Below are 106648 nucleotides of genomic sequence, written 5' to 3' on the forward strand. Positions count from 1 at the left end.
GCGCCGTTCCTGGAAACGGGGGTATATCCGCCTTGTTTTCTGGGAGTTGCTAGCCCAGGGTCTGCATAGATCAACGCAGTATCCTGGGCTCGCAAGCCGGCCAGGCTTACTCAGCTCTCTGTGCGCCCGACGCCGTCCACCATCACGACCATTAGTTTCTGTTTAGTAGACAGAAGCCGATTATCAGTCTTGCTTGCCAGACCACCTGTGAGAGGCTGAAAGAGTGTCTCTCACTGCCTGGGGAACAGGTCAGAGGCCTGTTCCCCTGTGATTACTGAATGTACGTGCTCTGCTAAATACTTTTGTTTTGTAAGAGGGACTTTAGATCCCCCCATGGTGAGAGAGGGAGTAATTTTGTTTATAGCTGGACAGGCCAGGATTTACTTTTATATTTTATTGTGTGCTGCTAATATAACTAGCTGCGGATACTTACACCAAGGCTGTGGACTGGTGTACTACTACTTGGCTTATGCATGACAAGTGCAACCCTTTACCCCAGGAGACTGCACCCTTATCCTCATCTTACAACACTACACTCTGTCAAAAACTGAAATCAATTCTTTTTTAAGAGACTGCTCTTTATGTCTAGCCTGCTCCTGATATAAACTGATATTTTTTCCATAACTCTTTTAGAATTGTATGGAGCTCCTGGACTGCTGGCAATTACTCTTCTTGTCTGAATTTGGAAAGGGATGGTTACTATAAATCACAAAGAACAGACCATGAAAAATGGAAGAGAGTTGGGAATTATTATATGCAAATTCCGGCAAGTATTTTACCCAATTGTCTGGCTGATAGTTGAGGAAGCGTGTGGACCACTTGTGGTGTCTATAAATAAAGTTTATTAATAATAATAATAATAATAATAATAATAACACAAGTAACTCAGGAACACCAATTGTATAGTTTTGCACAGAAGATAACAGGCATTCAGAGTAAAGTACACAAAGGTGAAGAACTTGAGTCCTTTGCACTGGCACAGGACAATCCCTACTACTCTTTCTAAAGCAGTAGGGATTTTAAGCAATAAATGGAAGGTGCGTATTAGGAAGACTGAGCACGGGGGCAGATTGAAACGCTTCCTTCAGCTGATTACTGGACCAGATGAAAGGTACAGTGTCTTTCCAGGTGAGGGCAGTTAGAGGCTGGATTATGTGAGAAAACCCTTTAGTGAAGTGTCTATAATAATTAGCAAACCCCAGAAAGAGATGTAGGACTGGCTCCAGGGGTCGGAGCACCCTGTGCCGGTTCCTTAGAGGGCGCCCTTACATCGCGCGCGGTGCGACCGAAAATGGGGCATGGCCTAATTACCATAGGCCACGCCCCCTATGTGACATTATTTATAGAGGTGCCCGCATGGCACGCCTCCAAATAACATCAGGCTGGGCGGAGCCTCGCTAGCTGGGCTTCCCCCAGCCCTCTCCTGTCACTGAATGGATGCCGCCCGCATGCCCGCAGCATCCATTCAGACTCCGGCACCATTTTTTTTTTTACTCATGGGCTGGCTGCTGGCACTGACAGGCAGGCTGTATGTGGTGGGGGTGCGGCACGCCAGCACATAGTCACACACACACAGCCTGCCCTGCCAGTGCCAGCAGCCCACCTGAGCCCATGGTGTTGCATTCACTTACTGTCTCTCCTCCGCACGGACACCCTCGGCGCATCATCCAGGCCTCCGCGTCCGCCCAGTGCTCAGCCTCAGGGACCAGGGCGCAGATACTGCAGACACGCTGGGCGAAAGCGCAGCAGCGGGGTGGGTGGGCTGGGCAGAGCCCGGCATGACAGTGACAGGGCCGGGCCAGCCAGGGAAAATGACGGCTGAAAATCGGCGCGCCCACTGTAGCTGGCGCCCTCGTGCGGCCGCTCAGGTGGAACACGCCTGGAGCCGGCCCTGAAGAGATGGACTCCCCTTGGCACCGAGTGGTGCTGGACATTGCTGGATTGCTCTTCTCTTATCTTTATACATCTCTATTCCTATAGAAGACAGCGAATGACTATGAGTGGCACTGCGCATGCGTGAAGGTACATTACCATAGTCGCACATTGCGAGTCTTTAATTGCAGTGTGATTTTCGCAAACCCTCAGCTATAAAAATCGCAACTTTGGCAGAAATAGCGTAAAACTCCGAAATAGACCTACAGCCCATGTGCCCCAAGAGGCTCCAGCACCCTCCGGGCAAATATGTGATGTTGTTCTAGATTCTGTGCATAAATAAGAACATTGTTGTAGATGACAACAAACTGCTCTCGGCCATCTCTAAAGACATTGCTTATAAAATGATAAAGTGCTTTCGGGGTCACTGACCAGTACAAATGGCACTACTAAATACTCCAAGTGCCCATATCGCGTTCCGAAAGCAACTTTCCACTCACCTCCAGCTGCACATCAAGATAAGTGGCGGCGATTCCTCACGGGCACTGGCATTCAGAGCGCTGTAGTCTATAAAGGGGCTCACACCTCCATCTTTCTTGTGCTATGATAAACTGGGTGTTTGCAGTAATACACTGAAGAGTCAGACATGATTGAGTAATAGGTTTATTTAAGCACAACACACAGTGGCAAGGGATGGTGGAGCCCTACTGCAGGAGCTGAAGCACAGCAAAACAAAATTCTTGTAAGGTTCAAAACAGGGGGCCTGATTCAGAGATGGACGCTCTTTCAAAGCGCTCGCTCTGAATCAGGGCGGCATTTTTTTTTGGAACCGGCCTCCTGGCCGCTCGCTAAGCTGTGGGTGACCACCCACAGCTTTTGCGAGCGGCCAGGTGATGGTCGTGACCATCGGGCTTGCGACGAGACCCTTGTGGTAGGGTCTCGTCCATCGCAAGCCCCAGTGAGCTTTCGGCTCAAATAGAGCCGGAAGCTCACTACTGAGGCCTTCGGGAACGCCTCCGTTTGGCCAGCCACCCCCTGCCCGCCTCCAAAATGGGGCGAGCTGTAAATCACAATCGACAGCCGCCCTGTTTTGGTGCGAGACCCGTAGCGACAAAACGCCTGTCGCTATCTGGGTATCCTGCATGCGCACGCCGGAGTCGGCATGCGCATTCACAGTGGGGGACCGTCTACCCGCTTGTGAGCACTGTGCGCTTGCGAGCGGGTCTGAATCAAGCCCAGAGTCATATGTGTGAAAGGTCCAATCAGGGTTGACAGTCCTGCTAGGCAATATAGCTACACTTACTTGCACTAACTCCCGGGAGGGGTGTTCTCACTGCGAAGATATGCTAATGATTGCAATCGCAATGCCGTGACAGCACAACATCAGGGCGCCTTACACACATCCGTAATACTTAGCAAGACTGCGAAACCATCGGTAACATCGAGTACCATCGGAGCTTCACGCACACTTGCACAAGCCCGGACCTTACTCAGGAATCGCAAACCTCATCGCACGCAGTGAAAGTCCAAGCTGCGTATGGCATTGCAGTGTCTAATTTATGCATGCCCCTGTAATGGCGTTCAAACGCACTGGCATGCCTGCGTTTCGCTGACCACCTCTCTGTCACCACCCCCAAACGGTACTTCCTGTCAATCACTCTCCGATTGCAGTGGAGTCTTCATGCATGTGCAGAGAGCAAGAAATCGTCCGATTGCTTGAGTAATCACAGTTGTGATCGTTACTGAATCAGGCCCTTGGACCTAAACTAGGAAAGTGTCTACATTGTTGGACAGAGACTCAGCTTATTTCACTCAGCATCATAACTAGAGCAGGGGTTCCCAACCACGGTCCTCAAGGCACACTAACAGTCCATGTTTTAAGGATAGCCACATTTGAGCACAGGTGACTTAATTAGTACCTTAGTTATTTTGATTTAACCACCTGTGTTCAAGCATGGATATCACTAAAACCAGGACTGCTGGTGTGCCTTGAGGACCGAGGTGGGGAATCACTGAACTAGAGGCTGCATTAGGGCAGAGAGCTTTGATTTATGGATGGGCTTGGTAACATATCTACAGTGGCAGTCCTGTGGATAAGCAGCATTTCCTTGAGCTTAATGTCAGGCTCTGTGATGCGAGACGAGCAATCAGGGACACAGAGGCTGTGATTTCTCTGGGAAAGTGGCAGAATATGCCCTTGGTCATGTCCCAGATTAGTTTTCAGAATATCCCATAGTTCTGGTCTCTGGAAGCCAGTGAGTCAGGCTGGTCTCTGGAGCTCTCCTCCTCAGTGTGCACTGCAGAATCCTGCCTCTCTCTGGTCTATAGCCGCTGGCAGCAAATCTGGATTTGGCTCTTTGTTGACCGCTATAACTCTTCCTGCTTCGCCTCTTTACCGAGGCAAGGCACTACAGATGAGATGCATTAACATCTCATCTGCAGGAGTGGGGGGAGTGAAAACTCCCCCACTCCGGCGATCCCTGCCCGAGCACACAGTAGATCAGTCTAGTGCTGATGTGCTGTCTCCTCCTTACCGGCCAGCTACACTCGGCATGTGCGAGATCTCGGAAGCATCGCGGGATCTCGTGTGCAGCTCCCAGAGCCGGCAGCTGCCGCACAAGGGACAGTGCTGTCCTGCTGTGGCAATAGAGCAGGGGTGGGGAACCTTTTTTCTGCCGAGGGCCATTTTGATATATATAGCATTATTTGTGGGCCTGGTTCAGGCCACGTCCTGTGTGATGTCACACAGGGGCGGGGCCACTATCATCAGTGATTACAGCAATGCCCGGAGCATCCTGAGGATGCTCTTGAGAGCTGTAAGGACAGCGATGTGACCGTCTGAAGCATCCTAAGGATGCTCCAGGCGGCACTGCTGCATAGATTCTGGTTGCAGGTGCCATTCTAAACACCCTGCTAGCCAGATGAGGCTAGCATAAAACAGTTCCGAGGACCAGACCAAATAATTTCGGTCACAGCTGTGCGAGCGGCCTGGAGGCCAGAAAAAAAAAAAAACGCCCTGATTCAAAGCGAGCGCACGCAAACAGCGTGCGCCTCTGAATCAGGCCTTTAATTCCCAACATTCCAAAAGATTGCACAGTCTATAGTAGTCATTAATGTAATCATTACCCATTTCCCCTGGAGCTCTTTGCTGAATTTGACAGTTGACCACTCTTAGAGATTGTAGTATTTACATAACCAAAGTCTTCAGGACACTGCCCAATACTGGTCTTTATCAAAGATATTAAATCACTATTTCAATGTTTATCTCTATGGATCTACCTCCTCCGTTTCCTTTATCAGTTGGAGAAGCCCAGGGCCCAGTCTTACGTTCTTGGCTGTGCTCTCACCTTTCTTGGAAAACGTATCAGCCCTCTTGGATTTCAGTAGCATCTCCATACAGCCGACATCCGAACCTGTCTACACTCTCCAGATCTCTCAACATCTGTGTTGGCCGATGTTACTCTCTTTTTTCGCAATCTTTCAAAACCCAAGCTAATAATATACCCAGCAGCTAATATAATTTACCTACATGCAATTTCTATTTCTCTTAACAATATGAAAATAAACCCTACCCCTCACGCTCACTGCCGAGGCTTGTTTCCTTGACTCAGAACTATCCTTTGTTTTCCACATCAAATACGTATCCAAATAATGTTACATATTAGAAACATTTGCAGAATGAGCAGATACAATTACATCACTCAAGACACTGCAAAAACGTTCATTTATACAATCTCGCACGTTGACGTTTGCAATCGCCACCTTGTCTACTAACATTGACTTACAAAGCGTAACGGAATATGCTGCCGCTATATAACAAAACAGAAATAAAACCGTAATAGAAGACAGGCTGAGAGGAAAGAGGGCCCTGCTCGCAATCTACAGGGAAATAGGCACTTCTACGCTTAGAAGTCTAATATATCAGTCAAGATTGCAGAGGGCTCTTGGTGGGCTATATGATCCAGTCACACAGCAATGGCCTGGGGTCAGCAGTATGTGTGAGGCAGTGATGTGCAGTCAGGTGAGGCAGAGCCTCTCCTGTCATACTTAGGTATACTCCAGAGCTTTGACTATAAAAATTCTAAGAAAAAGTTTTCATAAAATTGTATTATTTTAATAATTTTTATAGTCAAAACTCTGGAGTAAAAAAGTATATGGGAGGTGAGGCGCTGCCTCCCCTGTCTACCTTTTCTAAACATCCCTGCTCAGAACTCACCAAATTTCCAGAACTATATACTGCTGCACCTTTGTATAATGCCCACAAGGGTATGCAATCGGGAAGCAGACTGCCTTAATACCGGCAGCCGGCTTCCCGACTCTCATATCCTGGCGAGGGTGAAATGCCGGGCGTCTAGATGTAGACACCCGGCATTTCTCCAATCAGGGATGCCGGGCGCCGCGAGTGGACAGCCGCGGGGGGGGAGGGTTAGGCCACCCGGGGGGGACTTAGGGTTAGGCACCCCCCGGGGGGACTTAGGTTTAGGCAGCGGGGAAGGGGGTGGTTAGGGTTAGGCACTTAGAGGGGGGGATTAGGGTTAGGCACTTGGGGGGGAGGTTAGGCACCCCTAAGGAGGGTTAGGTTAGACAATACTTACCTATCCACGATCGGGATTTCCAGCGCTGTCGGGCTTCCGCTGCCGGGAACTCTGCTGATGTCGGGCTGCCGCTGCCGGGTATCGAATTTCATACCGATTCCTCCACAAGAACCCCAGGTTCATATATATATCTGTAACTCTGGCTCTGATACTAGCCAGTGCTTCCCCAGCCATTTACATCACTGGTGTCAATGTAGAACAAGACAGCGTATCTATAATGGGTGCAGGGTGTGGGGGCCCACATCGCACACCCACGTTATCTAAAACTTACCTCTCCGAGTTCCCGTGAGTCGGGTGTCTCAGCGCTGCTTAAAATGTCGGAAAATGGCCACCGCGGCCATTTTTCCAGCATTTTGCACATGCGCTGTGAGGAAATCACCGGGGAAAATGGTGGCCGCGCCATTTCCCAGGCGATCTGCACCGTAGACTCTTGGCACACTCTAGTGCCCAGAGTATACTGATTCTGGGGTGGCCGGTCAGTCGGGTGCCGGGGTGAGGAGGGGGCCTGTGGATGCACACATGCCCCCTCTCCTCTTTAAAGATGCCCCTGGAACAATAACATGTAAAGCCATGTGTGGACTGTGTAGAGGTGAGGTAATAGGGTAGGATCGCTTATGAAGGTTACGTGGGTGGTTCTGAAATACGATAAGCTGCCTGAAGAGGAGAGATATCAGGGAACGCTTGAAGGTATGGAGATTAGAAATCTTCACATATAACCTATTTAAAACACAGCGGCTAGACTGATTTGACTCAAAAATATTATTCTGCATCTACACTCTGTCGGTACCTACATTGGTTGTCTGTATTTTACGGAATCTAATATAAAATACTACCAAGCAAACTGCGCCAACATACATTTCATACCCACACCCATTACCTGCTCCCACTCCTGGATACAGGAATGTTTCTGCCTGTGTCCATACTGTGGAATGCCCTCCCACGTGCAACAAGATTTTTCTTTAGTCTCCAAACTATTAAGTGTTCCCTGAAATCTCAGCCAGTTTATCATATTCCAGAATCACCCACATAACCTCCATAAGCTATCCCACTAATTACCTCCCCACTTAACAGGACACATATGAATTCACACATTATTATTACAGTATATGGCGCCACAAGTGTTCCGCAGCGCCTTGCAAAGTACATAAATGATTTGACAAGCGACTTACAGTACAATACAGGACAAGGACATGGATAATATACATTGCTGCCCATAACACCTAGATATGCAACAGAGTGTAAAGATGCCCTGGTGGGGGGGGTAAGAAGTAGATGAAAGTAGGGAGAAGCACAAGAGGGGAAAGGGCCCTGCTCGTAAGAGCTTACATTCTAAACATAACTTTACATATGTTCTTCGTACACTTGCATAACCCACAGACCCCAGGGCAACACTGCTGTGTGACAGGGTCATACAGCTAACCAAAAGCCTTTTACCTGGGCCAGTTTACAATATGTAGCCCTTATTCTGATGCATCAATTTACTATTTTCCAATAGATTATAAGCTTGCGAGCAGGGTCCTCTTACCTCTCTATCTATTATTACCCAGACTTGTTTTATTACGGTTTTGTTTCCAATTATAACATAATATGCTGGCACTATGTTAATAATGTTGTGAATGACTATTCTCTGTAAATCACGGTGATGTGTGCACTAATAACTTAATAAAAATACACTGAAGTGCCAAAAGTCATAGGGAAGCAGTTTGTAAAGGTAATGTTTGGTGGCTTTACCATACTGTGACATCTTAGAAATGCCAGTCAGTTTGAAGACCGGATAGGCTGCTCATGGCATGGTGACGTGAATTATTTTAAGTTGTGCGAACATTCAACATTCCTTGATCTACGGAGTCATGTGTGTACTGTAAATACCTCAAGGAAGGCATTTCACCCACCAGGGACAGCGCTGTGGCCATCTACGAGTGGTTAATGATCGAAACCAGCGGCATCTGGCCAGAATTGTCCGTGGTAACAGACAAGGGACACTAGCTCAAATCACATCCACATTCAATGCAGGAGGTACCAGACGCATATCCAGCAGGTCAGCGCAGCGTTTAGCTTTCATGGGGTATGGGCTGCAGGAGACCCATCAGAGTGCCCGATAACACTACACCACAGACTGACATTGCTAACTGGACCCTGAAAAACTGGAAACATGTGGCGTGGTCAGATGAGTCACAGTTACTTCAGGCTGATGGTAGGGTTTGGGTGTAGTGCAGATCCCACGGACCCTATTTGTCAACAAGGTGGTTCCATAATGGTTTGGGATGTGTCCACGTAGCACAAGTTGGGTCCACTGGTCTACCAGAACACATCATTGACCGGTAACCATTACGTTGCATTGCTTGATGACCATTTGCAGCCCTTCATGTTCCCAGATTATTCCAGCAGGATAATGCACCGTGTCTTCGATCCCAAGTTGTCCAGAATTGGTTTGAGAAGCATTCAGGCGAGTTCCGATGAATGGTGTGGCCACCACGTTCGCCCGATACGAACCCAAAAAGATCACACTTTCTCTATTGTGATTTAATAAAGAGTTAGAACACTTAAAGCTCATTTATAAGGCATTCCAATGTTAATAAGATAGTTCTATTGAAACACATGAAACTTTGGTAGAGCAAAAGTTAATGATCCAACATTCGGATTAATCAACATACCTTATATTAAATCTAGTGTTTATTGTTTTACAATCTTGTTCTTTCAGCAGTGAAGTTAATATTACAATGTGATCTATACTGACGAAAGAAAGGATGGGCATTGCACTCCAATATTTCAGAAAGATCAATCTTCTTCTCCCGATACATTGCGATTTTGGATCAATTCTCAAGGCACAATGCATTGATAGATTCGATCCAAATACACGCTGTAGCAGCGATAAACTTACCTTTCACGCCGTCCTCAACTCCACTGCGCATGCATCTCATTTTTTTTTACTGCACTTGCCCAATTATAGCATCTGCGCAAATTGCGAATGAGCAAAAAAAAAAATTTCAAAAATCAAGAGTTTTGATATTTTAATGATTATTTTACTGTACATACAGATATGGCGATCCCGAATCGATTGGAAAGATCGATTTGTGACCACCGATTTATCATCCCTAGACAAAACTACATTGGCTATTAGCTGACGGCTGCAATGTGTATGACATTATATTAAATTAAGTTCCTTTCCTTCAGTGGTAATGTCACTGCTCCAACTAGCTCTAATTTTAAACAGCACATTCAGGGCCTGATTCCAAGTTGTATACAAACCCGATGGTTTACATATATCTCCAATTATGCGCAGGTTCTGTACCGCACATGTGCAAATCTGTCGCAGTGCCCCGTAAGCTGCAGCATGATTGACATGCTGCGGGCAGCGATGCCAATGTTACAGAAAATGGGGGCGTGCCAGCAGGGCCGTTTTACCTATACCCTGGTTACACGGCTGAGTAGGGCACCACATAGTGGAGGGCGCCCTGGCTCGGCCGCAGCAGCTACAAGGTAGAGAATAGTCACCAAAGCGACTGCTTAGGGTCCCGCTGGTGTGGCCGACAGGGCTGTGTTATGAAGGCAGCCGCATGTGTGATTGCAGCACGCTGGGCTGACTGAACACCTCCGGGCCCCGGCAGGTTGTCAGCGCATGTTGCCAGCGTATGTTGCCAGCTTGTTGAGGTACCCATTCCCTATAGCATGACAAAAACAGGTCTTGGCTCGTGGGTACGGCTTTTCACACGAGACCACGCCCCCTTATTTTTTTTTTTCCAGAAAATTACACTACAGTGCTCCAAAATATATATTCGCATACCAAAAATAAAATAGTTATTGGACCAGCCCTGTGGCTGTTTCCTTGCACGGTTTCACTGGCCCCAGAAGTGTGAAGTACAGAGCCATCTTGAATAACCTGTGCGGTTACTCGGATGTCCGATATTCACGCAGAGGATCCGTTGCTGCGTCTTCAGATGAAGCAGCAGATCGCAAAAGCCGGCAGTGGGCGTCTTTCTGCTACAGATGCTGCATTGACATATTTTTCGCACAGCAACGGCATCCAAAGGCGCCGATGTGTGAACTGCGTATAACTCTGAATCAGGTCCCTCAGATCCTTCTGGATTACAGCAGATAAAAGTAAAATGTTCTCCTTTTTCCCGTATTTTTTTGGCAGAGACCTCAGGCTTCGTAATTGCCCCATTAGCTGCCATTTTGAGCACATCTGTAACCGTAGTCTTGCCATATCATCCCTTTAATTCGGGACACGTATGAATTACACAGATTCTGTGGCTGGCTGACTTTAAGTCTCCATTTCACCTGGTCGTTATCAGCCGGAGAACCGGTATAAATCACGTGTCGCAAATTAAAGGGATGATATGGCAGGCCTATCTATAACAGCACTGTAGGGGTTATGGAGGCGATTATCCTCATCAACCAACATTTTTGGAAGAGCTTTCACACTACTCAGCACTGCAGGGGTTAATGAGCTGACACTATGAACAGGGCGCTTTCAAGCCATTCGGAAAAACAAGGGCCGATGCTATTTTACATTTTGGGTACAGTTCTCAAACTGCGCAGTTTTATAGTGGTTAATGTGGTAATAGCCACATTAGCTGATTAACGTACTAGGCAGACCCTCCTGACCATTCAGCATTGACAGTGTTAAGCCCCATTAGTTGACCTTTTGGGTAGCGCTTTTTGAAAAGGGTCCTATTCCCTACTGTGCAATCCCTTTCCGCACTCATACCATCAGAATCGGTACGTAATGCCGGATCAAATACCGAAAGGTCGGAATCACGACAGCATCAGGTTAGTCTAACCCTCCCCTCCCTAAGAGGCTCCTAAACCCCCCCCACCCCCATTAGTGCCTAAACCAGTGATTCCCAACCTCGGTCCTCAAGGCACACTAACAGTCCTGGTTTTGGTGATATCCAGGCTTGAGCACAGATGGTTAAATCAAAATAACTGAGGTACTAATTAAGTCACCTGTGCTCCAGTATGGCTATCCTCAAAACCAGGTGTTAGTGTGCCTTGAGGACCGTGTTTGGGAACCCCTGGCCTCAGGGCCGGCCCTAGCCCAAATATTTTGGTAAGCGAGTATTTTTTTTTAGGCGCCCCCCCCTATGCAGTGCCCCTTTTACAGTGCCCCCGGTAGTGGTCCCCCCCGTGCAGTGCCCCCAGTAGTAAGCCCCTTATATAGTGCCCCAGTAGAACTCCCCCCCATGCAGTGCCCCCAGTAGTAGTACCTCCCTATGCAGTGCCCATTATATAGTGCCCCTAGTAATAGTCCCCCCTCTTGTAGTGCCCCCAGTAGTAACTCCCCTTGTAGTGCCCCCAGTAGTATTCCCCCCCTTGTAGTGCCCCCAGTAGTATTCCCCCCCTTGTAGTACCCCCAGTAGTAGCCCCCTTGTAGTGCCCCCAGTAGTATTCCCCTGTAGTGCTCCCAGTAGTTCCCCCCCCTTGTAGTGCCCCCAGTAGTATTCCCCTGTAGTGCTCCCAGTAGTCCCCCCCTGTAGTGCTCCCAGTAGTTCCCCCCCCTTGTAGTGCCCCCAGTAGTAATCCGCCCCCCCCCCCCCCCCGCAGTAGAGACATAATTAAAAAAAAAAAAAAAAAAAACACCTGACACCCGCTCCTGGTCCCGCCGCCGAGATCAGCTCCTTCGTCCGCCGCTTTGCATTATGGGAGTGACGCGTCACTCCCATCACCCACTGTGGGAGTCCGGCCCCGGCAGTGGGAGCAGCAGCCGATGAGAGTCTGACTCTCATCGGCTGCTAAAGCAAACACACAGCTGCCAGCTCCGGCGGCTGTGTGTTTGTGCTGTGTAGCGCTGACCAAACTCCATCTGGTCAGCGCTACACACGCGGTGCAGCTGTGTCACAGAAACACAGTCTGCACCGCGGCCCGCATGGTACGCAGCTGAGGCGCCCTTCACTATGTGGCGCCTTACGCAGCTGCGTACCATGCGTAACGGGAGAACCGGCCCTGCCTGGCCTAAACCTATCCACCCCCCCCCCCTAAACCTCACCCTCCCGGGGAGGGGGGGTGTCCCTAACGCTAACCCCCCTGCGTGCACACGCGGCTGCACGCTAAATAACCCGGCTTACCTTTGTTCAGTAAGCCAGGTGTCAGGATACAGTAGTGGGGCTATGACTGTCACGTAGCTTGTATCCCATGTTTTGCAATCTTTGGGTCTTCAGCCTTTGGCCCTCCAGCTGCTGTGAAACTACACATCCCAGCATGCACTGCCACCGTTTTGATATAACAGCATGCTAAAACTGTGGCAGGGCATCCTGGGATCTGTAGTTCCACAGCAGCTGGAGGGCCAATGGTTGAAGTCCCAGACGAGTGTTTTTTTTTTTACTTGTTGTTTGCACAGCTTTATCTACTGTATAAGGTGCTGCAGACCCCTTGTGGCACCATATAAAGAATAAGAAAATTAGACAAGAGCAGCCATTAATGGACATTTTGGAAACACCTTGGAACACAGCAAGCATATAATGAAGAGAGCCCCCTCCATAGTGGACATTTCCGATAGAACTTTTTGACAGTTCATGTGAGTTAATGACAGCCTCCATTGCAGAGCATTGTAGAGATTTACATGTGTCCATCTCTTCAGAGCATATATCTCAGTATTGTAAGTAATTAAACCTCAAATATTTATTACACAGCCCCCAAAGCCTAATACTGGGGTTAATGAAGAGTCAGAGCATTTATCAGATAACATATTGTGCAGAGCTCTTCACACCACTCAGCCTTGTAGGAGTCAATAAAAACAAATGCCTTTACAAATAGAAAGCAGGGACTAAAGATCTGCACATTCCCTTGGCAGATGCCCCAGCTGGCCTGCATAGGGTGAGCAGGGGGCAATACCCTCCCCATATGCAACTGACGACTCTGCATGGGTTACAGTAGGGAATACCCCATCCAGCCAGCTCTGCATGGGTTACAGCAGGGAATACCCCATCCAGCCAGCTCTGCAGGGGTTACAGCGGAGAATACCCCATCCAGCCAGCTCTGCAGGGGTTACAGCAGGGAATACCCCATCCAGCCAGCTCTGCAGGGGTTACAGCGGAGAATACCCCATCCAGCCAGCTCTGCAGGGGTTACAGCAGGGAATACCCCATCCAGCCAGCTCTGCAGGGGTTACAGCTGAGAATAGCCCATCCGGTCAGCTCTGCAGGGGTTACAGCTGAGAATAGCCCATCCGGTCAGCTCTGCAGGGGTTACAGCGGAGAATACCCCATCCAGTCAGCTCTGCAGGGGTTACAGCAGGGAATACCCCATCCAGCCAGCTCTGCAGGGGTTACAGCAGGGAATACCCCATCCAGCCAGCTCTGCAGGGGTTACAGCAGGGAATACCCCTTCCAGCCAGCTCTGCAGGGGTTACAGCGGAAAATACCCCATCCAGTCAGCTCTGCAGGGGTTACAGCGGATAATATCCCATCCAGTCAGCTCTGCAGGGGTTACAGCAGGGAATACCCTATCCAGTCAGCTCTGCAGGGGTTACAGCAGGGAATACCCCATCCAGCCACCTCTGCAGGGGTTACAGCAGGGAATACCCCATCCAGTCAGCTCTGCAGGGGTTACAGCATGGAGTACCCCATCCAATCAGCTCTGCAGGGGTTACAGCGGAGAATACCCCATCCAGTCAGCTCTGCAGGGGTTACAGCAGAGAATACCCCATCCAGTCAGCTCTGCAGGGGTTACAGAGGAGAATACCCCATCCAGTCAGCTCTGCAGGGGTTACAGCGGGGAATACCCCATCCAGTCAACTCTGCAGGGGTTACAGCGGGGAATAACCCATCCAGTCAACTCTGCAGGGGTTACAGCGGGGAATACCCCCATCCAGTCAGCTCTGCAGGGGTTACAGCAGGGAATACCCCATCCAGTCAGCTCTGCAGGGGTTACAGCAGGGAATACCCCATCCAGTCAGCTCTGCAGGGGTTACAGCAGGGAATACCCCATCTGTGTCAGCTCTGCAGGGGTTACAGCAGGGAATACCCCATCCAATCAGCTCTGCAGGGGTTACAGCGGGGAATACCCCATCCAGTCAACTCTGCAGGGGTTACAGCGGGGAATACCCCCATCCAGTCAGCTCTGCAGGGGTTACAGCAGGGAATACCCCATCCAGTCAGCTCTGCAGGGGTTACAGCAGGGAATACCCCATCCAGTCAGCTCTGCAGGGGTTACAGCAGGGAATACCCCATCTGTGTCAGCTCTGCAGGGGTTACAGCAGGGAATACCCCATCCAATCAGCTCTGCAGGGGTTACAGCAGGGAATACCCCATCCAATCAGCTCTGCAGGGGTTAAGCTGCCCACACACATAGCAATATTTTACCCGATTACAACAAAATAGTGTAAAATATGGCCAAATCGTTAGTGTCCACTCACGATGCCAATGCACGTCCTCGCTCGTCGTACATCGCATTTTCAGATCTGCCATGCTGTAGGGCAGATTTGCCAATCTGGGACACACTGCACTGGATGCACGATAGATCTTAAAGGGGCGTACACACTAGACGTTATGCTCCCTGAGCGAGTATCGTCTAGTGTGTCCCCGGCAGGGTGTGCTCAATGTCGTTGATGACATTGAGCACACCCGCTGAACGATATCATTAACGATATTGTTCAGCGCCGGGCTCTCTTCCCCCATTCCCCAACATGAAGCAACCTGACAATATCGTCAGGTTGGCCTGCATGTTAACCTGATGAACGATAATGACGAACGACCCGCGGGAACGCGCGTCGTCGTTATCGTTCATCGTTTTTGTGTTAAAAATGGACGATAAAGTGGACGACTGAACGATAACAATATCGTTATCGTTCAGTCGTCCACTTTAATCGCCCAGCGTGTACCCACCATAAGTCAGATTGGACATTTTTTACTCCAAATCGTGAGTAGGACTGCCGGGGAGTTGCCTGGGGAGAGTTCAGGGGAAATCACACACATCGTGGGATCGTGTGCAGATCGCTATGTGTGTGGGCACCATAACAGTAGGGAATACCACAGCCGGCAAGCTCTGCAGCAGGAAAACCCCCAGCCAACCAGCTCTTCAGGGGTTACAGCAGGAAATGTCCCAGCCAACCAGCTCTGCAGGGGTTACAGCGGGGCATACCCAAGCCAGTCATCTCTGCAGGGGTTACAGCGGGGAATGCACCAGCCAGCCAGCTCTGCAGGGGTTACAGCGGGGAATGCCCCAGCCAGCCAGCTCTGCAGGGGCTACAGCATGGAATACCCCAGCCAGCTCTGCAGGGGTTACAGCGGGGAATGCCCCAGCCAGCACTGCAGGGGTTACAGCGGGGAATGCCCCAGCCAGCCAGCTCTGCAGGGGTTACAGCAAGGAATGCCACAGCCAGCCAGCTCTGCAGGGGTTACAGCGGGGAATGCCCCAGCCAGCCAGCTCTGCAGGGGTTACAGCGGGGTATACCCCAGCCAGCCAGCACTGCAGGGGTTACACCAGGGAATGCCCCAGCCAGCCAGCACTGCAGGGGTTACAGCGGGGAATGTTCCAGCCAGCCAGCACTGCAGGGGTTACAGCAAGGAATGCCCCAGCCAGCTCTGCAGGGGTTACAGCGGGGAATGCCCCAGCCAGCCAGCTCTGCAGGGGTTACAGCAGGGAATGCCCCAGCCAGCCAGCACTGCAGGGGTTACAGCAGGGAACGCCCCAGCCAGCCAGCACTGCAGGGGTTACAGCGGGGTATACCCCAGCCAGCACTGCAGGGGTTACAGCAGGGAATGCCCCAGCCAGCACTGCAGGGGTTACAGCAGGGAATGCCCCAGCCAGCTCTGCAGGGGTTACAGCAAGGAATGCCCCAGCCAGCCAGCTCTGCAGGGGTTACAGCGGGGAATGTCCCAGCCAGCCAGCTCTGCAGGGGTTACAGCAGGGAATGCCCCAGCCAGCCAGCACTGCAGGGGTTACAGCGGGGTATACCCCAGCCAGCACTGCAGGGGTTACAGCAGGGAATACCCCAGCCAGCACTGCAGGGGTTACAGCAGGGAATGCCCCAGCCAGCCAGCACTGCAAGGGTTACAGCGGGGAATGCCCCAGCCAGCCAGCACTGCAGGGGTTACAGCGGGGTATACCCCAGCCAGCACTGCAGGGGTTACAGCAGGGAATACCCCAGCCAGCACTGCAGGGGTTACAGCAGGGAATGCCCCAGCCAGCCAGCACTGCAGGGGTTACAGCGGGGAATGCCCCAGCCAGCCAGCACTGCAGGGGTTACAGCGGGGAATGCCCCAGCCAGCTCTGCAGGGGTTACACCAAGGAATGCCCCAGCCAGCCAGCACTGCAGGGGTTACAGCAAGGAATGCCCCAGCCAGCCAGCTCGGCAGGGGTTACAGCGGGGAATGTCCCAGCCAGCCAGCTCTGCAGGGGTTACAGCAGGGAATGCCCCAGCCAGCCAGCACTGCAGGGGTTACAGCGGGGTATACCCCAGCCAGCACTGCAGGGGTTACAGCGGGGAATACCCCAGCCAGCACTGCAGGGGTTACAGCAGGGAATGCCCCAGCCAGCCAGCACTGCAGGGGTTACAGCAGGGAATGCCCCAGCCAGCCAGCACTGCAGGGGTTACAGCGGGGAATGCCCCAGCCAGCCAGCACTGCAGGGGTTACAGCGGGGTATACCCCAGCCAGCACTGCAGGGGTTACAGCAGGGAATACCCCAGCCAGCACTGCAGGGGTTACAGCAGGGAATGCCCCAGCCAGCCAGCACTGCAGGGGTTACAGCGGGGAATGCCCCAGCCAGCCAGCACTGCAGGGGTTACAGCGGGGAATGCCCCAGCCAGCTCTGCAGGGGTTACACCAAGGAATGCCCCAGCCAGCCAGCTCTGCAGGGGTTACAGCGGGGAATGTCCCAGCCAGCCAGCTCTGCAGGGGTTACAGCAGGGAATGCCCCAGCCAGCCAGCACTGCAGGGGTTACAGCGGGGTATACCCCAGCCAGCACTGCAGGGGTTACAGCGGGGAATACCCCAGCCAGCACTGCAGGGGTTACAGCAGGGAATACCCCAGCCAGCACTGCAGGGGTTACAGCAGGGAATGCCCCAGCCAGCCAGCACTGCAGGGGTTACAGCGGGGAATGCCCCAGCCAGCCAGCACTGCAGGGGTTACAGCGGGGAATGCCCCAGCCAGCCAGCACTGCAGGGGTTACAGCAGGGAATGCCCCAGCCAGCCAGCACTGCAGGGGTTACAGCAAGGAATGCCCCAGCCAGCCAGCTCTGCAGGGGTTACAGCGGGGAATGTCCCAGCCAGCCAGCTCTGCAGGGGTTACAGCAGGGAATGCCCCAGCCAGCCAGCACTGCAGGGGTTACAGCGGGGTATACCCCAGCCAGCACTGCAGGGGTTACAGCAGGGAATACCCCAGCCAGCACTGCAGGGGTTACAGCAGGGAATGCCCCAGCCAGCCAGCACTGCAGGGGTTACAGCAGGGAATGCCCCAGCCAGCACTGCAGGGGTTACAGCGGGGAATGCCCCAGCCAGCCAGCACTGCAGGGGTTACAGCAGGGAATGCCCCAGCCAGCCAGCACTGCAGGGGTTACACCAAGGAATGCCCCAGCCAGCCAGCTCTGCAGGGGTTACAGCGGGGAATGTCCCAGCCAGCCAGCTCTGCAGGGGTTACAGCAGGGAATGCCCCAGCCAGCCAGCACTGCAGGGGTTACAGCGGGGTATACCCCAGCCAGCACTGCAGGGGTTACAGCGGGGAATACCCCAGCCAGCACTGCAGGGGTTACAGCAGGGAATGCCCCAGCCAGCCAGCACTGCAGGGGTTACAGCAGGGAATGCCCCAGCCAGCCAGCACTGCAGGGGTTACAGCGGGGTATACCCCAGCCAGCACTGCAGGGGTTACAGCAGGGAATGCCCCAGCCAGCCAGCTCTGCAGGGGTTAATGTTCTCGGGGCAGTGCACCCACTACAACCGCCATCGGGCGGGGCGGAGGCTGGGAGTGGCGGGGCATAGGCTGCCGGTGCTCGGGGGTCCGGCTCTGCCCCGCACGCCGCCGGTTCTTCCGTCCCCCGTCATTTCCTGTGGAAGAAGATGGTGGTCACAGCTGGCAGCAGCAGCGGCGGTGGCGGCGGAGGGGAGAGGAGGAGGAGCCGGCACCGCTGAGTGCAGCGTCCCGCACACCGCCTCCCCCAGGGCCCGGGACCCCCAGCCACAGGAGCCCGGAGAGGTGAGTGACACACGGTAGCCAATGTGGCGAGTGACCCAGCAGGCGGCCGGGCGGGTGGGACCGGGCAACATTGCTGCTGGGGGGGGTTGACACACACACCGAGGACTAATTGGGCACCGGGTGGAAGTCCCGGGGGTCTCCCGGGCCCGGGGGGCTACACGGGTGCAGGTATGGTCGGGAGCGCGCATAGCCTCACAGGATTCATTGCGCGCTCCCGTGACAGCTTTACACTCGCTGCATTGTAGCCCCCGATGGCCCCGCCTCTTACCTGTGAGTGACGGATGCGGCGGCCAATGGCGTGTACAGGGGCGGGACTCACTCAGAAGCCCTTACTACACTGGTGGGAGGAGCTGCGGTGCGGTCGGAGGAAGGAAGGGGCGGAGCTATAGGCCAGGTGGGCTCAGGGTGCAGCTGGAGAGAGGCCCTGTGAGGTCAGGAGGGGGAGGTTCTCCTATCATCATCATCATCATCCCTGCTGTGTGTGTGCAGCATCCGGCCCAGCCACCCTGTGCTATACTATTACCACTACTACTGCTACACTTACTGCACATATACCCTGTGTGCTACTACTGTATATATACCACATACATATACCCTGTGTGCTACTACTGTATATATACCACATACATATACCCTGTGTGCTACTACTGTATATATACCACATACATATACCCTGTGTGCTACTACTGTATATATACCACATACATATACCCTGTGTGCTACTACTGTATATATACCACATACATATACCCTGTGTGCTACTACTGTATATATACCACATACATATACCCTGTGTGCTACTACTGTATATATACCACATACATATACCCTGTGTGCTACTACTGTATATATACCACATACATATACCCTGTGTGCTACTACTGTATATATACCACATACATATACCCTGTGTGCTACTACTGTATATATACCACATACATATACCCTGTGTGCTACTACTGTATATATACCACATACATATACCCTGTGTGCCACTACTGTATATATACCACATACATATACCCTGTGTGCCACTACTGTATATATACCACATACATATACCCTGTGTGCTACTACTGTATATATACCACATACATATACCCTGTGTGCTACTACTGTATATATACCACATACATATACCCTGTGTGCTACTACTGTATATATACCACATACATATACCCTGTGTGCTACTACTGTATATATACCACATACATATACCCTGTGTGCTACTACTGTATGTATACCACATACATATACCCTGTGTGCTACTACTGTATGTATACCACATACATATACCCTGTGTGCTACTACTGTATGTATACCACATACATATACCCTGTGTGCTACTACTGTATGTATACCACATACATATACCCTGTGTGCTACTACTGTATGTATACCACATACATATACCCTGTGTGCTACTACTGTATATATACCACATACATATACCCTGTGTGCTACTACTGTATATATACCACATACATATACCCTGTGTGCCACTACTGTATATATACCACATACATATACCCTGTGTGCCACTACTGTATATATACCACATACATATACCCTGTGTGCCACTACTGTATATATACCACATACATATACCCTGTGTGCTACTACTGTATATATACCACATACATATACCCTGTGTGCTACTACTGTATATATACCACATACATATACCCTGTGTGCTACTACTGTATATATACCACATACATATACCCTGTGTGCTACTACTGTATATATACCACATACATATACCCTGTGTGCTACTACTGTATATATACCACATACATATACCCTGTGTGCTACTACTGTATGTATACCACATACATATACCCTGTGTGCTACTACTGTATATACATATCACATATATACATCCCACATACATATACCCTGTGTGCTACTACTGTATATACATCCCACATACATATACCCTGTGTGCTACTACTGTATATACATCCCACATACATATACACTGTGTGCTACTACTGTATATACATCCCACATACATATACCCTGTGTGCTACTACTGTATATACATCCCACATACATATACCCTGTGTGCTACTACTGTATATATATCACATACATATACCCTGTGTGTTACTACTGTATATATATCACATACATAAACCCTGTGTGCTTCTACTGTATATATACCACATACATATACCCTGTTACTACTGTATATATACCACATACATATACCCTGTGTGCCACTACTGTATATATATCACATACATATACCCTGTGTGTTACTACTGTATATATACCACATACATATACTCTGTGTGCAACTACTGTATATATATCACATACATATACCCTGTGTGTTACTACTGTATATATATCACATACATAAACCCTGTGTGTTACTACTGTATATATATCACATACATAAACCCTGTTACTACTGTATATATACCACATACATATACCCTGTGTGCTACTACTGTATGTATACCACATACATATACCCTGTGCTATACTATCTATTACCACTGCTACACTTACTGTACATATACCCTGTGTGTTACTACTGTATATATACCACATACATATACCCTGTGTGCCACTACTGTATATATACCACATACATATACCCTGTGTGCTACTACTGTATATACATCCACGTACATATACCCTGTGTGCTACTACTGTATATATACCACATACATACCCTGTGTGCTACTACTGTATATATACCACATACATAACATGTGTGCTACTACTGTATATACATTCCACGTACATGTACCCTGTGTGCTACTACTGTATATATACCACATACATACCCTGTGTGCTACTACTGTATATATACCACATACATAACATGTGTGCTACTACTGTATATATACCACATACATAACATGTGTGCTACTACTGTATATACATTCCACGTACATGTACCCTGTGTGCTACTACTGTGTATATATACCACATACATAACATGTGTGCTACTACTGTATATATACTACATACATAACATGTGTGCTACTACTGTGTGTATATATACCACATACTTACCCTTTGTGCTACTACTGTGTATATACCACATACATATACCCTGTGTGCCACTACTGTATATACATACCACATACATATACCCTGTGTGCCACTACTGTATATACATACCCCATACATATACCCTGTGTGCCACTACTGTATATATATATATATATATATATATATATATATATACATACCCTGTGTGCTACTACTGTATATACATCCCACATACATATACCCTGTGTGCTACTACTGTATATACATATCACATATATACATCCCACATACATATACCCTGTGTGCTACTACTGTATATACATCCCACATACATATACCCTGTGTGCTACTACTGTATATACATCCCACATACATATACACTGTGTGCTACTACTGTATATACATCCCACATACATATACCCTGTGTGCTACTACTGTATATACATCCCACATACATATACCCTGTGTGCTACTACTGTATATACATCCCACATACATATACCCTGTGTGCTACTACTGTATATACATCCCACATACATATACCCTGTGTGCTACTACTGTATATACATCCCACATACATATACCCTGTGTGCTACTACTGTATATACATCCCACATACATATACCCTGTGTGCTACTACTGTATATACATACCCCATACATATACCCTGTGTGCCACTACTGTGTATACATCCCACATACATATACCCTGTGTGCCACTACTGTGTGTATATATATATATATATATATATATATATATACATACCCTGTGTGCTACTACTGTGTATACATCCCACATACATACCCTGTGTGCTACTACTGTATATACATCCCACATACATATACCCTGTGTGCTACTACTGTGTATACATCCCACATACATATACCCTGTGTGCTACTACTGTATATACATACCACATACATATACCCTGTGTGCTACTACTGTGTATACATACCACATACATATACCCTGTGTGCTACTACTGTGTATACATACCACATACATATACCCTGTGTGCTACTACTGTGTATACATACCACATACATATACCCTGTCTGCTGCTGCTGTATATACATACCACAAACCTATACCTTGTGTGCTACTGCTGTATATATACCACATACATACCCTGTGTGCTACTACTGTGTATATATATACCACATACATCTACCCTGTATAGCATTGCTGCATATACCACATACATACACCCTGTTGCTACTACTGTATATATACCACATACATATACCCTGTGTGCTACTACTGTATATATACCACATACATACCCTGTGTGCATATATGTATGTATATATATATATATATATATATATATATATATAACCACATACATATACCCTGTATAGCATTGCTGCATATACCACATACATACACCCTGTGTGCTACACACCCTGCAGACTGCCGTATACACAGGATACACTCACACCCTGCATACTGCTGTATACACCAGAGACGCTCGCACCCTGCGTACTGCCGTATACACCGGAGATGCTCACACCCTGCATACTGTTATATACATCGTAGACACACCCTCCATACTGCAGCATACACCGGAGACACTCACACCCTGCGTGCCGCTGTGTATAGCAGAAATACTCAGATGACCTGCTGTGAATATAGGATATATCCACTGGTGCCCTAGTGCATATTATACTCGTACTGTAGCAGAGACACTCTTTCTTTGCCCTACTGTGTATATCAGATATGCATATCTAGTGTTCATTCTAGCACCCTGCACCTGTCACAACCATGTGCAGTTCCTCTTTCCTACCTGGGGTGTCGCTCTCTGCTCTTGTGCTTCTTGCACACTCTGGGCCTGATTCAGCTTTGGGAATAGAGTGAGAATTAGCACTTAACTGTGTACCTGGACAAAGGAGTGTATATACATACATTTTTTTTGCATGTAGTGTAAATACTGGCTGCTTTTGTATGTAGCCACAAATACTGCACAGCTTTATTATTACACTGCAATTTATGGACACCTCCCTCCCAAATCTAATTCTCTCTGCACATTTGAAATCTGACCCACCTGCAGTGCATTATGGTTTCACCAAGATGATCAGTTAAGTGCTAAATCTCACTCTTTCCAAAGCTGAATCCAGCCCTCTGTTCTGTATCTCAACAGTTAGTTGCACCAGCTGAGTGTGCTAGAAGCACCAGAGCAGAGAGCGACACCCCAGGCAGGAAAGAGGAACTGCACGGGGTTGTGACAGGTGCAGGGTGCTAGAATGAACACTAATTTACAGTATGTGCTTTACTGGAAATAGAGGCCTAATGAAACTCTGCACATAGGTATACACAGAGATACATACTATATAGACCAGAGAGACCTACATCTCTTGTCGTGTGTGGAATGAAGAGAAACTTGCAACCCTCAACCAGGCCCTATCTTCATGTAGTTTGTATGTTCTCCCCATGTTTGCTTGGGTTTCCTCTGAATACTCTTGTTTTCTCCTGCAGCACAGCGGTACGTTAATTAGATTCTGACAAGAAAATATTACACACGGTGTGTCCATGTGGTAGGGAATATACATTGCTATCTTCACTGGGGCAGGGACCGAGGTGAATGACTGAATATCCTCAGAAAAGCGCTGCAGACTATGGACCTCATTCAGAGTCGGTCGTACGCCTAACGATCGAGAATCAGAAAAAAAAACAATCGCACGGCCGGGCGATCGCAACCAAAGTGACGCCCATACGTGAACAATGCACCTCCTCTAGCTAACGAGTAATAGCAGCTAGCGATCGAGTCGATCGTTGTCAGTCGCTGTATGTTAATTTTCTTCTGATGGTTGCGGCCGCTTGTGTTGTGTGCAAATGACACCAAAAATTAACAAAAAAAACGCATAGAATAAGCCATCCCCATGAAATTTATTTATTCTTATTATTCGCTAATGCAAACGCAACTGAATCAATTACATGCCAATTAGCAGTGTTATTAGCAACAACAAACGATTATTAGCTGCTTGCATTGTGTGGCACAAAATAGAAACATCAAACATAACATCAGTCACATTCGATAGTATCGATTGTACTCTGGGGCTTGAGACCCAACATCAAGCTGTACGATCAGCCAGGCCTCTAACGTGCTCGCAGAGTGACGTTTTACTACTTCCGGCCTTTTATGTCGGTCGTAGCAGGTAATTTATGTACGCCCCTGAAAACGGTGAGGAACGCCTGCGTTTTCAGACCACCACCCCCATCACCACCCACACACGGCCTTTCATGCCAATCAACTCTCGGAAGCCACTTCCTGCTCGTAAGCCGTACGATCGACAGCATTTTGGATCGCAAGGTCTCGTTCGCACATGCGCACAACTAACCGTACGCATGCGTGGTTTGGAAACATCGGATGCGTACGACCGAGCGGTCGCTTACGAGCGACTCTGAATGAGGTCCTATGTGTGTGCTTTATAAATCTTAGCAGTTTCGCTATATAAGACCAGCAGTAAGTGTAATCAAGCTGGAGCTTTTTAGTTTTATATATATATATATATATATATATATATAACAGGACCAAACCATGCTTGCCGATGGTGAGGTTGGGATTTGGCAGCAAGGTCGTTACAACAGGGGGCGTGACGGTGCAGTTGCGTCATTGTGGCCCCGCCCCCCCGCTATACAATGCAGAGATTCCGGTATTGTAAAGCAGGAGCAGAGCTACAATGACACGTTTTGGTGCAAATCGTTTCATTGGCTCTGAGCCCGGAGGCTTGAATTCGCTTCTGGGTGGCAGGGAGCATCACCCGAGATTCGGGAGCCTCTTGGTCGTTCCGGGAAAGCAGGCAGGTATGGGTCAAACACATGCCGCAATCTTAATATACTGCTTTCAGTATGGTGGAAGGGAGGAACGCCTTCTTCTATAACAGAGCTGAAGTTCCCCCTGGCTACCTTCTTTTTACCATACTATCAGCAGCTGAGCACTGATGCCACCTGCATGTGCTGAACACACATGTCTAACACTCAACTACTGCTTCCCACACCAGTCACATGTTGGATCTAATGTCCTTTAAACTTTGGCCTTGGGATTGGCTTTGTCAAAGCATCTGCCAACATATTTCAATTCCCACAGTACAGCTGTGTCCTCATACATCTAGCCTCCTTGCGCGTTAAACAGCCCTTCTAGTCGCGCCACGCCGTGGCTCGGTAGTGCGGAGCGTCTTTTTTTTTTTTTTTGTGCAACTTTTTTCCCTTTGCAAACGCGTGTTATTCCCACAGCAGTGCAAATAGTGCGCACGTGCAGCTTCTGCTGATCAAGATGATATGCGGCATGCCTATGTCCTGCGCGCGACTGCGGGTGTATTCGCGCGCAAAATGATATGTTACAGCGTCGCAGTGCGAATAAGACGCATTTGAAGGGGAAAAAGTCACAGAAAGACGCTCGGTGCTACCCAGTCACACGGCGCTTACGCGTTATGTGTAGCGCACGGAGGATAGGTTGTATGTGGACACATCTGTAAGTCGGCAGAATCGCGTCTTGCTCCGCTAAATTACGAAAGTAACGATGCTTCACGTCAACATGTTTGGTTCTAGCTTTTATATTTTCAGTGTTTCCGAATTTTAGACATCCCTGATTGTCCTCAAAAATGCTGTCGGTTGAGCTGCTGACTCTCCGAAATCCTGTAGTTGCCGACGCAACCAAACAACTTCTTGTCTAGCACAGGGCGCTGAGATGTATTCGGCTTCTGTTGATGATGAAGCGCCTGACATTTTCTGACCATGAGATTGGACTGTTGCCAAGTTTGAACAAGTAGCCACTTGTTGACTTGCGATGGCCTGCATTCACCGGCCCAATCTGCACCTGCATATCCTTGCACTTCAAGTTTACCTTTTGCTGACAATGGCCCTGATTCAGAGCCGGACGCTCTGACCAGAGCGCTCGCTCTGAATCAGGGCCCACCTCCATTAATATGGAGCGTCCTCCTGGACGCTCGTATAGCTGTGGGTCACCACCCACAGCATATACGAGCGTGCAAAATGATGGTCGCGATGGTCTTGACCATCGCGACCATCGGAACTGCGAGTAAAAGCCTGCGGTTGGGTTTTTCAACTGCAAGGCCAGGAGTGATTTTGGCTCTATCAGATGTCAGTGGGGCCGGCTTCAGACGGTAGGCGTTCCCTTGGGAACGCCTCCGTCTGGCAGGCACGCCCCCGGCACGCCCACCAAAGGGGGCGTGCTGTCAGTCACCATCGACAGCACGCCCCTTTTGATGAGACACTCCGAGCGAAGGAAAGTCCTTCGCTCGTCGGGTCTCGTGCATGCGCACTGGGGACCATTGACCCACTTGCGAGCGGACAGCCGCTCGCGAGTGGGTCTGAATGACCCCCAATATCCGATTCAAGCCCTGCGTGTGCTTACGGTACTGCAGCACTTTCTTAGTTACATGACAGTCTCTCTGACGAGATTTACCCACATGTCTATAAAAATAAAACAAACTGATATTTCAGATCTTGTAGTAGTTGCCACTTATAAAAGTGCCCCCACTTCTTGTCTGTATTGGTCATTCTTTGGTAAGAGATCATCTAATTTCAGATATGATGCGTCGATTGGTGTTGCTAAGCCTTTTGCTTCTGTCATTCCAATCTGATTGAGAATTTGTGCCAATTATAGCAGATTGAGTAGAAAATGTCAGTCTTCTTGCTGTATGTGATTCCTAGGGAGTATGTCACCTCTCCCAGAGGAATCGGTATGAAATACCACCGGTCCTCTGGCCGGCAGTTCGAATCCTGGCAGCGGCAGGCCGACAGAAGCAGAGATCCTGGCAGCGGAAGGCCGACAGCGCTGGAAATCCTGATCGTCCGTAGGTAAGTAAAAACTAACCTAACCCCCTAACCCTAACCCTCCCTAGGGGTGCCTAACCCTAACCTCCCCCCCAAGTGCCTAACCCTAACCGCCCCCTCCCCGCTGCCTAAACCTAAGTCCCCTGGGGGGTGCCTAACCGTAAGCCCCCCCCCGGGGGTGCCTAACCCTCCCTCCCCCTAGCCTGACCCTAACCCTCCTTCCCCCCAGCCTAACCCTCCAGGGGGGGTGCCTATCCCTAAGTCCCCCCCGGGTTCCCTAAACCTAACCCTCCCCCCCAGCGGCTGTCCGCTCACGGCGCCCGGCATCCCTTCGATCAGGATGCCGGGCGCTGGTCTCCCGGCGTCGGGAAAAGGACAGGCGTCCAGATATAGACGCCGGTCATTTAACCCTCGCTGGGATAAAGCAGTCGTCTCATTTTGAATGCTCACATTTAATTACACACATAGAACACATAGATTGCAGCCACCATATACAGTCATCTAGGGGTCAATTTACTAAAGTGAGAGTTTTTTAGAAGTGAGTTTTAAAAGTGATGTTGCCCATAGCAACCAATCAGATTCTAGCTATTATCTACTAGAAGGGGCTATTTAAATGTTAAGTAGAATCTGATTGGTTGCTATGGGCAACATCACTTTTAAAACTCACTTCTAAAAGCTCTCACTTTAGTAAATTTACCCCTTAGTATCAAAATGCACACCCCATTGTAATTATTCTCAGTATTACATAACTCCCACACGAAGTGCTTCCCGCATATCACACATTATACACATTATACTTCCTATTTCTTAATAAGAAGTATGGAAGCAACTCCAATACATGAGGTGCGCTTATATTATTATTTTATTTGTAAGTTATTAGGGGTCTCTTTACTAAGCTGTGTTAGGAGATAAAGTGAAAGGAGATAAAGTACCAGCCAATCAGCTCCTAACTGCCATTTTTTTTCAAACACAGCCTGTGACATGGCAGTTAGGAGCTGAGTGGCTGGTACCTTATCACCGTTCACGTTATCTCCTAACAAAGCTTAGTAAATAGACCCCAAGCCTTGGAGAGAGATAAAGTACCAACCAATCCGCTCCTAACTGTCATTTTTCAAACACAGAGACTTATTCAATTTGAGCCGAGCCGTGATGCTTTTTCGCGGTCTGGACTTTTTGCCTACTTCGCCTGGTTTGCAGGCAGAAAAAGTATCGCACGTGTGGCCGTTTTACCCCGTATTCAATTTGAAAGTAGGCGGAAAGTACTGTCAGAATTGGGGAAATCAGCCTGACACCCCCCAAAAGATGCTCTGACATGGGGGTTCACTATGGTACCCCCCGATTTGGCTTGCTGAAGGTATTTGGTGTTTTTAAACGGGCTCAATAGCTGCTAAATAGCGTTTTTCTATACGTGATGCAGAATAGTATTCAGGAGTATTTTTTTCCTGAAAATAACTTATCCCAGCAAATTTGGGGTACTTGAAAATGGGGGTCAGCATATTTAAAAGTTTCTAAAGGGAAGTTGAAAAAAATCGTGAAAAATCCACCTGCCGCAAGCACCTGCAATCCAAAAAACACCTGGGGCATACTTGGGGACCCCCCCAGAGTCAAGTTCGCTAGTTTTTAACTTTGTACCCCAACTTTTTTTTTTGCCCCCTTTTTCAAAGTCATTTTTTGGGGTGTGTTTAAGTGTTTTTTTTATTTTTTTGACACAGTTTACCTTTGGGGGACTGTCTGAAGACTGCAGCGGGGGTTCCCGCAACGTTGCACCCCAAAACCCCAATTCTGCACCTTTTTCCGCCTGCTATTCATAGGCAAAACTTTTTCGTCTAGTACATTGCATTGACTTAGTCTTTCAAATTGAATACAGGGTAAAAGCAAAACAGGCGAAAATGACATCGGCGAAAAGTATCGCAGATCTGAACTTTTCGCCTCAAATTGAATACGGGCCTCAGCCTGTAAAGTGACAGTTAGGAGCTGATTGGTTTATCTCCTTCCACTTTATCTCTGCCTAAGGCTTAGTACATAGACCCCTTAGTATTATTGTGTGAGTGTGGGACGTCTCCTTAGTTTTGTGATCCCTTCTTCTTTATGGGCAATAATCAAATCCTCCACATATAAGAGCAGATACATCCATTCCCCGTTTTCAAACTTATATAGAGTATTGCCATGGGTAGTGTTCATTCTAGCACCCTGCACCTGTCACAACCCCGTGCAGTTCCTCTTTCCTGCCTGGGGTGTCGCTCTCTGCTCTGGTGCTTCTAGCGCACTCAGCTGATGCAACAATCTTCTGTGATACAGACCAGAGTGTGCTAGAAGCACCAGAGCAGAGAGCGACACCCCAGGCAGGAAAGAGGAACTGCACGGGGTTGTGACAGGTGCAGGGTGCTAGAATGAACACTAATGTGTGCTTTAGTGGAAATAGAGACTACATGGATCAGCTTCACTTCTTGAGAACTTGGTGGTCCAATAAAACTGTTGATTTTTCAATTCCGTGCTCTCACCGATTGCTTAAGGCCATTTAAAGACCATAGAGCGGTTTTCGCTCTAGGTGTTCTAGGCCCTTTTTGACATAACCATCAGGCTGTGTCATAGACCCTTCTTCTATGTCACTGACTTTCTCAGCCCATTCCGCTGTGACCGGGTCAGGCTCTTGTATACATTTCCACAAACCTTCACTTACCAGCATCCTTACTTTGAATTTCCAGACACGTTATTTGCGGCACATATTCAATTTGAGGCGAAAAGTCAGAGGTCAGACTTTTCGTAATCATCGCCATTTTTTCCTGGGATTCAGTATCGGCAGCGTGTCCTCTTAACCCCACATTCAATTGAGAATCGGCGAAAACGGGACCCGGCGGAAAGGTAAGTATGGAAAAGTCCTGTCACTTTTGAGGATATCAGCCTGTCACCCCCCTATTAGATGGTCTGACATGGGGGATCACTATTTGTACCCCCGATTTGGCCTGCTGAAGGTAATTGGGGTTTTTAAACAGCCACGGCAGGTGCATAAATGCGGCTTTGAAGAAGTGGTGAAGAATAGCACTTAGCTTTTTTGGGGGGAAAAAATAGCTAGTCCCATCAAATTTGGGGTACATGAAAATGGGTGCAAGCTTATTTTTTAGCCCCTAAAGTGATTTTTTAAAATTCTTCAAAACTCCACCTGCCGCAACCAGCCGCATTCTAGAAAACACCTGCCGCATACTTGGGGACTCCCCCTGAGTCAATTTCGCTACTTTTTAAGTTTGTCCCCATTTTTTTTTTTTTTTCGCCCCCAAAATTAAACCATTTTTTTTTGGGGTGTCCTATGCTAATTATTTTCACTTACTTTAACGGGACATTCCAAAGGCTGCAGGGATTTTTTCTTTATTCTGCACCCCAAAACTCAATTTCTGCACTTATTTTCGACTTCCTAAGCAGTGGTGAAACCTTATCCCCATTTTTTTTCAAAGACTTTTCTCACCTGCGAAAAGTCTTTGAAATTGAATACGGGGATAAGCGAAAATGGCGAAAATGACACAGATTACGGACTATTCACTCCAAATTGAATACGGCCCTATGCATGCTTCCCCTGCATGGACGGGATGATAGGCGCACCTGTGCTGGGGCCACATTATGATGCACTTAAGCCGCATATCTGTACGGCACAATTAAAATACACGTTTGACCACGGTGTATTCTCGTACGTGTTCAGGCTGCAAAACTACAGCCTACAGTAAATGAGGCTCATGTGTGATTTTGTATGGTGAGCCAGGGTTCCTACATACGCTGCCTGCGTGAGAATCCTACAACATTGCCATCTTATTTTTGTTTCCGAATGATTCTCAGTCCTGTGCATTACACGGATGTACTGTCTGTATTTAAGGCTAGGTTTAATTGCAATAGGTGTTTTTTTCCTCTATTGATGCAAGTTAATACAGATGCTATGAATAAGCTTATCTTATGCAATACAATAAAACCCTGCAGGCTTATAAAGATTTTTATTTCTTTTTACTGGTCCATGTACTACCTTGACAAATTACTTTACACCATAGTTGCCGACTTTCTGGCTGCTCCTTCCGGGAGGGAGCAGCCAGATCGGCAGGGCAGCGGGGGGCGTGGCCGAAAAAGGGGGCGTGGCCGACGGGTGCCTGACGTTTGTAGGCGTCAAGGGGGCAGGGTCACGCGATCGCGTCACTGGCTGCCCTCGCAGCAGGGTTAGGAGTAATTGCGGGGGATGTCGGGGGGATCGGCTTGCCTGCCTTTCCGGGGGGGCGGGAGCTGTACCCGATTATCGGGAGGCTCCCGCCCAAATCGGGAGGGTAGGCAACCCTGCTTTACACTTCTTTTAGCTTTATGTGTGTGTAAAATATCTGTCTATCTATCTACATATCTATCTACATATCTATTTATCTGTCTATCCGGGATGTAGTTTAAATCCCGGCTGTCAGGATGCTGGTGCACAGAATACTGCCGCAAGAATCCTGACGGTAAGTAGTGCTGATAGGGGAAGGGTTCGTGTTAGGCACAATGGTTAGGGTCAGGCTGTAGGGGAGGGGTAGGTTTATAGTGTTCACTCTAGGTCCGGCAGCAGCCAGGGCGCTGGACCTAGAGATAGGGCACTTCGGCTGAAAAGGGGGCGGGGCCAAAGAAAAGAGGGCGTGTCTTTATGATGCGTCCCCTTTTCGTCACTCCTGGGGGCGTGCCCGGCACTTACGGACATGCCGTGCAGCCCCCAAGCACTGTGAATGGATGCCGGGCGCATTCCCCGGCGGTGACCGCTGCGCCACCATTTTGACCACCCGAGGGACACGGAGACCCGCTGGTGGAGATAGAACCCGCAGGCTGTCTCAGAGGGGCGCCGCGCTGGAGGGCAGGGTGCTTTCTGCCCTTCAGAAATAGTTTAGGCTGCGCGGGAGGGAGGGTTAGGTTTAGGGTTAGTATTATTACCGACCCGTGTCGGTATCCTAACCCTGTGGGAATGCCGGCATTGGGATTCTGACCCCCGAGATCCCGAGCGCGGGCATTCCGTGACCAACCCGTCCTATCTATCTATTTCAGCTTTTTTTTTTTTGTCCAGGACACATTGTGACTCAACTGTTCTCATAGGAGCATGTTAAAGTAATCTGTAGGTGAAACCCCTTTCAATGGCTACTATCGTGACAATATAAATTACATGTGAATATTAAATTGTCCACAATGAAAGTGAATATCTGGCACTTGCGTTGCCCAGTAATTTGCTTTGTTCTCATTGTGTACAGTACAGCAGTGCATACTCTGAGACAGGCCATCAAGGCAGCTACCTGCCGGTACATGGAGTTTAAAAAAAGTTTTACTTTTCTGTGTTGAATTACACTGACACACCTTCCCTACAGGCACTGGGGCAGACTGCCATACATGACTTTTATAAGCATGGAAAGTAAAAGTTAGACATTGAGCCAAACAGTGTCTGCAGCATCATGGGGGTAATCAGGGATTTATGTACTGTTATGATATTGTGGATACATTGGACCTCATTCAGAGGCAGTCGTTAGATGCAAGCGGTCGCACAGAATCAGGGCGGCCGCTTGCATCCTGAACGGCCGCCTCCTTGTCGATCGTTAAGCTGTGGGTTACCACCCACAGCTTAACGACCGACCAGGTCGATGGTCTCGATAGTGATCACCGTCGCGATCATCGGGGCTTACGACCAGACCTTAAGGTTGGGTCTGGGCACTCGTAAGCCCCAGGGAGCTTTCTGCTCTGATGAAGCAGGAAGCTCCCCACTGACATCACTGATGATTTCAGTGCGGCCGCCCACAAAACGGTAGGCGTTTTGGAAACCACCCCCCCCCGGCCCGCCTACCAAACGGGGCGAGCTGTCGATCAACATCTCGACAGCCGCCCCTTTGGTAGCGAGCTCTGGAGCAACAGAGTTTCTCTGTCGCTCCTGGGCTTGCGCTCGCGAATGCGGGTGTGCGGGGTTTATTCTGGGGGACTTGCCTAATCTTCCTGGGGTCGAGAGCAGCACCCGATTTTGGGGAGAAACCCGGCAGTCCCAGGAGAGTAGCCAAGTATGGTACATGGTCACTGGGTATTGAATAATTTGCATACTGCCACTCAACAGTATATGCTCCTGCTTACTTCAGCGAGTTACCCTACCCTTGCCCCTGTGTTCTGTCCTATCCAGTCTGAGCTGTCATAATAATAAGTAGTGTACCTATGCCCTGATACTCTGTTACTGTGTATACCCTGTATTTCACTTTGGGGGGGATTCAATTCAGCGTGATGATGAATAGCTGCGGGAGGGAGTTCCCGCAGCTATTCAGTTTAATGCGCTGTGTGCATTGTCGTGAAGCAGGTAATGGTGCGTACACACGGTCAGATTTTCCTTTAGATCTGTACAATAACGATTTCAAACATCGTTCAGGAAAATCTGACATGTTTGTCAGATGAACGATGCGCGTTCCCGCTGGTCAGATAACGATATCTGACATCTGATGTGTTTGCAGTCAGATTTGGACGATTCCATTCATTTTTATGCAGTCAGAAATCGTTCAAATCGTTGGTAAATCGTTCAAATCATTCAATTGTTCATCTGACGTATCTGACCGTGTGTATGCACCTTAAGTCGGAGAATGCCGGTTCTCGCGACTTAATCTGGTTGTTAAGGCGCGGTAGCTGGCATTCTCCCAACTAAAGTGCCGGGCGTGCTGCGTGCCCCGGCAGTTTTGTCGGGTTTCTCCTCGCATCGCCAGGGGGGTGCGAGAAGAAATCCTTTGCCCGCCCAAACAGCGCATTGAATTGAATAGGAGCTCCCGCAGCTATTCTACATCGCACTGAATTATGGCGGCTTATAATTACAAGTTAATAATAATTCTGTATAGCTGCATGCAATAGACCCTGAGCCTAATTCAGACCCGCGAGCGAGCGCAGGACGCTCGCAAGCAGGTCGATGGTGCCCTAATGCGCATGCGCACGACGGAGGGAGCTCCGTCTTGCGCATGCGCGAGACCCGCATAGCGACAGCCAAGCTGTCGTTATGGGTTTCGCACCAAAAGGGGCGTGCTGTCGATGGTGAGTGACAGCACGCCCCCTTTGGTAGGCGTGCCGGGGGCGTGGCTGCCAGACGGAGGCGTTCCCATGGGAACGCCTACCGTCTGGGTCCGGCCCCACTGACATCACTAGTGATGTCAGTGGGAGTGATTTTGGCTCTGATAGAGCCAAAATCACTCCAGGGCTTGCGGCAGCGAGACCGTACCGCAGGGTCTCGTCGCAAGCCCGATGGTCGCGATGGTCTTGAACATCGCGACCATCATCATGGACGCTCGCATAAGCTGTGGGTGGTAACCCACAGCTATGCGAGCGTCCATGAGGCCGCTCCATTTTTAGGTAGGAGGGCCCTGATTCAGAGCGAGCGCTCTGGTCAGAGCGTCCGGCTCTGAATCAGGCCCTGAGATCCTATATCCTGGGCAGCTGGAGGTTGTACTATATTATATACTATGTGATAGACATTTGTGTACATGTATATAATTTGTTGCCATACAACTCACCCTACATTTTTATAATTGTATATATTATAATGTGCATGTGATACCAAAGTAAGTTAATTTTCTGCCATTACATATTCATAAAGTGTGTGTACTTACTCATGTATTTGCTCACACTGCACTATACGGTTTGGCTATAGCACTTTGTGTAATAATGTAACCTTGTCTTTCCTTATGGCAAACTTACTTGAGTCACGACGCCATAGACTAGAGTACCTGCCCTCCTTGGCCAAACATTTCTTATTCAGAAAACCTTTTTAAACTAAATTGTGCTTCTATATCATCCGTAGGGTCAGTTATGTGGTGCTGGTCAGTGTTGCACTTTCTGTTTATACACATATTTTATGATTGGCAGAGACTAGCACTGATTTAACCTACAACATTGACCATAATTAATTTAATTTGGTCCTGGACCACCAATCTGTGGCACCACTGCCTTATGGCATTCTGTGCTTTGTACCCAAGCATCACAGTGTGAAAACAATATTCAAGTTGCCATTGTCAGGACAAGTGGTGGTGCTGTTGCAGTTGCATTTGTTTCTATTTATTTTAAAGCTTTTCACTCTGACATTATGACAAGTCTCCAAATCATATCCTCCCCTCCTCCAGTGACCTCTCTCCCCCCTTTCTCTCTCTTCCCCAATCATATCCTCCCCTCCTCCAATGACCTCTCTCCCCCCTTTCTCTCTCTTCCCCAATCATATTCTCCCCTCCTCCAGTGACCTCTCTCCCCCCTTTCTCTCTCTTCCCCAATCATATCCTCCCCTCCTCCAATGACCTCTCTCCCCCCTTTCTCTCTCTTCCCCAATCATATTCTCCCCTCCTCCAGTGACCTCTCTCCCCCCTTTCTCTCTCTTCCCCAATCATATCCTCCCCTCCTCCAGTGACATCTCTCCCCCCTTTCTCTCTCTTCCCCAATCATATCCTCCCCTCCTCCAGTGACCTCTCTCCCCCCTTTCTCTCTTCCCCAATCATATCCTCCCCTCCTCTAGTGACCTCTCTCCCCCCTTTCTCTCTCTTTCCCAATCATATCCTACCCTCCCCTCCTCCAGTGATCTCTCTCCCCTCTTCCTCTCTCTTCCCCAATCATATCCTCCCCTCCTCCAATGACCTCTCTCCCCCCTTTCTCTCTCTTCCCCAATCATATCCTCCCCTCCTCCAGTGACCTCTCTCCCCCCTTTCTCTCTCTTCCCCAATCATATCCTCCCCTCCTCTAGTGACCTCTCTCCCCCCTTTCTCTCTCTTTCCCAATCATATCCTCCCCTCCTCCAGTGACCTTTCTCTCTCCCAGTCATGACCTCCACTCCTTAAGTTCTCTCTCCCCCACGTATAAACTCCACTTCTACAGTAGTCTCTCTCTCTTTCTCTCTCTCTCCCCCAATCCTACAGTTCATATGCCTCTCTTACTCACTTATTCTCCCTCTCTCTCATACTCCTTCTCCCCCATCTCCTTCTCCCGTATGCTCCCCTTCCCCAGTGGTCTCTGTCTCTCTCCAATCATAACATCCACTCCTCCAGTTCTCTATCTCTCTCTTTCTTTCTCTTTCTCTTTTTGGCCCTATCTATGTTTGCCCTGATGGTCTCTTTCTAAGCCTTTAAACTTATCTCTGCATGCCAGCAAATAATCTGGCCCTATAATAACTAGTTTACTCTCATGAACTGTCCCCAACTAACGCTGCAGAATACCTATAATGCATACTTTATGAGCAGGACACTCGCTCCTTTTGTTCCTACATGTTGTGTAAATCCTAAAATTGTCATTGGCAGAAATCTCTGTATTTGCTGTTTACTTTGCATTGTGCCACTGGAGATGTCGCCTTCGTGTAAATTATAAGGCTATAAGAAGTTACTGAAGAGTTCCTTAACAATATAAAATCACAAACACGGAAGCCGAGTGCAGGAGGCCGGGTAGTTTTAGATGGGTCGTGAGCCAGTAGGTCGGGTGGTTTTAGATGGGTCGTGAACCAGGATCCCGGGTGCTTTAAATGGGTTGTGAGCCAGGAGGCCGGGTGGTTGTATATGGGTCGTGAGCCAGGAGGCAGGGTGATTTTATATGGGTCGTGAGCCATGAGGCCGGGTGGTTTTATATGGGTCGTGAGCCTTGAGACCGAGTGGATTTACATGGGTCGTGAGCCGGGAGGCCGGGCTGTTTTATATGGGTCGTGAGACTGGAGGCCGGCCAGTTTTATGTGGGTCGTGAGCCGGGAGGCCGGTGGTTTTATATGGGTCGTGAGCCATGAGGCCAGTTGGCTTTATACTTGTCTTGAGCCAGAAGGCAGGTGGTTTTTATACATGATGTGAGCCATGAGGCCAGGTGGTTTATACAGGACGTGAGCCGGGTTTCCAGGTGGTTTTATACAGGATGTGAGCCGGGTTTCCGTGTGGCTTTATAAAGGAAGTGAGCCGGAAGGCTGGTGGTTTTATACGGGTCGTGAGTCAAGAGACCGGTGGTTTTATACAGGACGTGTTCCCGGAGGTCGAGTGGTTTTATAAAGGACGTGAGCCGGGAGACTGGTAGTTTTATACGGGTCGCGAGCTGGGAGGCCGGATGCTTTTATATGGACCATGGACAATTAGGCCGTGTTCTTTTATACAAGCCACAGATATTCAAGGGAACCCCTAGCATCCATAATAATTGGCAGTAGATTGTGCATTCTCTCTTATAAGACACCCCCCCCCCTCTTAATAAACACTGAAAGGATGACATCATAGAGCCGTATTCAATTTGAGTCGGACCCGCGATACTCTTCCGCCTCCCGGACTTTTCGCCTGTTTTGCAGGCGGAAAAGTATCGCGCTCGTCCCGGCGTATCCCCGTATTCAATTTGAAAGTATGCGAAAACGGGACCCAGCGAATCTAAAATAGGCGGAAAGTCCTGTCAGATTTGGGGAAATCAGCCTGGCACCCCCCAAAAGATGCTCTCACATGGGGGTTAGCTATGGTTACCCCCGATTTGGCTTACTGAAGGTATTTGGTGTTTTTAAACGGGCTCAATAGCGGCTAAATAGCATTTTTGTATAAGTGATGAAGAATAGTATTCAGGAGGCTTTATTTGCAGAAAATAACTTATTCCAGCAAATTTGGGGTACTTGAAAATGGGGTCAGCATATTTTAAAGTTAAGTTTAAAAAAATCGTGAAAAATCCACCTGCCGCAAGCACCTGCAATGAAAAAAAACACCTTGGGCATACTTGGGGACCCCCCTGGAGTCTAGATCGCTAGTTTTTAACTTCGTCCCCCAACTTTTTTTTTTTTGCCCCCAAAATGAAAGTGATTTTTTGGGGTGTTCTTAAGTGTTTTTTTATTTTTTATTTTGATGCAGTTTCCCTTTGGGGGACTGTCTGAAGGCTGCACGGGGGTTCCCGCAACGTTGCACCCCAAAACCCCAATTCTGCACTTTTTTCCGCCTGCTATTCATAGGCGAAACTTTTTCACCTATTACATTGCATTGACTTTCCGCCTTGGCGGAAAGTCTTTCAAATTGAATACGGCGATACTTTTCCGCCTGGCGAAATGACGTAATCGGCGAAACTTTTTCGCCGATTCCGGCTTTTCGCTCCAAATTGAATACGGGCCGTAGTCCTTTATGCATATATTAATATGTAATGCGACTGCAGAACCCCATCATAATATCATCTCCATCTCTCACTGGGGAATACATTATTATGCCTTGGCTCTAAGGGGTAAATTGACTAAAGTGAGAGTTTTAGAAGAGCTGTTGCCCATAGCAACCAATCAGATTCTAGCTGTTATCTTCTAGAAGGTGCTAGTTAAATGTTAGGTAGAATCTGATTGGTTGCTATGGGCAACATCATCTTATAAAAACTCTCACTTTAGTAAATTTACTCCGAAGAGTGTGCGCACATGGGAATTGTAACTCGCATTGCTGCTTACACTCCAGCTGCGTTGCGTTGAACTGCTGTTACATGGAACTACTAAAAAAAAAAAAAAGGGTCACTGATCCCTATGAGGATCACAAAAGCTATGCAGCATGTCACTGGGTCTGCGCAGTGTGAATACTCAGCAGCTCCTAGGCACAAGATATACCACTGCCTCTGTGTTTGGTTGAGCTGTCACACGGTGTTGCTCCATGTGGCTGTGTGAACGCCACTTGCCATCCTCCTAAGCATAAATGAGCCCTTTTTGCGGCACAGTTTGGGCTTAACAAAAATAATAATCGCAGGGACACAGGCCGGGTTTCAGTGCTACAGGTGAGCCATTAACAGATTGTTTTAAGCTTTGAGGTGCGTGCATACGGTTACTGTTTTATTTTGTTTCCTTCTGGATCTGTAAAACGGGGTTTAAATGAAAGTTTACCTAGTGCAGCAATATACAGGAAGAGAAGGGGTTATTTGTTAACATGTTACCACAGGACGGAGGCCTTGAACAGTATTTTGCGGTAAACCCTGCACAGGCGAGAGCAGGAAACAGGTTGCAGAGCGCCCGAGAAGGGAAACCTGTGGGGAGAGTTTCTGATGTCACCCAAGAAAGCCGTAACCAATGGCAGGTTTCCTCTGTTTAACTGTTTCCTGACTGCGGCTAGCTGCACACTTAACATCTGTCCGATTCCGCAGTAGCCTGGCACTGCGCAGACTGTTCCCTGCAGACATGGCGGCCGCGCAGCTGTGGCAGGAATCTGGCTGTCATTGGCGGCCTTTAGTTTCAGCGCAGTGCATCTCGATTTGGTTCCTGTCGTTTAAAACGCAGCATTCACTGTAAGCGCTGTGTATTCCTGTATGACCATGACCAAGGTGATCGGACGGGCAGATTTATGTCTTTGCTGGCTCTGGGAGGGTTTTATAAGGCTAGGGAATGTCCTATCCATAAGGACATTGCAGCAGTCATCCAGAATTATTACCAGCATGTTTTATATGGCCAAGGTTGATTACTTGATAGCTCAGCTACGTTTATATTCCTATAATACTGTTGCCGGCTCTGAGCCTGATTTTGAGTAGGGAATAAAGCAAGTAACCATGCACGTTGGTAAGACCATGCTGCACTGCAGGTGGGGCAAATATAAAATGCGCAGAGAGATTTAAGCCGCGTACACACTAGACGATAGTTATGACCGATATGGACGATAATGATATCGTTCAACGATATATCGTTCATGTCGTCCAGTTTTGTATGCAGTGAACAATCAACGATGCGCGCTCCAGCGGGTCCTTAACGATATCCCCAGTCGGCTGAACATGCAGCTCAATCTGGAGATATCGTTAACGATGCCGTGCTGCCGAATGCAGCATGCCCCCCCGTCCCCGCCGACGTTCGCTGTGGCCGACATCAGTAAGTGTGTATACACTCACCGATGTCTGCACCCCCTCATCGCTCATCACACACATCGTCTAGTGTGTATGAGCCTTTAGATGTGGGAGGGGCGTGTCCAAACTAAAATCTAAATTATTGTAGTGTAAAAATAAAGCTGCCCAGCATTTGTGGTTTACATGCAATAGCAGCCAGTACATACTTGCCGACATCTCGGCAGGGAAATCCGGGAGGGGGCTGGCAGGTCCGTCCAGCAGGGAGGATGGGGGCGGGTCAAAGAGGCGGGGTGGGGGCGTGCCGACGCGATCGCGTCATAGTGGCCCCGCCTCCCGCTTTATAATGCCAATATTACTGGCATTATAAGGCAGGGGGCGGGGCTACGATGACGCGATTCGCGCTGAATCGCGTCATCACACCCCCGCACCGCCCACTGTTGCGGCTGGCGCGGGGGTTAGCGGGGAGCCGGCATCTATTCCGGGGGACTTGCCTAGTCTTGCGGGGTGTCGGGAGCGGCACCCGATTTTCGGGAGGCTCCCGACAGTCCCGGGAGAGTAGACAAGTATGAGCCAGCATTTAACATGCATGTGAAGATTTTTTTTATGCATTTGCACCCCTTGCACGGTTTGTCCAAGTCTTGCTCTTTCTTGCTTTATTCCCAAATCAAAATCAGGCCCTCTACCTCCTGCCGATTGGTTATGATATTGAGTCCATCACTGTCTTCTTTCCCCTGTAAAATAAAGGACCTGGCCTTTAAACATGCATACCAGTAGATTTATTGGAGAAGCAGGAGGTCCTTCTGGTCCCAGGCTGGTGGAGGTTTTTCAGCAGATGAGAACTGAGGGTCTCCTCCCTTGCTCAGGCCCCGGAGCATTATTAATAGTGGTACCTAAGCCTGGCAGGGATCTGCAGCTCCCGGCCTCAGAAGGTGCCTTTGGCTTTTAGCCACTGATGACAGCATTTTGGTAGCAATTTTAGCAGCCTGCCTCAATCCATTAATCCTTCATAAGGTCCACCCAAAGCGGTTTTATGCCTGGCCTCTGTTAGCTTGAGGAAATAGCTGGCTTGACCCGTCAAAATGATGTAAAAGATGAGGTGCTGCCGCCAAGGGGTGCTGCACAAAATGCCAAATTGTGAACAGTCGGCATGTTAACATAACGTTTTAAGGTGATTGTAGCCTTAACCACAGCCTATCTCTATAATGTATGGTTGACATTCTGTCTGTCTACATTCACAGTCTTGACATTATGTCCATGTCGACACTTTGACTGTCGACATAGTGACTGCATAGCGTCGCTAAGGGGTTTTATTCAGCGGCTGAGGATACCAATGGAAGGTTGTGTATATATTTAGCTTTGGACATACATTTGTTAAATGGGTTATGCTGCTCTATTCGGTGCTGATTGCAAGGTTTTTGGTCTCTTCCCGATTTCATTTATAGAGTGTTGCTCATTAGAGTTGCTCAGAGTTTTTGCTCAGTGTCTCTCCTGCCCCATAGAACATTGACCAGGGGAGACCTGAATATTAAGGGACTTATTGTGTGAGTCCTAGGTGCCACACACATGTTTCATGTAAGCAATATGCTGTTGTTCTTGGCGGATGCTTGATACACCCTCAGTTCCTTGTTGTGCATGTAGATGACTTTACTTCTTGGGTGTTCACCTAATCTAGAATAAATCCAATATATTTTCCTCTAAAGGTGCTTGTCCCCAGTGTGACCAAACTCAGCAGCTTTTATTGGGGACAGAGAATTGCATAATAATCTTGCCTTGTGGATTTCAGGTAGTGCGAGTGGTTACTTGACCTCCGCAATCGAGTCCATTAAAGAGAAGATCCAGGTCTGGAAGACGTGACCTCTCATGGTCAAAGTCAACATTAACCTGGTCAAAATGTTTATAGAGGCCAAACTGATGTTTACCCTTCAACGTAGTCCAATAGTATCATCAACCAATATCCTCTTTGGTCTGGGGGGGGGGAACAAAAGGTAGTATCATATTGAGAACCCTGTACATGACTAGACTCTGGTGACGTGGTACTTCCCGAATTCAGAGAGTTATTATGTCACACAATTGGCTCTCGGTAAAGCGCGGGTGCTGTGGTCTGATGGGCCAACCTTACATGGATGTTGGGATAGGGAGATGGAGACCAAACAAAGCCCGTTGCAATTCCTGCATGCGGACTGATGTCAGGGGACACTCACACTACTCTTTAAGCAGTTCAAGCAAATCTGACATTTGGTGTATAGAATTTCAGTGGGTAGGGTAATGTCCCAGACGCTTCTCTGTGGGGTAGTTTGGGCTTCTCTGTGCTGAGTCACCTGGACGCGGTGAATAGCTAGACACTTGGGGCAGTGTAACCCTTGGCAGATATGAGAATGACTATATGAAGCCATTTGCAGCGTGCATAATGGCTTGGGGCACAGTTTAACATGAGGGGCCTTATTATCAGTCTCCTACACCCCTAGTGCCTCACCCTGACCCTTCCCCCTAGTGCCTCACCCTGACCCTTCCCCCTAGTGCCTCACCCTGACCCTTCCCCCTAGTGCTTAACCCTGACCCTTCCCCTAGTGCCTAACCCTGACCCTTCCCCCTAGAGCCTAACCCTGACCCTTCCGCCTAGTGCCTGACCCTTCCCCCTAGTGCCTAACCCTGACCTTTCCCCCTAGTGCCTAACCCTGACCTTTCCCCCTAGTGCCTGACCCTTCCCCCCTAGTGCTTAACCCTGACCCTTCCCCCTAGTGCTTAACCTTGACCCTTCCCCCTAGTGCTTAACCCTGACCCTTCCCCCTAGTGCTTAACCCTGACCCTTCCCCTAGTGCCTAACCCTGACCCTTCCCCCTAGAGCCTAACCCTGACCCTTCCGCCTAGTGCCTGACCCTTCCCCCTAGTGCCTAACCCTGACCTTTCCCCCTAGTGCCTGACCCTTCCCCCCTAGTGCTTAACCCTGACCCTTCCCCCTAGTGCTTAACCCTGACCCTTCCCCCTAGTGCTTAACCCTGACCCTTCCCCCTAGTGCCTAACCCTAACTTCTAACTCTCCCTCTAATCCCACTACTTACCGTCGGGATGCCGGGATCGGGATTCTGAGTGGTGTCGGGATCCCGACAGCCAGGATAAATAACCACATCCCCTGCTACCATGTTCAGTGTTCTCCCCAGGCTGTTTTCTTTGGGCGCATCGCCAGGCAGAAACAGCCCACCGCCCGGAATTTCCCCCACCGCATTCCCGGTCACCCTCCGCCTCCTGGTGTGGAACGCTGGCCTCTGAAGCGACCGGAGGCTAAAGAACCCTCCGGTCGCTTCAGAGGCCCAGCGTTCCCAGTGATGCACTGTGCAGGTGATGTCATGAGTGCCGCCGCCGAACATGTTCAGGTAAGTTCTAGGCTGGGGCTGGGACCAGTCTGGGGGCACTGCATAAGGGGCCAGTCTGGGGGCACTGCATAAGGGGCCAGTCTGGGGGCACTGCATAAGGGGCCAGTCTGGGGGCACTGCATAAGGGGCCAGTCTGGGGGCACTGCATAAGGGGCCAGTCTGGGGGCACTGCATAAGGGGCCAGTCTGGGGGCACTGCATAAGGGGCCAGTCTGGGGGCACTGCATAAGGGGCCAGTCTGGGGGCACTGCATAAGGGGCCAGTTTGGGGGCACTGCATAAGGGGCCAGTCTGGGGGCACTGCATAAGGGGCCAGTCTGGGGGCACTGCATAAGGGGCCAGTCTGGGGGCACTGCATATGGGGCCAGTCTGGGGGCACTGCATGAGGGGCCAGTCTGGGGGCAGTGCATATTTCAAGTTTAAATCATTATAAGGTTAGGGTTTAAAACATTTTATTATTGCGAAGGCCCCACCCGACAACTTCTTGATACCACCCGGCTGGAAAAATTTTCTGGGGAGAACACTGCATGTTAGCAACTGCGATAGCAACTCCTCCCGCTGCTGAATTAGGCCCTGAGTTCAAAATCCTGGTGTCTCTTTGCTTTTCAACCCTAAAGTCTGTATGTGTGGCCTATCCTAAAATAAAGATTTACAGCTTCCGAAAGTAGATCGGGCATTAGTTTGCTAGCTTTGTCCCGCCACTGCATGGGCCCAACCTTAGGGCCTGATTCACTACTGAACGCAATTCTGCTTATTTGCACGCACCGCGTTTGCTAATATCAGCATTGCTATTTAAATGTTTGAATTCACATTGCGAACATAGCCAGTTATAAGGACGCCCACTTCCCCTTACTCACATCCGTATACTATAGCAACATAGCGAAACAATCCGTAACATCGGACCCAAATGCACAAGCCCTGACCTTACTCAGAAATTGCTAACATCCACGTACGCTGTCAGTGCTATGGCTGCTTATGGCCACGCAGTGGATAATTTATGCACGCCCCTACAACGGCATTGCAATGCACTGGCACGCCTGCGTTTGCCCGACCACCCCCCCATCACGACACTTCTTGTCAATCACTCTGCTCTGAGTCTGCATAGCCTCTGCAATCGCAATTCCGATTACTATTGCTAGTTTGCCACTGCAATGCATGCACATGCGTAGAGCGCAACGATCGACCGATTGCGTGCGTATTAGCAACTGCGTTCCGTAGTGAATCAGGCCCTTAGTGCGTGGATGGCCTTGGTGAATAATGCAGTAGCGTACGAGTGACTTCTATTTTAAGGGGTCAATCCTATTCTGTGCGATGATCTTGCCAGTGCGAGTCATCGCGGCAGTGGCCGCACTTTACGGCAGCCCGGATTCACCATTGGACTGCGAGCAAAATTTGGTAAATTCAGGGTCGAATCGGGATGTGAAGGGTGCGATGTGCCGGTCCGTTGCCGCCGTTTTAACGCCGTTGCAACGGCACATCGCACCCTTCACACGGAATAGGATTGACCTCACAGTGTGTGGGAAAAATTGGGAAAATCTTATTATCTTTTTGCTGTATTTTGCTTACTAAAATAAATGACATATATAATTATTTATGTTTACAGCCCTGCTACGCTGTCGCTACATGTGTATGTCATTACTAGAACTGGGATCAACAAATAAACATAACTCCTATTTTTAAATATAGAAACGTTGTAACACATTTCTAACTACACAACTATAAAGTGGAGGAAGTATTGAGAGCTGTAAGGTCAAAGACTTTAGTGGCAGATATACAGTACAGACCGTGCTTATACTGTAGGTAGATGGTTCAGTTTAGAATACATCTATGGCTCGATTCTTCGTACCTCCGATCCGATTCGTGAATTGGTGGCCATCGATGATCGGCGATGCAGGGAAATTCAACATGTCAAAAATCACAGGCTCGCTGATTCCGACCATTCCAAGTTGGAATCGGGGATTCACGATTGTCCAACATGTTGAATATCCCTGATTCCCTGACCCGAGATTAGCAGAACGGGGAATTGCCTCAAACCGTGGCAGATGGGCCCCTTTAGTGTTAGTGCTACCTGCATCTCAATAAATAAAAAAATTGATCTTTTCATTATAAAATGCTGAGGCCTAAATTTAAGTCTGGAACTTGCAGAATGAGCTTGGCTGGTAAATCTTTTGAACCGACCGCGTGACACTTAATACTATTACGCGGATGGTACCCTTGCCCCGGGGGCTGCTGACCCCTGCTTTAAATAGTCAAGTTTGGTCGTCTTTTCAGCACTCCACCAAAGCAGTGGCTGATCCCAGGACCTCGCTAAACTCTCCAATCCGTAGTAGTGGCGAGCTGTGTAAATAATAGCATCTCAGCGCCGTCTCCAGCAAACACGGGCACTGTTCTCTATGTCCTGAAAAAAAAGATACAGCTGTACCGGTAGGAGTCATGGGCCTGTTTGACTGTTTGCTTGCAGCGAATGCGCAGATGCAAATTTGTGCATATCGGCCTATTTTGAGTCTGCTGGATCCGTCTTTCCATGAAATAGGATGTTTCTGGGCGGCGTCAGCGCAATTGCACGTCACCGCCCTGACTTGTTGGAGTGTCGTGGGCGTGTACATAAAGCTCCCTGCGTACGTGGTAGGGAAGCCTGCGTCTGGCGCATCTCATGCATCTAGCACGGGACTGCTTCAAGTGCCGATACTAGTGATGACGCTTGCCATGGCGGGTGTAAAAACAGATGGGAGGCACGACTTTCCACCTGCAGACGCACAGACCCTCACATTAGCCGTAGGGATTCTAGCATTAGCCTAGATCAAGGTTCCACGGCTGCCCGCAGCCACGCCCACTTTGCGTGCGTCGCGCCCCCATAAGTGCGAGCATGGTAACGAGGAGCGAGTCCACATTTTGTCTTTTTTAGGGGTGTAGGAAAAACAATGGAGTGTCAGAGAAACCCTGTTTCGAGTGATCTGCAGGTATATCTGTAGATGATGGCCATTCATGTACACTGAACGACCATCATCTTCCAGGCAGCCGCGGGTCCCGCCGCCCGGCGGGCGTGTCCACCCCCTCCCCGCGGCTGCCGCTGCATGTGTACGGGCGATCGGCAAACCGCCCGTACACACCTGCCGATGGACAGATATATCTGCCATCAGATTGGCAACACAGCCGACGCGATATGTCGTTCACAGTCATATCGCTGGTAACACTGGCCGACAGGCACCAGATATATTGGTCGATCAATCGATGGGCCAATATATCTGTCAGTGTGTACCCTGCTTAACTGACACATTGTAACAAAATAGATTTGTCTTCCTGTTCTCAAGTACAATACCCTCCTGTGTAGCAACTTTTAAACGTACACTACACCCTTGTCTTAAGTTACACTTCATCTTATGATCAACAAGCAAATAAATGAATATTATTCTATCTTCCCGCATAAACCATGTTTACTGCCAGTGATACTATTGTGCTTTGTGTACTTAACGCCTCTTTCAACAGTGACTGAGGCAAATAATCTACATATATGAGCAGTAGTCTACGATATCTTAGGAAGAGCAACATCATCTTGTCCGGTTCTTGTGGCCCTACTTAGCGTGAAGATGGCCATTTTGTACCAATATGTATTGGCCTGAGGCACCACTTGCACAATGACTGTCTGTCTCCCGTTGCTCCTGGATCAAGGACCGATTTATACTCCTGGCACGAAAACCTGGGGCCTTTGGAATGATTTATTTCATTTGTTCCACATCTTGCCCACACGCCTCACCTGTTCACAGGGTTTGGGGTGGGAAGCTCAATCCTTCAAGGAAGATCCAGGTGTTTTTGCTGGGAGAGAGACCCGAGCTCAGGGCCTGATTCAGAGGCGCTCGCTCTGACAGAGAGCTCGCTCAGAATCAGCGCCGGACTATTTTTTTTTTTGAACGGCCTCCTGGCCGCTCGCATAGCTGTGGGTGATCACCGACAGCTATAGCGAGTGGCCAGGAATATAGTCGCGATAGTGAAGACCATCGCGACCATCGGGCTTGCGACGAGACCCTTGTGGTAGGGTCTCATTGCCGCAAGCCCCAGAGAGATTTTGGCTCTAACAGAGCCAAAATCTCTCCCACTGACATCACTCGGGGCCGGCCCCAGACGGAGGCGTTCTCATGTGAACGCCTTTGTTTGGGCAGCCACTCCCCCGGCCCGCCCACCAAAGGGGGCGTGCTGTCACTCAACATCGACAGCACGCCCCCTTTGGTGCGAGACTCGGAGCGACGGCATGCCCGTCGCTATCCGAATCTCACGCATGCGCACGACGGAGCTGGCTCCTTCGTGCGCATGCGCACTGGCCCACCATCAACCCGGTTGCGAGCACACAGCGCTTGCGACCGGCTCTGAATCAGGCCCTCTGTTAGCACTGCACTGGGTTATTGGAGCACTTATCTCAGGCTTCAGTAATCAGTAAGATTTTATCTTCTTCGGATTCCATAGGGTCCACAGGATCTATCTTGGGGGTTATGTAGTTGGATTGCATACAATGCACCAAACAGCAAAGCTTTGGAGCTACCAGCATGCACTGGTTTTCCTCCCTATATACCGCGGCCAGAGGCATTTGGTGTCGGGCAAGACGCACCTGTTATAACAGCGGGACTGCTAGGCACTCCTAGGCTTTTTTCTTTCATGTTTTACCTTAAGTTTTTGAAACTTCAGAGTTTAGCGGTACCAGGCGCCGTGAAAGACTCTTGCACCGCGACTCTTTCTACCTCTGCCGATGCCGAAACACCAGCATCACTATATGCCCTGAGGTTCTCAGCAGGCCTCAGCGTGGCCTGGCTAGCGGCTTTCGCTGAGGTCCGGGACTGCAGTTGGGTCACGGAGATGGCAGGTAAGCGATTCCTCTCGTGGAATCGTGCGCGATGCAGTTCCCCACCTCTGGTGTTGAGACGCATCAGAGGCGGCTGCGGGTGAAGGCCTCGTGCCACTTTGACCTCATTAAGGCGGCTGGGGCCATATCGTCTGTCACCGGGGACGGGTGGTAAGACGCACTAGAGCGCACTACTCAACGTCTTGCTACCGTGAGGTCAGCGTACATGGCCGTCAAAATCGCAGCCTAGGGGAGATAGGCGCTCCTCCCCCCTCCCCAGATGCAAACTTCCGGGTACGGATTCCCGCGTCTGGCTTGCTTTAATTGACCACCTCGTGTGTGAGACGTGCGCAGTTTAGCGTTTGTTCGTGCACGAGAGGTGCAGCATGAATGCAGCCCGTCAATCCACTAGTAACTAGGTAGTTCACTAATGACGTCATTCGTTCCCTGGGAATTCACTGCATTCTTATGAATATTGTTCCAGTCCAAAAAAAATCTCTGTCTCCTGCTTGAGAAACATGTTGCATCATCATCAGTGAACTGTCAGCTGAAAGTAATGGTCTAGGCCAATCCCCTTAACTATTGTGTCTTTTGTACAGTATTGTGTATTATTATTTCATGCTAATTTTAACATTTCTAGTATGTTCTCTATTTATTTTTTTCCTTTTTTAAATTTTTTTTTATATATTCTGCCTATTGTTCCTCTACGAGTTAGTACTAAGCTGTAATTCCCCACTGCGCGGGGCAACAGCACTTAGCGACCCCGTATAAATAAATGATTAAAATAACATTACTATCTTGGAGTGTGGTGAGAAGGATAAAGATGGTTGCAAAGCAAATAAATACATCACCCATCCTTTTTATTTGCATATAATTATTACGTACTGATTCAGAGCCGCTCGCAATCGCTATGTGCTCGCAAGCGGGTCGATGGCCGCTTGCTCCGGTGCTCGCAACCGGTGCTCGCATCCAAATGGGGTGGCTGTCGATGTTGATTGACAGCACGCGCCGTTTGATAGGCGGGTCGGGGAGGTGGCTGGCCAAACGGAGGTGTTCCCGAAGGAACGCCTGCCGTTTGGGGGCGGCCCCACTGACATCACGAGTGATGTCAGTGGTGAGCTTCCGGCTCTATTAGAGCCGGATGCTCACTGGGGCTTGCGACGGACGAGACCCTACCACAGCGATGCGAGCGGCCAGGAGGCCGGTCAAACTAAAAAAAAATTTGCCAGCCCTGATTCAGTACGAGCGGTTTTGCTTTTTGCGAGCGCCTCTGAATCAGGCCCTGAGTCTCCTGGGCTTCTTGCAGATGGCTAGGTAGAGCGCATTGCAACAATCTAAGCAAGCGTAAGCTACGTTAGACTGAGGGGGTCACTTAGTGCCAGTACAGGAAAGGGGATGGGGGAGGGGGGGTACGATGACACTTGGAGCTGCAGGTAAGCAAGTTCAGAGCTGCCTTGAAGGTAGAGATCAGTTAAGAAGCTGCATTCCTCGGGCTGCGCTGTTACATGTCAAATACCAAACCGTAGCAGTAACCCCTCCGTGTGTCTGGCCCAGTGACTACACATCCAACTTCTGTGCTTCAAACCTCTGTGCCGCTGCCTTAAAATGTTATATAAAAGTAATGTTCTAGCTAGGAATAACCAGGCTGGTTTTATTATGTTTCTATTCACTCATATCTGCCCCCCCCCCCATCCGTAGCTTACTTGCTAATACATTTGAAGGTGCGTAAAGTGAGCAGTATCAGTGTTTGACTTGTTTTTGTCTCTTTCTTTTAGGGCATCATGAGTGAAAGTGGCAAGGAATGCCGTGTAGCATACAGCCCCAGCCTTGGCGACATCGCCAGGGCGAAGGCCGAAGTGGCGCCCCCAGTCGAAAAGCGGACTTACGGCCAGCAATGGTGAGTCTGCCGACACGAACTTTCCTTTTTAGTGGGGAAAAATACACCGTAATGTAATGTATAGTCTACTGCTATGATAAATGATGCAGCGTCATAACCCCTGAGAGCACATCGCCAAGACCTTAATATGTACCGGAGTGGAGGTCTGCTTGCGTTTCTTAGTATAAACATATTGACTCCTCTCTGCAGTGATCTCCATTGTCTGCAGAGGAACAGCGCCACCTATTGGGCGCATCATTAAAAAAAAGTGTTAAACCAGAGGTTCCCAAATATGGTCCTCAAGACACCCAAACAGTCCAGGTTTTAAGGATAGCCATGATTGGGCACAGTGACTTAATTAGTACCTCAGTCAATTTACTGTAATTTAACCATTTGTGCTCAACCATGGATATCCTGAAAACCTGGACCGCTAGGGTGCCTTGAGGACCGAGTTTGGGAACCTCTGCGTTCAAACCTATCAATGCATTTTACCAGATTATCATTGTCATGGAGTTCCTGTACCAGTGGCAGACAAATATGTGGACAGCTGTACAGCTATAGATCCCAGCTTGCAGTGCTGGTTTTTGTTGTTCCACAACAGATCGCCTACTTACTAAGATTATACTGCTTTCAAGTTTACCTAGAAAGCGTGCTTTTGTGGCCAGAGCTATATTCCTGCACGCATCTCCCCGACATCTTATGGTACCTACTTCTCTCTCCAGTCAATGTCCTTCTCGTGCTAGGCTGTAACGCTAAGCATCATATTTACGAAGTGGCGGCTTTTGCCATGCACAGCTTCTCGCTGTCCTGATCTCAAAATTTAAAGTGGAAATAATATTAAGTGCAAAGCCCGGGTTGTTCTGTGGTTAGTGTTTTTGCCGTTTTATATTTTGAAGTCTATACCACAGAGAAGCAGCAGCTTCATAAAAACTCCTGTAAGTGTTGGGATTGCCATGCACGTACATGATCTTAGATGCTACTGAGTGTCAGGGCATGCTCTAGATCAGGGGTAGCCAACCTCTGTCCTCGTGAGCTACCAACAGTTCACGTTTTCCAGACCACCCAGCAGGTGCACAGGTGTATGCATTACTAACTAACACATTTGAAGAGATCCACAAGTGGAGCTAATTATATCACTTGTGATTCTGTGAGGAGACCTGCAAAACATGCACCGTCAGTAGCTCTTGAGGACCAGGGTTGGCTACTAATGCTCTAAATACACAACATCAATATCGAATTAAAGCATCGTGGTCCCCCTTACTAGGAATTAAAAAGGCAGGTTTGGAGTTGGTGGGACACACTCCTTTTTAAGGACCTTTTTAAAGCCAAACTTATTATTAATTTAGTACAAACTCATTGTATTTGGGTCATATCATTCTTTCAATTAGACTTTTTACACGTAAATAATAGGGATGTGCAGGCTCGGATAGGTTCGAGTTTGCACGTGGAGTTCGGATTTTTCCCTCCAAAAAAACGGAACTCAGAACGAGGCAAAACGTCATCTTGCATGGACGAACATCATCATTCCTGGACAAAAGACCAGGAATGATGATGTTCGTCCATGCAAGATGACGTTTTGCCTCGTTCTGAGTTCCGTTTTTTTGGAGGGAAAAATCCGAACTCCACGTGCAAACTCGAACCTATCCGAGCCTGCACATCCCTAGAATAACAACGGCACAGAATAGTGGCTGACGGCATTTATACTGTATTTATTCCAGGACACTACCAAGAGAAAAAAATCACAAGGATTGTTATTGGTACTGTGTAACTTTAGCAAAGTTGCAGTATTTGGTCTAGCTGTTCCAAAATCAAATTCCCTGGTGCTAAACAGCAATATAAATAACAAAAAAAAGTCAACAGAGAACATTTTGCTTTCCCAAGGAGAATCCTCATTTATCAATGTCCGCTCTAACCTGGGTGGTACGAAACAGAAACGATTAAAAGGTTGATTTAGGGCGAACTCCACCCTGGTGGGTTCCATTCATGGTCCACTAGCAGGTTCCATGTGTATCCCCAGATGGCGGAGCTTAGTGGAACTGCACTCATTCTAGTTTATATTTGGTTTAGGAGGCACAGTGGTAATCTATAGAAATTTAAACAAAACCCTTTATTTGGCCAATTCTCCTGTTTGTCTTGTACCTTTCTAGCAAGACCCCAAAATGATAAGGGCCTCAGTATACAAACATTCATCCGGTAAGGTGCCGTATTGCTGTCTATGAGACAAGTTTATTATTCTATACAGCTCTTTCCCACTCCCCATATTAGCCATAGTTTGGGAAATAGTGTGACCCCCCCCCCACACCTACACAAGGGTTTAGGATAAATAACAATTCAATTCACTGTGCTCTGTTCACATGAATGCATACAGCAAACGGATTTAACCACTGCATGACCTGACGCGTTTTGCACACTTAGGACCTGATTCAGAGCCGTTCGCAAGATGCGGCCGCTCGCTCCCAGCGTATTCAAACACAGCGCACGCCCAACAAGGCAAGCGTTCGCATGGCAAGGCATTGGCACGCCCACTATTGCTTGACGTGCGATCACTTTGTGTATGCAGATGCCCACCAGCCATTCATAAGAGGCCCACTTGCGCACGTCATCTCCAGGAAGTGCATGAAAACATTGGTACATCGAGCACCATCGGATGTGCTCGCAGCGCTTGAGGTTGACTATACCTGGCCGCAAGCACTGTGATCCCTTCAGTGTGAAATACAAGCAAGTGTACCATGACGCTGCCTGTTAATTATGCACGCCTATGAAACGGCGTTGAAACACACAGGCACGCCCCCGTTTCGAGTGGCCTGCCCCTGTTACCACCCACAAACGGCCTCTCCTGTCACTCATTCCACTGGGCTGTCTGTGCAGGGCGAGCGAGCGCATCCCGATTGCTCGTACTAGTTTGCGCACTGCGAAGTCTACGCATGCGCACATTAGCAAACATCGCCAGCAACGAGCGATCGCTTGCTAGCGAACGGGTCTGAATCAGGTCCTTAGCCAGACCCGTTTTAACCCTCTAATGCAGTAAAAGCCAAATTGAGAAGATTTTTTCATCTCTTTGGTAGAGGCCCAAAAGTAATAGGTTCCCATTTGCTGGTCCTTGTGTGATTCCAGCAATCTAACCACTATGTTTATAGCGGCAATTTAGATTTTTAGGCAAAAACAGGTTGTCTTTACCTTTTTAAAATGAATTGCTCCTTTTAAATCTAGAGGTTATATCGCTGGAATGGTGCCGGGACCAACACATTTGTAGAGATCGGTAATAAACGATTGACGTGACTCTAGCCCTTTAATGTTCCATGGTGTGTTCAGCTCTGCAGGGTCCAAGTTGCGCTGCGTTGACCTGGAATCCAGGAGGCTGAAGGACAAGAGGGAGGTTGCAATGTCTAAGACTCTCCAGCAGGTGGACTTTTGGTGTAAGTTGATCTCTAGCTGAGGGTTTGTACAATTACCATTCAGGATTTCTGCACCGTCAGACCCATTTACTTTTATATTAACCTAGAAGTCTATTTCTAAACTATTAAGGCTCATTTAGCCACCAGGGGCGCAGATAGAGGTGTTGGGCAAGGGGCTAATTACCAGATGCCCGGGCTTGTCTGGAGGGCCTGAGACAACCATTACGGCAGGGGAACACTTTTCAGAAGTAACACTATTTACAGTGGGCGTGGCCAAACTCCCCGTGCCAATCACACCCCCTGTCACACCCACTCCCGCAGAATGTCACGGTGGCCCTCTATATACCGGCATCCCACTGAAGCCTTGTAAAAAAGATCAGTCCACTAGAAATGGTAAAACAATGACATTCTGAAATGAATCTGTGCAGGGTTCTAGGGTTAGCATCCTTATAGTGGCACAGTATGGTCACGAAGGGGACGGGGTTGACAACCGCACCATGGTTACCGGTGTCAGTGGTGGCTTAGCTGCAGGAGGAGTTTGCAGGACAGATGGAGCTTATGCTGCAGGACCTTTTAGGATGCATGATATTTTGCAACGTTACCCTTTTAAAACTGTTATGGATAGGTGGTAGATGATATTCAGGATGGATACTTCATGAGCTATAGCTATTAGCTTATTACAATGATTTTTCTATATCTGTCTCCCCTCAGTCTGCGAGACCTGCCAGGAATACTTTGTGGATGAATGTCCCAGCCATGGGCCCCCCATCCTGGTACCAGATACACTGGTCCCGATGGGGATGCACGATCGGGCAGCACTGACAGCACCCTGCGGCATTGAGGTGGTGAAGGACAGTAGCGGAGAGAGTGAAGTTCGCTGTGTCAATGAGGTCATACCCAAGGGGCACATCTTCGGACCATACGAAGGGCAGATCACCTCACAGGACAAATCATCCGGCTTCTTCTCCTGGCTGGTGGGTTCTTGGCCTCTTTCTGTCTTACATCCTGGGTGCTGCTGTTTTATATAGTCACCCTCAGCAGTTACAGGGGGGGAAATCAGCTCTTGCGGTTGCCTGCAAAGTGCGGTCGGAATAGCACAGAGGCGGCTGGAGTTCTGGCACATCTCTCAGCACCAACATCACCGATTTTTTTTTTCCCTGTCACTGTGAGCACAAAAACGAGCAATGTTGAGTTACTTATCAAGGATGTGCGCAGCTGAATATCGCAGCCTCACATCGCTGAGAGTTCTCTTCCCCCAATAAATGTGATTAGGAAAGGCCTTCCCCTCCATACACTTGGTTTATTAACGCTGAGGATTGGTCTAATGCTGAGGAATGCTATAAGCGCTGGTCCTGACACCCATCCCAAGGCCATAGAGCGAACGTAACCACACCACAAGGGGCAAGAACTGGGGGCACGATTCAGACCCGCTCGCTAGATGCGTACACTCGCTCCCAGCGTATGGAAATTCAGCTAAGTGACGGAATGGCAGGCGATCGCACGGCAAGGCATAAGCACGCCCACTGTCTTGGCGTGCGATCGCTTTGTGTATGCAGACGCCCACCAGCCTGTCTCAAGACGCCCACTTGCGCACGTCATCTCCAGGAAGTGTATGCAACCATCGGTACATCGGGTACCATCGGAAGCGAACGCAACGCTTGAGGGTGACTATACCCTGCCGCAAACACTGCGAGCACTTCAGTGTGAAATACAACCAGGTGAAGTGTACTATGACGCCTCTGCCTCTGAAACGGCGTTAAGACGCTCAGGCACGCCTGCGTTCTCACCTCCACTCTCCCGTTTTCAATGGCCTGCCCCTGTCACCATCCACAAACGGCTTCTCGCGTCAATCGCTCTGCTGGGCAGTCTATGCGCAGGGAGCAAACGATTCTCGATCTCTCGCACTGGTATGCGCACTGCGATGTGTACGCATGTGCAGAATGCAAAAATCGGCCGTATACGAGCGTACGCATCCTAGCGAGCGGGTCTGAATCGAGCCCTGGGTGTTTGGCGCTTGGACAGTGTGTAATCCATGGGCGGGAGAGGTACCGAGCCTCGGAGAGAGATAAAAGGGGAGAAGTTGCTCAAAGCAACCAATCTGCTTCTACTTGTCATTTCAAATACTGTGCTAGATACATGACAGTTAGAAGCTGATTGGCTGCTTTTGGGCAACAAAGAAAAGTCAGGTGATCCTGGTGGAATGAGTGGGGAGGAGGGGGAGAAGTTATCGGTAAAAAACAAAAACTAAGCATTTGAGGAGTAGCATTTTCTTTTGAATTAAAACCCCCACATATAATTCTTGCGACCAGCGGCGGCTCCTACCTGTAACCTCCAGGGGGTTTGCGGGTGGGGGGCTGCATTTCTGCAGCCGCATGGCAAAATCTGCCACTGCTTTGTGGCCTTGCTAATTGATAGCATATTTGTTCATTGTACCAATGTCTTTCTGATTGGCTATACTTTAATATGAATAATATTGTTAGTAAAATGAAAATGAAGTCCATTTGGCTGATCTAGCCTGGTAATTCTGCAAATCTGCAGGTACTTCTCAGCATTTGCCCGGCACACGTTACAGGACTTCTCCTGTGTGCACAGTGTCACCAAATTCACCAAAGATCGTCTGTGTGTGGGCTGAGAAGAGATTGCCAGAGCGGATTCAGGGGTCTAGTTACTAAGCAGTGTTAGGAGACAGAGTGAAAAGTGATAAGGTACCAGCCAATCAGCTCCTAACTGTCATTTTTCAAACACAGCCTGTGAGATGACAGTTGGGAGCTGATTGGCTGGCACCTTATCACTGTCTTATCACTTTTCACTCTGTCTCCTAACACTGCTTAGTAAATAGACCCCATAATCTGACGTCATCCCTGGCACTTAGGATATATAAAGTACATTAGCAAGGGACTAACTATGGGGGGAAGAATGTGTCAAGCTCTGATAACAGTGGACAAGTGGAGAAGTTGCCCATAGCAACTAAAAACGTCTACCTACCATTTTATAGAATGTACTTGATAAATGCTACCTCAAAGCTGATTGGTTGCTATGGACATCTTCTCCACTGGTCCACTTCACTCTTTCCACTGCTTGGTACATCTCCCCTTACATTAATTACTAAAGTCTTGAGAAATTGATACAATTAAATATAAATATCTGAGAATTGTGCAACACACAAGTTGTATTACACCATTTCCTTTTCACACATCTTTCTGTCCATTTGAATTAGCCAACCTTACGGCGTTTAGTCAGAGCTGTTTGTTTTATTTTGTATTTTTTTTTTAGCACAAAAAAATAATAATAATTGCTCCCTTGTATAATGAAGCCTGAGGAAGCGCGTCACCAGGAAACTCCGCCTCCTTTACCTGCATTCCACATAGTTATTACAGGATGTAGTTATGCGGCCGCCGGTCACAATCCCAACGCCAGAATGCCGGCTAGGGATTTATGACAGGCGTTGAGATACCGATGCCTGTCATAATCCCGTCACCGAAATCCAGGACGACGGGGGACCGAACGAGGTAAGTCCGGGCACCCATCCTCTTAGCCTTCGGCTAGGGGGCTCCCGGGGGGGATGTGGGGATAGGCACCACCCTGGGAGGGTTAGGGTTAGGCTAGGGGAAGGGGGGGGTTAGGGTTAGGCACACCCGGAGGGAGGTTAGGGATAGGCACCCCCCCGGGAGGGTTAGGGGGAGGGGAGGTTAGGGTTAGGCAACCCTAAAAGAGGGTTAGGGGAGGGGAGAGGGGAGGGTTAGCGTTACTTACCTCCTTGTCGGGATTTCCTCCTTTCAGCATCACGTTATCGGGATTTGAACAGGCGGCTAAACAACCGCCGGCTTTACAATCCCATTCCAGTTATTACATTGAAGTGATAGCACCTCCACGGTAATAACCTGCCCCCTAGTGGTTTCACAGGACTCTTGTGTCTCCAGGTGCATATAGTTTGGTGAAATTAAAGCTGTTTTTTTTTCTCTATCTGGAAAGTCGATCCTGTGCATACAAAGCTTATTATTAAAATGTATTTATTAGCATTTATTTATATAGTGCCAGCATAGTCTGCTGTGTTTTACTAACAGCAAGCTATAGACTAGGGGCCTGATTCAGAGCCGGACGCTCTGACCAGAGCGCTCGCTCTGAATCAGGGCCCTCCTACCTAAACTTGGAGCGGCCTTTTTCTACGCTCGCATAGCTGTGGGTTACCACCCACAGCTTATGCGAGCGTCCATGATGATGGTCGCGATGGTCAAGACCATCGCGACCATCGGGCTTGCGACGAGACCCTGCAGTAGGGTCTCGGTGACCGCAAGCCCTGGAGTGATTTTGGCTCTATCAGAGCCGAAAGCTCTCCCACTGACATCACTAGTGATGTCAGTGGGGCCGGACCCAGACGGTAGGCGTTCCCATGGGAACGCCTCCGTCTGGCAGCCACGCCCCCCTCACGCCCACCAAAGGGGGCGTGCTGTCAATCAACATCGACAGCACGCCCCCTTTGGTGCGAGACCTGGAGCGACGGCTTCCCCGTCGCTCCCCAGGTCTCGCACATGCGCACGACGGAGCTCCCTCCGTCATGCGCACTAGGGCACCATCGACCCGCTTGCAGGCGCTCGCGAGCGGGTCTGAATCAGGCCCTAGGTGTTATCAGCCATGTTGCCTCTGATGTGCCCTTTATTAGGATGAAGAACAGGAAGCCTTGTGTGCGAAGGACATTATCCTCCCCTCCCATGACCCAAGCCTGACCAGAACTAACTTTAGTGACTCTTGAAACTTTTACACATACAATATTGCTAGTTATAAGTAGCTCCTTGTACTACAATCTTGTCAGAGAGCTGTTCCTCCCCCTGCCACTGTTACTTATACTAATAAATGTAATTTCAAAAGGGAACCAATATTTTATATGTATTCGGTGTCGCGGGGCACTCTGGCTACTCGCTAGCATAATAAAAAATAGATGAAATGATCCGTTGCACATGTGTTTCTAAGGACGCTTCCCTGCTAACGTCTCTTTTGTTATTCGTTTTAAATTTTGTTTCGTTATGATTGCAGATAGTGGATAATGACAACCGGTATAAATCCATTGATGGAACTGATGAAACCAATGCCAATTGGATGAGGTGAGTGTTATTGTTACATTGTATCAGCAGCAATGAACACCGGACTAGACAGATCTCAGGAGCCAGGGATCCGATGGCTGATGATGGGAAGTTTCTGTAGGGTCTTGTGTGAGATACGTGCGAGGTAACAGGATTTGGCACCGATCGGATGTAAATGAAGAGAAGACCTAGGCAGCGGTAGGTCTATTTCTGTTGTCACCAGAGATAGTCTGTGGGCTCTATCCAATTAGGTGCGAATTACTCGCATCCGCGAGTAGGTGCAGCTGTGTGCCGCACTTACGGTACCTTCGGACTCGCACATTTCTGTCCGGGGTTAGATGGGGCCACAAAGGGGGTAAATCGCCGTGCCGTTGCCGGCGTTCCTATGCCGTTGCACCGCCAATTTGCCCCCTTTGCACCGAACTGGATCGAGCCCTGTGATTAATAGGACTCTTACTAGCTTACATGTATAAAAGATTGATTTAGAAGTGGCTAGATGATGTCCAAGATAAAACGGCAGAAAGACATTGAGTAACACGGCCAACACAGTTGGTGAGACATCCCGAGAGTTTAGATAGACTAGGATGATGCCGACATAGAGGACATACGGAAAACCGAAGGAGATATTAGTAATTCCAAGTGAAGTGGTATATAGAGAATAGTAGAGGGATCATGGCAGAGGACCTCAACTGGGCTGGGTGTGATATGTCGACATCTTCATTCAGCATGTCTACATGTCCACAATGTCGACATTATTAATGTTGATAGTCAAAATGTCGGCAGTACTATTTTAGCGTAAAACCCTAGCCCTAATTGCAGCCCGATCCTAACCCTACACATTTTAATTGCCGACATTCTGAATGTTGACGTATTGACTGGAGCCCCCCTAACTGATGCAGGAAGTGGAGATGAGCTGGGTGCAGAGAAATGAACACTAAAGGTTTGATCAATGAGGTGAGAATCGGGATGGGACAGTGACCTGGAGACGTTGGGAATGCAGCATTATGTATGAGAACTGGTCACCAGTGTCACAAGCAGCCCAGATGTACCGGAGCATTAGAGGCAAGTAATAGCCTTTTAGATTTAGCAGTGATGAAATCATTGACATCTTTTGTCGCTGCAGTCTCAGTGCTGAGAACAAAAGGCTGTGTGAGGCACGTGTAAGTGTGCCTCTCATGAAGGGAACGTTACAAGAGACAAGTCGGTAATCGGAGAGAGGTTGGGTCAGCATTAATTTGTTTGCAGAATAGGAGTAATCACTGCATGCTTGGATAATGATGGAGAGATACCAGTGGGGGGAGAGGGATTAGAGATGTTGGTTATGGATAGGATGAGCACAGGAGACAGTCCTCTACTGATTTGTGTGGGGATAGGGTCTAGTGGAGAGGTTGTAAAGTGGAAGGAGAATGACAGGGGTATTCAATTTGGTGCGAAAATTTCGAAATCGGCGATAAATTATCGCCAATGACGTCATTTTCGCCGATTTCAATTATCCCCATATTCAATTTCAAAGACTTTTCGCAGGTTCGAAAAGTCTTTGAAAAAAAAAAAACGGGGATAACTTTTCACCACTGAATAGGTGGCGAATAAAAGTGCAGAATTGGGGTTTAGGGGTGCAGGCTTAAAAAAAAAAAGAATGTCATTTAAAAATAAACTGTGTTAAAAAAAAGTATAAAAAAAAAATTAGGGACACCCCAAAAAAATTATTTAAAAATTGGGGTGAAAAAAAGTGTTTAAAAATAGGGAAATAGGTTCAGGGCTATTCTGCAAGTATGCGGCAGGTGTTTTTTAGAATAGGTTATTAGCGGCAGGTGCATTTTTGCAGAATTTAAAAAAAAACACTTTAGGGACTTAAAAATATGCTAGTACCCATTTTCACGTACCCCAAATTTGATGGGACAACTTAAAAAAATGAAAAAAAAAACCTAAGTGCTCTTCTGCATCACTTCTTCAATGTCGGGAAAAAAAACACCTGCTGCGGCTATTTAAAACTCCGACTTTCATTCGCAGGCTAAAACGGGGGTACCCATAGTGATCCCCCATGTTTTGACAGCTTTAGAGGGGTCCTTCAATTTATTCCAGGTAAATCCCGTTTTTTTTCGCCTATCCTATTTCGCCGGCTCCCGTTTTCGTAGCTTTTTAATTGAATACGGGGATAAAGCGGGCGCGCGCCCGATACTTTATCCCAGGAAAAGCTCCGATATGGAGCGAAAAGTCCAGCACGGACTTTTCACTCCCATATTGAATACCCCTCTAAGAGAGTATCTAATGAGGGGAATATATTCAGGAAGTAAGCGAGGTTGTTGCTTAGGGAGGAGAATATAATTTAATATCTGATCTTATCAATCCTGCCTGTCAATAAGGAATGATCGAGCTTGGTCTATGATGATGGTCAGAGGGATTGGTATAGGAGTGTCTTAGGGCAATACCATTAGAGAGGTTTTGAGATCTTTAGTTTGACATGGTCTTCACCTATAACAAAGATATTCACACTTACGGGGACTTGGATGCCCCCATGCCTTCTGCTCCATGTTGTAAAGGCTTATCACCCCAAGGTATTGCCTTGTTTTATGAATGGACAGGGCAGTAAAGGAACATACCAAGGCAGCAGCTGGCAGATGATATAGCCAAGGCTAATGCATATGAGCTTGCAGGTGACCACAGGAATATAGTACAGTAGCTTTGTTGGAGAGCTGGGATAGCGGGCTGACTGTACAGGTATACTATCCAATGACAGAGTTAGCTGCAGACAATTATAAGCTCTACAATCCAGGGTCAGGGCAGGCAGCAGCCAGACAATAATGAATGTACTATCTGGGTTCAGGGCTGGCAGTGATCAGGCTAAAACAGTCAACAATAAGAAACAGGACACGGAAATGTAGGCTCAGTGTCTAGCATAAAAAAACAATCACTGTTACAGGTGGCAAAACCTAGTAGCTATTTAAATATGCAGCCAGTTAGGCGGCCCGAAGTAAGAAATGGATTTTGTAGGTGTCCCCATGACAATTGCTTAGAAGCCAGAAGAGTTGAAATCTCTGCATTTAAAACGCTAGCGTCTGTCGCTAAGAGCCGTTCGCAAGTGGGGCGAGAGCCGACGCTGCTTCTAACCGAAAAGTGGGCAGTTTATTGAAGGAAAATCGAGAAAAGTTTGGCACTTTTGCTACTGTGTCTCTACTTTGAGGAGAAGAGTATTTGGAGGCAACTCCTTACTTCTGCGTGCCATGGGTGACATCATTTTCAGCCTTGAGAAGATTAGCTGGAGCCACTTGATCAAGGGCTGTTTGCTTAAGATGTGGTATTTACAGAACAGGACAATGAAGAAATTGGGGAGTTAAATTGTTGTCAAGAGGTTGAAAATTAATATGGTGGAGACTTCTATGGGTAGGAGTAGGGAGGCCCAGGATTTCGGCCTAAAAATGTCCGTGATCGAATCCCGGGATTGTCCACAAATGGCTTTTTTTTACATGCCGGACAGCACTGAGCGCCTCCAGTAGAGTGCCCAGACGCTGCCGGCTCCCCCTTCTCCCGGCTTGCACTGCGCAGCGTGACGTGAGGACAGAGGTCACGCTGCGTATTGCCGGTTGGAGGGTACCACCCACCCATCCCTTTCCTGGGTAATTGTTATTGAAAGCCGGGAGTCCTGCACACCGCCCAAAATCCCCACCGCCCGGTAAGTAGCTGTGGAGGCTGGGCGGGTGGCATTTTTTTTTTTTTTTTAGAACAAGGCCAATCCCGGGAATCTCTGGAATCCCAGGATTTTGTTTTTTTCAATCCCGAATCCCGGGATTGAAAAAAACGGCCCAAGATTGGCCTCTCTAGGTAGGAGAAGTCCTGGCTGTGTTAAGCTGGGTACACGCCTATACAATTGTCTGACATATCTTAAGAGTTTGTACACCCCTACGATCAGGTTTTATCATAAGAAAACAGATTGCATATGAAGATCTGGTTTTATGGGCTTCCTAATATTCATAAGATGCGACGTAACAACGTCAGACAAACCTGAAAGTGTGTATGCACTACCAACCGTTCTGTCTGATGCTTCTGCTGCTGCTCCTGCAGTTAGGACCATTTCAGCAGATGGTTTCAGGCGATGAGGATCACAGATGGAATGGTAGATTGTAACAGTGTGTACGCATGAATCTGCATGTTCATCCGGACTTTCAGTCGGAAGTGTAATTGTAAGAAGAAAAGGATCTCAAGTATACACGTACAAATGTGTACCTAGCGTTACAGTGCAGACTGTGGAAGGTGCTGAGGAAAGCAATGCAGGTAACGAGGCTCTGGCATGGGAGATGGACAGGAGTGCGAACGAAAGCCGTAATATCATATCCTGGAAATATCTTATAATTGAAGGGTAGTGATGTCTTATAACGGGAAGCAATCGGGAAGCCGATTGCCTATATACCGGCAGCCGGCTTCCCGACTGTCTTATCCCGGCAAGGGTGAAATGCCGGGCGTCTAGATGTAGACGCCCGCATTTCCCTGACGCCGGGAGACCGGCGCCCGGCATCACGATCGTAGTGATGCCGGGCGCCGTGAGCGGACAGCCGCGGGGGGGAGGGTTAGGTTTAGGGCTCCCGGGGGGGACTTATGGTTAGGCACTCCCCCGGGAGGGTTAGGGTTAGGCTAGGGGGAGGGAGGGTGAGAGTTAGGCACCCCCCCGGGGGACTTCGGTATAGGTAGCGGGGAAGGGGGTGGTTAGGGTTAGGCACTTAGAGGGGGGATTAGGGTTAGGCACTTGGGGGGGAAGTTAGGGTTAGGCACCCCTAAGGAGGGTTAGGGGGGTTAGGTTTGGTTAGTGGATACTTACCTATCCACGATCGGGATTACCAGCGCTGCCGGGCTTCCGCTGCGTCGCACTCTGCTCCTGTCGGGCTGCCGCTGACGGGAATCGAACCATGCGGCCAGCGGTATTTCATACCCATTCCCTTATAACACCCTATTAAAGTGTCCATTGTAGACTCTATAATTGTCATTGAAGGTAAAACCGACCTGAATATGAGGATCACCTTATAACAGCAACTCACTTTTCTTCTTTCCAATAGAAACTTTTGTACTATAATAAAGTGACCCCCCCCCCCTACTGTAAAATAAAAAAAATTAGTAATCAACGTGGACTTTTGTAACCTTTATAAAATCACATGGCTTTGGCCATTTATTTGGTAACTGATTTACTCAGGCCTTTATTGTTCTTAACTGCAAATGATGGGTTAGAACTGCGCTCTGCTGTATGGGCAGATGGGATGTGAGATGTATTGTTTGTGTCGGGGTGCTGCACCTTCCTAAAAGCAGGAGTACCGGGTCCTGTGTAACGATATAATGGGGTAGAGGGTGCGGAGGGTGCGCTCGCCCTATGGGTGTAATGCTGGAGTAATAGTGTTGTGGTCTTATGTGTTCAATGTTGTGTGTGGAGTGATGGGGTGTAGGGAGGGAAGGGGGTCTAATGGACTGGAGGTGGTGGGTGAGGAAATGAAGACAGAGGCAGAAATGGGGGCCAAAGGGTTTATTGGAAAAAAACAGTACTAATCCTGTTCGGTCCCAGGCACCCAGGTGGGGTGAGCGATCCACTTGGGGGTGTGTGTGGGTGGAGACTGGGGAGGTGAGTGGACCCTTTTAGGGGGCTCCTTTCCGTGCAGTTCAATAGACCGGCACGTTACCCCTGCTGGACCTTTGATCAACAGTCTTAGGATGTCTCGGGGGGTGGCGAGTGGTGGGTTGGCAGCGGGTCTGGCGGATGTGGATGTACACCCTGGCGGTGTCCCGCGCAGGGGTATAAGTCTCGGAGTCACTTACCTACCGGTAGGATTTGTTGGTGAAAAAGGCTTGGGCTGCTGGTAGCTGGTGTTAGTTTCCTTTTGCAGATGCGGTGGTGGATGGCTGCTGCGGTGTCAGCGGTTGGAGGAAGCTCTGTGTGTGGTAGCGGCTTGCTGGTGCACTGTGGGGCTTGGTGCACCGCGTTGCTGGCGTTCTGTTCCTGCTGCCTGGTGGGTGCCTGCTGGTGTGGATCGCCTAGGGATTGCTGCTGGACGAACAGCTGTGAGTGGAGCTGGTGTTGGTTGCTCCCAGGGGGCGGTGCGTGGTCGCCTGGGTCTAGCAGGTGGAGTGGTGATCAAGAGGGGTGCGAAGGGCTTTGCTAGGTGTGATGCCCAGCGCGGCCCTGCGGGTGGTGGGTAGAGAGGGTTCTGGAAGCAGCAAGGCTCGACCGAGTTCTCCGCAGCAATGAAGAGCTCTGGTGTAAGCTGGCTGTGGTGTCAGAATGTAGGGGGTCTCCAACGCGTTTCGCCAGGGGCTCTGCCTTCTTCTTCTTCTTGACTGCTAAAATTGCCGGGAGGAATGTCTCCGCCCAAGAGAGAATGAGACATGCCTCTGCCATGGCAAGTGCGCTTTTGGTTCCTCCCTGTTGATTTACATATGCCACTGCCGTAGCATTGTTTGATTGGATCCTCACTGGTCGGCCTGCCAGGAGGGCCTGAGGCCCGCACAGTGCCCGATAAATGGCCCGGAGCTCCAGCATATTTATTGGGAAAACTATCTCTGATGACGACCAGGTCCCCTGGAGACAGAGGTTCTCCGTCACCGCTCCCCAACCTCTGAGGCTTGCGTCTGTAGTGACAATAATCCAGTTGGCAGTCACCAGGAACCGACCCTGGAGAAGGTGATCGGTAATCAGCCACCAGCGAAGTGACTGACTAGTGCTGTCTGACAGAACCAGCAACTGAGAAGAACGGTCGTCTGAACGGCCCGTCCATTTCCGGAGAATCTCCCACTGGAGAATCTGTGAATGGAAGCGGCCATACTGGATGGTCTCAAAGGTAGAGACCATCGTGCCTAGTAACCTATAGCCCAGCCAAACGGATGGCTGAGGGGCAGACAGCACTTTCCTGACTAAGTCCTGAAGGGCCCTGGCTTTGGGCTCGGGCAAGAAAACCCCCTCCAGTGCTGTATCGAAGATCACCCCCAAAAACGTCAGACGTTGGCACGGCCTGAGGTGACTTTCTTCTCGAGATTCAGTATCCACCCATGATGCTGTAACACCTGCACCGTGTGATCCAGGTGGAGCTGAAGTTGGGCAGCGGAAACCGCCTTTACTAGCAAATCGTCCAAATAGGGAATCACGGTTATTCCCTCGGAATGCAGTATGCTTGCCATTAATGCCATGATCTTTGTGAAGGCCCACGGAGCTGTAGCCAAACCGAGCGGCAGAGCCTGGAACTGGTAATGGGCTCTTCCGACCGCGAACCTGAGTAGAGACTGATGCCCCGCCCAAATCGGTATGTGGAGATATGCATCTCTGATGTCGATAGACGCCAGAAACTCATTTGCCGACATACCATGGATCACTCAGCGCCATCCCCCCCTTAGATGCGTCTCTCCATGCCGCTTTACACTCCAGCTGTGTGCTGCTATAAGCAGCGCACAGTACCTATAGTAAAAAATAAACATAATATTACAAATAAAGGAAAAAATCCCTAAGCTAAACCAGGTGCCTTTCTCCACAGGCACTAAACTTACACTGAAGTCAGGGGTTCCAGAGGGGAGTAGTTATAGATTTCAGTGTTAGTGCCAAATCCACGCCTTCCCACTTACAACCCATGGTCCAGTGTCTCCCAGCCCAGACGAATGAGAAATATGGGGTAGGTAGTCATAATTAATAGTTAGAATCAGAAAAAAAATTACACTCTTAGGGGTATATTTACTAAAGTACGGGTTTTTAGAAGTAGAGATGTTGCCTATAGCAACCAATTAGATTCTACTTTACATTTATTTAGCACCTTCTAGAAGACAATAGCTAGAATCTAATTGGTTGCTATGGGCAACATCTCCACTTCTAAACACCCACACTTTAGTAAATATACCCCTTAGTAGTTACATTTTATTGTTTATATGCGTGACTCATGTTACAACAGAATGGACACAGGAACTGAGGGTACTTATATATTTATTTAAACCTGCTCTCCTAATTGTACAATATGATTGTTATGCTATACACTTATAAGCCCCTAAACTTATGATTGATACACAAACAAAAAACTGAATGTGACTATACTTAAAATCAATTTTGACATGTGTCTCATGTTACATATGAATGTGACTCACGTTACATTTCTGTCTCCCAGTCAAAGGGCTCTGATATAAGTTACTTAAACCTGTACAATCCACGTGAATGAATTAATGTAGGCCTGATTATCTTCCTGATTACCTGTGAAGATGTACAAAATGTTTCCCCTAGTGATGATGGCCATTTCCAGTCGCTGCCAGCTTGCTCCATTGTGCTCCCTAAGTATTCACCATCTCTGATGTCCTTGATCTCACCTGGGTAACTCTCTCCATCATATGCAACGTAGAACCAGTCACCAACATTAACGACATCATCTGACGTCACTGTGACAGTCACTCAATACACTGCAATCTCTTAGCAGCATAAATATACTAAAATGTTTATGTGAAATTTAATTTTCATGTATTGTGTCCTATATTTCATGGAATGACCCAGCTACTCACATACCTGGCAATCTCCCACTTATGTCGTGGCCACTTGGAACAGATAATGGGTTTTTGATGGGCCAAATGCCCATATTTTGTTTTCGATTCCACACATGTCCAGTATGTTGGTCAGATTGGTAGATAGTGTTCATTCTAGCACCCTGCAGCTGTCACAACCCTGTGCAGTTCCTGTTTCCCGCCTGGGGTGTCTCTCTCTCTGTTCTGGTGCTTCTAGCACACTCCGCTGATGCAACAAGCTACTGAGATACAGACCAGTGTGTGCTAGAAGTACCAGAGCAGAGAGTGACACCCCAGACAGGAAAGAGGGACTGCACAGGGTTGTGACAGGTGCAGGGTGCTAGAATGAACACTAGGTAGAAAAGGACCAAATAGTGGAGGAGATTTGGAAGTGTTAATGGTTGAATCGACAGGAAGTCTTCTGTGCAGGGCAAAAGTATCTCCCCCCCGTGTGTGTAAGGGGTTAGTAGAATCCTTTTATAAACCAATCTGTATCTTTGGCTTACTGGTGCCTTACATAGTGACTGCTCCTGTGCTTCTCAGGTACGTGGTCATCTCGCGGGAGGAGCAGGAGCAGAACTTGATGGCTTTTCAGCACAGCGAGAAGATCTACTTCCGCGCCTGCCGGGATATTCAGCCTGGAGCGAAGCTACGCGTATGGTACAGTGATGACTACATGAAGAGGCTCCATAGCATGTCTCAGGAGACTATTATACGCAACCTCGCCAGAGGTACGAGAAACAGCTATGCTCCACATTCCCCCTTGTGCATTTTTATTTCCTTTTCTCTCTTCTGAAATATTTCATATTAATGACACAGAAGTGATGGGACAAACGTCTTATTGTGATCGGGACGTTGCACATTGTTACACCCTTTGCAGTGTATGTGGTAGCGTAACGGTGGGGTCCTCATTGCAACTGAAAAGCAAGGATCGGTCTGTACCGAGGCTGCGTTAGGCCCACATGCAGAGCTCTGCAGCAAACACAAAGTGTAGATGTCAATATATTGCAAAAAGTCGCATCCTACAGTAGCTTTCTGCTAGTGGACGGAAGATAAAACGTTAGGGCATCTCTCTTATGAAAGATGTGACCTTGTTTTTGTATTTTTATTGTCAGTTTTTAGCCTGGGTTTGTCCGTTAATTTAACGCTAGGTCTTTTATGTTTACATTTTTATGACTACTGTTGTTTTTCTTGGGGGAGGGGTTCTTTCTTGTTTTACAATAAGATTGTCAAAGCTACAACAAAGCCTCAAATACATAAGAGGGGTCCAGGATATGAAGGACCCTAAATACACTTAATGGAGGCCTGGCTACTATGGGTCCTGATATACACATAAGAGAGGCCGGGCTACTATGGGGCCCGAAATACACATAAGAGAGGCCGGGCTATGATGGGGCCTGATATACACATAAGAGAGGCCGGGCTACTATGGGGCCTGAAATAAACATAAAAGAGGCCGGGCTACTATGGGGCCTGAAATAAACATAAAAGAGGCCGGGCTACTATGGGGCCTGATATACACATAAGAGAGGCTGGGCTACTATGGGGCCTGAAATACACATAAGAGAGGCCGGGCTATGATGGGGCCTGATATACACATAAGAGAGGCCGGGCTATGATGGGGCCTGATATACACATAAGAGAGGCCGGGCTATGATGGGGCCTGAAATACACATAAGAGAGGCCGGGCTATGATGGGGCCTAATATACACATAAGAGAGGCCGGGCTACTATGGGGCCTGAAATACACATAAGAGAGGCCAGGCTATGATGGGGTCTGATATACACATAAGAGAGGCCGGGCTATGATGGGGCCTGATATACACATAAGAGAGGCCGGGCTACTATGGGGCCTGATATACACATAAGAGAGGCCGGGCTACTATGGGGCCTGAAATACACATAAGAGAGGCCGGGCTTTGATGGGGCCTGATATACACATAAGAGAGGCCGGGCTACTATGGGGCCTGAAATACACATAAAGAGAGGCTGGGCTATGATGGGGCCTGAAATACACATAAAGAGAGGCTGGGCTATTATGGGGCCTGAAATACACATAAGAGAGGCCGGGCTATGATGGGGCCTGAAATACACATGAGAGGCTGGGCTATGATGGGGCCTGAAATACACATAAAGAGAGGCTGGGCTATGATGTGGCCTGAAATACACATAAGAGAGGCCGGGCTACTATGGGGCCTGAAATAAACATAAAAGAGGCCGGGCTACTATGGGGCCTGATATACACATAAGAGAGGCCGGGCTACTATGGGGCCTGAAATACACATAAGAGAGGCCGGGCTATGATGGGGCCTGATATACACATAAGAGAGGCCGGGCTACTATGGGGCCTGAAATACACATAAGAGAGGCCGGGCTATGATGGGGCCTGAAATACACATAAGAGAGGCCGGGCTATGATGGGGCCTGATATACACATGAGAGGCTGGGCTATGATGGGGCCTGAAATACACATAAAGAGAGGCTGGGCTATGATGGGGCCTGAAATACACATAAGAGAGGCTGGGCTACTATGGGGCCTGAAATACACATAAGAGAGGCTGGGCTATGATGGGGCCTGAAATACACATAAGAGAGGCCGGGCTACTATGGGGCCTGATATACACATAAGAGAGGCCGGGCTACTATGGGGCCTGAAATACACATGAGAGGCCGGGCTTTGATGGGGCCTGATATACACATAAGAGAGGCCGGGCTACTATGGGGCCTGAAATACACATAAAGAGAGGCTGGGCTATGATGGGGCCTGAAATACACATAAAGAGAGGCTGGGCTATTATGGGGCCTGAAATACACATAAGAGAGGCCGGGCTATGGCATGGCCTTGGCTCAAATAGATGTAAGAGAAAATGTTGTTGATATCGCAGGTGGTTTAGGAAATGTACAATGATGTATAATGCCTTGTATTTGATGGTCTTAATACATTTTACTGTGCTTTTTGTTTTTCCTTTTTACTATTGCTCCATACCTATGTTACAGTTTATGCACCATGTGTCCCTAGTGCTGTGATGTTACTTACTGGGATATCTATGTATTAGAGGTTTTTTTTTTTGGGGGGGGGGGTTTGTCTTTATTTCTATATCAATATTCTGGGGCAAAGGGCTTTTAATAAAACATTGGAGTTACCAAGTTATATTTATGAATATGGCAAAATGACAATTTGCCACAATTTATGTTATTCTTTAGGGAGGTGTCTTATTTAGAAACTGATTATTGAGCAAGTATTTAATGTTAGGAGATGTTAAATTAACGGGCGATGCGATGAACAATATATCGAGCGGTTGTTTGACACCGCGCGGTCTGGTGAACGACGGCACGATATGTCGTTCACCAGCCTCCTCCACAAGCATGGGGATCGTTCAACAAACTGACAGATTGAGCAGCATGCAGGCTCGATCTGTCGATGCGATGAACGACCCCCGCAGGAGCCCGCATGGCCGGTCATAGTGCATACACACTTTCCAACATGGACGATACGTCGGCCCGGTCCGCCGGGCTGTGCGATATATTGTCTAGTGTGTTCCCAGCTTAAAGGGGAGATGTGTCAAGCCTTGGCGAGAGATAAAATGGAGTTGTCCAAATCAACCAATCGGCTTCTAACTGTCATTTATCTAGCGCAGGATTTGGAATAACAGTTTGAAGCTGATTGGTAGCTATAGGCAACTTCTCCCTTTTATCTCTCTCCAAGGCTTGCTACATCTCTTATAGGCACTAACATACCACAAACATTGACTGCTCATCCATTTTAACACGCAACTAAGATGGGCAGCCGCTGTGTGCCAAGGGACTAGTGCCTCTTTGATGTCACAAATTCCTTGAACATTGATAGGCTGTATTCTCCTGAGTATTGGTTCGGCCTGTAAAATGGCCGCCTCCGGTTTGAGGGGGCGGCTGGTGCACTTTAAAGGGCCCTTTTATAATGTGATGTGTTCCTAATGTTGTGATGAGGGAACATGTGCCAGACTGGTAACACACCTAATTTTCCTTTCTAGGAGAAAGAGGTTTGTTAAGGGAAAACAATGACAGACATTTGGACAACCAAGAAGATGGGAAGGGCCCATTTCCACTCACAGCCCTTAAGCAAGGGAAGAGCCTCTACAAGCGAAGCTGTGAGGAGGGGGACTTCAATTCTCATACCAAAAAGAAAAAAATTGATCTAATCTTCAAAGATGTCTTAGAGGCTTCCCTGGAGTCTGCTAAATTGGAAGAACTTCCCCTGGTGACAAGTAGCCCTGTAACGGGGAAAAAGGCCCCCAAATTTCAATTTGAGGACCATGGAGATAGATGCAAAGCGAACCAAAAGTGCTCTCCTGTCCAAAACCAAACGAGAACCATGATGGAGTGGAAGGTGCCACACTCTACCACTCATGGGGTAGACAGGGAGACTAATTTACCAGAGGAGGAGAGGGAAAATCACTCGTCTATAAAGGTAGAGAGCCCCGACGAGTTCTCTACCCTTGGTGACACGAACGAGATCCCCACCACATCTTTCTGTCCCAACTGTATCAGATTGAAAAAGAAGATCCGAGAACTTCAAGCAGAGGTGGAAATGCTCAGATCTGGAAAGGTCCCAGAAGTACCTCAGTTACTTCCTCAGAAAACTGAGGTGCCAGAGTTCTCAGATACTTCAGGTAAGAAAGCGAGTAATGAAAATGGCGCTTGGCTACACGGTTCTTTCAGCTTATCCTGTTGGCCCTCAGGGTAGCATGTAGGTCTTTGCTAGCACACCTTGACATCCGATATATACCTGTAAAATTTACATCACTGATGATATTTAATCTCAGAATATGTGATCACCAGAGTCGTGTTACTTAGTTTGAGTTGCATTATGTCTTTTTTGGTAGTTTACTTTTTTTGTTTTCTTTATATATTACCAAGTATAAAAAAAATTGGTTTTTAGTACTCTAGGGTCACATGGTGCATAATGAACATGTCCCAGCATTCTCATTCATTCCTTCGCTATCCATCTCCATTGTTTATTTCATGCTTTTGTTGTGATATCAAGGACTCTTCATTTAACATGTTCTCTTTCATTCCTCAGCACCAGAAAATATGTCCATTGCTCCCACCATGATGGAAGACGATGAACAAGAGGTGGACTCTGCCGATGAGTCCGTCTCCAATGAGATGTTGACAGCCATCGATGAGCCCTCAAAGATGTCTGTAGCCTCTGGCAGAAGAATACGCCGTTTCAAGCAAGAGTGGCTGAAAAAGTTCTGGTTCTTGAGGTATTCCTCCACATTAAATGAAATGTGGTGTCACGTTTGCAGACAGTATACCGTACAGTCCTCCAGGACGTCAGCCTTCATCATTGGTTCCAAACAGTTCAAGATTCATACTATAAAGCTCCACAGCCAAAGTAACCTCCATAAGAAGTGCTTGCAGCTCTACAAGCTCAGGATGCACCCAGAAAAGACAGAGGAGATGTGCAGAAACATGACTCTACTTTTCAACACCGCATACCACTTGGCTATGGAAGGAAGGCCGTACTACGACTTCCGACCTCTAGCAGAACTACTGAGAAAGTGTGAACTTCGCGTAGTTGACCAGTACATGAATGAAGGGGATTGTCAGATTTTGATCCATCACATATCCAGAGCACTTCGGGAAGACTTGGTAGAGCGTATTCGACAATCTCCTTTCTTAAGCATTATTTTAGATGGGCAAAGTGAAGACCTTCTCGCTGACACAGTTGCGGTCTATGTCCAGTATACTAGTAATGATGGGCCACCGGCAACAGAGTTTCTCTCTCTTCAAGAGCTGGGCTTGCCTACGACTGAGAGCTATCTCCAAGGAATTGACAGGGCTTTCTCCGCTCTTGGGATCCGTCTGCAGGATGAAAGGCCGACTGTAGGGTTGGGTGTTGATGGAGCTAACATAACTGCTGGGCTAAGAGCGAATATGTATATGACAATCAGAAAAACCTTACCTTGGCTACTGTGTTTACCTTTTATGGTCCACAGGCCCCACTTAGAAATTTTGGATGCAATTAGTGGGAAAGAACTTCCATGTCTGGAAGAATTAGAAAACAACCTAAAGCAGTTACTTAGCTTCTACCGGTACTCTCCCCGTCTGATGTGTGAACTGCGATTGACTGCCGCTACTCTTTGTGAGGAGACTGAGTTCCTGGGTGATATCCGGGGGGTGAAATGGATTATCGGCGAGCAAAACGTGCTAAATGCTCTGATCAAGGACTACCTAGAAGTGGTGGCCCATTTGAAAGATGTCAGTGGTCAAACTCAAAGGGCTGATGCCTCTGCTATAGCATTGGCCCTTCTTCAATTTCTCATGGATTATCAGTCAATTAAGCTCATCTACTTCCTGTTGGATGTGATCGCAGTCTTGTCACGCCTAGCCTACGTCTTCCAGGGCGAGTATCTCCTCGTGTGCCAGGTGGATGAGAAGGTCGAGGAAGCCATACAAGAAATTAGTCGGTTGATAGATTCACCTGGCGAATACCTTCAAGAATTTGAGGAAAACTTTCGGGAAAGCTTCAACGGCATTTCCTTGAAAAACTTGCGAGTGGCTGAGGCAAAGTTCCAGTCAATCCGCGAGAAAATTTGCCAGAAGACCCAGCTCACCTTGGCCCAACGGTTTGATTCCCGTAGCCGGATATTTGTTAAAGCTTGCCAGGTTTTTGATTTGTCTGTGTGGCCCAGGAGCACAGAGGAGCTTATAAGCTACGGTGAGGAGGAAATGCTGCAAATTTACGAACATCTGAGCAGCATTCCTTCCTTTCTTTCTGATATATGCAGGGAGGGCGCCGACACCAGGGGCAGTTTGCTGATGGAATGGAGGGAGCTCAAGGCAGACTACTGTACCAAAAACGGTTTCAAGGATTTGATTGGCCACATCTGTAAGTACAAGCAAAGGTTTCTCCTCTTAAACAAGGTAGTGCAGATCTTAAAGGTCCTTCCTACTTCAACAGCCTGTTGCGAAAAAGGACGCAATGCTCTCCAAAGGCTGCGCAAAAACAACCGCTCTCGGCTGACACTAGATCAGCTGAGCGACCTCTTGACCATAGCAGTGAATGGCCCGCCCATCACTAATTTTGATGCCAAGAGAGCTCTGGACAGTTGGTTCGAGGAGAAATCGGGGAATAGCTATTCACTGTCAGCCGAAATGCTCAGTAAGATGTCCTCTCTTGACCAGAAACCCATGCTTCACTCTATGGAACTTGGCTCAGAGTATTACCAAGACATTTAGGACACTACAGCTCCGGAACTGTCAGAAATGTTTTTTCTATCTATACTCTAAGTTTTGGTATATTATGAAAAAAAAATATAAAAATAAATATATATATTATATATATTAATAGAAAAAAAAATCCCACTAAATATTTACAAATCGCAAAGCCTTTTTTTTTGGGGGGGGAAAAACTCACACAAGCTATTAAATGTATCTACGGCAGCTGGAATTAAGGAGCATGGTTTACTTATGGCCCCAAACATGATGGAACCCACAACCTCCAAAAGCCTCCCCTCCCCCACAACCCCAATCATGTTTAACTCAACCAGGTACTTTTTTATTTTGCAGGCGCCACCCCCCTCCTTCCCAAATTTTTGTTCTTTCTATGTTCATGCCACAAAATAGAAGTACATTTTGGGACCCAGAACAGTCCAACAAATCCCAGTCACCTGTGAGGATATATATTTTCCTTTTAATTTAATCTATATTTTTAATCTAATTTGTATCATGTCTTAAATTGTTTTACTATGTTCAGGATAAAGAAATCAATGTATCTACAATATAATTTTAAAGATAAATATCACTGAATGGGTTACCTTTTTTTTTTCACTGCCTCTCTGTCCAGGGTACAATGGGGTGATTTTGGGTCCAAAGCAGACTAGCAGCACTATTTCATTTGCTCAAACCCAGGACTTACACTGTAGAGATTACTCCATGTTTGTAGCGAATTCACTTCTGACACCTTTAGTTATTGTAATCACACAATACTGTATGTGTACTTGTTTAATTGTTTTCGCATTTATTTTTTATGTTTTAACAATTTTCTATTGTTGCAGAAAATTACTAGATATATAGGGAATTTATATTTGTTTTTCACGGAGAAGGGAAAAAAAAATATTTCTCTGTTAATTTTTTGATAAGATTAATTTTCTGCAAAGAATAAGCTAGTGTTCTGAGTGGTTTCCACATGACGAGATGACATACAGTATATTTTCTTATTTTATCTCCAATTGTTATCATTACATAGTATCAAAGCAGCTCATTCATGTTCTATAGTGTAAAAAAGTGGGGCCTCACTGAAAAAAATATTATTAAATGCAAAAACAGTTGACCATAGGCAGGGTCCGTTCTTTTGGCACTTCGTCCCCCAGGATTGATAGAGAATGGTTGCTAATTGAAAAGTATGTTGTAATTTAGCATGCTTGCGTACCTTCAGTTGTATGATAATCATGCTTATGAAATCAAGTTTTTAATAACTTCCCGCGCCCAGTGCATCTTGGCGCCCTGTGCTAACTGACGTACTGCCTGCACGACTCTGCCTAGGGAATGGCGCTCAGTTTGCTTTTCCTCCTCACCACTCATTAGCGTTTTTTTCCTGGTAACCGATTACGTTGCATGAATGTGAAAGGTTTAAAGCATTTTCTATCATACGTCCTATAGCTTTGTCCGTCATTTGGTTATTCTTTATTGAGGAGAGTAGTTGGAGCTCTCAATGCAAATGTTATTTTAGTAGTCTGAATCTTAAAGTCACCAGGTCACCATGCCGCCCCCCCCCCTGCCCCTTTGGGAGCCATTGCTGACCCATCCCCTGCGACAGCTATTGCTTTGACCTGGATTTAGCCAAAATACAATATTTGACCTTCATCTCCACTTGTCACATTAAGGCCTCATATCTAGTTTTGTTCATTATACTAGCTAGTTATAAAAATGGAACTTGTTGTTTGCAGAGACCCTTTGCCCACCTTCTATTTCACTGGACAGGTCTCACAACTGCTGGGAGACTAATCCATGGACCTGTTTTAGTGTCCCAAGTAACTGCTGCCTTATGCAATACTCCCTCTGAGTGTGTGCCCTGTCCTAAAGATCCTACTTTCATTTAAAAATATATAGCATGTGTAATCTTCCCTGATACATATATTACGGAGCCTGTGCACCTTACCCATGACCTCTAAAGTGGCCATGCATTATACCCACTCTCTCCTGCTTCTAATATCCATCACCCTACTGGCTTTTCCCATTATGTGACTTGCTGACCTGTAGAATTCCTCCTAAATCTGGAACTCCAAGGTTCCTTCCTCTGTGCTAGTTGACGTTAAGTTACCAATCGTTCTGTATTTTGCTTTGGGGAATGCTTGTCCCACAGACATTATTTTTCCAATTAGATGCATTCGATTTAAAATATCACCATATAACATATTAAACAAAACAGGGCCTAGTACTGACCCATGAGGTCATCGAATGGCCACCAGGACCTCATCTGAGCTTACGCCACTGCCTATATCACTCTGTCTTCTGTTGGCCAACCCTTTGTCCATTCCACTATCCTTGAGTGAAATCCAAGTTCTGTTTCTGAATGAATTTATTGTGGGATACTGTAGAAAGAGCAATGTCATTTCACACTTGGCGCACCGAGTAGGATTTATCCACCTGTGAATGTCTGTAGTGATCTTGTCAGTCTGTGATACGAAGGTATCATGGCTTCTACTTGCTAACTCTTTACCAATATTCCCAGTCATCAATAGTACTGAATTTGACCCTGTGACACAAAGTTTGCTTGGCCTTTAAAAATAGGGGTGTGTAATGCAAACTCTGGTACTGTACTGTTCTAACTAAACCACTAAATGTATGCTACTGTCTACATGTAGAATGTTGTGGGTAAAATTAAGCAAGAGAAAATAAAATACCAAATCTTCCCCGCTCTCTGGTGATATTCTGGTGTTGTGAACTTCTAATGGTGCATGGCTCGGACTCCGTCATAATAGTTTCCAATTACCCTGTTCATTTTTTTTTTCCTGGGCCTTCTCTTCGAGATGGGAATTATTATTTTACTTAAACCTGATCCTGACGCCGGTATTCCTAAACACTCCTGGGCCCTGGTGCTACAATCATAATGCTGCTAATATATAGCTTTGAAAAATAAATCTATATAGATATATAAATCTACATATATTATTATTATTATTACTATTGTGTTTGCTTTTTGTTTTCACTGCCATTGTTGGTGTATTGATTCTATGGGTACAAATCCACGTCTCGAATGCTTCAGTTAACCGCCTTTCCTTTTTGTCACTGGTTTGCTCTATTCATGGTTGAATTTATCTAGTCAATACCTGACGGATCTGTATTTGGGATGTTACTGTGGCAGAATAATTGGGATGTAATAGTACAAAGTTACTTTTGAATAGTTTTTAATATATATTTTCTATTTTTTATCTTGTCTGAGTTTTGGAATCTGAGATCGATCGTATTCACTCTTCATAATTCCCCCGAAGACCTACATTATGTGAATGAAGTGCCTTTCAGCAGTGCTAGGTTATGGAATCCATTCACTGGGCAGTTAACAGAATTGAGCTAATTTAATTTGTCCCCCTAAGAACATGGATGCTTTATATTGTCTCACATCCTACCCTGGTACACCCTCTTCAGTCAGGTACGCCCTGTTTTGGTTGACCTTTTGCGGATAATCTAGTGTCAGGTGTCCATACTCAAAGGGGGCGACCATTTTGTGTCATCATTCATGATAATGCCTATCTATCTAGTGTTCATTCTAACACCCTGCACCTGTCACAACCTGTGCAGTTCCTCTTTCCTGCCAGGGGTGTCGCTCTCTGCTGGTGCAACAAACTGCTGAGATCCAGACCAAAGTGTGCTAGAAGCACCAGAGCTGATAACGACAGGGTGCTAGACTGAACACAACCTATCAATCCACTAGGAACCAGTGGCCTTACCGAGACGCATTGGGAGACATTAACGCAATCATGTATTGGTTCAGCACACCAATAGCTACCTCCAACTTGAGCGGTTGATGGGCGCAGCCAGTTGCAATGATACAGGTCCACTTTAAATCAGTTGGCAGACTAGCAAAACCTGTAATAAACTTTCTGATGATTTATAAATGAAAAAAGGAGATCCAAATTGGTTGCATTGGGTTGGTGGTTTTCCATTGTTTAGAAAACATCCAGCTCTTGCCTAGTGCATGCATTTTACACTCCACACCAAGCGACATATCTGTCATTGTCTCATCATCTCTTGGATAAGTCCAGGGAAAGTTAGGGAAATTAAGTAATGGGAGATAGTATAATGTCGACCACAGAATGCCGACACGGTAGTAATGTTATTTAAAGCATTTCAAATTTGTTGATTTTTTTTTTACTTCAAGCATAATGGGTAAAGGATCATGTTTAAAACAATAACTCGGACACCGGTAAAATGCTGTAAATAACATTACTGCTGTGTCGGCATTCTGATGTCAACTAATCATACCAAACCCGAAGAGTATACATTTGATTGGCTTCTATTCATTATATTTGTAATTTTCTTTTCATTATATTTTTTGCCCACTATTTCATAAGTCTTTATATTAGTACCTGGTCCTTTTAACAGTGGTGTAGATATGTTTTTCAAACTGTAATGCGCTAATTAGACATAAAAGAAACAAAACAAAAGTGTCAGGCTGCTTAATAACCACTAGATGGCGCTTTGACTTTTAAACACGATGTGCTCCATGCAATCTGTTAATTGCATTGTGTTTATTATGAAATCACTGTACTGTAGTGACCTTTCCCATTACCTCTCGATCACTGCAGTGGGAAAGAACAGGCAAATTGGCTGCATAAACGCTGTTCTATTTTTAGTTCTGTTTTACATCGCAGTTAACCAAACGCGTCGTTGTATCATCTGGGATGATAAATGGAGTTAGTCAACTTTTTTTTTTTTTCTTAAAATAATTGGTAATAAAATAAAAAAAAATACATGGGTTCTGCTGTCCATACGGTCTGAAGTGCAGATTCGCTCCTTTCCCCTCCCTTTTAACAATGATTGATTTGTTTGTTTTGTTCATCCTGTTACAGTCTCAGCAAATAGGATGTGATTAGCATGTAGTAACTAAGGGCATGAACGTGGTGTATTAAGTAACGCCTGCAAGACGAGTACATTCTTTACTCTCCATCACTAGGGGCCTGATTTGGAGGTGCTTGCAGACGCAGGCCGTCTTTTGCCGCTGCGCCGCCTGCATCTTTATGCTAATGCCGGGACTGATTCCTACTGAGGCTCAGTCGTATGTGCGAACTTAAAACATTGGCCAAAGGCGTGCTGACTCGTCACTGCCTCCACCTCCGAACCTAGATCTTCATGTTCTGCTTAGAGAGAGCCTGTTGGCTCTATGATGGGACCTGTTCTATTAACAACAGTCTAATCAAAGTTGCTAGCGCCATATAATCCCCCAGTATGGCCAGATGGCGTACTTTTGGCTGCCACGGCTTCTCTCTTGCGACACCAGTCGGAAGGCCTGGTGGGTAAGGACACAGCACTGTTCCATATGCTACTAGTATTGTAAGGGTGCTTTCCCGCTCCTGGAAGGGATCAATTTATGTATTGTTCTATGCGACTCTCCTGTAATGTCCAGTGGGCTGCGGGTTTTCCGGATGTTCTCCCGGGCTCCAAGGAAAGTCTACAGTTCTGGATGGCAGAAAAAGGGGGCCAGGACGGAGGGCAGGCCTGCAATGGCGGCTGGTATGCTTTTATATATAATTAACAGAAGAGGACCTGTCACAGAGCCCCGACACCTACATATGAAATGTCCCTAATTTACAGTTGAAATAGAAACCTCTTGCATTAGACATATAGGGCCTGATTCAAAGATGGCCACTAATGCCGCTGCCAATTTGTACACAGCGGCCGCACCCGCCAGCATTTGTATCGTACTTACCGACTTTCTGGCAGTTCCTTCCGGGAGGGGGCCGCCAGTTTGGTGCAGAAGGGAGGGTGGGGGCGGCTTCAGTGGGCGGAGCAGGAGCGTGCTGGTGGCCCCGCCCCTGCTTTATAATGGTGATAATACCGGCATTATAAAGCAGGGGGCGAGGCTACGATGACGCGATTCAGCGCAAATCACGTCATTGCACCCCCGGACCACCCACTTTTGTGGCGGTCGTGGGGGGGTCGGGCCGCCATTCCGGGGGACTTGCCTACTCTTGCGCGGTGCCGGGAGTGCTACACGATTTTCGGGAGGCTCCCGGCAGTCACGGGAGAGTAGGTAATTGATTTGTATGGAGACGTCCACAGGCGGCTTCGCAAATCCAAGCGGCTGCGTGCAAAGAGGCAGCATCGTTCGCAGATCAGATAATAATCGGCCTGAGTAACCCTACGGTCGCGCAGAATAGCCACAGATGCTGAGATGCCGCAGCCACTTTCTGTTTTGTACGAGCTCTCAGTCGCAGGCTGAGACACGCCCCCTTTGCCGCCTACAGGCGCTCCCTGCCTGTCAGTCACTTTTGCAAATAATCGATGCGTGCGTCTCAAACGCATGCGCAGATTACCGATAATCGGCAGTGCGTCCATCTCTGAACCAGGCCAATGGTTCATCCTCTCGAACACAGCGAGATTTTACGTACATTACAATATGGCCTCCTTTAGTTCGTCATCTTGTTATCAAGTATTGCATGCCAGGCATGCCTTAGATAAACGGTGACAAGTGTCAGAAACAAACCACTAGATGGCGCTCATCCTGGTCGCAACATTTTAATTGCATTTGCCATTGACATTTGCCATTGACAATCATTGAGATTTATTTTGATTGGTAAACTGCAAGTTTAGGATATTGCTGCTAATTCCTAATTGATTGCTTTTGTGTTATATTGGCATCATGGTAATAATGAGCTTTCCTATGTGTGGGTATTGTAGCAGCAAGCTGATGTCTATACCCTTTGCAGTTTGTGAGATAGTCACAGTAAAAATGAACATGGTGTCAGTCGTGTTTCAGGGTACATACAAGCTCCCCATAATGGCTATACTGGAAAGTATCAGTGTGTAAGCGACACCTATTGAGAGACCTTGTGCAAAAGTAAAAAGCGGATGTTCGCAGGCACGAAGATTCTAATATACTTCCTGTAGTGCTGATTGGTTCCTTCCATAAATGTTACCAACTGTATCTTATGTGCGACAACATGCAGAAGGTTATCTGCAAAATTCACATTGATCTGTGTTTTAACAAGACAATGGCTGATACTTTCAGTATTGTTCGGAGTGTTGGTTTATATTACTTTGTGTTATTCATCCTTGGGTGCCATCATGGTTAACATTGAGTGTTGTGTCGCTGTTGTATGCCAGCGAACCTTGCTAGGCCATCCTTATGAATATCATCTGTTACTTTGCACCTTTATCTTTGGTTATTATTTGTCTCCAGTTTTCCTTTGCATCCTATGAGTGCTTTCTAATACTGCGTTTTTCCAGTATATGGTATGAATAAATATAATTGATTGAACTTGCACTCCAGCGCAGAATTTCTTTCTTCTTTTTTTGTCTAAATTTGTGAGGTTGGCAACACCTCATACCATTCTGCTGCAGGTGTGTATAGGCTATTTATCAGCAGTTGGTCAATTAGGCGCTGAGATCCCTAGAATAATTGACTGCGCTTTTCCCAGACAGAAAATTGCTGCATTCTGAAAGTTTCAGAAGCCCCTGTAATGACACCCATGGGATTCCCAGGGAAATGCTGTTCTCCAGGAACAACAGGTTACTTCTGCAGGCAAAGAGCTGCTTGCATTGTGCTGAAAGGGAAACAGTGTTTCCGATTTGAAGTTCTGTTTTCCTGTAAAACGGAGAAACAGTGTTTCCAATTATATTGCAATGTCACTGTCCGAATGTGAGACAGGGCAATAGTGGTTCCCATCGAAGTGTGTTTCCCTGTACGAATGTGAGACCTGTGAACAGTGGCCCTGATTCAGAGCTGGACGCTCTTGACAGAGCGCTCGCTCTGAATCAGGGCCGTCCTTCCTGATTTTAGAGCGGCTTCCTGGCCGCTCGCATAGCTGTGGGTGACCACCCACAGCTATAGCGAGCGGCCAAAAAGATGCTTGCGACGAGACCCTTGTGGTAGGGTCTCGTCTGCCGCAAGCCCTGGAGTGCTTTTGGCTCTATCAGAGCCAAAAGTACTCCCACTGACATCACTTGTGATGTCCGTGGGACTGGCCCCAAACGGTAGGCGTTCCCATGGGAACGCCTCCGTCTGGCCAGCCACGCCCCCAGCACACCTACCAAAGGGGGCGTGCTGTCACTCACCATCGACAGCACACCCCCTTTGTAGCGAGACCCATAGTGACGGCTTGCCCGTCGCTATCCGGGTCTCGCTCATGCGCACGATGGAGCCGGGTCCGTCGTGCGCATGCGTACTGGCCCAACATCGACCCGCTTGCGAGCGCTCGCGAGCAGATCTGAATCAGGCCCAGTGTTTCCTATTGAAGTGTCGTTTCCCTGTCCGACTCTGAAACAAGGAAAGAGTGTTTCCCGTTAATTGTAATGTATAGCTATGGGCTTGTGAGGTCAACCAAAACTTCGATACCGACAGTACTAAGGATTTAAAGTTGCTCCTGTCTGCACAACTTTTTCCAGTCATCATTGAGAAAATTGGCTAACCCAATGCTAGAGTATTTTTATCTAAACATTCCTCTGGTTGTGAAATATTCAACTAGGGACTGCTGAGCCTTCTTGGAGTATTAAGCAGGGTACACACTAGACGATGAGCAAACAGCGCGATAGTCTCCCCGATTTCCCGTGAACCTCAGAAAAAACGATATAATGTGCCCACACTGTGCAATCCTTCAAACGACCGAACGATATATTTTGCATCGTTTGGGTGATAGATCATTAACTACATAGTGTTAACATATCGCATGGTTGTCCGACAGGGTGTACACACTAGACGATTTGCACGAAATCGTCAACAATAGCTCCAGATCTGCCGGCACTGCAGGCAGATCTACAGATACGTTGAATGACGCAGGGGAGCGCGCAATAGTGCGTACGCACTGGACTATGTAGACAATTTGACGTTCCGATTCGGCTCAAGAGAACAAATCATCCAATGTATCGTCTAGTGTGTTACCCAGCTTAACGCTACCACTGATTTATAGATTTGCTAGTCAAATAATTGCTATTTGACCATAATGTGCTGTCAAGAAAGGAAATACTTTGCTTTATATGTCAGGAAAAAAACACAGTGTTTCAATATTGCAAGCTGCCATGTTACTTACTGCTTTCGCTCTCAGTGGTTCTTGCAGTCTGTGGCCCGGAGGGAGGACCATGGCATTTGGTTGTGGTTTCGGTTTCAAAATCCATTTCAACATTATGTGTTTTTTTTAATTGTTCACCGTTTATTTTATATACTGTGATTTGCATTGGACGTCTGTCCATTGAGCCCAGGCCCTCCCAGAGGTTTCAGGTCCACTCATGTGGTCGTAAATGACTCTGAGTGAGAGGAATAAGATGCTACAGTGTTGGTAATGTGTAGATGGCTGTAAGGAAACGGGGCTGTAACAGGATTAGGCCGGTGAATTGTTCATCCTGCACCCCCGTAATTATTGAATCAGTCCAACAATGGCAGCCTCCACTGTACTGTATGGAGGCACCAGGTACCTATTAAAGGACATGTTAGCGGGGTATTTATGATTTCCACCAAATGTAACCACTTCTCCTACAGACACGGTAAACCGTATGCACATTTTTGCTAAACTATAGCTCGGTTTGGATAAAAATATAATACTTTTTGAGTTGAAAAATAATATATAATTTAAAGACGACATTTTTATTTAGATTCAGTGATGTCCCTGGTAAATCATTTTTTAATGTGATTTGTTTACTGCACGGGTCGCTAAACCAAATATATAAACCGTCTTGCATAATACAGGTAGCCATGACATATGTAAAAGTTACTAGAGCCTATGATATATTTAAGAATTAGCTGGAGGAGGGACCAAGTGCTGTGCACAAGTCTGTTGAAGTACATTGCACAGAGGAGCTCATTCAGACCAGCTCGCTAGTCTAGCGCACACCCAGCAAGGCAGGCGATCGCATGGCAAGGCATTAGCATGCCTACTATGTCTTGGCATGAGATGACTTTGTGTGCAGATGCCCACCAGCCATTCATAAGTCACTCACTTGCGCAAGTCAACTCCTGGTTGTGCATGAAAACATTGGTACATCGAGCACCATCGGATGCGATCGCAGCGCTTGAGGTTGACTACACCCTGCCGCAAGCACTGCGATCACTTCAGTGTGAAATACAACCAGGTGACGTGTACTATGACGCTGCATGTTAATTATGCACGCCTCTGGAACGGCGTTGAAACACTCAGGCACGCCTGCGTTCGTAGCTCCACTCCCCCGTTTCTAATGACCTGCCCCTGTTTCCACCCACAAACGCCTCCTGTCACTCATTCAGCTGGGCTGTTTATGCTGGGCGAGCGAGCACTTCCTGAACTTTCGCAGTGGTTCGCGCACGTGCATTGTGATGTATACGCGTGCGCAGAATGCAAATATCGGCCAGCTATGAGCGATCACATCCTAGCGAGCGGGCAGGGGCATCTTAAGAAAGGAGGGGGCCCATGTGCACTTCCCGTGTGGGGCCCCCTCCTCTCTCCCCGGTGGCCGACAGCCGACTGACGCGGCTACAAAGCCACCAGAGCCTTAGTAGACTAGAGTGTGCCCGGAGTCTACTGCGCATGCGCTGAACGCCGGAAAAATGGCCGCGGTGGCCATTTTGCGGCGTTCTGAGCAGTGCTGACACCCGACGCGGGACCATGGACAGTTAAGTTTAAAATAATATGGGTGCAGTGTGTGCGGTGCGGGGCAACCCTGGTCCCGGGCACCCATTATAGATACGCCACTGCGAGCGGGTCTGAATGAGCTCCAGAATACACTCTACACCTCTGGGTGCCTGGTCTCAGCTGACCACAGATTGTCCATAATTATTACTCATTTCTACACTTAGCCCATAGCAAGCATTTGCACAATGCAGTGTCTGTTGGGTTGCTCTGGTTTTTAGTGTAGATTTCTAACGTTGCCGCAAGATGGCTACATTTCATATTCTCCAACGCATTGCAGGCAGGTCCAGCGTAATTGCTACCGCATTGCGTGCACTGGACCAAATACGCATATTAGCAGACCTGTGCGCATTTTTGCACGCAGAACATCCCTAGCTGTAGGTTTAGGAGTCAAATAAATTAGCAGACAATCGGTCCACGGCACGCGTAAGTGCGCGCCCCCCCCTCGACTTGCAGATTTTTTGTTTGTAGTCCCACAGGGCTGTGTAGACAAATCCATGAGGTGGGGGCAAGATGCCGGCATTTGCACATTGCCGGTGTTTGCTTGTGCGGGCAATGGCACTTTGTCCCGCTGCAAGATGAGCTCCACCAATGGACTTGAGGCGCTAGGGGTGAGTTTTGGGCAAACGGTTCAACTATTTTTCGTTTGAGTAACATTATGTTGGGACTTTGAACTGCCGATCGGCATTAACGTACACATCTGTGAATGTTACACGATCCCTTTCATTTTGTTTAATGTCCAAGACACTATTTTTAATGTTTATTGTATGTTTAAAGTACAATATAATTGAACTACGGAATTTTAATTATTCAGCTAAATTCTAATTTGTTAATATGATGCTTCTTTAGTGTTCTGGTTATTATAAAGAGGTTTCGTCGTTCACTAAAACCTTCTTTATAGATACTAAAGTGCAAGAATATCAACAAAATAGTAAATATAATCAACGCCCAGTAAATATAAACACTTATGGGGTGTACACACGGTCAGATTTGTCAGACTTTTCAGATTTGTCAGATGAACGATTTGAACGATTTTACCAAAGTTTTGAACGATTTGAACGATTTTTGACTGCATTAAAATGGATGGAATCGTCCAAGTCTGACTGCAAACCCATCAGATGTCAGATATCGTTATCTGACAAACGGGAACGCGCATCGTTGATCGTCCATCGTTCAGGCATGTCAGATATGTCAGATTTTCCTTCAGATATGAACGACTGAACGATTTTTAAATGGTTATCGTTCATATCTGAAGGAAAAATCTGACCGTGTGCATGCACCATAAAGATGCATACACACACAACGATTTTTTGAACGATTATCATTAACGATATCGTTCAATCGTTGAAAAAAATCGTTCACTTTCTAAGTTAAAACGATGAACGATTATCGTTCACGTTTGTAGTTCAGTCAGACTGACCAACTCAACGATTTTCATTAAGGGAATATGCAAAAATCGTTTGTAGTCCAAAAAATCGTTCATTTCACTTTAAAAAATTTGACAGAAAATCGTTCATAAAATCGTTGGTAACAAAATCGTTGTGTGTGTATGCAGCTTTATGGAGCATACACACGGTCAGATTTGTCAGACTTGTCAGATTTGTCAGATGAACGATTGAACGATTAAACGATTTGAACGATTTTACCAAAGTTTTGAACGATTTGAACGATTGAACGATTTTTGACTGCATTAAAATGAATGGAATCGTCCAAGTCTGACTGCAAACACATCAGATGTCAGATATCGTTATCTGACAAACGGGAACGCGCATCGTTGATCGTCCATCGTTCAGGCATGTCAGATATGAACGATTTTCCTTCAGATATGAACGACTGAACGATTTTTAAATCGTTATCGTTCATATCTGAAGGAAAAATCTGATCGTGTGTATGCACCATTACTTGTGTCTAATTAAAATCAACTGCGGTTCACAATGCTAAATCACATTTAAAATATTTTTGTAATTGGTCTTTTTAACAGGTTTTTATTTAATGCTCTGTACGCAATGGAATTGTCCTCAATCTTCTGGTGGGAAAATACCTTTTTTATTTTTTCTTTCTCTGCACAAAAAATAACCCACTTCTGCTTTATAATTAGGTGGCGCGTAATCACATTGGTGCGGTACATCTATAATATGGTATTTTACTGGAAAGACATTGCATTGCAAAGGTATGATTGCCTGGGAATCATGACATTGCATTGCAAAGGTATGATTGCCTGGGAATCATGACATTGCATTGCAAAGGTATGATTGCCTGGGAATGCAGAATTCAGAGGCAGTGTATCCTTACGACCTGCAGGTGGTGCTGTTGCTGTGTATGGAGATGTCTGATTTAGGTTCCATTATTATAGACCCTGATTATCAATTGAACAAACGTCTGGCAATAGTTTTAAATTTGAACAGTAATCAAGATACAGATGTCTTAATAGAGTGTAAAATATTATTGAGCTTTGCTGTGTATGTGCCTGCAAAAGAAAACAAAATGTATTTGCTGTTATTTTTTTTTACACCCCCCACCCCTAATACACCTCATCTTTACTATTCGGGTTGGTATATTTCTTCTGTATCTTGCTGGTGTCACAGCTGTTATGCATCGTCCATGGAGAGAGGGCCTAATCTAAACAAAGCTTTTATAATAACATTTTATGCAAGGCTCAATTGTATATTGCAATATATAATATGCCCCTTGTAGGTCTCACCAAAAAATGCAACATATTGTCCCTAGAATCTTAGTTTGGTTCATAAAAACAGCTGAAAGGTTCATCAGAATATTTGTGACATTGCCCTCACCAGGTCTGACCGATGGGCACACCAAATGCTATTACTTATGTATTAATCTCTTACTATTACACTTTTGTACGATTTATTGCCATGCCCATTGCAGACAATGCTTTTGTGTTCCTGTGTGGTCTCACTAGTACACTGGGTACAGACAAAGCTGTTTTTGGTATAATAGTATGTACACCAATATTTTTTTTTTTTTTGTCCTCCTTTTTGTTATAATTTCCCTGTAATGGAAATAAAATCATTGTTAATTAAATAAAACAAAACAAAAATGTGAGTTTATTGAGCACGCCTTGTGGGGTGGTACGGTGGCCTGTGGGTGTCAGAAGGAATGTACAGCAAACTCTTATCACAATGGGACAAAGACTGACGTTTAGAGCAAATAAGCCATATTGCATGTTTGGGTTTTTTGTTGTTCTTGTTGTAAAAATAATTATTACTTGTCTGCCGCAAGCCCCAGTGAGCTTTCGGCTCTAATAGAGCCGGAAGCTCACCACTGACATCACTCGTGATGTCAGTGGGGCCGCCCACAAACGGCAGGCGTTCCTTAAGGAACGCCTCCGTTTGTGTAGCCACCCCCCTCCGCCCCGCCTACAAAACGGGGCGAGCTGTCGATCACCATCGACAGCCTCCCCTTTTGTAGTAAGCCCCGGAGCGAGAGAATTTCTCTCTCCGGGGCTTGCGCACGTGCAGTGCGGCCACTGTGCGTGCACAGGACCTCAACATCGACCCACTTGCGAGCGCATAGGCGCTTGCGAGCGGGTCTGAATGAGATCCTCTGTGTTGGGAGCAAAGCAAAAAAAAAAAGCGAGTAACCTTTGCACCTTGGTAAAACCATGCTGCACTCAGGGGTGCCAACTCGGAGATGAAGAACAAGCCCAAAGTCTGATGTAAAATGTACAGAGCGATTTAGAGGGGTATTCAATATGAAAGGTTAACTTCCCTGGCGAAGTTAACGTTTCATATCAGAGTTTTTTTCTGCGTAAAGGTATGGTGCGCGCTCCCGCTTATCCCCGTATTCAATATAACATTAACGAAAACGGGAAACTCCGAAGTTGGATTTGCGTAAAGTTACGAATTTTTCCTTAAAATAAATGTAAGACCCCCCTAAAGTAGTAAAAACATGGGGGATCACTATGGGTACCCCCGTTTTAGCCTGTAATTGAAAGTCGGGGATTTAAATAGCCGCAGCAGGTGTTTTTTCCTGACATTGAAGAAGTGATGCAGAAGAGCACTTAGGTTATTTTTTTCGTTTTTTTAAGTGGTCCCATCAAATTTGGGGTACATGAAAATGGGTACTAGCATATTTTTAAGTCCCTAAAGTCAGTTTTTAAAAATTCTGCATTTGTGCACCTGCCGCTATAATTCTATTCTAGAAAACACGTGCCGCATACTTGCAGAATAGCCCTGAACCTATTTCCCTATTGTTTAACAATTTTTTTCCATTTTTTTTTTTTTTTGCACCTCAATTTTTTAATTCATTTTTTGGGGTGCCCCTATTTTTTTTAAAAAACTTTTTTTGACACAGTTCTTTTTTAAATGTCAATCTCAGGGGTGCAGGCTATTTTTTTTTAAGCCTGCACCCCTAAACCCCAATTCTGCACTTTTTTTCGACACCTATTCAATGGTGAAAAGTTATCACCGTTTTTTATCAAAGACTTGTCAAAACTGCGATAAGTCTTTGAAATTGAATACTGGTGTAAAACTAAAACCAGTGATATTAACGCAAAAAAGTTAAAAAGTGCGATATTAACGCAAAAAACGATGTTATCGCTCCCATATTGAATACCCCTATTAGAGTGCAAAGTTACTTGCTCTCTTTGTAGAAGTAGCCCCTATTTTTATAAGTGTTATACATACAGTAGCGACCTGCAACCCCTTTTGTTAGGTTTACAATGTAAATAATGACTTTTTATCCTGATCATTCATTATTCAACCTGCTGTAATCATAAGACTGAATAATAGGCAAGGCTGACTACTGACAGGCAAATTAGACCTTATATCCGTATGTTTAATACTGGCCATACACTATGCAGATATCGGTAGATCGGCCAGATAATTGTACACTATATTGCCGCGACCGACCACTAATCGGTTTGCCAGATATGCTTAAATCATCCAGCATGTCTAAAAGATTTAAAAATGAGTTGGCCGAATCTTGCAGTGTATGCACTGCTGCGGCTGACGGGGAATCGTGGGTTTGTGGGGTAGGGGTTCAAATGTCACGATTCTCTGCGTTTCATCCCCGCCCCCTCCATATACTAGGAAGTGGGCAGGATGCTGGAGATCCACCCACTCTTCCAGGGGTCCGGGAGACTACCTGAAAAATTGTGAGTCTTACACACCTAGATAATACCCCTCTTACACCAGAGCTAAAACCCGGGTTATTGCAGGGGTAACCCGGGTAGCTCCTTGGTGTAAATGGGGACAGGGTTGGATTCCTGGATCGAGTGACCCGGCAATCCAACCCAGGTAACTAGCAAGGTTTTACACGGGAATGACCCGTGAAACCCTGCAGTGTGAACGGCGCGATCCGGGTCACGATGACTTGGAGTGCGCCGCATGCCTGCCGATTGACCAGCTTCAGTGGCGCTTGGAGGTGACGTCATCTACAAACATCCACTTCCACGTCACTGCAGACCCGACTCCGGTGTGAGCGGCGGCGACTCGGGAATATCCTGGGTCGGCATCGGTTAAATTCCAGGTCTGATCCGGTTTGGAACCCTGTTCCAACCTCTGGATGAGACCCGGAATTTAGGTATAAAAGCGGTATTACTATGCACTGGGGCTGATGGAGAGTTGAACACAACTCCGTTCACGTAGGGCATCTTGTGCGCCTTCGCAAGCACCGGATCCCAGCGTTAATCTACAAGCAATTGAGTCATACGCCAATGCAATGCATCCCCAATTGTTACTGAATGAGGCGTAAGTGGACTGTAATGGGGCGTACTCATGTAGACAGTTCAGTAGGGGGATGGTGACGGAATTGTGGGCCATGCAGAAATGTCCGAACTTGTAATTACTTTGGTTTTTGGACAGATCTTTTGCACCAGGGACATGGATAATGATGATGGCTGTGCACCAAGCGTACGCATGGGGCAAACATTCCCACTCTCTTGGAACTTCAGGGAGACTCAAGTTAGGGGGAGTGTCACCCCGGTCCTGGAAAAGTTGGCAATTCCCCTGCAACCTGGCGGCCCCCGACACTTGCTGACGAAAGTAGGCAGGACAATGGGACATACTGACGCAATTTGATATCAATTGCGCCATTGGGCCCCGCGCCCCAGCTACACAAAGCCGGGAATCATGGCAAAAAAAAAACCCATCATGGTGGCAGGGGCACGATGATGCAATTCGGAGCACCCCGGCCCCATCCAACTGGCCAGTCCTTTACCAGGGATCTCCCGGAGAGGAACATACCAGAGTCGGCAGGTATCCAAGTATGGTCCAGCCACATTCATAATATCAACATACATTTAGTTCCGCACACGCAATGTGGGAGCAATTAACAGCAACATGCGTTCATCTGTACATCAGGCACTTGTGTCTAACTGGGTAGGAAGTAAGGAGTACATAAGATCCCAATATTACTTCTAAAGCCACTTACAAATGATTTATAACAAACCAATTGCAGGTTGCAATAGTAGATTGTATCACACGTCTTGCATTATCCCCACCCAGAATACAATGGATGTTGTGTGAGATCCTAACAGAAAAGAAATGGATTGCATCTAATCCAAAGAGCTAAATGTTGCCCCACACAATTATAATTTACTGTTCCAGCCGCTATTGTATTACCTGTAGTGGTCTGTAGGTCGGAATCTTATTTTTTAAGTGCCCTGTTTGTCAGATGTGAACCACATTTTATTAGAAACTGACAGTCGTGCTCCCGGCTTAAAAGCTCCTCTGATCTAGAGTAGACTCGTTATCATATGGGTTAAATGGCTATATTGCCTGTTCTCCGTTTCTCATTTACTAATATATCTTATATTAAATCACATGGCCGGTCTCTTCAGCTGTCATGGTACTACAACTCCCAGCAAGCATAGCTTCCCAACACCCAGAGTTTACTTCTAACTTGTAACAGGAGCAAGCGAAGGGCCTGATTCAGCACAGAACGCAATTGTAGCCACATACGCCGATCGTTGCATACTGCGCATGCGTGTGCACCGCGATTGCAGTGCCATTATGCACGCAGTCAGTAATCATCGCAAAGTGAGTGATCAGCCATAAGCGTTTAGGGGTGGTGACGGGGGAGTGATCGGAGAAAGACAGGCGTATCTGTCCGTTTGAACGTCGTCGCATGGGCGTGAATAAATGACCCACTGCGATTGCCTACAGTACTCACTGTGTGTGACGAGCAATTTCTGAGAACGATCAGACCTGCTGCAATAGTGCGTGACGGACCGATGTTCTCCGATGTATACGTAGTACTGCGAGGTATTATGGATGTGAGAAAGCAGCAGCGGGTGTCTCTGTGCTGGCTGAGCAGTGCCATATTTTCGCAGCTGCATTGCGTGCGATTAAGCAGCTTGCGATCGCAGTGACGATCCCTGCTGAACCATGCCCAAAGTGCGGAACTGCTCAGACATGAATTTACTGCAGATTCGCTCACCTGTGTGCAAGCAGTGATGCTTTCACTATGGCCTGTTTTCATGTAGAGCATGTGATACATACTGTACGTATTCATGTACAGCGACATTGTCGTCTTCCATTATTAACAAGCACAAGAACCTCTTTGCAAAGACCGCTTTTGCCCAGGAACAGGACAAGGTAAAACCATTGTGGAGCTTTGGAGAGGAAAAAAAAAAAAAACTTTTCTTCAACTTCATAATCTCAGGCTAAACGAACGGCTTTTGAAAAAAAACACCTATTAAAATTCATGTCAGTGGCTGTGTGCCGATGACAGCAGCCGCCCTAATGAGTCCCCTCGCTCAGCGGGCACAATCAAACTGCAGTCGTGCTTGTGCTGGGCCTCGCTGCCTAATGAGTGGCTGCGTACACCGTCGTTCCCAAGGCAACACATCCTTTTCCAAGCAAGCGATCATGTCTTAATTTCCAGCATAATAGTGTCACTCTAGGGGTCCGTGTCTCTGTTCTGTGTTAACGGCTCAGGGCTTGGTGAGTCATTAATGTCCCCACCTCTTGGTTTGACCCATTTTTAAAGAGCACCTGTCTTTTACAGACAGTGGAGGCTCTATCTTGTGAGCAGAGGCAATTAATTGACGCAAATGCAGCCTCCAGTACCTGCCCACTAAGCATGAATATTTCATCTAGTACATAAGAAACTTTAAAGGCCTCTGTGATGTCTTTGGTTTTTATTGCATTGTTAAAATGTAGTGTTATTGCATATTGGATCATGCCTGTTCTCAGTGAGGGATAATCCTCTCGGGAACGACACTACGTAGACAAAAGTGATTGGACACTGACAGCAAATAGATCAATGAGATCTTATTGACGTCAGTACATTGTAGGTCACCACGTGCAGTGATTACTGCAGAAACCCTTTTTGGCAAACTGTCCTCAAGTTCCTGGACAGCTGCAGGTGCAATGTTTTACCATTCTGCCTTATGTACAGTGACCAACTGTGACATTGAGGAAGGTGGAGTTGGCATAGATCACACCCGTGGCTCAAATTCGTCCCAGAGGTTCTCAATATCGTTAAGATCTGGACTCTGAGCTGGCCAGCCCATCCGGGTTACCGAATTTTCTATATACCAGTCCAGCGTCGCCCTGGAAACATGACAGGTGGTATTGTCATCCTGATAAATACATTTGTTGTTTCTGTAGAACTGCAAGTGCATGGGCCTCCCTACCAAGTGTTCGTTTGGAAACCGCCACATTAGTGGCCATTTGGATCTCGTGTGCAATGGTATGCATTCCGCTTGCGCAGGGGTGTCCAATCACTTTTGTCTGCATAGTGTACCAGGATGATGGGAAACCCAACATAAAGAGTTTCTTAACTTAGAGTGATCAGAAGTCTGTGGAAATGCTTCAGTGTGATTGGCAGAGATTTGTCTAATGTACTGTCCTGGAGAGGTTGGAAACCTTTGTTCTACTCTAGATTCCATTGTTTATTAGTGATGGCGGAACATGTTGTTCTCTGCACCAATGGGGCCATGTAACGCTGCCATTGCAGGTTAATAGATTCTAAATTTATATTTGCCCCCCCCGTCTCTCCTCCATTATTGTTACATGGGAAACTGATGTTGGTTACAGATCATGTAGCCAAAAAATCAGCAACAAAACACTCGACCATTCCACTCCCATGTATCATCTTGAAGTACCCACGAAGTCATGGAAGGGTGAAATGCGCTGTTCAGTGTTACCCTAAGTTTCCACTCTTAAAAATTAATCACCCCCTTTCCATTACAGACAACTGCAGCTTCTTCCACATATTTAGGATGTTTCCTGAATGGATCTCATATACGTCAAAATGCTATAACATCACAGGCCGTGCCCCCTGTATATGAATCACCCAATCAACAATGTACAAGTCTGCCAACCTGTCAGTCACTCTCTGTCTGATTAGATATAAAATCACCTTTGTACTGTGGCTTCCTGCTGTGGAGGAGCAAAAGAGAGCAGGGTCTATATATTTTGTAAAGTGTAAAAACCCAAACTAATTTATGTATATAATGCATACATGACTACTCTCCTGATTTGGCCGGGAGCCTCCCGAAAATCGGGTGCCGCTCCCAGCCCCCCGGAAAAGTAGGCAGGCCTCCCGACTTCTCCAGTCCCCCCGCAATGTGGCGCTAAACCCCCACTGCGGAGGGGCTGATGACGCGATTTGCGCTGAATCGCGTCATAACCCCACCCCCTTCCTCGCAATGCCGGAAATATCGGCATTGTGTAGCAGGGGCAGAGCCTAAATGACGCGAGCAAGTGGCTCCGCCCCAATCCCGCCCCTAAACACTGGTAATGTACCCAGCCACGCCCCTCTATACAGGCCCCACCCCCCTGCCAAACCAACCTGGCTGCTTCCTCCCGGAGGAAGCTGCCAGGATGTAGGCAAGTATGATATAATGTCCAGGAATACAGCCCCTATTTTCTATTCACATCAAATAGAGACTTCATTTGTCCGTTAAGATAAAGGCGATTGCTCAGCGCTTACCGCCCAACATTAAAAATAAGGGCACAATAAGCCCCTCTCATGATCTGCCCAAACCGCTGTATCCCCCCAGTACCCTCATAAAGTCACAACACTTTCTGAGAGCAAGAATGTGGAAATTGGTCCTGATTCAGCTTGGATCGCAGCTGCTAATACGCACGCAATCGGCCGATTGTTGCGTTCTGTGCATGTATTGCAGTGTGCGAACCGGCCAGTGATTGACAGGAAGTACCGTTTGGGGGTGGAGGTCGGTGAAACGCAGGCATGTCAGTGTGTTTGAACGCCGTTGCAGGGGCGTGCATAAATTAGCCACTGCGATGCCGTACGCAGCCTGAGGACTCATAGCGTGCGATGAGGTTAGCAATTTCTGAGTAGGGTCAGAGCTTGTGCAAGTGTGCGTGAGGCTGCGATGGTACTCACTGTTACCGATGGTTTTACAGTCTTACTACACATTACAGATTTGTCTAAGGTAGGGTGGGCTTCTTTATGTAGTGGTGCGACGGCGTAGCGATCGCAGTGGATTAGCATACTATCGCAGTTGAACTGCGTGCGTCATCGCTATTGCATCCGCAGTTGCGATTGGTGGTGTTTTTGACGCTTGTGCGCTGTCAACTCTCTCTCTCTCTCTGGGGCCTATTTGTCGCAAATCACACACTCAATGCAATCTGGGCGTGAGATTAGCACCTATAATTGCATTGCAGTATGTGATAATAGCACCCGAATGTATCACTGTTCACCCACAGGGACAGGGTCTCATCCCTGTGATGTGTTAGCAGGGCCGACTTAAGGCTTGTGGGGGCAACTCGGTTGTGGAGGCCCCCTCCAAGCCACACAGCGACTGTGCCTACGTCCCATCCCTCCCTCCAGTGCCATATGGAGCCCCTCTCATCAGATGTGTCCCGGCCGGCAGAGCAGCTGCTGGGTTCCCTCCTCAGCATCACGGACACGTGTCACATGAAGATGAGGGGACTCTGGAGTCGCTCTGAGTCTGTGCTGCATGAACAAGAACTGCCGCGGCTTCTGAGCCCGGCCCACATCCGGGAACAGGTGCCGCTGGACAACTGTTCTCGGCAGGTCACATCGACCCTGTGTGGAGGTCCCTCTGTTTGGGGGCTCCCGGGACAGCCACCCCTGTCACCCCCCCCCTTAATCCGACCCTGTGTGTTAGGAGTGATGGACCGCATCAGCAGTCACTTCACTCCTCTATCAGGACTCCTGTGCATCAGCAGTCTCATCACTCCTCTATCAGGAATCCTGTGCATCCGCAGTCTCTTCACTCCTCTATCAGGACTCCTGTGCATCAGCAGTCTCTTCATTCCTCTATCAGAACTCCTGTGCATCCGCAGTCTCTTCACTCCTCTATCAGGACTCCTGTGCATCAGCAGTCACTTCACTCCTCTATCAGGACTCCTGTGCATCCTCAGTCTCATCACTCCTCTATCAGGACTCCTGTGCATCCGCAGTCTCATCACTCCTTATCAGGACTCCTGTGCATCAGCAGTCTCATCACTCCTTTATCAGGACTCCTGTGCATCCGCAGTCTCATCACTCCTCTATCAGGACTCCTGTGCATCCGCAGTCTCATCACTCCTCTATCAGAACTCCTGTGCATCCTCAGTCTCATCACTCCTCTATCAGAACTCCTGTGCGTCCTCAGTCTCATCACTCCTCTATCAGGACTCCTGTGCATCCGCAGTCTCATCACTCCTTATCAGGACTCCTGTGCATCAGCAGTCACTTCACTCCTCTATCAGGACTCCTGTGCATCAGCAGTCACTTCACTCCTCTATCAGGACTCCTGTGCATCAGCAGTCACTTCACTCCTCTATCAGAACTCCTGTGCATCCGCAGTCTCTTCACTCCTTATCAGGACTCCTGTGCATCAGCAGTCACTTCACTCCTCTATCAGGACTCCTGTGCATCAGCAGTCACTTCACTCCTCTATCAGGACTCCTGTGCATCAGCAGTCACTTCACTCCTCTATCAGAACTCCTGTGCATCCGCAGTCTCTTCACTCCTCTATCAGGACTCCTGTGCATCAGCAGTCACTTCACTCCTCTATCAGGACTCCTGTGCATCCTCAGTCTCATCACTCCTCTATCAGGACTCCTGTGCATCCGCAGTCTCATCACTCCTTATCAGGACTCCTGTGCATCAGCAGTCTCATCACTCTTCTATCAGGACTCCTGTGCATCAGCAGTCTCATCACTCCTCTATCAGGACTCCTGTGCATCCTCAGTCTCATCACTCCTCTATCAGGACTCCTGTGCATCCTCAGTCTCATCACTCCTCTATCAGGACTCCTGTGCATCCTCAGTCACTTCACTCCTCTATCAGGACTCCTGTGCATCAGCAGTCTCATCACTCCTTATCAGGACTCCTGTGCATCAGCAGTCTCATCACTCTTCTATCAGGACTCCTGTGCATCAGCAGTCTCATCACTCCTCTATCAGGACTCCTGTGCATCAGCAGTCTCATCACTCCTTATCAGGACTCTTGTGCATCAGCAGTCTCTTCACTCCTTATCATGACTCCTGTGCATCCGCAGTCTCATCACTCCTTATCAGGACTCCTGCGCATCCACGGTCTACTGACATTGCCGGGGAGGGGTCCGGAGGAAGCCTCTTCTGGTACATTTTGCAAACTGTAGCACAGAACCAAACTCCAGGATGCCCAGGATTCCGTTGCTTGGTAAACCTGCCTGCTTTGCATCCCCCATAGAAACCTATGGGGACTGTGGCTGCTGTCGGAAATGAAGGGACCACCGCAGAAGATACATCGGGGTGATGCTTATTATTTCTGGCTATCCCCCAAATACTGGTGTTTTCAGGGAATATGACGCAGATATTTAATGTGACAATCCGAATGCCCTGTAGGGTGATACTGCCTGCTCACATCCGCTGATAGTCTCTTCACTGCTTTATCTTATGTGGTGACGTATGGACATCATAGACAAGGTGTGAACATTGTCATCTGCAGTGTCCTACTTGATGTCCTGCCCTTATTTATTTATTAACAGTTTGTATAGAGAGCAGCATATTCAGTTGCACCAGGGCCGGATTAAGGCTTGTGGGGGGCCCCCAAAAGCCCCACACGAAGCCCCCCCCAGCCACATGAAGACAGGGGCAAACACATACACACATAAACAGCATACCAACACTAACACATATACATACACACATTAACACATACACAGTATACTCACTAACACATATATACACAATAACACATTCATATATATACACACACTAAAGCAGTACACATACATACATATATACACTTGATGGACTCGGGCACCTCCTCGCCCCTGTGACGTATGCCGTGATTCGAGGGAATATGGGGGCGGGGCTTGTCACATTGGCTCCGCACCCAATGCGGACAGTGTAGGGGGGAATAAGCGTGTCGGGGGTCATGCGCTGTTAAGGTAGTGGCCCCCTCTGCTGCATGCAGTAGAATAGCCGCGGCTGCAGAGCCTCCTCCCGGGAACAGGTGCTGCTGGCACCTGTTCTCGGCAGGGTCACATCGACTCTGTGTGTGGGGGCCCCGGGACGACCACCCCTGTCGCCCCCCCCCTCATAATCCGTCCCTGTGTTGCGCTTTACAATCGGAAACATTAATAGAACAAAACTGGGTAATAACTAGAGATGTGCGCCGACCCCCGTGTTTTGCTTTTGGATCTGTATCTCCTCTTCTTTTTGGATCTGGATTGGTTTTACCAAAACCGCCCTTGCGTGTTTTGGTTTTTTTTGGTTTTGGATCTGTATTTGTTCTGAAAAAATCATGAAAACTATAGTATAATTAACCTCAATAACATTTATTTCCACTCGTTTCCAGTAAATTTTACCCACATCACAACTCACAATATTGATTTTTTTTCATCTAGTTAAGGGCCAAAAGGTTGTATCAAGCTAGCTGGCTGACTAAGCTAAGCGACAGCAGTGGGTGGCACTAGCATGTGGCAGTTCAGCTTCGAACATGGCACAGAGTTGCATGGTAGACAGGATGGCAGTTTAATAAACTATACGACCCTTAGAAATTTTAAAATGAAAGGGGCATTCAGGAGATGCTGTCTGTGGCCATTACAATTTCTGGACATTCATAAACCATAAAATTAAAAATATTAGGCAGCAATGCCCCAAACAGCACGTAATGCAAAGAAAAGAGGTGCAAGTTGGAATTGTCCTTGGGCCCTCCAACCCACCCTTATGTTGTATACATGAAAGAGGACATTCACTTCAGCGACAGGGACTGCCACTTGTGGCTGAAATTATTGGTTTGTTTGGACCCCCCCACAAAACAAGCTGCCAATGCGCAGTGGACATTGGTGGCAATGATCCCATAAACAAACTGGCTTTACAACATAGGTAAGATCAGGTGTCGTCATCGTCTTCATCATCCCCATCAGTGTGTACATCCTCTTCTTCACACAATATTAATTTGTCCCCGCTGGAATCCACCATTACAGGCGTTTCTGTATTTTTTGGACTTAATTGCCGGTAAAGGTCTTCCTCGTGGAATTTGTAAATAATTTTGATGAACATCATCATTTCCACGTTTTTGGGAAGTAACCTCTTACGCCGATCACTGACAGGGTTCCCAGCTGCTCTGAAACTCTTTCAGAGTACACACTGGAGGGTGGGCAACTTAAGTACAGCAAAGCCAGTTTGTATAAGGGACTCCAAATTGCCTCTTTTTCCTGCCAGTAGTGAAACGGACTGTCTGACATGCCTATTTGGATGCTATCCCTAAAATAATCATTCACCATTCTCTGAATGGTGACCGTATCAGACAAAGTTGCGGTAGACATGTCACTCATTGTAGGCAGTTCTTTCAGACCCAACAAGACGTCATTAGGTTTTGCTGACTGATCTGCATCACCACCAGCAGTGGGTCTCGTAGGGAAATTTTGTTTTTTCCTGGCAGCCGCAGAAACTGAAGTAGGAGATGCTGTCGTATCACGTTCCGCTTGAGCTGACAATTTTTTCACCACCAGCTCTTTGCATCTTTTTAGATTTATATCCCCAGTCGGAAAGAAAGACACAAGGTATGACTTAAACCTAGGATCAAGTATGGTTGCCAAAATATAGTGATCTGAGTTCAAGAGATTGATGACGCTTGAATCCTGGCGAAGCAAATGAAGGGCTTGATCTACAAGTCTGACATACTTAGTGGAATCACTCTACGTTTCAGCTCCTCCTTCAGTTTCTCCAGCTGCTTTTGCAAAAGTCTGATTAGGGGAATGACCTGACTCAAGCTGGCAGCGTCTGAACTTAACTTCACATGTGGCAAATTCAAAGTGTTTGTGAACCTTGCACAACATGGAAATTATTATTCACTGCACTTGACTAAGGTGCATTTCTGCTCCTTTCCCTATGTCATAGGCCGTAGTGTAGCCTTGGATGGCCTTTTTCTTCTCCTCCATCCGCTAAAGCATGTAGAGGGTAGAATTTCACCTAGTTACTACCTCTTGCTCTAGCTGATAGGGCAATTTCAACAATACTTGCTGGTGCTGCAATCTTCGACACGCAGTTGCTGAATGTCAAAAATGTCCCGAAATCTTTCGAGCCACTGAGAGCATCTCCTGCACGCCCCTGTAATTTTTTAAAAAATGTTGCACCACCAAATTAATTGTGTGAGCAAAACATGGGATGTGTTCGAATTCACCCACATGTAATGCTCGCACAATTTTGGTGGCATTGTCAGAAATCACAAATCCAGAGGAGGGTCCAAGTGGGGTAAGAGGTTCTCAGCGGTATGCCTCTTTGTGAAACTGGTGATACACAGAGTAGCCTGCCTCTGAATGAGCTGGCATTTGTTAGATGCTGCTGCTGCTGTTTGCACTGTTGGAGGCAATACACCTACCCAGTGGGCTGTCTCAGTCATGTAATTTTTAGTTTGTCCTGTCCCACTTGTCCACATATCTGTGGTTAAGTGGACAGTGGGCACAACGGCATTTCAGAGAACAGTAATAAGGTTCTTTTTAATGTCCTTGTACAGATTGGGAATTGCTATTCTAGAGAAGTGGAATCTAGAAGGGACATGGTAGCAGGGACACTGGACCTCAATTAACTGTCTAAAACCCACTGCATTATTGGCGGATACTGGATGCACATCTAATACCAGCATAGCTGTTATGGCGTCAGTAATCCGCTGTGCAACTGGGTGTCTGATGTCATACTTGTTCCCCATTGCAATGGATTGTTTGACAGTCAATTGTTTGGTTAAACTAAAAGTAGTTTTCTTCCTGGTCCCCTTCTGGGATGAAGATACACTCACAGCAGCAGCAGCAACAGGCATAGCACTCAAGGATCCTTCTGAGGAACCACGGATAGGAGAGGAGTCGGTCATTCTTATGAAATTGGATGCAGGACTACTTCTGATCACAATTGAGGATGTTGATGATAATGCAGGTGTTGGTGGTGGAGATTGCAGGCGCTTGGATCCAGAGAGAAGGGAGCAGTTAGGTGACACTAGACTGATTGCTGTTATGTTTTTTTTAGCCAAAGTTTCTGAATTTGATAAACCTTTTTTTTAAATTTGATGAATGCGCTGCAAGTGACGTAACAGGGAGGAGGTTCCTAGATGGTTAAGGTCCTTACATCTACTCACTGTTACTTGGCAATGGTTACAGATGGCTTGACAACTGTTGTCCGGATTTGGGTGGAAATAATTCCACACATGAGAAGTGGATTATTTGGTCCTTTGCCCAGGCATGACAACAATGAGCTTTTTCCCACCATGGGCAACAAATGTTGCCTGATTTACAGTTTTTCCACAAACATCCTCGGCATCAACATCCCCATCATCATCATCAATATCCTCATCATCCTTGTTAGTGCCAACTACAGAAATATCCTCCTCATCCTCCTGGTGCAATTCCACAGAAGCATCCTCGATTTCTACATCAGCATGTTGACTTGTGCTGCTCATCCCCACATTTGCAGAGGGCACACAAATGGTGGAAGGAGGATCTTCTTCAAGTACAGTATTAGAAAGGTCAGGCTCACACATGGCAACCGCGGGCACACTTGGACTCTCCTCAGGGATCTGTGACTTTTCTGAGCACACAGTTGGTTCATGTGCCTTAGCGATTTTAATTTTTTTGACACTTCTACAGGGAGAAGGGCTTACATCATCATAAGATGCAGAAGCACCAGACATAAATAAAGGCCAAGGCCTTATCCTTTCCTTGCCACTTTGTCTAGTAAATGGCATATTGCCAATTTTTTCTTTCTCTGCAGCTAACTTAGCTTTTCATTTATTTTTCTTTAACACTGTAAAACATTGCTTGTTTGATTTTAAATGCCCTGACTTAAGCCCTGTATGCCCTTGTGCATCGGCTTTAGTAGATGATGTAGATGGACTAGTATCGTCATGACTGGTGGCACTGGCAGCAGCTACACCACTAGTATGTGGTTCCTGCAGTCTCAACTGATCGTTCTCCATAACAAACACAAATGAAGTGGGGTACAGCACACACGTCAGTTTGTACCAATTTTAAATATTATGGTGCATACACACGGTCAGATTTTTCTTCAGATCTGAACGATAACGATTTAAAAAATCGTTCAATCGTTCATATCTGAAGGAAATTCTGACATGCCTGAACGATGAACAATGCGTGTTCCCGTTGGTCAGATAACGTTATCTGACATCTGATGTGTTTGCAGTCAGACTTGGACGATTTCATTCACTTTAATGCTGTCAAAAATCGTTCAATCGTTCAAATCTTACAGATCTGACAAATCTGACCATGTGTATTCTCCATTACACTGCGGTATCAATGACCTACAGTGTAACAATATTTTTTTACGAATACACTGTGTTTCCACTAAGTGTGACAATATTTTTTACGAATACACTGCGTTTCCACTAACAGTGTGACAATATTTTTTACGAATACACTGCGTTTCCACTAACAGTGTGACAATATTTTTTACGAATACACTGCGTTTCCACTAACAGTGTGACAATATTTTTTACGAATACACTGCATTTCCACTAACAGTGTGACAATATTTTTTACGAATACACTGCGTTTCCACTAACAGTGTGACAATATTTTTTACGAATACACTGCGTTTCCATTAACATTGTGACAATATTTTTACGAATACACTGCATTTTCCACTTGCAGTGTGAAAATATTTGTTATACACTGTGCTACCACTTACAGTGTCACAAACAATACGCGTATGGATATATGACACTGCGGACTGACAGGCAGCATCACAGTAAAAAAAATATATATATATAGTACACTGGGGTACAGCACAAAAAAAATATATAATTATTTTTTTATGAATTATACTATTTATTAGCTTTTATTTTTTTATACACTGTGCATCCTTGGATGGACAGAGCGCTCCTGGTTGGACACAGCAGCCCTTGCCCCTGGATGGACACAGAAACCCCTGCCCTAGATGGACACAACCCCTAGATGGACACAGCAGCCTGGATGGGCACAGCAGACCTGGATGGATACAGCAGACACACAGCAGCCCCTGGATGGACACAGCAGACCCTCTTGGATGAAGCACCCCCTGACAGCCCGGGACTCAGGAAGCAAATGGAGCTGATCACCGCGGGGGAGGGACTTTTATACAATCCAAAACCGCGAGAATCCGACACAGCGGGATAATGGCATTTTGTCTCACTTTGAGATCCGAGTGACAGGAAGACTCGAGCTGGACTCGCTTCAGATCTGCAAGTTCGGGTGAGTTCGGTTCTCAGGGAACTGGACCCGCTCATCTCTAGTAATAACAGACAGATATATAGGTAACGCCATAAGTGCCCATTTCACAATATAAAACAACTGTGCAGCTTCATTATAATACACTAGTTTATTATTGTACATGCAGAATGTATTTGTCTCCGTTTGCTTGCTACAGGCACAGAGCAATACGTTTCAAAACAACGAGAGGAACATTTATGGTGATGACGTCTTCCCCGTCTGCTTATACTGTACATTTACCCACTGTATCCATAAACCTCACAATTTTTAGAATTTATGGCCCTTCTCTGGTGCGGTCAGACAACTGCAAGTTAATTCCACTGTGATGTGAGATGTAGGACTAGGAAAACGTAAGGCCACGTTTTGCTGGTGGCTGTCTATGAGTGGTGCATTGGGGTGTAGGAACTACAAGTGGTGCATTGGGGTGGCTATCTATAAGTGGCACATTGGAGTGGAATGCTACAAGTGGCGCATTGGGGTGGAGAGCTACAAGTAATGCATTGGGGTGGCTATCTATGAGTGGTGCATTGGGGTGGAGAGCTACAAGTGGTGCATTGGGATGGCTATGAGTGGCACATTGGGGTGGAGAGCTACAAGTGGCGCATTGGGATGGCTATGAGTGGCGCATTGGGGTTTCTATCTATGAGTGGCACATTGGGGTGGCTACAAGTGGTGCATTGGTGTGGCTATCTATGAGTGATGCATTGGGATGGCAATCTATGGTGCATTGGGGTGGCTACAAGTGGTGCATCGGGGTGGCTATCTATGAGTGGTGCATTGGGGTGGCTACAAGTGGTGCATTGGCGTGGCTATCTATGAGTGATCCATTGGGATGGCTATCTATCACTGGTGCATTGGGGTGGCAATCTTTGAGTGGCACATTGGGGTGGAGAGCAAAAAGTGGTACGTTGGCCTGGCTATCTGAGTGGTGCATTGGGGTGGCTAGCTACAAGTGGTGCATTGGGGTGGCTATCTATGAGTGTTACATTGGGGTGGATAGCTACAAGTGGTGCACTGGGGTGGATATCTATGAGTGGTGCATTGGGGTGGCTATCTATGAGTGGTGCATTGGGGTGGCTATCTATGAGTGTTACATTGTGGTGGAGAGCTACAAGTGGTGCATTGGGGTGGCTATCTATGAGTGTCACATTGGGGTGGAGAGCTAGAAGTGATGCATGGTAGTTGACGATTTTATTGTTTCTGATCAGATTTTTAGACACCTGCCGTGTAATGTATATTGGGACTTTGGCCCTCATTCAGAGGCGGTCAGAGGATGCAAGCGGTCGCTCAGAAACTGGGCGGCCGCTTGCATCCTGACCAGCCGCCTCTGTTTCGGTCGTTAGGCTGTGGGTTGACACCCACAGCTCTAACGACCGCTAGGGTGATGGTCACGATGGTCAAGGACCATCGCGACCATCGGGGCTTATGACGAGACCCTAGGGTAGGGTCTCACTTGTCGTAAGCCCCGGAGAGCTTCTGGCTCTGTCAGAGCCGGAAGCTCTCCACTGACATCACTAGTGATGTCAGTGGGGCCTCCTCCAAATGGCAGGCGTTCCCATGGGAACGCCTCCGTTTGGCTTGCCACCCCCCCGGCCCGCCTTCCAAACGGAGCGAGCTGTCAATCAACATCGACAGCTCGCCCCCTTTGGAAAGAGACCCGCTACGACCGGCGCTGTCGGTCGTAGCGGGTCTCACGCATGCGCACGAAGGAGCCAGCTCGCGCATGCGCACTAGACAAACATCGAGGCGGCCGTGCGGTCATAGACCGTACGGCCGCCTCTGAATAAAGCCCTTTATGCTTATGGTATGTACAGTACATGCTGCAGTTTCTATTTTATTAGTACATTTTGTGTCTTGTACATGGTATGTTACATCCTCTGCGTAAGGTTCAGTAATGATAAAATAATACAAATGTACAAATCGGGAATGGAGATTTCAGGCTAAGCCTGCACTATGATGGGACCTGGGGACATAAGACATGCACAGAGGGATCCTGTCATGCTGTCCAGTCACTATATTGGAGGTAATAAACAAGATGCTGGCTTCCAGCAGTGTTTTTCCATTCTAACACTTTTGGAGGGGATCAGTATGATTTACCGCTGGCCATGCGTTCAAATCCCGACAGCGGAAGCCCGGCAGGGGTGAAAATCCCAAAGCTACTACTGTACAAAAGGTAAGTATCGCTACCCTAACCTTCCTTTAGGGGTGCCTAACCCTAACCTCCCCCTGGGGGTGCCTAACCCTAACCTCCCGGGGTGGGGGGGCCTAAGCCTGAGGGCCTGATTCAGAGCCGGACGCAATTAGCGCTCGCTCGTCCAGAAAATAGGGGTGGCTATTCAAATCAACCGTTCGCTCTTTGCGGTCTGTTCACGCCTCTAGGTCTGAACGAGCGAACAAAACTTGCGGTTGTTTTTTGAAAAAATACGCCCCCTGGCCGCTCGCATCCTACGTCATGTCCGCTATTTATTAGATTAATCAAGTACATCGACCAGCGTATGAACTGCTCGCTATTCTTGTGGTTGGTTTTTGCTACCACAATCTCGCGAGCAGTTCTGGCTATAAAATAACCCAGTGACGTGGTCAATGACGCTGCTGTTTTAATTATGCACACCCTTAAAACGCCCGTTTTGACCTTTGCGAGCGGCCAGGGGGCGTAGTTTCCAAAAAAACGACCGCAAGTTTTGTTCGCTCGTTCAGACATAGAGGCGTGAACAGACCGTAAAGAGCGAATGGTTCATTTGAATAGCCACCCCTTTTTTCAGAACGAACGACCGCAAATGGCGTCCGGCTCTGAATCAGGCCCTATATTTGTCTGTCTGTTGACAATCCGAGGGAAGCCACATCATAGCTGTTTTTAAATACAACCGCCCACAAGCGAGACGTATGTACGCTAAACATCGGGCCGAGGGCCGTACACACTGCATAGACGATGCCAAAACAACGGGACCGACATAGCGCATGCAGCATACGTTATATCACGAGCCAATCTG

The 106648-nt window shown here is 47.5% G+C and overlaps 1 protein-coding gene across 3 annotated transcripts; it reads left to right on the forward strand.

Moving 5' to 3' along the window:
- Positions 1 to 18518: 18518 nt before the first annotated feature.
- On the forward strand, positions 18519 to 77220 carry PRDM11 (PR/SET domain 11). Of its 3 annotated transcripts, none has more exons than XM_088452635.1 (8): positions 18519 to 18600; positions 50148 to 50269; positions 53561 to 53664; positions 54355 to 54617; positions 58675 to 58742; positions 67767 to 67954; positions 71234 to 71872; positions 72283 to 77220. In XM_088452635.1, the coding sequence occupies exons 2-8, from the start codon at positions 50154 to 50156 to the stop codon at positions 74445 to 74447; spliced, it is 3543 nt and encodes a 1180-aa protein (XP_088308761.1). In that variant the 5' UTR covers positions 18519 to 18600; positions 50148 to 50153; the 3' UTR covers positions 74448 to 77220. The 3 variants fall into 3 exon arrangements, with proteins under 3 accessions (XP_088308761.1, XP_088308763.1, XP_088308762.1); XM_088452636.1 differs by lacking the exon at positions 18519 to 18600 and adding an exon at positions 19018 to 19031; XM_088452637.1 differs by lacking the exon at positions 71234 to 71872.
- The last annotated feature ends 29428 nt before the right edge of the window (positions 77221 to 106648 follow it).

Source organism: Taudactylus pleione, unplaced genomic scaffold (genome assembly GCF_031769625.1).
Source record: "Taudactylus pleione unplaced genomic scaffold, aTauple2 ptg000555l, whole genome shotgun sequence".
In the NCBI taxonomy this organism is placed as follows: domain Eukaryota; kingdom Metazoa; phylum Chordata; class Amphibia; order Anura; family Myobatrachidae; genus Taudactylus; species Taudactylus pleione.

Bases quoted from the DNA above. Each gene is read 5' to 3' on its own strand.
- PRDM11 (XM_088452635.1), top strand. From the start codon at position 50,154: ATGAGTGAAAGTGGCAAGGAATGCCGTGTAGCATACAGCCCCAGCCTT. The intron at 50,270-53,560 runs GTGAGTCTGCCG...TGGTGTGTTCAG, and splicing joins CGGACTTACGGCCAGCAATG to CTCTGCAGGGTCCAAGTTGC. The intron at 54,618-58,674 runs GTGGGTTCTTGG...TTATGATTGCAG, and splicing joins CCGGCTTCTTCTCCTGGCTG to ATAGTGGATAATGACAACCG.